Genomic DNA, 130,287 nt, shown 5'->3' with positions numbered 1-130,287 from the left:
TCCGCAGTCACTTGAAGAGATGATCCGCCGCCTGAGGAGAAAAAGCCCCTGCCACCTGAGGAGGAGAGAACCGAGGAAGAAGAATTCGCTAAGGAGAAACCAGGGCCCCGGTGAACTTTACAGGTAAGTCCCACTGGCCACCAATGTAACCCCCCTGCCCTGGCCACCAATGTTGCTGCCCTGGCCACCAATATAACCCCCCTGCCCTGGCCACCAATATAACTCCCCTGCCCTGGCCACCAATGTTGCTGCCCTGGCCACCAATATAACCCCCCTGTCCTGGCCACCAATGTTACTGCCCTGGCCACCAATGTAACCCCCCCTGCCCTGGCCACCAATGTAACCCCTGCCCTGGCCACCAATGATTTTTTTGGTTATTTGTAAAGGGCCCTGCCCCTGGCCAGCAGGCAATTTTTTATTTGTAAAGGGGTCCTGGCCACCAATGTCACCCACCCTGCCCTGGACACCAGGCCCGGACTGGCAATCTGTGAGTTCTGGCAAATGCCAGAGGGGCTGCTGTAAGGTCCCATAAACCGTCACTATTTAGTGGGCTGGTGGAGGACTATTTGGGCCTCTGTGTACTTGGATGTAAGAGCCTATTTTGATTCCCAGTCCAGACCTGCAGCTGGCCACCAATGTTACCCCTTCCTAAAGGGGCCCTGGCCACCAGGCAATTTTGTAATTTGTTTTTAGCTTTTTGCTCACCAGTGGTGCATATTTTCAGAAAGAGACACATTTCCATCTGTCATTGCCCTTATTAGGAAAGGTTATTTTTTGACTAAGGGGTTAAAACAAATTACTCTTATTTATACAGAAATGCAGAAATTCGGAGTGCAATTTAGGTTAGATTTGGTAGCTGCTTAAAGAGTCTACCTTGATGTGGCAGGCTTAATAACCCTTTGGCCAAAATGATTTTATTTACCGTTTTAGTGCTTGTCTGTGTGGCCTTTGTACTGATGGATGGGGGGGGGTGTGGCAAGGGGGCCCCAGAAAATTTTGTTGTGAGGGGCCCCGTGATTTCTGATGGCAGCCCTGGGTGGGAGGGTCTGGAGCATGTACTGTTTGTAGGGTTGCCACCTTTTAATAAGATGCTTACCGACTGGTCGTGGGGTCGGAGAAAATGGGCGGGCCGTGATGTAGAAAGGGGCGGGCCGTGATGTAAAGGGGCAGGCCTGAACGCACGATTGGCCAGAAGACAACAAAAGAAGTACATTTCGAGCGGGTTGGGGGTGGGCCGAGGGCTTTTGTAAGGAGTATTACAAATTTACCGGCAGCTACATTTAAATTTTTAAATTTGTAATACCGGCCTTGGCAGGTGTTTTACCGGCTAGGCCGGTAAAATACCGGCCGGGTTGCAACCCTAAGGGGCAGATTTACCTAGGGTCAAATATCGAGGGTTAATTAACCCACGATATTCGACTGTTGAATGTAAATCCTTTGACATCGAAGTCGAAGGATTTACCGCAAATAGTTTGATCAAACGATCGAACGAAAAATCGTTCATCAACGATCATCAACGATTCGAAGGATTTTAATCCATTGATCCATTAATCCATTGATCGAACGATTTTTCTTCGACCTAAAAATTGTTACAAAGCCTATGGGGATCTTCCCCATAGGCTAACATGGCACCTCGGTAGGTTTTAGGTGGCGAACTAGGGGGTCGAAGTTTTTTTTAAAGAGACAGTACTTCGACTATCGAATAGTTGAATGATTTTTAGTTCGAATCGTTCGATTTCAAAGTGGAAGGTCGAAGTAGCCAATTCGATGGTCGAAGTAGCCAAAAAAATTCAAAGTTTTTTTTTTTTACTCCTTCACTCGAGTTAAGTAAATGGGCCCCTAACTGTATGTAAGTAATGACAGCATGAGACAAAAATTATTTACCTCACTACAATGCAGGTAACATATTTGGAAAAACATTAGTTACTTTTTACATTTCGTGCTCACATGGGAAGTGAATTTCCTGGAAGCCATGTGACTGTCTTGGCAAGGAAACAGCTTGCTTTATGCCAGGGATTCTAGACATTAACTCTAGATAAGGATTATAGACATAAACTCAGAATAGTAATCAGGCTAGCAAACTAGGAAACCCACAATATCATATATATATATATATATATATATATATATATATATATATATATATATATATATATATACACACAGTAGAACCCCCATTTTACATTGTTCAGGGGATCAGAAAAAAATAGTGTAAAATCCAGGAAAATGTAAAATCAGGGAAATGTATTATGCATAATATATAGGTGGGACCACAAAACAACAATGTTAAATGAGGGAAAACTTAAAATCAGGGGATATCACAGAGTGCCAATGTGGTGGTCACACAGATAGTGAAGGTACAAACAAGACATTGTAATTAGCATATAATGCCTATTTATTAGTTATGTAATTATCTCCATCCTAGTTGCACAGGAAGGAGGCACTATACAATAACAAGTGTTATGTCATGAGGAAGAGCTTGGTGTTGATCAGCCGTGGTGTGAATAAGTAGTGTGAGTTTGATGTGACCATAATATACACCACGTTGAATGAATTGTAGTAGCAGTTTATGTGGGAGTGTAAAAGGGCACATCAGATTCATTTCAATATGTGGGAGCAAAATATATCAGTTTATGTGACGTCACTAGTTTTCAACATTTAATGTTGCTGCAGCTTTAAGAAGTTTTACGTTTGTGCTGAATGTCATGTAGGAGATTATCTGGGAGAGCAGATGCCAGTTCCTGTTTATGGGCATTAAGCAGACTGGGAAGGGTTTGTAAGATTGATAATACGGGTTACACACCACAAAATGATGTCACACACATGCCCAACAGTCATGTTGTAGTCTTGGGAACAGAAAATCCTTCATGTATGTATTTATATGGATGTGCTGATGTCACTCGTGTCACATGCTTTATTGAGGATTATGTCTTATAGGAAGTACTGCTCTTTCTTACTCAGCCTGCAGCCTTGTGGATTTATATTGTGACAGAACCCCCTTCATGACCTCTAATATCCTTATAATTTACAGTAGGGGATACATTATCCCTTATAATACACAAGTGATACTCAGAGTTCCCTGTATAACTCAGCCTGTAGTCTTGTGTCTTTATATGGTCACAGAACTCCTCAATAGCTTATAATATCCTTATAATTTACAGTAGTAGGGGTTCATTATCCCTTATAACTCAGCCTGCAGCCTTGTGCCTTTATATGGTAACAGAACCCCTCAGTGATTTCTAATAGCCTTATAATTTACAGTAGGGGGTACATTATCCCTTATAATAAATAAGTGATACTCAGAGTTCCCTGTATAACTCAGCCTGCAGCCTTGTGCCTTTTTATGGGCACAGATCCCCTCAGTGGCTTCTAATATCCTTATAATTTACAGTAGGGGTACATTATCCTTTATAATACATGAGTGATACTCAGAGTTCCCTGCATAACTCAGCCTGTAGTCTTGTGTCTTTATATGGTCACAGAACTCCTTAATAGCTTCTAATATCCTTATAATTTACAGTAGGGGGTACATTATCCCTTATAATACATGAGTGATACTCAGAGTTCCCTGTATAACTCAGCCTGCAGCCTTGTGCCTTTATATGGTCACAGAACCCCTCAGTGACTTCTAATATCCTTTTAATTTACAGTAGAGGATACATTATACCTTATAATACATGAGTGATACTCTGAGTTCCCTGTATAACTCAGCCTGCAGCCTTATGCCTTTGTATGGTCACAGAACAACCCCTCAGTGACTTCTAATATCCTTTTAATTTACAGTAGGGGTACATTATCCCTTATAATACATGAGTGATACTCTGAGTTCCCTGTATAACTCAGCCTGCAGCCTTATGCCTTTATATATGGTCACAGAACCCCTCAGTGACTTCTAATATCCTTATAATTTAAAGTAGGGGGTACAGAACTCAGTAAATAAGAGGATACATTATTTCCTAACCTAATATATAATGGTAACAATGTTAGAATGGCACAGTAGGTGGGCAGTATGCTATTCATGTCTGGGGGGGCAGTTCATAGTAATTACACTACTGATTATCAGAAACACATTATAACTAGGAATGCACCGACAGTGTCGAACTGGCCCACAGGGATACCAGGAAAACTCCCGGTGGGCCAAAGTGTCAGTGGGCCCTCCTGCTTCTAAACATTTGGCTTATTTCATGGCCATTCCCTATTTCTATGAGAATAAAGAGGCTAAATAGATGGAATAATATGTTATAGTATGGAAAGAAAAGAGAATAGGAGAATAGAGGTTGACTAAGAAAAGGAAGAAAATAATACTTAGAAGTGGCCCCTGGTCTAAAGGTGTTTGGGTGGGCCCTGGTCTGAGGGTTTTTGGTGGGCCCCTGGTGTCCCAGTCCGACACTGTGCACCGAATCCAGGATTCGGTTCGGGATTTGGGCAGTATTCGGCCTTTTTCAGCAGGATTCAGATTCGGCCGAATCCTTCTGCCCTGCCGAACCAAATCCGAATCCTAATTTGAATATGCAAAGTGGATTCAGTGCATCCCTAATTATAACATTCTATGTTATATGTATTATGTATTTATGACATCACAGAATGTATATGCAGTATCTCGATTCTTGTGTGACGTATACCATGCAGCAGGAAAACATGGCACAGCACAGTCAAAGAATCCTGGGGCAAGAGGATTGAAGTCACTTTTTTTTTTTGCCAACCATAATGAATTTTTTCCTACGAAGTAGCACCAACGCACTTGGACTTATATATAACTGCAGCTAGTATATCAGCGCCTGTGTAGCACAGAACTGGAGAAGGCTGATGTGGGGGATTGTGATACAAATGCCACTGTGTCCAAGAGCTTACAATACTGGTGCTCATTCTGTGCCAGGAACGATCTGCATGTTATGGAGATGTAAATAGTGTTTCCTCTGTTCTGTGAGTGCACACTGAGTACGTGTGTTTATAATACTCCAACAAACCAGCCATGGAGTCTCAGGATTGTGCCCGAGAAACAGAGCAACATTCATTTAATCTATTATTAAGGTTAATATTATTATTATCTTGCAGCATCTGTTACAGTTCCTGCTATTGGTATCTACACATATTGGGGCCGATTTATCAAGGGTCGAAGTGAAAATTTGAATTCTAATTTTCGAGTTATTTTTTATCACCAAACCGGTCAAATTCGACTAGGGAATTGTAAAAATTCGATTTGATTTTTGTAAAAATTCTAATTTTCGAAATTTATCATACCTTTAAGAATTCGAATTCAGCTATTCGCCACCTTAAACCTGCCAAATTGCTTTTTTAGCCTATGGAGGACGTCCCTGGGATCAATTTGGAGTTGTTTACAGCCTTCCTGAAAATCGATTTGGGTTTGCGGGTCAATTCCATTCACCCAAGTTTTAAAAATTTTAATTTTTTCAATAAATTGCAGTTAGTCGAATTTTGAGTTTTAAATAACTCCCATGAACTCGAAATTCAACCCTTGATAAATCTGCCCCATTATGTTCCTGCTGATTAAAGCACTACGTAACTTGTCGGTGCTATATAATTAAATGATGATGATTTGAGCTTAGTATAGCAGAATACCTATGCTGCCAAATATTTATGGTACGGGTATGGGATCCATTATCCGGAAACTCATTATCCAGAAAGTTCCGAATTACGGGATGCCATCTCCCATAGACTCCATTACAATAAAATAACTTAAGTCTTTAAAAATGATTTCCCTTTTATTCTGTAATAATAAAATAGTAGATTGGACATGGGCCAAACTAAGATACAATTAATCCTTATTGGAAGCAAAAAAAAAACATATTGGGTTTATTTAAAATCTAAATTATTGTGGTGTGGAGATCCAAATTGCAGAAAGATCCCTTATCCAGAATACCCCAGGCCCCACCAGTTTGCATAACAGGTCCCATCCCTGTATACATCTGTACAGGCCTACTGAAAAGGACCAGTAACACCAAACCATGAAAGTGTTTTCAAGTAATGAAAAGATCATGTAGTGTTGCCCTGCATTGGTAAAATGGATGTTTTTGCTTCAGAAACACTACTACAGAGGAATACCTACGCTGCTATTGGTTTATGGTATCTCTCTGTACAACCTATAAGCAGACATAAGCTGGTTATACTGTATATGTTGAGATCTGCTTGTTTGGTAAGAAGTTTTATCAATGTTTGACCAAAAGATCAGAACACAATGCAGTAAAAAAAGGCCGTCAGGGAGAGGACCACATCAACAAGCCAATGCTCTCTTTGTTCCTACAATATATTGAGGGTTAGTCCACATGAGGAGATTCGGGGAGATTTTGTCGCCTGGCTTGGGAATAAAAAAAAATTCCAGAATGAATCAGTTAAAAGTGCCGATCCAGCAAAATTCTGCACTGAAATCCATTTCTCAAAAGAGCAAACAGATTTTTTTATATTCAATTTTGAAATCTGACATGGGGCTAGACATATTGTCAATTTCCCAGCTGCCCCAAGTCATGTGACTTGTGCTCTGATAAACTTCAATAACTCTTTACTGCAAGTTGGAGTGATATCACCCCTCCTTTTTCCCCCCCAGCAGCCAAACAAAAGAACAATGAGAAGGTAACCAGATAACAGGCTGGGGGCAGCTGGGAAATTGACAAAATGTCTAGCCCCATGTCAGATTTCAAAATTGAATATAAAAAAATCTGTTTGCTCTTTTGAGAAATGGATTTCAGTGCAGAATTCTGCTGGAGCAGCACTATTAACTGATGCGTTTTGAAAAAAAAAAAAAACACGTTTTCCGATGACAGGATCCCTTTAAGTACATGATAAAAGCACTTGAAGGCATCATATAGTATATGTAGGGAAGAAACAATTTTTGTACCTGTATGGCAGTCTGTCAATCCCGAAATGTACACAAAATGTATTTAGTTTCACACAGTAAAAATAGGCCTTGTTTACGGTTTCCTAGATTTCCGATTTGCAATATCTGCCAGTGCAGCATTTCTGTTATTATATGGCGCATCAGCAGCAGTGATGAGAGGCAGTGGCTCCTGCTGTTCATCAAAATACAATGAGATTCAGTTCTAAACCAAAAAACTGTAATGAATTCTGCATTATACGCAACACAAATGATAAACGTTTGCAAACCTCTCCACTCTGTAGCCACAGCGATAGGCCAGTATCCAAGGAGTTGGTCTGTTCTCCTTTAATATAAATACTAACTAAATACGCAACAGGGCATTACATGAACACAAGCGATGGGGAATCAAGTCTTTGTTAATTAGTGCCCTGACACTTAGATTCACCCTATAATGAAACATGGTGCATGGAGTATGAGGTTTGATGCTCATTCCATCCATCTAGGTAATGGGAAAGCAAGTGAGAAATTAGTTACTGACTACCTCCCAGCTCATCCCTTTCCATATAATCAACACTTCTTTATTAAAGGGATTGTTCACCTTCCAAAAACTTTTTTCATTTGTTTTCCATCTTTTATTTTTTACTGTTTTCTCAAAAAAAAAGTTTAATGTTCGTGTCAGCTCGATAATCCAGGAACATACTGAACTGTTACAATTTGCTACATTTAGTTGATCCATTTCTCAGCACTTTCAGTGGAGTATTAGTAACTATTTTATCAATTCTAACAGCTGCCTGTAATGAAACCCAGAGATTCTGCTCAGCAGGGACAAACAGAACAAATGTATCAACTAAATGTATCAATTTAGGGCAAGTCCAGACGTGGCGTTTTTCAAAAAGCTCAGTCGGGCACAAATACGCATAAACTGCACTACCACTTAAACTAATGGAAAATGCACTATGGCGCTTGCAAGCTGAAACCCGCCACGGGACGCCAGTATTGGCGTTTTTTTTTAACAGAAACACCAATACGTCAAGAAACTTCCAAATCAATAAGCTCTATTGGATCTGCAAGCTTGAAACCACACTTTACGTAAATACACAGCGTATTTTAAATATGGCGTCCAAATTCTCGCGAGATAAATGACGCATATACGTTTTTACGGCCGGTGACGTAATTATGTTTCGTATTGACAATCATTCCTGCTCCATTTTGCATGTAAATCGTTTTTCTGTTTCTACATAGCTTTTCTATTTCCAGCCAGCGGAATTATGGGTAACGAGAACAACGAGAAGTGCATGTTGGGAAACCTACGTGCTGAAAAACGCATTTTGACAGTCGCGTGTGGTTTCAGTGGCGTATTTACGCCCGACAGAGCTTTTGAAAAACGCAATGTAAAAACGCCATGTCTGGCCTTGCCCTAAAAGGGTCGACGACCCCCCACACCCAGAGCTGCCAGCTCGTTCTATATAGAACATATTTATCTATAAAGAGGATGAGTGGTCCTTTAACTGTAGAAGTGAGAGGAAATCTATGGTCTTACTGTAATGAGAAATGATTGGAAATAATAGGCTTATTGGTTTGGAGCCCAGTGCAGGAATAGGGAGATGTTTGGCAGGATGAATGAGGGTTCTGTCCATGTGTATTCTCATTATTTGCTAAAGAATATAAATAATTCAGTCACACAGAAAACTGCTACTTATTTGGAAATGTAATTGCTACGGACAGCAATGTGACTGTCTTTACTACTCGTCTGACTAAAGAGTAAATGGAGTAGAAATAAGCTTCCCGTTATCCAAGACTACAATTCCCATAATGCCTTGCATGCTTTTCTGATTTTCTTTATGGCTAGAAGCAAGCTATTCTGAACAAGTATTTTAGATCGTGGTATTTAATGACATATTGCAGCTGGTCTTTTCTAATTTATTCTATTTAATTGTTGAACTATTTCACCTTTTTTTTTTTATTCAGTGCTTCGGTTTACAATTTAAATACTCTGTTGCTAGGGTACAAACTACAGGTATTGGACCTTTTATCCAGCATGCTCGGGACCTGGAGCGCTCCGGATAACGGATCTTTTCGTAATCATATAAACATTAATTAAACCAATTAGGCTGGTTTCGCTTGCTTCCAATTAGGATTAATTATATATCTTAGTTTGGTATCTTAGTCAAGTACAATGTACTGGTTTATTATAACATAGAAAAAGGAAATTTTATTTGCATTAAATGGAGCCAACGGGAGATGGCGTTTCCGTAATTCTGAGATTTCTGGATAATGCGTGAACATCCAGTTCCAGCTTTGCCTTCTCTTGACTTTGCTGAAGACACCTTATCTGCGCCTACTTCCGGTACCAAAATTAGATCTGTAAGTAAGCTCTGTGGGGCAGCTATGCAAATGGCTGGGTTAATATTAGCAGCACCATATAAAGATTATGATATTTCATAATACTTATGCCAGCAGGCTGGAAGACATTCAGGATTGTTAGCCTTCTGATGGCCCATAATTAAGTACCCTTGGGGTACAAAACACATAGGGTCTATGGAGATGCATGTACACTTTTAACTTTGATTAATAATTATTTTTTATTTTTTTTTCAGGTTTGCTTCACTAATAATAAATCTGAAGTTTAGGGTCTCCAAGTAGAAATTGAATTACTCACCACATAGGGGAAGAGGCCCAGATGCCCCACCCTGAGCCCTCAGCACAGGGAAAGGACAAAACCGAAAAAACCTTTGGAGCAGGCACTCTATGAAAGCAAACTTCCACCAGCCAACAAGTTCTAAGTGAAGAGAGTTTGTGTCCACAGCCTTTTGCATCATCAACACTTAATCATAGGCTTCAGGTTTGCTTTACTAGTCCCAACAATGATTTCATCTTATTGTCAGGAAGACAAGCATAGAGAATGGGTCTCACATATATTAGTCTATGACCTCTTTCAGTACACTATTACCCTTGTTTTTAGGTGATGGATGTTTTGCCTGGGGCAATCAATCCTGATTGAAAGTTATTTTTGGGAGCTTTGTCACTTGAAGGAAAAAAGGAGATTCTCACAGGCAACAAACATCCAGTGTGCACCATCAATCTTAACGTTTAAAGAAAAGTTTAGGTTAAAGACACACAGGGCAAGTCAAAATTATCTCTAAAATGTTTTGCTTTCGGCAGGTGAAGAAAACCATAATGGCCTTTCATTCCTATGCAAATCATTTGCACCTGCAGTTCAAGCAACTCGAGAATGCAAACTCCTTATACCACTGCTCTTAAAGGTGGCCATAGATGTAACAGTTCCAAGAAAGATCGTTCGTTTCAATGCACACGTGTAGAGCTGAATCGTCCGATATACAGGAAGAAACAATACAATTCTACCTGTATCTGACGATTCAGTACGAACAATGGCTGGTGTTTGGGTCCCTTCAAAGGCACCCGATCAAAATTTTCAGTCCAGCCCGATCCAACGAGCCGACCGATATCCAAGTCTTCTGCCGATATCAGTCGGCTCTTTTTCCACCATACATGCAACGAATATCGGACGAAAATTCGTTTCGTACGATATCTGTGCGTCTATGGCCACCTTAAGTTTCACTTACAGTCCTGTTCTCCATGTACTCACTGAGCAAATCTAGTAAAGCTATTTTTTTTTTCTTCCCCCCCCCCCAAAGCTTTGAGTTTATATTCAGGTGTGTGTAAGAATAAATAGAATAGAAGTGTGCAGGCCCCTGACACTTACATGGTACAACCCTCGTTTGTTTTCCTTTATACAAACACCCATGATCACATGAATGCTATCACGCAATGCAAAAACATTTTTTGGAAAGAAACCTGATCCTTAAATAAACTTTTCTCTAAAAATCAGCACTTTTGAGTTCACATGCTCCGCTATTAATCCCCAATACTGGGAGAGAGTGCTGATGTGTTTTGTCTCTGACCTCTCAGCAATTCCATTCAAGCCACAAAAGCAGCAATCCTCATTGTGTTCACTGGGTCGTTCCTGTACAACCCGAAAATATCAAATATCCAGCACATCCCCAGATTTTAACCTAAATAAGCAGGTGTTCTGTTGGGATGCTGGGAATGTCTGAGTACATGCGATGACACATGAAACGTTTAAGGAGATTGTTGGGGAAAAAAGCCATTTTAAAACCACCGCTATCTGCTGATCCGTGAGAGTGTGCGCAACATTGGAATTTAATAGACTATCGATGCCGGGAAATTGCCCTAACACAATTTATCCAGAAAAATAAAATGCGCCATAGAAATTCATTTAAAATAATTTTAATACAAACTAAATATAAACTATTTCAGTTCTTAACATGTAAGACACTGACTTTAATATACTTTAACATTGTCAAGTATTGCACAATTTCGATACAAAAATTACAACATCTCTATCTTATATAGCAAAAATCTTTTTTTAAATTTTGTAACAGAAAATACAACTCTGAAAATACATATCTCCTCCGTATGTTAAGGTTTACAGCGAGGAATACTCTAATAAACTTTTTCTGAATAACTGAAAAAGAATTTACAATCAGAAAAAAAAAAAAAAATATATAATAAGTGAAGTACTTTTTGCTGGAATCAGAGCCATAAAAAAATTCTGAAATGCTTTATGTAAATATTTACATACAGGGCTGGAAAACAAAGCCACTCATGGAAACAAAAAAAAAAAAAAAAAAAAAAAAAATTGTTGATCTGTGTGTTACGCTATTTACAATTTGACGTAATTTTCTTTAAGACTTGACTTAATTCCGACTTGTTCCAGAGTTGGGGGGGGGAATAAAGGTAAGGAACCTCCAGTCCTGTATGCATTTGTACTATAAATAATCAACATATCCCAATTTAGAAAAACAAAATTGCAAGGCCTATTATATAAAAAAATATATAATATGTATTTTTAGCTTCTAAATACTGTAAGGAGCAATGTTCCTTAAAATGTAGTGAACACAAACGTTTTGCACTTAACTGGCAAAAAACAAAAGAAATGGTCTATGTGCTTATGCAACCAACCTTAAAATGTATAAGGGCAACAAGCTGAAGATCTTAAGGAATATATATAAAAAAAGAAAAAAGAAAAGTAGTAATAACCTTGGGCTCATGCAGCTTGTTCAATACTTTAATTTGGATGCACATCTACCTCTGCTAGTTAGCCATGACTGGCTGGAATTGCTGGTTGGTGTACTGCATGTTGCTTAGACTGTAATTCAACCCATCCACAAGCGATTTATCGTTCAGACTACCATAAGCTGCAAACATATCAAAGGCATTACTGTATTGAAGAGTTCCAATGCTTAGAGTGCTTTCATTGGGGCCGCTTATGGTGGTTCTGCCTTGATCGGGTATACTCGGGAATCCAAATTCCTGTGCGTTGGGCGAGAGGGCGGATGGCTTCTGTTGAAGACTGGGAAGGCCAATGCCGTACAGGGGATGCCCGGAGGAAGACAAAGCACTCTGCTGTAACATATTGACGTTCAAGCCAAACTGCGTGGGAGAGGAGCACGCCATCTTGTTGCGGTTACTCTTCATTTTGGTGGAACCAAACTTGGTGGCAGCAAAAGCAGCAGTAGTAAAGGTGAGAGGCTGATTAACTCTTGGCATGAATGTTGGACTTACAGCAGCGGAGTCATTAAAAAGGGGTGACGGGGAGCTAGATACAGACGACGATTGGTCATTGATTGGCATAAACACCTGTGCCTCAGGGTTAAAGCTGTTCTTGATCTCTTTATCCAGTTCCGTTCCATTCTCGGAATGATCATCAACATACAAAACCTTGATCTGCCCCTTTTCGCCAATCTGATAGGACACTTCAGACGGATCGATCCAGATGCTGAGGTCTTGAGGGAGGTTTCGGCGGATGTCCTCAATCTCAAAGCCACTTTCATTGGCTGCCTGCTGGATGATGGGCTCCACCTTTTCACCTACATGTATACAGCGAAAACCTGACCCTTTGTAAGGCCTGTCAGGATACCAGTGGCCTTCATACTTTTTCTTCAGGAGCTTTTCAAGTTCTTCACCGAATATGTTGACGCGTCGTCGTGGCAGTTTATTGTACAAGTATGAAATGATAAAATTCAGTGCTACTTTAATCTCAAGCTGCATATCTGCAACACCAGTGCCGTTTACTCGTCTCCAAAAATACAAAGACAGTGCCCAAGTGGCAAATGGAATGTAATCTCATTCAAATAGGTCACTCAGCAATTCTTCCTCCTGCAAAGGAAGCAGAAAAAAAACCTTTAGTTTACAGACAATGGTTATCACTGTGGGTTGTGAAAAGTTCCAGGGTGTACAAGTAGGGATACACCAAATCCCTTCTTGCAGCGTTGTCCCCAACCTGTTTTAGCCGGGCACATTATCCGGCTGGTCCCCCCCCCCCACCTCCTGGGCTCTGCCCCTATTTTGTAGGCCATGGTCTTCTTGGATTTACTAAATCAAAACCCAACATTAAACCCATCAAGAGTCTACACTTATGACTGCAGGCAAAAATCAGCTTGAAAAAGGAACTAAAGTGTTCTGAAAGTTTGCTAGAATTTTCTTGGTAAAGCACTTTATTTTTATTTATTTATTTTTTATTTCCAAAGGGTTGCCCTTGTTACATTTATGACAGAACTCCTCTTCGTTACGTCCCCCATAAATTAATACTACAAAAACCACAGCATGAAAAGAAAAAACTCAAACAGAAAATCATTTCTTTCTTTTAATCTCACCAAAAGGCTCTCCACACTACTCTCACTCCTACTGAAACACAATCTGTGAGCCTGTGTAAGGCGACCTTTAAACATTTGCTAGTTCAGCAAGGGTGGGGTACGGACTTAAGATCGAGAGACAACCAGAGGCAATAATTAAAAAAAAAAAAAAAAAAATTTACCAGACACGGCAATTTAGAAACGCTGCCGTGTGTAACCTCCCTTGTGTTGCTTTGGCTCTAGCACTTTCACTGTAGCACAGGTGAAAAGAAAACACTGGATGTAACTGAAGCTGTTCCAAGAAAACACCTGAAACTTCTCTTAACCCCCTTTGTCATCCAATCAAACAGCTTTATAGTCTAAAGAATGCTGCCAACCATTTTTAGTATCTGTCCATCGTTATGAACGCCATGCAAGGGGCCATTACATAGTATGGATGTCTTTCAATGTAGGATTGTTTGGGTTCTTCGCCCAAACAAACATAGGAAGTAATGAGAAACTGCGTTAGTGGCCGATATGGTGCATCAGAGTATGAAATGTTTAAAACATGACCCAACTGAATGGATATCATTGGTACAGAGACAACCTTTGGATTGTCAGCCAAACGACACATACTGAACATTATATGAAGGATTTTAGAGGTACAGGTATGGCCGGCTTTATATATTCTGAAGTTAGAGGACATTACAAGGGAACAGAAGGACAAACGAGCCGAATAATTAAACCTACAAAAGGAGCCTCAATCTATAATTTGGATATTCAACTTGAGGGAATTTTTAAAAATGCCATAAATCTTAGTTATTCAGTTGTCCAGAGCTTTAGTCACATGACTGAATTATAACTCTGCAAGAAAGTGCTTGGAATCTGCCAAATCCTAAATTCCCTGCATCCCTTGTATTTATGATCCACAGTCCAGAAAAATTAGCAGTTTTATTCTGGAATTACTGCCGAAGGCATAATAAAAGTACATTTTATGGTCAACTGCACCAACCTAAACTTTAATTTTAACTTTGTGCTTAGTGTTATCTTAAAGGGATACTGTCATGGGAAAAAATTTATTTTTCAAAATGAATCAGTTAATAGTGCTGCTCCAGCAGAATTCTGCACTGAAATCCATTTCTCAAAAGAGCAAACAGTTTTTTTTATATTCAATTTTGAAATCTGACATGGGGCTAGACATTTTGTCAATTTCCCAGCTGCCCCATGTCATGTGACTTGTGCCTGCCCTTCAGGAGAGAAATGCTTTCTGGCAGCCTGCTGTTTTTCCTTCTCAATGTAACTGAATGCGTCTCAGTGGGACATGGGATTTTACTATTGAGTGTTGTTCTTAGATCTACCAGGCAGCTGTTATCTTGTGTTAGGGAGCTGCTATCTGGTTACCTTCCCATTGTTCTGTTGTTCGGCTGCTGGGGGGGGCGGGGGGAGGGGTGATATCACTCCAACTTGCAGTACAGCAGTAAAGAGTGATTGAAGTTTTTCAGAACACAAGTCACATGACATGGGGCAGCTGGGAAATTGACAAAATGTCTAGCCCCATGTCAGATTTCAAAATTGAATATAAAAAAAATCTGTTTGCTCTTTTGAGAAATGGATTTCAGTGCAGAATTCTGCTGCAGCAGCACTATTAACTGATTCATTTTGAAAAAAAAATGTTTTTCCCATGATAGTATCCCTTTAAGCAGCAAGCATGAGCTAGATTAAACAGTGGAACCAACACCTCTACTGAAAAAAAAAAAAAAAAAAACTACATCTCCCAGCATCCCCCCCCACTACAGAAATGACACAAGCAGCAGCATAACAACAGATGGCAAGAGTAGAACTGAAAATATTACTGCCTTAAAAGGTTTATTATACCCAAGAATGTGCTATATACTGAACATCTCTATAAATTGACCTAGGCATAGGTTACAGATGTGAAGTAACAATATAACATATGGGAAATAAACAATCTTAAAATCTTAAACAATAAAAATATATTATATAGGCATAGATATGCATCACAAATAGCATCTCTGCAATCCACCAATACCTAGACTGCAGGTATATGACCCACTGAAACTCCACATTGTGTATAGAAACGGCAAATGACATTTAAGGGCAGAGACACACGTTGCCATTAGGGAGGGCGACTAATCACTTCTTCTTCGGGCGACTAATCTCCCCGAACTACCTTCCCGCCGGCTAGAATGAAAAATCGCCGGCAGGGTGGCACTCTGATCGATTGGGGCGTTCTGAAGTCACCCGAAGTTTCCTCGTGAGGCAACTTCGGAAAACAAAGCGTTCCAAGTGTCACCCCACCGGCGATTTTCATTCTAGCTGACAGGAGAGATTAGTCGCCCGAAGAAGTAGTGATTTGTCGCAGGGCGACTAATCTCCCGAAATAACAGCGTACGTCTCTGCCTTTAGGGTTACTTATCTGTATAGCTGTTCACATGTACACACGCTACAATATAAAGAAATCATTCAATACACAGACAATGTAAACACCCCCAGGACTGATCCATTCACTGTGCCTTTCCCCAATAAAATCCTTGCCGTCACAAACATTGGCAGGACACACCGTACCTACCTCAGGGTCATTATATAATAGAGACTGGATTGGCTAGATGACAAAAAAAAAAAAAATAAGGGCTCAGTGTAAAGGGCACCCTATATAAATATTGAGAATCCTTGCTGGCGAGACATCCCAAATATGTTTCAGTCAATGTAGCCATTAAAGTAACATATACATAATAACTCCAGGGGTCCCCTGTGATTTGATGGGCCCAGGCTAGATGTCTGCTCTAGTCTAAAGCCAGTTAGAAGAATACTACAAAAGGAGGAAGAGGCACTGAGGGATTAGCTTCAAAGGGTTAAATTAGAGAGTAACAAGGTGTAAAATAGTATAAGGACTGTCAGGCTAGAAAGGGACTAAGGGGGCTAGCTAGAGAGGCTGCCATTGGCAAGCAATAAGCCAGATAGAAAGGCTGACAGACAATAAAGGGTTAAGGCATAAAGGAGGACAGGGGCAAGGCATTATGATTGACAGGTTACTAAGGGTTACAGGGACTGGTGCAGTGGGGGTGCATATAAGATGAAGTCAGGAGGCCCAGCCTATAGAGAGTTACTGGGGTACAGAGGAGTAGTGGGAGAGGGGCAGACTATAGACAGTTACAGGGGTACAGAGGAGTGGTGGGAGCAGCCTAGAGAGAGTTAAAGGGGAACAGCCACGCAACAAAGCTTCACGAACAGTTAAAAGTGGGTCCAGCAAAAAAGAAAGGCGGTGCCCAAAAGGTCCCCCTCAGAGTCATCTCCACACAGATCCCCCTTCCTCGTATAGTGCCCGGATCTCCACAATGTGCGGCCCGATGATCCCTACGCCACGTCGACCCAGGCCCTGCGTTCCATCCGCTCCATCAGTACAGCTCAACTCACCGTGTACGAGAGGCCCGGATCTTTCCTTGCCAGTAACACCGTACCCCCTCTCACAGGCTTCTCTACGTCCCTCCGCCTGTCAGCTACATTTATTTATACGTAGCCTCCGCCATTCTAAAGGCAATGGGGCGGGTGCAGGGCGGCTATAGAACCAATGGCGGATCACCTCTCAGTTGTAGTCGATCCGCGAATGGCTGAAGCTTCTGTCAGAATGCATGGACTGCGCGTTGACGTCGACGGGCAGGTTGGGTACCTCACAACTATTGACCAATCAGTGCGTAGGTTATTCCGATGTGCTTGTGTTTGTGACGCTCTATTGGATATAAAAGCTTTCAGTCAGCGCTATTTATTGGGGGGAGCGGCCAGCTGCAGTGGGTGGGATAAAGGGTGGATGGTTGTACTTTGGCACAAACGTAACGCAAGTTAGTGCCTGGTCTGTGAAGTGGCTGCCAGCTACAAGCACATTCTATTGAGTAGTGAGGCAGGCTAGGGATAGTTTTTGGGGGTGGAGTACGTAAAGAAGTTCTCTCACAGCAGCTCCACGTAGTTGTGGAGTAATGTCAGTAATAATGTAATGACTGTGTGGAGACTGATATAGTTCCAGTATATGTGTATATATTATATAGTCCCCCCACTGTGGCCCTCACCAGCAACACTCCCTAGTCTGGACTGAGATTTAATATAGGTCCTGACATTTCTATTGTCCAGAGGCCTAATAAATAGTGGCTGTCTATGGCACATTTCAGCAACCACGCTGCCATTTGCCAGAACATACTGATCAAGGCCTACAATACTGTTTTGCCTGCCTGTATGAGGTAGTAAAAGGCTGAGCAGCAGGGTTGACAGCAGCCATGTCGAGACCGTTTACTTATGGAATTAAAGCTTGTCTGGTCCTTCCTAGCCATCAGAGAGCTAGGGACAGGAAGCAGGGTTGCCAGGTCTAATTTTCAAAAACAGCCAAAGTCAGGTACAAAACCAGCCCAAAACTAGCCAAGAGGCCCTTAAGAAGTAACCCAAAAATAGCACAATATGTGCCGTGAAAAAAAAAGTAAAAAAATAAATGAACTAATACGGCTTTTTAAAATTTTCACTTTCGCTAATTTTTCCATGAAGCAAAATGAGACAGATTCACCCATCACCAGGGACATCATTACAGAGGGGGTACAGAGGCCCCATGAGGCCCTAATACATATACAATTTCAATCAATATTGGTAAAACAGGTCAACCATTTTGCTGGACAGCAGATTTTTGCATAAAAATTTGCTGAGATTGAGGAAAGTCACCGGAAAATGTGAGAATGCTTAAGAGTGACGGGAGACTGAGCTCAAACTCTGGTAACTCCCGACATCTACAGAAGTCAGTCCCATTGCATGCTGGGTATTGTAGTCTTACAATAAACGTGTCAGTTAGCAAATTGTTAAACAAAAACTACATTACCCAACATGCATTGACACATGCTTAGCACATTAGAGCAAGAAAAAACGTTGGCTGGTTTCCAAAGTACAAACCAAAAAAGCCCAAAAAGTAGCCCACATCCATACCTTGGCTAGTTTGTACTTTCAAACCCCACCTAGGCTTTAAATTAGTAGCCTAATTAGGCTGGAAAACCACCAACCTGGCAACCCTGACAGGAAGTTAAGTGGACAAATGTATTTGCTTTGACCTTCCTGGTAGCCCTGCTAATAGAAGTTTCACCCTTGTGCTTTTTCAGCAGAGAATAGAGGTATTTGGCTAGGAAAAGTGGCTCTAACCATGACATCCCAGAAACACACAGATTGTCAGCTCTAAGGGACAGGGACTCTGTGTTTTTTATTTTATGTTCCATCAGGTATTGTTACGACTGCTGTCATAGGGATAAACACTTACAGAACAGACTAAAGCATGCGCACGTTCCACTCATGTTCCTTCAAGTTACATTTCCTGCTTTACATGTATGACCAGTAAGTCCAACACTCCAAAAAAATCTGTTTAAGGGGAAGTCAACTCTTAGCAGGGTCGGACTGGCCCACCGGGACACCGGGAAAAATCCCGGTGGGCCCCAGTCCTTGTGGGCCCCTACGACCACATTCCCATCTATTTTTTGCCAGAGCTCCCCTTTTGCAATGGGCCCCGCAGCGCTGCCACTATCACCTGGGCTCCTGGGCTGGCTACTGAACTGCCTGTCAAAGCTGCTACCTGCAGCCTGACTGTGCTTTGCTCTGTGCAGGGTGGTTGTGCGCTGCTGCGCATGTTTCAGTGTGCGATGCGCCTGATGACGTCACTGACCTGGCTGGCGTCCTTCTCGTAGGGGAAGAGACAGATGCGCGCGTGACGCGTCAGAGACTGGTGCGGTGGGGTGGATCCTCCTGGCTGGCTGCAGTCACTTTCGCTACCTGCTTGTGCCTGGGCTTGGCAAGTATAAGTTGTGCTGACGACCTTAATCACCCTGGGGGGGTTGGGGGGGGGGCAGCTGCTGCTGCTGCTGCTGCTGCTCTGACAGTCTTTGCTCGGCTGTTCTGTTCCCCTGCTCCCTGAATTGATTTCAGGATAGGCGCCGTGCTAGGTGAGTTTCCCCTCTGTGGGTTAACTATATATATATATATATATATATATATATATATATATATATAAAAAATTAGGTAAAGAGAGACCCACACATGCCAGCAATTTCTCATAAACTGCCTATAAAAGGAAAGAATTGGTTAGGCTGTTTTTAAAGGGGCTGTTCACCTTTTAGTATGACGTAGAGAGAGATATTCTGAGACAATTTGTAATTGGTTTTAATTTTTTATTATTTGTGGATTTTGACTTATTTAGCGTTTTGTTTCAGCAGCTCTTTAATTTGCATCTTAACCAATCTGGTAACTAGGGCCCAAATTCCCCTAGCAACCATGCACTGATTTGAATAAGAGGCTGGAATATGAATAGGAGAGGCCTGAATAGAAGGAGCAGTAATAAAAAGTAACAATAACAATACATGTGTAGCCTTACAGAGCATTTGTTTTCAGTAGGGAGTCGGTGGCCCCCATTTGAAAGCTGCAAAGAGTCAGAAGAAAAAGGCAAATGACTATAAAACTATAAAAAAAAAATAATGAAAACCAATTGAAAAGATGCTTAGAATTAGCCATTCTATAACAAAATAAAAGTTACATTACAGGTGAACCATCCCTTTAATTGAACATATTGAAATACAAGGCCAGAATTCTAGTAGTAACATCATACGTTTGGTTACAAATTAAGACTAAGTAAAATATCTGGCTGTAGAATCCATGACAGTTAAGAGTATCGCATATTGAGTAGGCTGTAAGTTTTAAGCCAAATGAATAAAGTGTGCCATGTCTTCAAAAGCATGGCTTGGTGGTGCCAAAACTCCCTCTCCTGTCTCCCAGGTGGCACATCATCATATAACTAACTTGAGGACATTACTGGCTATCCTGAAGCCTCAAATTGTGACCCCCTGCTGCAGTACAGGTACTTACCTTGGTCAAAATATAAAGAAAATAAAAATAATTTATTAAAAAATGTGATTATTATTTTTTGTCACACTGTTACTAGGGTGGGGATCAGCAGACAAAAAGTTGCAGTTTTTTTTAACCTCTTAGGGGATAGTGCACCATTTTCTATGTTATAGAATGGACAATTCTTAGCAAGGTTTCAATTGGTCTATTTTGCATAGTTTTCAAATTGCATGCCTTCTTCTTCTGACTCAAACCAATGGCTGAAATGCCAAAAATGCTAAGTAATTACAAAAACCACAAATAAAAAATGAAGACCAATTGCAAATTGTCTTAGAATATCACTCTCTGGGTCATACTATTCTTCTGTCATGCTTTTTATGGTGTCATTTTTATTTCTAAATTACATTATTTACACTGCAGGTAATTTACTTTCATTCCTGAACCAGCAAGTGTATTTAGTTGTAATATTGGTGTGTAGGTGCATCTCAGGTCATTTTGCCTGGTCATGTGATTTCAGAAAGAGCCAGCACTTTAGGATGGAACTGCTTTCTGACAGGCTGTTGTTTCTACTACTTAATGTGTTGCAGTGGGACCTGGATTTTACTACTGAGTGCTTTTCTCAGATCTACCAGGCAGCTGTTATCTTGTGTTAGGGAGCTGTTATCTGGTTACCTTCCCATTGCTCTGTTGTTAGGCTGCTGGGGCGAAAGGGAGGGGGGTTAAATCACTCCAACTTGCAGTACAGCAATAAAGTGTGATAAAAGGGTTACCTTATTTGTATTGTATGTGCACTTAATTAAAAGGATTCTGATATGCTTTTGTATTTATGACTAATATTTTAATTTAATATTGTCACAGCCATTCCAGTTTTTTTTAAATAAAAATGTTAATTTTTATATTTGCGGGCGATTTTGTACAGGAGGGTGGGCCCTTGAGATGAGGTTTCCTGGTGGGCCCCAGGCACCCCAGTCCGACACTGACTCTTAGTTTAATGTAGATAATCGGATTGCAAGATTATTTTTGATTGTCTTTTTCCCCAAGGTTCAAGGAAGCTGTTAGGGCTCCAATTTAAATACTAAGTCCAATTCAGCAGTAATGGCTCTCTAACTAATGCACTACATGTACTAAGCACATTTCGTGCAAGATTATTTAAAGGTATAGAAGCCTATTAATAACACACTAGAGAAGTGATAGGAAGGGCCTTAATATCAATATACATAGTAAAATTTAATAATGATATAAATCTAACTTGACAAAAAAATCTGCTTTTATAATTGTGGGAGTGAATGATTATATATTATTAATTTATTAGATTATCATTAAATATAGTGCAGGCAGGGCTCAAACAGCTTTAATAGACAAAGAAAGGTAATATCAATAAGGTATTCTAAATCAGATACTTCCAGTCATTCTAGTAAATTATTTCATTTGCTTTGTCTTCTAAAAATGCACATACCCAAGATACTTTACTTCTCTACCTTTCCTTGTCTTCCCACAAAAACAATGTTTAGTCATAAAAATAAAGGGCATTATATATAATCATCACACCACTTTAAAAAAGATGCCTAAATCACATTCAGATTAACCACTAATAATAAAACGTTGATTATGCCGGGTTATGTGTTGCCACAGTTACCACTGTGCCATCATGTTCTTTAGTTCTAGGTTGCTTTCTGATCTATGTTACTGGTAACAGATGTTGTGGCTTAAATCAAAAGGTAACTTGGATCTGCAAAAGCTGCTACGATGGCCCGTTGATGTCATACAGGGTTAGTCTGTGCAAACACCTCAATAGCTTGCTTACATAGGAAAGTTTACTGACTGCCATGCTAGGTCAAGTTACCAGCAACTAGAAAAAAAAGACTGTTAGCCTAGTAGTTCATAGTATTTGCAGTGGAGATTCAGGTCTCTTTTTGGCACCCAAACTTTAATTAAGTTATAATTGAGATGTTACACAAAAAACAATGCTCACCTTGCTATGGTTCCTAATATATTAAATATGTTAAATAAGGTTTTATTCCTCACCCCCTGAAATTCATTCTAAAGTCAGACAGACAAAATTGGAGTGTTTTGTTGCTCCTCATTCATTTCATTGGGGTAAGGGGTGCACTCACGGGACTCAGGTTATTGTTACTTTAAAACAAGGTAGTCAGCACCAGACCTGCAAGTGCACCTGAGAGCAATTGTTTTGACACCCTAATCACATGGGTGACAAGTAACAAGATGCCCAGAATCATACCATATGCCATTGTCTAAAATGACTTCACGCTGAGCAACTCCCACCTGCATTTCAACTGCTTTGGGCCTCCTGTAGCAACCAGCCCCACAATCAGTGAACCACTGTCCTTTCTTTCATACATTTTCCAGTCATCCAATCCACTATTTAATATCCACTAGATCCACTATCAACTAGATCAAAATATTAAATTGCAAGCTGAAAAAATGCATAAAAAATGAATAAATGAGTTAACATCAAAAAATGATAAGTAACATCAAAAAATGAAAGTGTTTTTAAAGGAAAACTATACCCCTAAAATTAATATTTTAGCAACAGAGAGTTTATATCATATTAAGTGACATATTAAAGAATCTTACCAAAATGGTACATATATTTAAGTAAATATTGCCCTTTTACATCTCTTGCCATGACCCATCATTTTGTGATGGTCTGTGTGCTGCCTCAGAGATCACCTGACCAGAAATACTACAACTCTAACTGTAACAGGAAGAAGTGTTGAAGTAAAAGACAGAACTCTGTCTGTTAATTGGCTCATGTGACCTACCAAGTATGGTTTGTTTGTGTGCACCATGAATCCTATGATCCCAGGGGGCCGCCCTTATTTTTTAAAATGGCAATTTTCTATTTAAGATTACACAATGTTACTTACTATTAAAATTTATATTATTATGAAAATGGTTTATTTACATGAAGCAGGGTTTTACATATGAGCTGTTTTATGCAATATCTTTTTATAGAGAATTAAAAAAGAGGGGGGTAAAGGTCCGCGCTTGCTGGGTAACTGGGGATTCAAGCTGCACCAATCAAAAGAGTGGATCCACGTATCCACATACAGACAAATCGTAGGAGCAAGGGTAGGTGCGCTATATTGGAATGTCAAGATAGGTAATCTATCTTCTTATAGCGACCTACATTGTTCAGTGGGTATAGTTTTCCTTTAAGGAATGACAATACTGGTACTGCCCTGTACTGGTAGAACTAGTGTGTTAGCTTCAGAAACAGAACTATATGTTTGTGATGATTCTCATTCATCCAGGTCATGGTATATCTGTAGAAATAAGTCAAATCAACTGGATTTGATGTGTTTTTTTTCCCTTGAAGATGTTTCACCAGTCATCCAACTGGCTTTCTCAATTCAGAATAACCTCAGTATTTTACTGTCTTCAAGAAAAAACAGCAAGTCCAGTTGATTTGACTTGTTTCTAAAGATAAACACAACTATAGTTTATATAAACAAGCTTCTGTGTAGCCATGGGGGTAGCCATTCAAGCACAGGATACACAGTAGATAACAGATACGTTCTGAAGAATCCCATTGAATACTACAGAGCTTATATGTTATCTGCTGTGTATCTTGTGCCTTTTTTCAGCTGTGAGTGGCTGCCCCCATGTCTACACAGCAGCTTGTTTATACAAACTATTGTCGAGTTTCTCTAAGTAAACCAGTTTTACCAGTACAGCAGAACAGCACATTATAGTTTCATTACTTTAAAAGACTTTCATTTTTTTGGTGTTGCTGTTCCTTTAAAGTGAATGAATGTCACTAGCAGATTGTTTCAGAAACCCATTCTCTACCTCATGCAGAATGATGGTACTATGGTGCTGCACTTTGTTAGGGGGCAGCCATATAAATAGAGGACATGGACAGCAGATAGCAGACCCACCTTGCAAAGACACCCTGCCCAGAGAGCTTTCTGATGACTAGCTGAACTCTCCATTCTTCAGGGGCAGCTCTATAGCTCTCCGGCATATGTTGGACTTCTTCTGCTATTTATATCACTGCTCCTGGGTGCCGATTCCATGGAGTAGAATTGCACTTGTGCAACAGAGCTCATCCTTAGATAGCCTGTCACTTTCTAGTTTCAGCGTGTGATTGATGTCTCTCACTCTCTCTCTGAATGCACGCTTGGGTAATAATGCTTAGACGCAAGTTGTTATCTAATTAAAGATAAAATCTAGCCTATTTATATGCACAACTTGTGTGTGCCCAGTCATTCCTTTTCTCTATATATGCATTTAACCATATGGGTGCAATCTGCCATTTACTGTAGGTTCCCCCTAGATAATATAGAAAACATAGGGGGCCTTTCCTGCTAAACTGTGTTTAAAACAGTGCAATATGTATGCTAGCATAGATTTATGGCATCATGTGGTACTGGCTATGAACACAGTAATAGTTGCTGTTCTGCTGAATTATACTTAATACTGCGGAATTGTGCTGGTATAGTTTTATGGTATCTCTCAGTGAAGGCTATAAACAAATCTGGGGGGGGGGGGCTGTTCCTGCTGAATTTGTTTAGTAGAAGGGAATACCTATGTTTGTATTGAGTTATGGTCTCTTTCTGTATAGCCTATGGTCAAACTTAGGGGACTGTTCCTACTGAATATGTTTAGCAAAGGGGAATACCTTTGTTGGTATAGTTTTATAGTCTCTTTCTGCATAGCCTATGGTCAAATATAGGGGGCTGTTCCTCCTGCATTGGACTTAGTATAGGGGAATATCTATATATTCCCTTTACTAATATATATATCTATATATCTATGGCATAGGTGTATAGTATCTCTCTGTGCAAGCTATGAGCAAACGTAGGGGGCTGCTCCTGCTGAATTGTGCTTGGTATAAGGCAATACCTATTCTAACATAGTTTTATGGTATCTCTCTATACAGGCTATGTAGTAGTTTAAAAGTCTGCTCCTGCTGAATTGTGCTTGGTACAGGAAACAGGATAATACTTATACTAACATCGTTTTATGGTATCTTTCTGCACAGGTTATGAAGACACTTAGAAGGTTGCTCCTGCTGAATTGTGCTTGGAACAGGATAATACTTATGCTAACATAGCTTTATGGTATCTCTCCGCACAGGTTATGAAGAAGCTTAGAAGGTTGCTCCTGCTGAATTGTGCTTGGTACAGTATAATACCTATGCTAACATAGTTTTATGGTATCTCTCTGTGCAGGCAAGAAGTAGCTTAGAAGGCTGCTCCTGCTGAATTGTGCTTAGTGCAAGGGAATACCTATGCTGGCATCGTTGTATGGTATCTTTCTGTACAGGCTATGAATACATTTAGGGGACCGCTCCTGCTGAATTGTGCTTAGTACAGGGAAATACCAAGAGTTTAGCTCTGTTTCTGCTAATCCTCTTGAGTATTCCATTGTTTTTATACTAGCCTCCCCCCAGTGCTATCAGTATACACCTACTGTCTGCTAGTTCATGCCCCATCTTGGTTCTTTTAATGGGATTATGACACACCCATAATTTCATATAAAGACATCAGAAAGGTTGTGGCCAATCAGTACACAACAATAGAGTCTTAGGTCAGTCTGATACTGCTGTATATCAGTAATAACATTAAAGTAACTATAGGCTAAAAGGGAATAAATATTAACCCTAATATTATTCCATTCTGCATGTGACCCATTGTAATGGATTCTCAATACAACAGACAATAACAAACAACACAATTTAAATGCACCCTCTCTCTCTCTCTCTATATATATATTATACACTGTATATAGATATATTTTACAACTTAAATGATTAGATCTGCCATGAGTCAGAGGTTGAACATGTTGACTCCACTCCCAGAAAGCAAACCTAGTACCTATTTCAAGATTCACTCCTATTTTCAGTCCTATACTGAATTCACAGTGGCTAAAAATATTGTACCTAGTCCTGAGGCATTAGGCATATATCTGTAATGTTCAGAATGGACAACAGTGTTCTGTGGTTTCAATGGTATTTGTTTTTAGCAGGCTGTTCTTATTACAATACCTTTTCATTTATTTTTCACCAGGCTCATTCCAATCTCAGAGGATTCGATATACAAAAAGTGTAGCAACCTGATGATAGCTAAACCAGGGAGATGTAGAGCAACATTTTTTAAAGTGTATATTCAAATCCAGTACATGACTGAATAAAAAAGATACAGAGTAAAACCACAGTGCTTTCAATATAACAGAGAAGGAAACGTACCGTACTGTAAGAATTTCTTCATATTGTCCCTGAAAAAACACAATATTAGAGGTAGGAAGAAGATAGAAAAGAAAGCAGAAAGAAATGGATAAAAAGAAGTTGAAGAGAGATATAGTAGGGGGAGACAGTGATAGTAATGAGGAACCAATAAGGTCCAAGTATTTTGGGTAGCATTTAAAGGAACACCAAAAAGTAAAAGTGTTTTAAAGGAAAACTATACCCCCAAAATGAATAATTAAGCAACAGGTAGTTTATATCATATTAAGTGGCATATTAAAGAATCTTACCAAACTGGAATATATATTTAAGTAAATATTGTCCTTTAACATCTCTTGCCTTGAACCACCATTTCGTGATGGTCTCTGAGCTGCCTCTGAGATCAGCTGACCAGAAATACTACAACTCTAACTGTAACAGGAAGAAGTGTTGAAGCAAAAGACACAACTCTGTCTGTTAATTGGCTCATGTGACCTAACATGTATAGTTTGTTTGATTTGTTTGTGTGCACAGTGAATCGTACGATCCCAGGGACGGCCCTTATTTTTTAAAATGGCAATTTTCTATTTATGATTACACAATGGCATATACTACTAGAAAAGTATATCATTATGACAATGGTTTGTTTACATGAAGCAGGGTTTTACATATGAGCTGTTTTATGCAATATCTTTTTATAGAGACCTACATTGTTTGGGGGGTATAGTTTTCCTTTAAAGTAATTAAAATGTAATATACTGTTGCCCTGCACTGGTAAAACTTGCATGTTTACTTTAGAAACACTACTATAGTTTATATAAACAAGCTGTTGTGTAGCCATGGGGGCAGCCATTCAGTCTGAAAAAATGTACAGGATTCATAGGTTTGAATTGCTGTCCCATGGCTACACAGCAGCTTTTTACCAGTGCATTATATTTTCATTACTTTAAAACACTTTCCATTTTTGGTGTTACTGTTTGTTTAACACATTGGTTAGAGTGTATAAATCGTTTGTACAGCATTACATATGTATCCCTTGAGAGGAGCACTGTACAGTTGATATATTTTTAGCCAGATCCCATTTGATCCGTAAGATCAAGCCAATCCAATGGGTTGTTGGGGTAATTTTGTATTATGTTCAGGGGCGCTTCGCCAATGAGGCGAGTTGAGCAACTCGCCTCAGACGGCAGCGTCAGGTAGTTTTCCAGGGGCGGCAAAAAGCCACTCCTGGTTCCTTTAAGAGACGAATTTCCTAGATTCTTCGCACTCAGTGTCGGACTGGCCCGGCGGGACACCGGGAAAAAACCCGGTGGGCCCCGACCCTCGTGGGCCCCCGCCGGGCCAGACCCCCTCTAATAGTATAAAAAATTTTTAAAAAGTTTTCGGCGATGCGCATCGCATCACCGCTTGCGCATGTGCATCGGCGCTTGCGCATGCGTATCGGCGCTTGCGCGCCGAGAAGTGCGCTCGCGCATGCGCGCAGTAGGGGGGCGGGGGCCCTGGACCAGCAGTCCCGGTGGGCCCCGGTCCCCCCAGTCCGACCCTGTTCGCACTAGTGTTCCTGCCAGCGAGGGGGGCGGCATTTGAGGAGCCACCTCAGGCGGCTTCCTCCTAAGAATCTGCGCTGATTATGTTAGTGTAGGATTCGTTTTGTGGAATTCAGATGTTAGTGGATTGGGAGGGGCAGCCCCTTGAGGAGTAGATTTGTTCCAAAACAGGGAGTGTTTGCTCCACTAGACCTATCCAAAAGTTTAGTGTTGGCAGATGCTCATCTTTTCATTTGATGGCTATGGCTTTTTTTTTTTTGCGTGAAATAGTAAGAAGGTAAGCAGTGTTATCTCTATCCTTGATGGTGCTGTATCTAGGGTTACCACCTGGCCGGTATTTTACTGGCCTGGCCGGTAAATATGATGGTTGATCCCAATGTTATTAATAGGGAAAAATCATAAATATCAAGGAAGGCCGTTATTTTTTTCTGGAAAAAGTGGCAACCCTAGCTGTATCCGTTAAAAAAAATCAGAATGACTGTGGGGTGAAATTCTACCATCAGGGCATGGACACACATGCGTTTTTATGGCGCGGTAACGACATGGATTTTAAAAAAAAGACTGACCACCTCGAAAATATGCTAAACCTAGTGCGAAATTCCGGCAATGCGTTTTTAAGCTTAGGTAATGGCACACTAGCTTTAGCATATTAATGCAGCGATCAGTATTTTTAAAAACCGTGCCATAAAAACGCATGTGTGTCCATGCCCTCACGGCCATTATCTGAGAGAATTGAACAACATTTTTAAAAGCTGAAAAACCAGAGGAACAATTGACTACATAAAGGTTAATTTCCATGCGTACACGATACACCATGTCTATGAATAATCAGTCACAAGAGCAATGTAATTGTGTCAGGTACAATATAAACACTTGTCCCCGCCCTTGGAGAGACCAGGGCATGAGCAGCATAACAGGGACAAGTAGAGACATGTCCAAGGAAACCCCTGGGTATAAATTCTACCTATTGAGATTTCCATTAGTGGGTGGAGGAGGGGGGGGGATCCGTAATTCGTGTTCCTGCCCAGCCCCCAGAATGCAGCATCTGTTCCATTTCCATACAGTGCCAAATTAAAGGGAAACTCCACCCAAAAACTAAACTGTCTTTGCCTAATAAAAGAAAAGTGTCTGTTCTTTTCTCTGGTTCTGACTCGTGGAACAGAAGTCGGTTCTTGTTCATGTTTGTTAATCAACTACTTCCAGCTACATTTTTTTCACAACCTCCTCCCTCCTCCCACAAACCAATATGTTGGGCAACCCCAGTCAGTCAAATGAGTAACTATGTTGTCCTTGCTGGTGTGTGCATTGTTCATAAAAATCACTTGGCTCACATTCCACTGTACCCAATGGGCTTTACAGCACTTTTGTTAAGTTTACTATACTGTACATATGCCTGGCCAGCTGGGCACAAAGGACAGTCCTTGCAGATAATGCCAAGGTCAAACTCATTTTGGGCCCCTGTGCTGCATAGCAGCAACGTTAACCCCGGCACTCTCACACTACCTGTCTTACTGTTGCTATGGAAACAGCAGGTGTCAGTTTCAGGCTGGGGAAAAATAGTTCTTTCAATGCTAGTCACCGTGGCGACGGCAGCAGGCAAAGGTTTTTGAGAGCATTATCATGTATTAGCAGCCTCTAGGTACTTTAGAAAGAGAGTTTAGTACTGAATTAAGATGAGTAATTTGTGTGTGTGTGTGTGGGGGGGCATACAGCACAATTGGCGGATTCCCCTTTTAAGGGGACACCATTCTCCAAATCCATAGAGTTGACCATTATTGGCAAATGTACTTGGAAAGTCCTTTACTCAGTAGCCTCACTGGGCCCGATAAACTCCCAAGTACCCTATTAGCCTGTAAGTCAGCTAATAATCTCTGTACAACAAGTAATCACATGGGGAGGAGCAAAAAGTGTGACATGTGACTGTGGCTGGGAGTTGCACTAATGATACACATCAACCATATCAATAAATACCATTGAAAGAGCAAACTTCAATCTGCCCCTCCCCTTATTGGTACTGCATACTACAGCTGGGTACTACGGACTTTGCCATACAAAGTAACCTGCCCTACCTTCATTCCAAGCTGCTACAATAACAGTTATTGACAGTACAGTATGGGGGTATGATATACTAAAGCCATTAATATCACCTCTTGTAGCTAGGGTTGCCACCCTTTCTGGAAAAAAATACCGGCCTTCCTATATCTTTATTCCCTATTAATAACATTGGGATCAACCATCATTTTTACCGGCGAGGCCGGTAAAATACTGGCCAGGTGGCAACCCTACTTGTAGCCCTGCTCCTCATAATTCAGCGGCACAACAATGGGGTCAGCTATGTTTAGGGTTGTGAACATGCAAAGGTGCTTTGCAATGGGAATCTCAAATCATAGAAGCAGTAGGAACAGCCCCTAAGATACCATAAAACTATCCAGCATAGGTATTATCTTGTACTAAGCACAATTCAGCAGGAGCAGCACCCAGTTTGCTCATAGCCTGTACAGAGAGATACCACAAAATTATGGTAACATAGGTGTTCTCCTGTACTATGCATGGGAACAGCCCCCTAAGTTTGCTCATTGCCTGTACAGAGAGATACCATAACCATATGGCAGTATAAGTATCCCCCCCTGTACTTAGCACAGTTCAGCAGGACTAGCCCTATGTGTGCTCATTAACTGCACTGAAAGATACCATAAAAATAAGGCAGTGTAGGTATTCTTACTTGGCCTATAACTTTGTTTTCACAACATAGGAAGTTGGAGAGAGCAATACGGGTCAGAAGAGGGACCTGCATGCTGTTCTGCCCCCAGGCTGTCATGGTGCTGCCTATTTGAGGAGCTGAAGCAGCAGCTGAGAGTTCAAGGAACCTGGGTCCAGATCAGGTTTCACTGTGACCATAAATCCCAGGAATGCATATATCCACACATGCTCTGTTAGCGCCTCTAGCTCAGGGACAGGCACCCTTCAGTGTTCCAGCTGCTGTACGACTGCATCTCCCAGAAACCACCTGTGCATGGCTTTGCAGATACTGTAAGGGCCCTGGTAATGCAGGAACTAATGCAATACACCCTTTGTATTTATATTTACCCTCTCTTGGGCCCCCGAGAGCCAATAACAAATGCCCTTAGTGCACAACCTAAAAATCAGCCATGCTACACATAAATCGGATTTATGTGAAACAGGGCAAAATGGTGATTGTAGAAGATGGAGGCAGAAGGGCAAGGGGGAGACTGCCAGACATCATGGAATCATTAGTTGAGGACATACACAACCTGTTTATTAAACCTTCCATAACTGCCAACTGTCCATAAACAGCCAAAGGGCAATGGGTTGGAGCTGGATATCAGTAAATACTGCTGGTTCTGGTTGAAGCTAGAACAGACTGTTCCATTAAGCTCAGTGGTGGTGGGGAGGGGATTATACGTGCCATACCAGTATCTCTCTGTCCACAGATAATATACAGTAAAGAAGAGGGTTTGTGTGAATACATAACAAATCGGGAGCGGCCATTTTACATTTGAACCAGCAGCAGCCCATACCTGCGTCTGAAGCTAGTTTTCCTCACCAGAACCTGAAGACACTCTACCACTGATCATGTTAATATTGCAGTTGTTTATTTGTAAACAGTAACTAAATGACAGGAAATTGTACAGATTCATAGAGAGCAGCTTGTCACCCATCCACAAACCCACTTTAATGTATTGGCACAGGGCGAGCAAAATGAAAAACCTTCAGCCACTGCAGACTTAATCTCCCAGAATTCTCAACCAGGCAAGAATTGTGGGGATGTACAGTCTGCAGTCACCTGAGGGGTGCAATATTGTCATCTACGTTATCCTCCAATACAAAGAATTCCTCTAACTCCCAGCTTTTATTTTATTTCTTCTGAAATCTGCTTTTAATGGGGGTTGACTTTTAGGGGCACATTTATCAAGGGTCGAATTTTGAATTCATGTGAGTTTTTTCAAACACTATCATTTGATCACTGGACCTCTCCCATTGACTTATACATGGTTTATAGTTGGCGAATAATCGAATTCGGGCCACAGTATGATACAACTCTAAATTCGAATTAAAACTCGAATAGAGTTTGGATAACTCACAATTTGAATTTGAGAGTTTTGACCAGGATTTTTTTTTTTTTTAAAAAAAATTTAAATTAGAAATTTCAATTCTCCCATAGTGTATTATAGACTGTCCTACTGTTAGCAGCTTTTCAATTGGTCTTCTTTTTAATTTATAATCTATTGCCTTTATGTTCTGCTTCTTTGCTGCCTTTAAAAGGGGGTCACATGCCCAAGCAGGCAATAATCACTTGCTCTGTGAGGCTACAATATTATGGTTATTACTTATTTTTCTACTTAGTCTTCTCCTAGTCATCTTTCTGTGTCTCACGGACAGCCCTGCTGTTTTCTAGGGTACATAAGACACTAGCAGCCACAATTTCCATACTGGAGAGCCACTGAACAAAAAGCGAAATCATTAAAAAAAAATGAAGGCCAACTGCAAACTGTCTCCAAATATCACGGTCTACAGCATACCAACACTTAATTTTATCCCTTTAACTGCATCTGAGAAGTAGGGAAGGAAAGAGAACACCCGTAAGTTTTATATTATGGACTAATTCAAACAATCACAGATATAGTTATTTAAAAACTCATATTAATATAGAAAGGGAGGAAATATTTGCTCACTTTTCTATCAGTTATCAGCAACTCTGAGCAGGAAAAAAATGCTAAAAAGCAGGGGTCTTTTTGAACCTGCTAGAAATAATAAAACTTGTTACATTATATATCTTAAAGGGGAAGTAGTGCCAGGGTGCTCACCATTAGGATCAGTGACAGACAGACAGGGGGTGTTTTGTCCACCAATGACTGCTATTACATTATTACTGTATATCTGCAGCATGGCAACAGTAGATAGATAGATGCCCCGTTCAGAAAAAGTGACTTTTAAATTAAAGTGCCACTAGGGTACAATACCATCTCCAACCTGCATTGCTAGGGGGCACATCTTTCCAACAGAAGAGCAGCACAGTCTATGAGTTGCCCCACCGCAAGGAAACACCTCCCAAGAATGGCAAACCCCATCAGTTGGAATAACCCGCCTCACACAAAACATCACTTTTATAGCAGCTTTACCACTTTTAGGGGGTTATTTTTCAAAGGTCGAATTTTAGAGTAATGTGAATTCTTTTAAACTCAGTTTATACACTAATCCAAATAGTCCCGACCCGAAAACTCAAATTTTTTGACACACGACATTGGTTTTTTCCCTCCCATTGGAGCCTATGGGTGTTACCTTTGAAGCAAAATTTGGCAAAAATTTGGCTCATCACTACCATTAACATCTTCAAATTGTTCAAGGGACCTCTTCCTTTGACTTCTACATGAACTCGGCAGGTTTTAGGTGGAGAATAGTCAAACTGGAACTTTTTCCAGGGTCGAGAAATGATAAATGTCAGATTCAACTTTGAGTTGGTGGTTTTAAATTCGAATTTTTGTTAAAAAAATTGAATTTACCATTTCAACCATAGTAAATCTGCCCCTCAAAGTCATATCTAACACAGCAACTGTGCTGCAGTGTGGGGTAACCTCGGATAGGCTGTAGATTCTGTTAAGAGGAACCATAGGGCACCTCCATAGTGATCAGCCAATAGCAAGATGAGGAGAGAGGTATAGAAGTGATTTAGTGCATACCAGCACAATACCTATATTAGCTTGTGTTAGCAAACTTCAGGTTTGGCAAGGCAAATTCAAACAATGTATTAATACTGCATATATTGGCATTCATTCATTTGGGCAATCACATGAGACAATCGAAGGTCCTTTACTAAAAAAAAAAAAAAAAGAAATGGTGACAAAAGGATCTAAGATCAAATCCTTGTGACATTTCCCATAGCCACAACATATGTGTCTTAAAGGGACACATACCCACCCATATACCCTAAAGGGGAACTATTGCAAAAGTTAAAATTTAATATACGCTTCCTCGCAATGAAATGAGAAACTTTCTTAATACAATAAATTAAATATTCTGCATTGTTTCTGAAATAATCAAGTTTATATTCAGTGTCCCGCTCTCAGCATCGGTTTCTCTTCATTCTGTCTTCATGCAGCATTTGGGTGTCAGATATTCATTGACAGTTAGATACAATATATCTTATAGGGGGCTTCCTTTCCTAGCAGATGAATTAGAGCTCATTTAAATAACCGATTCCAGTACAAACAAAATAACTACAGTTTGCACAAATTCTGCATGTAGAGAGACAGGATTTCTGGTGATTGTAATAGTGAAATAGGCAAAATGAGCCCCCCCCCCAGAATATATATTGGATCGAACGGTCAATGACTATCTGACACCCAACTCCTACATAAAGACAAAATGAAGAGAAACAGATGCTGAGATATTCTCATGTAAATTGCAAAAATGCACAGAAGAACACTTTGAGCAATTTAACATTAAGTCAAATGTTGAGCATAGATCTCTTAAGGTGGCCATAGACACACAGATCCTATCGTACGAATCGAGGACTCGTACGATTTTCGGATCGTGTGTGGCGTGTGCCGACATCTTTCGTCCGGCGGAGATCGATCGTTTGGTCGATCGGTCAGGTTTGATTTTGACCCAACCGATCCCGGCCGAACAATCAGATTACCCCCGATATAGCCATGTTTGTTAATGGCATATCGGGGAAAGATCCGCTCGTTTGGCGATGTGGCCAAACGAGCGGATCTTTGCATCTATGGCCACCTTTAGAACCCCGGCATTAGCCAACAGCTGGAAGGTGGTAGACCAAACATACTTGCTCTATCATACACACAACAAGCCTACAATTCAGAGACTGGACAGAAATACAGATGTGGTTTAGTAAAACAAAAAGAAAAAAGTTTCTTCTTTGTTCTGTGCTTCTTAGAAGTATCTAGAGAGCGTCTGTTAGTGTCACAGCAATGTGATAGTTCATTTATTTGTTATATACTTGATCTGGGTTAGAATACACGCAGCTGAGCCACAGCACTGGCGCTTGGTTAGTAGGTTAGCTGCGAAGCATTCTTGTTGAAGCAAGGCCTATCTGTCAGGGACGTTGATGTCCGAAATCGGTCGCTGCTGTTCCTCAGGACCAGCTCCAGCTCCTGGAAGTCTTGTAATCGGGCAACGTCTTTATCCTGTCGAATGCAAAAATATATTTTTAAGGTTTAATTTATTGTACAAGAAAATAGTTGCCATAAGTACCCTGTAGTCATGTTATGAAAAAACATATATATATATATATATATATATATATATATATATATATATATATATATATATATATATATATATATATATATATATATACACACACACACAAGTCTCATGGGTGTCCGCACTCTTTTCTCCTGTTTTGCTGAGGTGCACGATCAAGTGTTGTAATATATATGATAAAGGATCAGCACACTCATTTGTAGATCAATCAAACGTGCTTTTATTTAACACAGCATTGTGTCCAACGTTTCGGTCCCACTTGGGGACCTTTATCAAGGATGCAGTGCTATACATTAAAGGTGTTTATATACCCTCCCCCATGCGATACAAAATGTTCTCCTCAATGTCTGTAAGTAATTTGTTTTCCATTTACTATTTTTTACTAACTTTTGCCATTTGACTGCAACATTGTTTCACAGAGAAAACAAAATAACCTTTTTGTAATGGTTATGACAACTAAGCACAGGAGCACAACACTGCCATCTAATGGCGGAATAACAAAAGGACACATCACACTGTAAAAAGCAGAGACTTTATTTTTGGAAACCAAGTGCTTGTATATGGACTGATGACGTCATCAAGGCGCCAAATTTCACATGTGGGGGAGGGTATATAAACACCTTTAATGTATAGCACTGCATCCTTGATAAAGGTCCCCAAGTGGGACCGAAACGTTGGACACAATACTGTGTTAAATAAAAGCACGTTTGATTGATCTACAAATGAGTGTGCTGATCCTTTATCTCATATATATATATATATATATATATATATATATATATATATATATATATATATATATATATATATATATATATATATATATATTACAGTAGCCATTGAGCAAGTGCCAAATGAAATGCTTGCCTCGGGCAGGCAGCAGTCATTAGCTGCTGATAACTACTGCTGTACAAATATACTGCCAAGTGAAAAATTTTGGAACCCCTCTCAGCCTGCACAATAATTTACTCCACTTTTAACAAAAAAAAAGATAACTGTGGCATGTCTTTCATTTCCCAGGAACATCCGAGTACTGGGGTGTTTTCTGAACAAAGATTTTTAGTGAAGCAGTATTCAGTTGTATGAAATTAAATCAAATGTGAAAAACTGGCTGTGCAAAAATGTGTAATTTTTCTAATTTGAATGCATGTAACTGCTCAATACTGATTACTGGCAACACTAAATTTTTTGGATTGGCTTGTTAAACCTTGAACTTCATAGGCAGGTGTGTCCAATCATGTGAAGAGGTATTTAAGGTGGCCAATTGCAAGTTGTGCTTCTATTTGACCCCCCGGCTGAAAAGTGACAGCATGGGATCCTCAAAGCAACTCTCAAAAGATATGAAAACAAAGATTGTTCAGTATTATGCGTAGCACCTATTTGGCGGTATTTCGTCAAATACCCACTAGCAGGGTAGAGCATTGCTACATGCGACTTACACAACAGGGTCAGGGCCTTCGCCATGTGCAATTGTTCCCTCTATGGTGTAATGCAACTACCACCCTCTGGCTACTGTGCACACAAAACATAGGTGCCAGGAGGTTCTTGCAGTAAAACAGGAATGGTTTATTAAACTATGCACTAGGCAAGTGACATCAGGTTTCTACTCACGCAGGAGCTGAGGCAATAGCACATTACTCACACAGAGCTGCAGGCATTAGGCATTTCTCACAGAGGAAAGGTCTCCATTAGGCATTTGCAGTATTCACACACATTCCCTCCTGGAAGTTGTCAGGAAAGCAGCTTCTACCCTACAGTCCCTCTTCACTGAGGTCCTTGACTGGAGGCAACACACAGAGCCTCTGGGAAGCTACTCCCTTACTGCAAATCCTCGTTGGAGCTTCAACTGCTCTTTCTCTCTCAACCTCTCTGCCTTTCTCTCCTAGAGAGACTATGACAAGTCTGCCCTAGTGTATCTATTCCTCATTCACAGAGTTTCCTGGTCCCTGACTTGGACACATGACTTCTTCTGGGCCTGGTGTACTCAGCCCCTCTGAGCACATCCAGCTGGATCAGCATCCAGAGGCGAAAGAGGAAGAGGCCACTCCTTACACACACTATAGTGCAATGTAGCAGGAAGTTGTCACACTTCTCCAGGCAGATCACTAAGAAAAAAGTGGGGGCCTTAAAGCTGCAGGGCAGATTAACCCGTAGGGGCCCCTACATATGGTTTAGGGGAAGGCTACAAAAAGCTATCTGTAAGAAATGGAATCGGGAAATGGAAGGCCACAGGCACAGTTGCTCTAAAACCCAGGTCTGGCAGGCCAATAAAAATACAGGAGCGACATATGCAGAGGATTGTGAGGGTTACAGACAACCCAAAGATCACCTACAAAGACCTGCAAGAACATCCTGCTGCAGATGGTGTATCTATACATCATTCTACAATTCAGTGCAATCTGCACAAAGAACATCGGTACTCCACAAACAGGGTCGCTTGTTGTATGCAAAAGCTTGTTTAGACAAGCCACAGTCATTTTGGAACAAACTGCTTTGGACTGATGAGACAAAAATTGAGTTATTTGGTCATAACAAAAAAGTGCTTTGCATGGCGGAAGAAAATCACCTGCTACCTACAGTCAAATTTGGTGCTGGTTCCATCATGCTGTGGGGCCGTGTGTCTAATTCAGGGACTGGGGCCCTTGTTAAAGTCCAGAGTCCCAATATCAACAAATTCTTCAGGATAACGTTCAAGCATCAGTCACAAAGTTGAAGTTACACAGGGGTTGGATATTCCAACAAGACAATGACCCTAAACACACTTGGAAATCTACAAAGGCATTTATGCAGAGAGAGAAGTACAATATTCTGGAATGGCCTTCACAGTCCCCCGACTTGAATATCATGGAAAATCTATGGGATGATTTGAAGCAGGTTGTCCATGCTCGGCAGCCAACAAATTTAACTGAACTGGAGAGATCTTGTATGGACGAATGGTCAAAAATATCGCCATCCAGAATCCAGACACTCATCAAAGGCTATAGGAGGCGCCTAGAGCAGGCTGTTACATTTGCAAAAGGAGGCTCAACTAACTATTGATGTAATATCTCTGTTGGGGTGCCCAAATTTATGCACCTGTCTTAATTTGTTATGATGCATATTGCATATTTTCTGTTAATCTGTAAATCACTGCTGAAATACTACTGTTTCCATAAGGCATGTTATATATTAAAAGGAAGTTGCTACTTTGAAAACTCAGCCAATGATAAACAAAACTCCAAAGAATTAAGAGGGGTTCCAAAACGTTTTCATATGACTGTAGGTATAAAAAGAGGTTATATTGCCGTGTGTAACCAATGACAATAATCTTGCCTGTGTTATGAACTTTGATGTCACTGGGACTGACCTTCCTGCAATTCCTCATCTCTGCCTACTTTAACTACTTCCAACATCTGGTGAGGCAAAGATGAATCAATTAGTCCCCTGAGGATGAACTAGTTGCCAGTGTGGGTTATAGGGGTAACAGTGTTTGAGCAATTTGGATCTTTTACTAAGTACTGTTTTAGCAAATAGGGTATTTATAGTCTGAGAACTACAGTAGAGCAGTAGCTCCCTCTTCTGGCTAGAGAAAAATAGCTGCAGCTGCATTATATTTGTATTTTTTGCAGCAGAGGAGCCGGCCTTTGTTTAGCAAGGCAAGTAAAGTAAATTCACAGTTAGCATGTTAAGTAACCTTTAAAGGGGGACTATCATGAAAATAAAAATTTAATATAATCTTCCTCATACTGAAGTAAGAAACGTTATAACTACAATCAATTAAAAATTCTGCATTGTTTCTCAATAATCGAGTTTATATTCACTTTCCCTCTCGCAGCATCTGTTTCTCTTTTTAATAGAGTGAGCTCAAATACATCTTCTAGGCAAAAGGAGCCCCCTGATAAGATATATTGGATCATTCATCTGACACCCAACTCCTGAATGCTGAGAGGGGAATAGTGAAGATAAACTTGATAATTTCCGAAACAGTACAGAATTTTTAATTGATCGTACTTATAAAGTTTCTTATTTCAATATACTGAAGCTAAAATTACATTTTCACGATAGTTCCCCTTTAAGATCTTTGTTGTCAACTGATTTAAACTGATGTCAAACTGGGCTACATGAGGAGCTACATAAAGCCTGAAGCAGCCATGTGTTATTGCCTTTAAACTTATATCAGGCTACCAGGGCGATGTACCCTCCAGCTGCTGGGCATAGTTCATAGCTAGAAATACTGGGCCCATTTACAAAATCTTTGAAAGGTCCCATGTGCTCCAGAAGAGGGTGGAACAAGACTAGCACACACCAAAGAGGACTTGGATTTAAAAATCTGAATGTAGGATTCATTTGCTTCATTTAGGATGTCTGGCCTTGATTCACAGGCAGGGTAAAACAGCTGCTGTCACAGGCAAAGATTACCATAGCTTGACCGTTACAGCGGCTGTTTTCTTTGACTGTCATTAACAGCTTCACTGCTGTGACTTTCATATAAACAATGTATTGTCCCTAAAGCTGGCTATACATTTAAGATCCGTTCATTTGGCAAGGTCACCAAGCAAGCTGATCTTTCAACAATGTACCCACCTTGAGGTGGACAATATAGGGCTAGTCTGATCGCTTGTCTTACCCTAACTGGCCCACTTAGCTCATAACAGTACTACAGTTTGGGAAGATGTGGTTCATGTCCTAACAGCTCCAAGACTATATTCTAGAAAATGTATTATTCATTTCTGTAGAGGCTGGTGAAACAAACAGCAACTCATGTGCAAGTTATTTTGCATCAGAAATTAACACAAAGGATTCTGGGAAGACATACCTTCCTAAGCATAGTGTTGGGTAATTTCCTAATTTTCTCCACATTCTCTGGACTGACTTTCAGCTCAATACAACACACTCTCAGTAGCTCTCTGTAAGTAAGCTCTTGACGGTCCATTTCAACTTCAATGAAATCAGTGTCTCCTGGTGCAGCACTCTGAATTCTCACTTTAAGGACCAGTTCTGGGAACAGTAAGAAATAAACTAATGGAATCAAAAAACTTACAATACAGAATGTCTCTCTCTATAATAATATACAGTCTCCATATACTCCCATATACTCTTCCCCAGTCTATCCTGTCTCCACATCCCCTCATCTCTACTTATTACTCATGCCTTCTTTGAATCCTAAGTATCCCCCCAATTCCTTTGATTGGTGTAATCTCAACCAATCATCTTACTGGATCTCTTGCCCTCATCTCTACTTCTTTTCCACTCTCCTTGTATTGTCCTCCTGCTCTTCTTCCTTCCCTTATCTCCATATAGTCTCAATCTCTCTCCACGGCCCACCCATTTCATTCATAAAATGCATATACATTGAAACTATCACCATCTCGCCCCTTTATTTGCCAGTTGCCTACTATACCTGACTCCCCTACTGCTGCAGGTCCAATACTGTGCGGGCTCTTGCCTATTCTCCCTTATTGGGACCCCCTTAAGAAAGCATGAGAAAATGCTTTGCTTGGCTTTAGAAAGCAAATGTCCACTTTGCTAAGGCTAGTACTGGAATATTAACAATATTAATCAATGACTTAGGCGATCTACCTTTCATGTTGGATGGAAACGCACCGGTGAAAAAGAACGGCTGAAATACTTGCATAGGTCCAGCATTAACACTTCCATGATGGTGGCTGTTAGAGACGGGGGAGAAAAGACTGAGGTTTGGAGGTACAACAGGTGAGCAGACAGGGCCACTCTGTACTGAGGAGAGCGCACAATCTGGGGCAACATGCACATCTCTGTTAAAGAATAATGCTGGGAGGGGATCTTCATTCGTTGAAGAGGTAGATATACAGACATTTTCCATTCCATTGGATAAGGAAGGATAAGTCATGGCGAGATGAGGTGGATTACACGAGGGCCCATTTTCAGAGTGAGGGTCTCCAGTAGGTTCCTCTTTATCTGTATTTTCCCTTGAGAAGCTGTATGGAAAAGGGGGATTTGCTAAATAATTTGGGACAAAGGGTAACTCAGAGTCCAGTTTTCTTTCTTCTGTTTCTGGCTCTTCCACTGTTATTAAAAGAGAGCAAGAGTAAGAAAAATGTAATTGTGCAGGTCATCTAAAAGGTCAGTTACAAGCTTCAAGCATTGCAAGACTCTGCGACAAAACCTCATGTAATTAAAGGAGAATTCAACTTGTGGACAAAAAAACCTGTACACCCCATGTAGACCCACCTCCCTGCTCCCCCCAGGCTAACTACCCCCCTGGGGACATGCCCCATATTCCCTACTTACCCCTAGTCGCAGATTCTTCCAACGAAGTTCCACGCATCCATCTTCCACGTCCTCGGTAAGCTGACCGGGAGATCGGCAATTTCCGTGCTCGAACTGCGCATGAGCAGAAATACCAATCTCCCAGTCATCTTACAGAGGACGTGGAAGATGGATGCGTGGAACTTCGCTGGAAGAATCTGAGACGAGGTGTAATTATGGAGCATTTCCCGGGGGGGGGAGGGGGTACTGTTTTTTTTGCCCACATGTTGAATTCATCTTTAAGGTGCATTTTGAAACAATCTCAGCAACTAGGATCTTTGCCAATGTGACAGAATGCTCTGTTATAAAGATATCTAGAATCTCCGCCATAAAACAGCGCAGGACTGCTGCTTACAATGGGTATCAGATAGGATCTGTGCCAGTGTGACAGAATGCACTGTTATAAAGATAGCTAGAATTGCTGTCATAAAGCAGGACAGGACTGCTGCTTACAGTGAGTATCAGATAGAATCTGTGCAACTGTGATCAGAATGCTTAATTATAAAGATAGCTAGTGTCTCAACCATAAATTAGGGCAGGACTGCTGCTTACAATGGGTATCAGATGCAGGACAGGACTGTTGCTTTGTGGAAAAACTGGAAGGAGACTTATCTTATTACACTTTATGTAGATAAAACAAATTTTACCCCAAAATCTTGTATGTTTAAAACCTTTGCACAAGGTAAGGTTTTCGTGCAATATCCAGTTATGAGAGCAAGAGTCTAGTTATTAGACCCTGCCATTGATACTGAAGGTGATAGCAGGTGCATGGTGGCTCTAGGCAGTACAAAGCTTATATTACAAAGTGATGGCAAGATAAATGAGCCTGCCCGGGATTGTGTCACATAGGTGTAAAAGAGAGACTGGCTCATCTGAGTGCTCAGCTATTTATGACTGTATTGCTATAAAAATTGTTAGCATGTGACGCGATACAGAAACTGCTCTTTTAGGAGATAAAGAATGACTTGTACGGACTTTGTAACAGATGATTTCATTTTATTAACTGAGCAACTGAGCAACTGAGCTGTATTTTCTTTGAAAAACAAAAAACAAATAAACACTTGTTATTTATTCATCTATTATAAATTATGTTTTATTTTCCCATAAATGTTCAGTCAAACAAACTGGCATGAAGTTCTATTTAATCATAATCAATGGGAGTCTAGAAGGTCAAGTAACCCATAGCTACGAATCAAGTATTTACTTTCACAAAATAGAGCAGTAAATGCACTTGCTGACTGGTTTCTAAGTGTTAGGAGAATTGGGGCAAACCTTGATACAATGCCATAGCCAAGCCAGACATATTCTTCCACAGATCAGAGTCATGGATGGGTATAACTGGGGAATGGCACATCAGGGCCCCAATCAGGAGAGAGTCAGCACTGGGTTTCCATGTTAAGTCTCACCTCCCAAAAGCCTCTTGATATCCTTCTTGGATGTCAGTTGCACTGGCCTCTCTCCTTTGCTGGTAAGAATATCTGTATCGGCTCCAGCTTCTAATAGGAACGATACAATATGTAGATGGTTCCGCTTGCATGCCCAATGCAGGCAAGTCCTTGTAGGGATATATTAAAACATTGCATATAAAATATTGCCATAGCAGTGGACACAATTTATATATATATATATATATATATATATATATATATATATATATATATATATATATATATATATATATATATATAAATAAAGCAGCAAATATGGGCCGCACACCCTGATCAGAGATAATACCTTGGTGCTCATGCAAATAAATACATAACAGGTAGGAGGTGATGACACTCACAGGATTTGAAGAGAAAACAACTTGAGGATAAAAATAAAAAAGTAAAATTAAAATAACTTTTTTATTTTTATCCTCAAGTTGTTTTCTCTTCAAATCCTGTGAGTGCCATCACCTCCTATACCTGTATGTATATATATATATATATATATATATATATATATATATATATATATATATATATATATATATATATATTTTATCTCTCTCTCTCTCTATATTTATTTATAAGGAATGCACCTAATGGACGAACCAAATCCGAATTTGCATATGTAAATTAGGTGTGGGAAGGGAAATCAAGTGACTTTGTCACAAGAAACATTTTTTCCCACCTTTTCCTTTCCCACCCCTAATTTGCATATGCAAATTAGGATTCAGTTCAGTATGCAGCTGAACCCTTCACAAAAGATACGGGGATTCGGTGGAAATTGAAAAAAAAAAAAAAAAAAAATAATATATATATATATATATACGCATACATACACAGCCCTTTATTTATGGTTATATAATAACAGCCATCATCCAACCCCCCAGGCTCTTTGGGGACAGTTGGAGGGCCCAAGTGCTAAAAAGGTCCTATTGTTGTACCCTCTGTAGTTACCTGCATATCAGTTTACTTAAAGGGGACCTGTCACCCAAAAAAAATATTCAAAATCCTATTTTATAGGATTTCATAATTATAGCAAGCAAGAAGGAGCCATTTTGTGGACACTGTAATTAAGGCAAGCTTACATCTTCTCAAAATCTTGTTAGTGCACCAGAATGGGGGACCTGATATCCATCCCCATGCACTGAAAGTAATTGTCTGCCCTGCCTCTATGTCTAAGGCATAGAGGAGGGTCAGACAATATTTGATTGACAGCTGAGATATTTAAATGTGTTTACAACAGCTATGAATGCTTTAATAAAAAATAGAAATTGGATTTCATGTTTCATTTGAAAAGTTCTTTTATTATACAGATTTTTATGTGTGGGTGACAGGTCCACTTTAAGACATGCTGCACTCAGCATTAATGGGCAAGCATTGAGAACCTACCCTATATTTGTATCTGTTCCTTTAAGTATTAATGAAATCTGTTGACCACCAAAATGTCAAGAGGTTGACCTGAAATTGTATATGTATTAGGGCCTGATGGGACCCCTATACCTCCTTCTGTAGTAAAGTCCCTGGTGATGAGCAAATCTGTCCCATTTTGCTTCATGGAAAATTTTGTAAAACTGAAAATGTTAAAAAAAAAGCCATATTTTCACATATATTTATTTTTTTAGACATTTTTTCACTGCACATATTGTGCTATTTTTGGGCTACTTTTGAAGTGCCTCTTTTTGTAGCCGATTTTGGCTGGTTTTGAAAATTAAGACGTGGTAACCCTGGCCGGTGTCAGACTGGCCCACCAGGATACTAGGAAAACTCCCGTTGGCCCCAGGAGTCAGTGGGCCCTCTTGCTTATAAACATTTGACTTATTTCATGTTCATTACCTATTTCTTTATGGGAATGTAATAATGGAAGAATATAGTATTGTATGTAGAGAAAAGAGACCAGGAGAATAAAGAGGTTGAGTGAAGAGAGGAGGTATAATAGTTTGGAAAGTGGGCCTTCAGCCTAAGGTTTTCTGGTGGGCCCCTGGCATCCCAGTCCGACGCTACCCATGGGCAAATTTGCATTGGGAACAGCGGTCTCTCTGCCCAAAACCCGACAATTTTGCAGGTATTCCGCTGGTAACCGACCCGATGCAGGACTCTATTACTGGTAGAATCCATGGCAGCAGGAATTGAATGAAGCGTTTTTCCCCTCCTTCCCTAGAGCAATCAGGAACTATGACATACCTCCCAACATTTTGGAAGTAAAAAGAGGGACAAAAAAAAATTTCCCGCACGTAGCACAGCAATTTTTTGACCACACCCCTTTATGTGGCCACACCCCCTAATTACCATGTTTGTTTTACAAAATTTGGCAGGTTATAAAGGTTTGAAAATATTTCTCCTTATCTAAACTGTGTTTTTTTGTCTCAAAATTAAAGTATCTTATTTGCACCTGTTAGCTGTTCTGGGCTCTCAGCTAAAAGCCAATTAAGTGAGAAACTTTGTTTCTTTTTCTGGCTGTTCAGTGCAGAGAAAAGAGGGACTTTCCAGTACAAATGAGGGACTGCGGGTTGAGCTGTCAAAAGAGGGACTGTCCCTCCGAAAAAGGGACAGTTGGGAGGTATGCTATGAGCAGAAAATATAAATCACTTCTGGGGAACTGCTGGGAGCAAGGACTTCAGTGGCAAATATAGAGCTGTGTTGCCCTCCCTAACCCTCATATAAACAGCAAGATAAAGGGATGGGGGAGGTGTAACTTACCAGCCATTGATTTCATTCTGCGAATTAACATTGGCCCCACATCTCAGCAGCTTCTGCACCTCTTCCAAATCCCCCAAAGCAGCAGCCTCCCTCAATCCTTCTTCCATGTAGGTGGGTTCCAGAAATAAAAAAACGAGACCTTGTGTTTAATCTAGTGAAAACACTTCATCTGGCTGCAGTCGAAAAGGGAGATTTTAGGCACAATAATAAAAAAAAAAGGCTACTTTCTGCTTATATATACAGATATTAAATATTCAGGGGGATCATGAAAGTGCAGCAATGATATAACATGGGCATTCGGATAATGAAAGTGTCCCGAGCGTTGAATAAAACAGTAACAACGTCTCCTTACTCCCGAGGCAAAAAAACCATAATAGATCTGTATTATCCCATAAGGTGCATAAAGGTCACTGCCATTCATAAACTAATGACAGGCCTGTAAGATCCCCCATATAACAACTTCCGAGTCCCCCCGGAACGCTTCCACTAATGCGATTCCACGTAAAAATAGAGGTAATCCGCTCTCCCGGTTGGATGCATGTCTCCAAAACACTTCAGCTGGGGGACGGCAATTCGGGGAACACCGCAAGCGCTGCAATTTGGTTCCGGGTTATAGACAGGCCTCTCTGCGTGCATGTTGCAGATCAAAAATCGCGCAAGATGGAGGCGCCCCTCCCGCTTTTGTCTTTTGCTGGGGACCATGTACCGCTGTCTGTCATTTCAGAAAGAGCGGTATTTATATTTCATGGGAGTCAATGCTTTCATTTTCTCGTATATGATAATGAGCTACGCGGCCTGTTGAGTTAATAATGAAACTGACTCAGTATACAAATGTTAAAATACAATTTTGGGGGATAGATCAATAATCCCTTGACTAAATGGGAATATGAACACACAGAAATGATGCTTAAATAATTGTACAAATCCAACAATCATCCTGTTGCTTTCTGCCTATTTGACACAGCATCTCTTTTTCTATTGTTGCCCCTAGGGTTGCCCTCCCGCCATTGAAAACAAAACCAAAGCGCCAGTCCCTCAAGAAAACAATGAGAGGGCGTGTCCTATCTCTAGCTTTTGCTCGGCGCCGCCCACATTGAAGGCGTATACGCCCTCTAACTAGAAGGTGCCCAGGTGCATTGTGGGGCAAGAGGTTGTTGCGGCGGCCATTTTGGTTTTTTTACCCCCCTCGCAAGCTTTGGGGTAACGCGCTTTAGTGTGGCGAGGCGAACGGGAAGCAGTAGTCACGATGCTTTCGGCAGCACAGCTCTTGGATGAGCTGATGGGAAGGGACAGAAATCTGGCCCCGGACGAGAAGCGAACAAACGTGCACTGGGACCATGAGAGTGTAAGTGTGCTTTGTATGTGTGGATATGCCTTGTGTCCCTGCCCAGGCCTCTTGCTTCTTACAGTCTCTACCCCTGGCTTTAGAAGGACACGTGACTTGTGCTGCAGTGTTTCTAGAGCCAAGGAATAGAAAGGTCCAGCTAGACACAGTGGTGGAACTACATATTACTGGGGGCCCCCACAGGAAAATAATTTTCAGGACCCCAAAATGTTTAGGAGTTAACATGTTTCACCAATATTTATTGAAGCTGTATATGAATCAGGGCCCCTAGACCTCCTGGGCCCCCTTTGCAGCCGCAGGGTCTGCTTCCTCTGTAGTTACGCCCCTGGCCTAGACATAGTTTTTTTTGTTTTTTTTATATAGTACTCCCAACTATAAACCCAGTGACAGGAAGGAATAGGATTCCTATTGGGAAGTTGCTTAGAATATGTTCTTTATTCAAAAACCGTTCCCTGTCACCGCTTACAGGTACCTGTTGCACTCTTCCTCTGGTCTCCCAGCACCTGTACCCAGTGTGTTTGAATCCGCCACAAGGGCGAAGTCTGTTAGGGTGTCTGGGAGTTGTAGTGACGTTATGTAACAGGTGGAGGGAAGCTGGATGAACATTATTATTATTATTATTATGTATTTATATAGCGCCAACATATTGCGTAGCACTGTAAAGTAAATGGGATTATACAACTACATCACATGAATTACATATATAGAATATATGGAGTAACATACATCACAATCAATACAGGTACAAAAGGTGAGGAAGGCCCTATGCATAGGCATACAGTCTAAAGGGAAGGGAGTAATACACAAGGTGTGGGAGTGGGCAAGATCGAATTAAGTGGGTGAGAAATGTGGTATTGTATGTGGTGTTGCGTTTGGTAGTTAAGCAGAGTGAGGGTAGGCTTCTCGGAAGAAGTGCGTTTTCAGAGATTTTTTGAAAGCAGAAAGGTTGGGAGAAAGTCAGACAGACCGTGGGAGAGCGTTCCAGAGGAGGGGTGCAGCCCTTGCAAAGTCTTGAATGCGAGCATGTGAGGAGGTAATGAGAGAAGAGTTAAGTAGCAGGTCAGTAGAGGAGCGTAGTAAGCGGTTGGGTGAGTATATAGAGATGAGTTCAGAGATGTAGGGTGGGGCAGAGTTATGAAGTACTTTGAAAGTCAGTGTCATTAATTTGAATTTGATTCTGAAAGGTAACGGAAGCCAGTGCAGGGATTGACAGAATGGCGTGGCAGAGGATGAGCGGTTGCTGAGGTGTATGAGCCTCGCAGCAGTGTTCATTATGGACTGGAGAGGTGACAGTCTCTGGAGGGGGAGGCCAATTAAAAGAGAGTTACAGTAGTCTAGACGCGATATGATGAGAGAGTGAATAAGAATTTGGCAGCGTCTTGGGTGATAAATGATCTTATTTTGGATATGTTCCTTAGGTGGAAGTGACAAGATTTAATAAGTGACTGGATATGAGGAGTGAATGACAGGGCAGAAGTGTGAGTGGGATTTATAAGTCCTTAGTTTGTATGAAAAAGAGGGCTGAATTATTTACACATGATGTGTTTGTGAATGAATATCTCGTGAATTACCCCTTATAAACGTTGCTTAGTGATGTCATGGTCGCATTTCCCACTGAAACTTGTTTATTATAAAACAATAAATATACTACCTGTTCTGAAATATATTATACATCACCTGTATAACTTAGCCTGCAGCCTTGTACCTTTATATGGTCACAGAACCCCTCAGTGGCTTCTAATATCCTTATCATTTACAGTGGGGGGTACATTATCCCTTATAATACATGCGTGATACTCAGAGTTCCCTGTATAACTCAGCCTGCAGCCTTGTGTCTTTATATGGTCACAGAACCCCTCAAGGACTTCTATTATCCTTATTATTTACAGTAGGGGTACATTATACCTTGTATTAGGGCTGCACCGAATCCGATTTGGGATTTGCATATGTAAATTAGGGGCGGGTAGGGAAATCACGTGACTTTTCATCACAAGATTTTTTTCCCACTTTTTCCTTTCCTGCCCCTAATTTGCATATCCAAATTAGTATTTGGGTTTGGTATTCAGCACTTTCACCAAGGAGTCGGCTGAATCCTAAATAGTAGATTCGGTGCATCCCTACCTTATATATGCGTGATACTCGGAGTTCCCTGTATAACTCCTGCAGCATTGTGCCTTTTATATGGTCACCAAACTCCTTGATTAGGGATGCACTGAATCCACTATTTTGGATTCGGCCGAACCCCCCATTTCCTTTGCGAGAGATTCTGCCGAATACCCAACCGAATCTGAACCCTAATTTGCATATGCGGTGGGAAGGGGAAAAAAATTGTTTTGTGACAAAAAGTCATGCAATTTCCATCCTGCCCCTAATTTGCATATGCAAATTAGGATTCAGCGGGGCAGAAGAATTCGGCCGAATCCTGCTGAAAAAGGCCGAATCCCGAACAGAATCCTGGATTCGGTGCATCCCTACTCTTGATCATCTCAACACATTTACTAGGAAACCCCACTTTTAAAATACATAAACTGTCATTATTTCAGGGTATTACAAAAGACTGCTGCTGTGTCTGAGAGGGAGGTTTTCCTGAAGTTATTGCTTAGTAATGGCAGGCAAGTGCTCTGCTCTTTTCATGATGTGGCAAACAATGGTTATGGCTTGATTTGCTTTTCTATGTCTGTTTGCTCTGACATGGATCCCTCTCATGAATTCCTGCAAATACACAGATTTCTGCTGTTCACTGAGAATAATAACCCATGTCAGCAAGATCTGCAAACACATTTGTACCCACTATATGTCAGACTTAGATGTGCCATGACCCTGGTGCAACTGATACGGGATAAAAAAAAAACACTGGGCAGACGTCCGTGAATCAGTGGTGGGCGTCGGAGCAGACATTTTAGAGCTGCACTGCTTTCCATGACATTCATAGTTTGTAAATGTAACTGCTGCAGTGGCACAGCTTTGAACCACAGATATAAATTCACACTCCGTTCCAGAGAATGCTACTAGTGCTTGAGCTACCCCAAACTATCTGTAACAGGGCTTTCAGTTTAAAGGGGTTGTTCAACTTCAAACAACTAGTTGTTTTCCAATAGATCACCAGAAATAACACTTTCCACTTTCTATTTTCTATGTGTCTTTGTTTTTCTAAAATTGGAGTGTAAAGTGTCTCTTTCACCTTCTAAAGCAGCTCTGGGAAAGGGGGGTCGACGACTCTGTAAACTGTTCTAAATTGATACATTTAGTTGATACATTTCTTATCTTTGTCCCTGCTGAGCAGAATCTCTGGGTTTCATTACAGGCAGCTGTTAGAATTGATACAATAGTTACTAATACTCCAGAGATGCTGCTGTGAAATGTATCAACTAAATGTTGCAAAATTATAACTGTTAGAGTCTGAGCCTGAATTACTGAGCTGCCAGACTCGAACGCCAGAGACAGTGACATTAAACTTAGATTTTGGAAAAACAGTAAAAAATAAACAATGTAAAGTAATTGGTAAAAGTCGTTGTATCTGGAGAACAATCTGAAAACAACTGAACAAAGATTTTGGAAGTTGAACAAACCCTTTAATAAAGAAGTGTTGATTATATGGAAAGGGATGAGCTGGGAGGTAGTCAGTGAAGGGTTAACATGCCTACGTGCCGACCCTTGTAGGCCTCTGTACTTGTTTTTTGGTACGACCCTGTACTGTCTCTTCTTAGACAACCTTGTATAAGTATCATCATGTACTAAAAACAATATTATCAGCTTGCCTCAGACAAAATCTCTTAGCTAACGCGCATGCACATATTTGTCTCTTTTCTATCTTGTTCATCCTGAAGGATATACCTATTACAGACATATACTATGCTAATAACTATGCTGATACGTCACTATATTGGGACGTCTTTACTTATAACCTATATAAGCCTATGTTTGACCTTCAATAAACGGAACTTGTTATTCTGATCCACTCGTTGGTGTTTCTTTGTGCAAGTTCCCCGGATCCGGAATGCTAGGCATTGTTGGTCAGACGAAATCCAAAGGTTCCAGTAGCAGTCGGTTCGTTGTCCCCTTCAGTCAGTAACTAATTTCTCACTTGCTTTCCCATTACCTAGATGGAGGGAATGAGCATCAAACCTCATACTCCATGCACCATATTTCCTTATAGGGTGAATCTAAGTGTCAGGGCACTAATTAACAAAGACTTGATTCCCCATCGCTTGTGTTCATGTAATGCCCTGTTGCGTATTTAGTTAGTATTTATATTAAAGGAGAACAGACCAACTCCTTGGATACTGGCCTATTGCTGTGGCTACAGAGTGGAGAGGTGTGCAAACGTTTATCATTTGTGTTGCGTATAATGCAGAGTTCATTACAGTTTTTTGGTTTAGAACTGAATCTCATTGTATTTTGATGAACAGCAGGAGCCACTGCCTCTCATCACTGCTGCTGATGCGCCATATAATAACAGAAATGCTGCACTGGCAGATATTGCAAATTGGAAATCTAGGAAACTGTAAACAAGGCCTATTTTTACTGTGTGAAACTAAATACATTTTGTTTGAACATGGCAGGATTGACCACACAGGTACAAAGATCGTTTCTTCCCTACATATACTATATGATGCCTTCAAGTGCTTTTACCATGTATTGATGGTGTTATGCCTTTAAGTGCACATTGAAATTACATTCAGTGGCAGAACTGTTTATTGTAATTCCCTCTGCACATTGCTGTTTCTGTCTTGCTTAGTAAAAAAAAAAAGTGCACCCATGTCTGGGAGACAATGGCCATAGAAGGTTTTGCTGGGTAAAGCAACAAGTGTAGTTTTTACTACTAATATTGCGGAACACATGTTAAACTGTCCTTCTTGGTATTGTAGGGAGCTTTGGTTGCTGCGGTTTGCAGGACAACGGCTCTGCATTTTTATGTTCAACCTTTTTTTTTTTTTTTTTTTTAAACCTTTTTCATACTAATTGTCTTAGTCTAATTGTTCCTGGAGCTGGAACATGCAAGACATTTGTTCAACATACAGCTAGGCCCATCAATCTCCGGACAGCGACAACTTCAATTTCAAAAGCAATTGGAGAAATTAAAAACTGAAAATAAAATGTTCATTTCTAATACTTGGTTGAAAACCCTTTGCTGGCAATGACCGCCTCAAGTCTTGAACTCGTAGACATCACCAAATTCTGGGTTTCCTCCTTTTTAATGCTCTGCCAGGCCTTTACTGCAGCGGCTTTCAGTAGCTGTTTGTGGGCCTTTCTGCCCAAAGTTTAGTCTTCGACAAGTGAAATGCACTTGTGTAGTAATGATTTTTTCTTTTCTGCAGGTGTGCAAATACTATCTTTGTGAATTTTGCCCAGCAGAATTGTTCACCAATACACGTTCAGATTTGGGTAAGTGAAGAGTGATGGTAAGGGCAGAGAAATACACTCAGATTCAGGGAGATTAGTCGCCCGGCTTGTTTGGGGTGACTAGAATGTAAATGGCCTGGCGGGATAGCACTTGGAGCGCTTTGTTTTCCGAAGCTGCCTCATGGATAAACTTTGGGCAACTTCAGAAATCCAAGCGATCCGGGTGCCATCCTGCCTGCGATTTACATTCTAGCCGGGGGGAAGACAGTTCAGGGAGAGTAGTCGCCCCGAAGAAGAGGAGATTTGTTGCCAGTTGACCAATCTCCCACGCATCTGAGCATGTGTCTCTGCCCCTAAAAAGACTGAAACGCAATATGAAAAGTGCCTTGGTAGAGCACAAAACATATGTGTATATAGGGAAGTAGGGAAAAGGCTCCAGTTGTCCAGGGCCACTTTTTGCATTTTACATGGTGTCTTAAGACAAATGTGATGGTGTCCAGAAAACAATGAGACTGTTGCAACATTTTGCAATTTGTCTTTTTAATGTTAAATATTATGGTGGGGATGATCCACGCCCTAGAGTTAAATATAAATGGGAAGCCAGTGGGATTCAGTTAGCCCAAGATGACTGGGACGAAATTATTGGTTCTTTGTACAAACCCCATGTCAGCACTAGGGACAAACTGGTTCAGTTTAAAATTGTGCATCAGACCTATCTCACCCCTCAAAAATTGCATGCTATGGGTAAACGTGATCTACCTAAGTGTCCGAGGTGTAGTGAAGAGCTAGCCGATTTTCTTCATATGATGTGGCATTGTCCTGCTGTGAACAGGTTTTGGCACCAGGTCACTCAATTTATGGGAACAGAACTAGCCCTGCCCCAGGTACTTAACCCTGCCACTTGTCTGTTGGGATTAGTAGACTCCATGGTACCCAGAGCCCGAACTAGAACCTTAATGAGACTGCTTATGTTCTACGGTAAAAAGACTGTTGCACTTCACTGGATGGCACCATCACCCCCGACTTTGCAGCACTGGATCGCCCTTGTCAACTCTCAATTGGAACTTTACAAACTTACCTATGTGGCGAGAGGGTGTCCAGGGAAATTTGAAGATGTCTGGTCTCCATGGACTGAATCACTAGCGACCTCACTGTAACTGTCATTTGTGCCTCCAGCCAAATTATTGCTATTTATTATTTTTTCTTTCTTCTCTCTTTCCTACCCTCTTTCCCCCCCTAATTTCTATGTGTTGTTAAAATTCAATAAAAAGCATTCTTTAAAAAAAAAAAAAATATTATGGTGGGGGCAATTCCAAATTATCCAATTTATATTAGAGTAATTCTTTGTGTAGTAGTGTTGTAAATGCACATCTAAAGACCATAGTAAATTAAATACACATATACATGAGTGGTTTCCTGATATTATGATCATCCTTGACTCGGTTATTGTATCAAAAACATTTCTGCTTCAATTGATATCTTTATTTGCATCATGATTGGCCATTGTGGAAAATCGTATGCACTCCTGGCAGCATTCTCTGGCTGTCCAGGGTTCTCTAGCCAGTGACCAAAGAGAATAAGAGCAGCCTGTGTCCATATTTTTGTAAAGATTTGTTCGCTTGATTAATTTGCCCTTTTGTACCATTAGGTTTGATAAATGTTTGCGTGCAGTGTGTGAAAAGATTTTAATTTATTTTTTTAGGTCCATGTGAAAAGATTCATGATGAAAATCTACGAAAACAGTAAGTTTGTCTGAAAGTGAATACCCTTCTAATTACCAACTTCACTTTGCTCCTTTAGACTGAAAACTTGAGTAGAAATGTAATTAGATTCCCAATTCTTTTAGGTATGAGAAGAGCTCTCGTCACTTGAAGTGTGGCTATGAGAAGGACTTTTTGCGCTATTTGCAAAGCTTGCTGGCTGAAGTGGAACGCCGTATACGTAGAGGCCATGCAAGACTGGCTCTTTCTCAGTCTCAACAAGCTTCTGGCGTAAGTCTCTAAATCTAACTCCATTGGTGCCTTAGTGATTGTAATGCCTATTCTATACTTTTTTTTTGTTCTTTTCAACACCTTCTGTACACAAGCCTACTTTATGTTTTGCAGCACTAGCACTAAATTCTCAACTTTTTTTTAACATTCAAGCTTGGGATGCTCCACATTAATTTTTTTATGACACCATTTACTCTTCCCCTGGCCTTTTTTACTGTTGTACAGCTTCTAGAAAAAGCCAGTTTGTGCAGTAACATTATGTGTCCTTTTATCAAGAACAACCTTCCATGTTTGTTCAATGGCAGAAAACTATGCCATTCTAGGTATTTCGCCTGTTTTTGAACAATTCAACAGAAACCACCCCCTAAGTAGGATCATAGCTTGCACAGTGATACTATACAACCGTCTGAATGAGTGTTCTTTTCTTTACTAAGAACAATCCTACAGGGCAGTTTTGTCAAATTTTATGGTATTTTTTTTTATGTTTTCCACAGTCTGTTGGCCCAGCTGGAAAAAATGAAGAGAAGATTCAAGTATTAACAGATAAAATCGAAGAGTTATTGCTGCAGGTAAAAACATGCTGACAATCTGCCTAAATTTATTACAGGGCATTTGCACGCTTAAAAGTCCACATTTCTAATATTTTTTTTCAAGTTCAGTTGTTATCAAATTGTTAAACATAAACAGACTTTTCAATTGCTTTTTATATATTTGTCCATTTTTCCAAAATTGAAGTTTAAAGATTAATGTACCTGTCTGTGGTTTTATTCCGACAGCTATTGAGACAGTAATTGAGGAGCAGATTCTAAAATGTTAAAAATTTGCTACATTAGTTGATACATGTCTTAGCAGCATCTCTAAGAAAAGTTTTTAAGAGAGTTGCACAAACACCATATTTACTGCAGGTGGGGCGCTTACCCCATTTATCGTGACCACCTGTGCATCACCGATATATTCACATATTGTATTCGGCAGTATCTGTGTAATATCAATTATTGTATCAAATATAACGCCTACATCAGGATCCTGATCAGCTGAAAGATTAGAAATGTATCAACTTGTGTATCAATTTGGGACAGTTTACAGTTGTGAGCTCCTCATTTAGAGGTGCATTGGAAAGATATAAGAAAGTGAAAAATTAAACTTTAAACTTCGATATTAAAAAAATTACCAATAAAAAAAATTAAAGACTTTTTAAAACAGGGGTGTCCAAACTTTTGGCTCACAGGGCCACATTGGAAAAAGAAAAATTGTCTGGGGCCACACATGAAATACACAAACACGTTTGATTTGTAAAAGAAAAGGAAATACACAGAAAAGAACTACAATGCCAGTTGGATAACCAGCTATACACTGGAATATGGGACACCTGGATATTAAATAGACGTATTATTATATTATTATTGCTAACTGGGCAATGGGCAGAGTCCCCCCTCCTCCTATATCCTTTGCAACATGACGTTTCCTCTGGAACAAAGCTGGGCCGCATTCATATGCATCCTGGGCCGCATTTGGCCCTCGGGCCGCAGTTTGGACACCCCTGTTTTAAAATTTCTTTTGTTTCTAGTAATCTCTCTTGAAGAAAACTGAACTGATAAAAAAGGTGAACAACCTCTTTAAGAGATGCTGAGAAACATGCAAAAAAGCACCTTAATCTTTTTGTTTTTTGAATAAAAAGGCCCATTATTTATATTACATAGTGTTAATTATCCCTCCAGATTTTCCGACCAGGTTTAGGGCAGGGGCACACGAAGCTACTGGGGGAGATTAGTCGCCCAGCGACAAATTACTTCTTCTGGCGACTAATTTCCCCAAACTGCCCCCCCCCCCCGCCGGCTACAATATAAATTGATTTAGATTCTAGTTGACAAGGGAGGCAGTTCGGGGAGATTAGTCGCCTGAAGAAGTGGTTTGTTGCTGGGCGACTAATCTCCCCAGTATCTTTTTGTGCCCCTGCCCTTAAATTGCATGGCATGTGGTTCTTTTATTCACCCTGGGCTGGTGGTGGTACAATCCTTCAATGTGTCAAAGTACTGTTTACATCTGTACTCTTGTGTGTTTAAGGATCACAAACCCACCACCCCACAGTGATCTGCAAAAGTTATTTATTTTGCAGGCAAGTGTTTCACTACTTGTAGTTAATTCCCTAAAATAATAGGAATGGGCAATATCCCTTTTTTAGCTAATGAAAGGGTTAACATTATTTGCATATTTTTGAGCCATCAAAGAATTTTATGCAGAATAACACCTGAGAACTAGCTTGTGGACACCATTCAGAATTCTCATCCTCTTTTTCTTTTTTCTTTTTTTTTTTTTTCTCAATTTTTTTAAATAGATTGAGGAGCTTGGTTCTGAAGGAAAAGTAGAGGAAGCTCAAGGGATGATGAAGCTTGTTGAACAGCTGAAAGAAGAGCGGGAACTGCTTACGTCGACAACATCGGCAAGTCATAAGATTTTCTTTCTTACAGATGCATCTGATTTGTACTCTGTGTGCTCGTGCAGCACAAATAATAGTTTTGCCTGTGCTTTTTACAGTTACTGAATTCTAAAAATCCATTGTTTCTTTGACACCTTCATTGCTAGTTTCTTACAATCTGCTTTTTTCTTCAAATTCTAGTATGAAGTTATATCTTTCTGTACCTAACTCTTTGTTTGTTAAAATATGACACTATAAAAATATATAGCATCCTCTGCGGTTTAAAGTAATATGCCATTGCTCATTTTACAGAGACTTGTTTGTACCAGGCAGTATGACCATAGAAGGCATGCAAAATTAGCTTGTCCCCATAAAGTGTATATTTAAGAAATGAATGAAATATAATGTTTACTTAAAATATACTGCAGTCCTCCCAACATTTTTGTGTTTTAGAAAAACCATCCTTCTGGCACAGTATATTAGTGTTTAATTTGAGTCTTATTAAATACGATTTTTTTTTTTTTTTACTTCAGACAATTGAAAGTTTTGCAGCCCAAGAGAAACAGATGGAAGTCTGTGAAGTTTGTGGTGCCTTTTTAATTGTTGGAGATGCTCAGTCTAGAGTAGATGATCACCTTATGGGAAAACAGCACATGGGCTATGCCAAAATAAAAAGTACAGTAGAAGAATTAAAGGTATGTTTTTAAGTTTCTCAGTATTTGTTTTACCCTTGTACTCTGGGATTTATGCTAATATGGCAGCAGGTAGTTGTCACCTCATAGCTGTAAAGTTCATATTTTGCACATAGTTTATTTCCCTGCACTTCTTGCACACCTCTCCACCCTGGCTGGTTTTGTGGGCTCTGCATGCAGAAATAAGGCTTTGCTTGGACTTAGATTTATTTGAAAAGCTGGAGTGGAGACAATGTGGTTATTAAGCTTGGCCGCTTTTTAAGTGTCATGCTTACTAGGAGGACTGACAAACTTCACCCGTGAAGGAATCAAGAAGATGATAGATGGGCTGTCACTGCCTGCAGGGCTACCTGTATTCTTGTGTGGACCCCCCTCCAGAGACAACTCACCGGGGTCACCCTCTAGCTAGGGAGGGCAGATGATCTGACCAATGAGGAGCTCATGTGAGTATGATACTCTTCATACTAGCACATTACCTGGTTGTTCTTACAGGGCCGCGCCCCAGCTGCATTAGATGTTGCAGTATTGGCGAAAACAGTTCCTCTCCTTCCCCGCACCTCCCTGCTAGATCCGACTGCGCACCCAGCAATCTTGCGGGGTTCCTCACACAGTCGCCATCTTGCCTCTAGCGACTCAGGTGGAACGCACTGTGCACGTTGCATTCCAGGTGCTCTTTTACACTCTGCGTGAGCACTGGAGGACAGTAGGAGTTACCTTGGGTTCCAGGCGCCATTTTGTTCTCTTTGCGCAGTTTCTGGTGCAGACACGACTCCCACACCAGAGGCAACATACAAATCTAAAATCCCAGGGGGTCAGGGCAAGCCCCTCTGCAGATCTTGTTCCGAGGGGCAGGGGCCACCCCAGGACTCTACCTCCTTCCCAAGACACTTCTGTCTGGGAATACTTCTCAAGAGGGCATGGCACAGGATCAATTGGCTGGCACTTCAACAGACCCTCCAGCCCCCCTATGGGCTATCCAGCTCTCCCAGTCCCTAGCCTCCCTGCAGAGCCTACCAAGCATTGCAGACAATTTGGGCTGAGCCCTGGTTAAGCTAGGGCAAACACCCGGTGGAAAGGGTAAGAGTCCAGCCAGTCCCAAGGGCGACATTGGCATCCATACCCCTTTGAATCAACTGGGACAGATCCAATCTAACTCCCAGCCACCAGATGATTTTTCTGGGCCTCAAGTTCAACACCCTAACTCAGCGAGTAACCTTACCCCAGGACAAGCGGAGAAGGTTGAATTGGTCTCTTATATTTCTCTTTCACAACCAACAACCCACAGTTCACCTGTCGATGAAGGTGCTGGGACTGATGGTTTCAGCCATCAAAGTGGTGCCCTTTGCTCAGATACATCTGCGCCCACTACAGGCCAACATCCTGTCAAAATGGAAAGGAGGACCTCTCTCCCAAAGATTTCACCTGCTACACGCGACAAGGGAGTCACTCTCCTGTTGCCACCGACAAGAAAATCTATCTGCGGGCCAATCCTGGGCAATGCAGGACTGGACTGTAATAACGACAGACGCAAGTCTAATAGGTTGGGGCGCGACGTGGGACAATCTGTCAAACTATCAATAAATATTCTGGAACTTAGGGCGGTAAAATTAGCTCCAAACCACTAGTCGCGGCATCTCCAAACCAAGTCAATCGGAGTACAAAGCGACTACTCCACCACGGTAATGTACATAAACAGACCTGCAGCAATGCAGCTCTAGCTGAGGTACAGCAAATTATGAGCTGGACTCAGTTCAGTGAGACTATCCAGTATCCAATACGTAAGCGGATTTCCTCAGTCGAAATCAACTAGATCCCGGTAGATTCACCTGGAGCTGCTTGCAGAACTGGAGTCAATGGGGCCAACCCCAGATCGATCTCATGGCATCCAGAGACACCCGCAAGGTCACAAACTTTTTCACTCGTTGTTGGGATCCGATGGCGATGGGAGTGGATACCATGACTGTGTTCAACCTAGCTTATGTCTCTCCCCCCCAACCCATGCTGCATCGGGTACTGAAGATCAAACAAATCGTTTATCACAGTAATTGTGGTAGCTCCTTATTGGCTCAGGAGAACTTGGTTCTCGGACCTTCAAGAGATGGCCATAGCACACCCAATTCGGCCTCATGCCCAGGAGCAACCTTCTGCAGCAGGGTCCCATAGTCCATCACAACCTGGGACAGTTCGCTTTGATGAGGTGGCTGTTGAGACAGCAAGGAATGACAGAAGAGGTAATTTCCACAATGCTAAAGTCACGCAAGTCCACATCATCCAGAAGGTTTGGCGCAGTTATTGGAGCTGGTGTTGGTACATAAAGAAAAGTTACCTGGTTTACCAGTTCTGCAACTCGTTAATATTAATAATTTTCAGCAGTCTCTTTGGTACAAACCTCTCGCTAAGGGCAGGATAATGGGCTCCCTGCAGAAGGAGCCGAACACTTCAACTTCAGAATATGGGAGAGAGACAGGGAGGAGAGAGACAGGGAGGAGAAATCCAGCGCCGCACTATGGATCAGTTGCCCTGTCGCCTTTTCTGAAGAGGAGCAGAAGTGGAGTTTCGGTAATTTATTTCTTAATAAAGGCTTTGCGATTTTACAGTTTAGTTTTGGTGTCTTGGTGTGTTTTTTTTTTTTCTTAGTATACAAACAAATTTTTTAAAAAAATTTTTTTTGATTGTTACTGGTCCTTTAACATTTTGCTGTATAGGTTCTTTGTTTGCATAGAACATTGACATAATTTTATTGCACTATTGTCCATTAGATATAATAAGCTTGTATTCTTCTGGGGAAAAAGAAATGGAAGGTAACCTGTGTGTATAAAACCTTTTTTCTAATCTAAAATTAATGCTGGAGTGCCCATAATTTACTAATGTGAGGTCTACTTTTATTGATGTTGTCCCATTATGATCTACATCCCTAAAACCATTGTTGGCATTCTGTTCCATGGAAAATATTACTTTAATATTGTTTTATGAGAAAATGTATATTACTATATTTAACAAACAACTATTTTTTATATAAGCTTACCGTAATAAATATCTGAATGAAAAGCATGAAACAGAAGGGTGATTTAACTAAGCTGTTGACTTGAGTCTTGAAATCTACTGATCACCAGCTAAAGGTCTACTGGTAGATCCCAATCTATCTTTTGGACACCCCTGCATTAAAGGTACATTGACATTTCAAAAGGTCAGGCTTCCTTGATAAACCTTACACTTTCTCCTTCAGGAAAAGTTGAGAAAAAAGTCTCCAGAGCCCGACCGGGAGGATCGTTCAAAGAGAGAGCGAGATGATAAAGATCGTGAGAAAGAAAAGGAATTGGAGAGAGAAGAGAGAGAGAAAAAAAGACAGAGAGAAGAGGAGGCTAAAGAAAAGGAGAGAAATCGTGAGAGGGAGAAGCGAAAAAGAAGCCGCTCCCGTAGCAGAAATTCAAGCAGAACATCAGACAGACGTGGGAGCAGACCCCGTGACCATAAGAGGTCAAGGAGCAGAGACCGGAAGAGAAGCAGGTAGATAACATAGTTTTGAAGTTGCAAAAACCCATGAATATTTGCAAGATCAACTTTCGAAAATAAACATACTTATAATAACGTGAGATGAGCTAGCATTCTCAATTTGTTAGTTTTGATCATTTGTATTAATATTTAACTGAGACATTAGGGAAGACAATCATTTGAGCTTTTATTTCTAAAGTCTCCTGAATGAATGTTCAGACTGGCTTTAGACCAGTGGACAGGCTAACATCAATAAGAAGTAATATAGGTGGTTTCTCTGCCAGCTAAAATATGCTATAAAAAAACTGCCCGGTATGACAAAAGATTCAGACTCTTGTTCAGCTTGTATATGAAATGGCATACATACACTTGTAAATAATAGTACAGCGACTTCCAAGAACAATATCCCAGTATCATAAACACATTATGCAGTGAGAGACAGAATCTACTTCTGCCTCAAAAGCATAAAATACATTGAGAGGCAGTGTGTATTTAATGTAATAATGGTCTCTAACACCCCCTTATCCTTCCAAAAAGAATGTTACTTGAAACCTTAAGCAGGTTTCAGTATCCTACAGGTCAAAATTAGTTCAAAAATCATCTGCACTGCTGAAAATGCATCCATGCACCACCTAGTGTTAGATGAAAGTATAACACCCATCTTGGTGAGCAAAATGTTTGCAAGGCACACTAATAGTATTAAAGCACCAGTAACCCTAAAACATTTTAGGTTAAAAAAACATTATAGCCCCCTCTAGTACCTCCTCCATCCAGCACAATGTTCACTATTTTTAAAGGAATAGTATCATCAAATTCTTTTTTAAAAATTTGTTAGTATACAACGAAAAAAAACCACCAAGACAAATTTAACTTTAAAAGAGCAAAGCCTTTATTAAGAAATAACTTACAGAAACTCCACTTCCTGTCCTCTTCAGAAAAGGCGACCATCCATTCTGCGGCGCTTGATTTCTCCTCTGTGGCTTCCATCTCCCTCGCTTCTCCAGCTCAGACGTGGCCACACTGACACTGCGGATCCGGGACTGAGCCAACGGTCTCTCCTCCCGGGCTGGGCTGAACCTGTCCCTGCCCAGCTCCTCGACCACCAACTGCTTTAGAAAGAGTCTCCAAACTGATCTCACCCGGGCAGGCTCTAACTGCTGCCCCTCGCCCTGGGTCTTGAGCCGGTAGATAACGAGCGATTTTGCTGCCCCTGCCCACCGGCGCCGTGCCCTCCTGGCCCAGTCTCCCCTCGTGTCCCCTCCTGCTGGCTGCCTGGAAACTGCTGCTGTCTGCCCCTCGCCCTGGGTCTTGAGCCGGTAGATAAGTCCGTAGATCTTACTGCTGCCACTAGGGAGAAGAAGCACCCACAGCCCAGTACTGTGCGCACAGGCCTCCTCACACAGTCCTTCTCTTTCCCCTGTCATGGGAGGGGGTGGGCTGGAGTGGTTTATGCTGTGGGCGCCTCTCAGACTGCTCACCCGGCGACCCGACTCCCTGCGGCGGCAGATGGAAGCCTTGGGCAGCCCACAGGCCAATCTGAGCGCAGAGGAGGACTGTGCGCACAGTACCGCGCTGTGGGCGCTTCTTCTCCCTAGAGGAAGCAGTAAGCAATGTACGGACTTATCTACTGGCTCAAGACCCAGGGCGAGGGGCAGCCCCCTGGAGGGGTCATCTCCAGTGAAGAGACTGGCGGCCGATAAGGCCAAGTACATGAAGACCTCCCAGCAGCAGCAAGGTGTTTATGGGGGCTGGCGGTAGCAGGGCAGTTTCCGGGCAGCCAGCACGAGGGGAGCCAGCAGGAGGACACGGCGCCAGTGCGCAGGGGCAGCAAACTCGCTCGTTATCTACCGGCTCAAGACCCAGGGCGAGGGGCAGCAGTTAGAGCCTGCCCGGGTGGGATCAGTTTGGAGACTCTTTCTAAAGGAGTTGGTGGTCGAGGAGCTGGGCAGGGACAGGTTCAGCCCAGCCCGGGAGGAGAGACCATTGGCTCAGTCCCGGATCCGCAGTGTCAGTGTGGCCAGGTCTGAGCTGGAGAAGCGAGGGAAATGGAAGCCACAGAGGAGAAATCAAGCGCCGCAGAATGGATGGTCGCCGTGTTGCCTTTTCTGAAACTGACAGGAAGTGGAGTTTCTGTAAGTTATTTCTTAATAAAGGCTTTGCTATTTTGAAGTTTAATTTGTCTTGGTGGTTTTTTTTCTTTGTATACTAACAATTTTTTTTAAAATTTTTTTTGGATGTTACTGTTCCTTTAATGCTTTATTAAAAAATACCACAATGAATATCTTCTTCCGTTTGTGCTTTGTCTCAGAAATATGGTGAAATGCCCTCAACTTTATCTTACGTGTGCTCTCCATGTAGGATAAGGCGTGCTGCGCTGCTGTGGAGGATTTTTCAGCCTGCATGTTTTAATTTTAAGCCTGGTTTATTTCTGTGAATCCTGCAAGCAGCGAAGGCAGCACCTGGGTCAGCCATGAATCCTCTACAGCAGCAACTGACTGTCCGGCTTAAGAAGAAGTCACGTAGGATAAACCTGCTGCTTTGGGTTTGTTTTCAGTTATACAAAGGCGGGTTAGGGTTGAGCCTATGCATCTATACATAAAGGGAGGACTTTGAGACTTCGTCCCTTGAGCATCTCAAAACTGTTATCATGTCAGGGTTCTATGTTTAAAACATTTTTGTTTGGTTGTAGGAGTAGAGATCACCAAAGAAGCCAAAGCCACAACAGAACAGAAAGAAAGCACAGATCACGAAGCAGGGAAAAGAGAAGGTCTAAAAGCAGAGAACGTAAATCATACAAACACAAAAGCAGAAGCAGGGAGAGGGAGAGGGACCGGGACAGAAAGTCTAAGGAAAAAGGTTTGTGTCTAGCTCACATTTTCTGATATTTTCTTTATATTTAATACTAATGCAACAGAAGTATTTTCACATATGTTGCTTCTATAACTTAAAATTATTTAACTTTAAAGCATAATCATACTTGCTCTTTTTTTTTATTTTATACCATTTTATTTATTTTTTTAACATAGCACAATACCTAAACCTATACAGTTATAATATTTTGTGCATCTCATTAGGTTGCTTAATCTTGCAGTTTATGTACCAGTTGAATTGAATGTATGCTTTTCGCTAAGTCTTTGGTCTTGTATAAGCCTCCGTATCTCTTTGAATCTTGGGGTGCAGTGGCAGAAGCGGTGCGGGAAAGTTGCCCTGATCCCAAGGTTATTTATAGGATCTATGCCATAAGACGAGTTCCTGGACATTTTAAAGGAAAATGAAATTAATCATGAAGAAAACTGAGAATTAAAAAAAAAACAAACGTTTTTATGAATTAAACAATCCTGTGAGACCGTGTTCTAAAGTAAATTTTTGGTTAAATGTTTTTCCCACTTTTTATGAATTCTTTGCCACCAGGGACTGATGGTTAGCTTGAGTCTATGGGAACAATCTAATTGGCTGCTCTCATAGGTGGAACAAAGATGTTATTTATTTACATATGGAAAAAACAAGTTATCGTGGACCTTTAAAAGGAAAGACTTGCCTAGCAATCTGTCTATTCTTTCATTGTCCAGGCCTTCGTATTTTGTCATAATATATAATATATTTATTATATTGAAATATATAATACATTTAAACTGTGGTGGCAGAAAAAATCCAGACAAGTAGGGATTAATTACCAGGACAGAATTATTTACTCCTGTGACTAGCAATCAGCTCTTTAATACTGTTTTTACAGAAAAACGTAGCTCGGATGACAAAAAAAGTAGAGAATCCAGCAGTCGCGAAAAACACAGTGAATCTAGAAAAACTGAATCAAGGGAATCGGTTACACAGGTTGAGGTCAATGGGGCGAATGAAGGCAATAAATCTGAAGGTGACACTCAGTCCAATTAAAACTGATCTGATTTGACCTCTGATCAGGCAGAGGTAAGTGCAACATTTTACTCTTGGCTTGGTCTTTTGTTTTGCTAGAATGTAACCGTGCAGAGTAAGTATGCACAGATGAAGATGAGGCAGATGATTTAGAAGACAGAACAGTCTCCAGTGAGAGAATGCAATGTAGCCCTGCAAAAATGTGGAGGTATACTGTTTTCTTCTGCCTTTTAAGTTTTTCTTTTTGTAGTCACATACTATCATTTAGTCTCTACTCCCCATTTCTCTCCCCCCAACCCCTTGCCCTTCCCAAAACGTGCCTTCACGGAAGCATTCGCCATGCCTCTTCAAACTTTTATGTGACTGGAGAATTTCCTTTTTTTGAGTTGCTTGGTGTTGTATCATAATCTACACATGTAAAAGAAAAAAAATACTGAATGCAAGTCCATTTTAGTTCACATGGCAGTCCATCCATTTGATACGCACGTTACCTTAAAGCCCTAGATAAAAAAAAAACGTAGCTTTTGCTTTTGTGACAGATGTGTGTAGAGTTTTGCTTTGTTGCCATGCACTCTAATGCAGTTTGTTCTGTAACTCGAGAACCTGTAGAATTGGATTGATGCAGTTTAGGGTTTAATTGCACCTGTCTGCCATACCTCACTCAACGTTGGTGTTGTAAGCCGCCCATGAAAATGCCAAATTAAAAATCAAGGATTCAGGCAAACTTATCAGGTACTCACGCCAGGTACTCCTTTCTATACCAAAATCCATGTTTGAATGATGTTACCTGTGATATGAGCTTACGTTTGTGTAAAGAATTTTTTTTGTGCCATTAAATGTCTTTTTTGCACAGAGCTGCCAGAGTTGATTTTTTTTTTCTTTTTGTTTTTTTTTTTTAGCTTTATTACTATCATTACCATTTAACAGTTTGAAGTTCTTTTTCAACTGTGTGTAGGGATGCAGTTCTGCCCAGTCTTAGGTTTCTTTTCATAATAAATCCAAATAGATTTACTCTCTAAAGTCCGCCATGTAACGCTCATTGCAAGCTTATAAGAGGTATGTCCTTTTTTAATCTTTCCTACCCAGTAGGAGAATAACAGTCATGTAGTTAAAGTGACAGTTATGGGATAAAACAAGATAGTTTATTCACAGCACAATCAGTTGGGTAAATCTTATATCACTTATATTATGAGGTTTAACTAGATATTTATTGCATGAGTCTTATACAAGGGGGCACAGTGGCAGGAGCAGTGTGTGGTTTTCAGTATGTTCAACATGTGATATGGCATCTGAGTAATTTGGTTGCTTTCTGTAAATTTGGCTTTGCAGGTCTGCACTACAGATACCACCAGAGAGCCGCCTGCCCAAGTCATCGTAACCGAAGACCTTCTTTAAATGAGGTGACAGAAAGCTGTAATGAAAATTAAAGCTGTTAGCATTGCATTTAAACAGTTCAAAACCATTGTAATGTTTATAGTGCATTAGTGCATATGTCCTTCCAATGTCAGTCCTGTTGCAAGCACACAGGATAGTCTCGAATTTCATAGACACCTGGTTTGCATACTGTTCAAAAATTTTATTTTTTTGGACTTGGAAACAAAAAGTGATTGTTTTGTGAACCACGTTAAGTTTATTTTTCACGAGTAGACCTAGATCCTAAACTAAATAAAAAATCTTATTTCTGTTGTAAATGTGCTTCCTTGTCATTTAAAAGCCTTGATATAATTTTTTTTTTTTCAAATAAACTTGCATTGACAAGTTTTGTCCTGTGTCATCAATAAACCATTTTATTAATATTTTGGTTACAGAACATATGGTCTTCCTTGTATTTATGGATGTAGAGGACATTGTTGAATTAGAACCCAGTAAAGAGTAAAGCTGGCCATAGCCATTCAGATTTTATTTCTTGTATGACAATAGCAATTATTTGTTTAATGCAACGATCTAAAACACACCATTCAGATTTAAATTGTAGGCTTAAAGTAGGTTAAAGTGGACCTGTCATCCAGACACACACATCTGTATAATAAAAGTCCTTTTCAAATTAAACATGAAATCCAATTTCTATTTTTTAGTAAAGCATTCGTAGCTGTTGTAAGCTCATTAAAAAATCTCAGCTATCAATCAAATATCGCCTGCCCCTCCTCTATTCCTTTGACATACAGGTGGGGCAGACAATTACTTTCACTTTCCATCAACACTTTCTAGATGTCCCTGCTCTCCACACATTCCCCCGTTCTCTTTGCCATTTAATTGTGTAGCCAGGGCATGGGAATGGACTTCAGGTCCCCATTTTGGTGCACAAACAAGATTCTGACATGATGCAAGTCTTGCCTTAAAGCCCCTGCCGTCTTGCTATAATTATTATTTCCCAAACCGAAGGAAACAAGATTCAAATAATTTATATAGTGTAATTAAAGTTCATTTGGTTTGACTAATGTGATAAAATAGGATATTGAATAATTTTTTCGGGTGACGGGTCCCCTTTAAATAAGAAATCAATCTAGTCATTAATTGACAGCAGTCGTATGAAAGTTATCTCCTGAAAATTGTAGTGACCGTCATCCATGGATATTGTTAGATAGTTAATACATGCAAAGATATTATTTCCCGAAAACATTTTCTAACCCCTTTAACCTGTTAAAGGGGTATATAATATAAATGTCACAATATAGGGCTGATTAGTAATCCAATACAGATAATTACTACACAGCCTTGTAGCATCAGCTTATGTTAAAGACAAACCTAATTTTTTCTGTTTAATTCAAGTTAGTTTAGACAAGGAAATCTAAAGCCAGTGTGTGTATGGGAGGGGGGGGTACTAGAAAAAGCCTTTGATTTAAGTGCATTGGTCTAGACCAGGGGTCAGCAACCTTTACTATCAAAAGAGCCATTTTGCCCCTCTCCCACTAAAGAAAAATAGTCTGGAGCCACAAAACATAACACATCTTATAAACTTTTTTAACCTTTTTTTTAATTTTAACTGTTACAACAACAGAATACAACAAACAGGAAGTGCATTGTGTATATGCAGGGCTACTTATGAAATAAATTAAACACTGAATAGCCCTATTAAATGCTAGTGTTCTCATCTGTTTAATGTGACTTCTGTTTCTGAAGCTCCATGCTGATCTTCCCTCTCTTGTCTTGTGTGTGACCACGGTAAGGACCATGATGAATCATCTTGCTGCGGCTCAGTCTTGCCTGTCACTCCTGGGACGTCTATACAGCCCTCGCACCTGCTGGCGGCTTCTTGAGTGTGCTTACCGCGGTCGCACACTCAAGAAGCCACCAGCAGGTGCGAGGGCTGTAAATACGACCTGACAGGCAAAGCCGCAAGACTGAGCCGCAGCAAGCAGGATGAAGAGCCGCATGCAAAGCCGCAGGTTCCCTACCCCTGGTCTAGACAAACATTGAAGCCTGGGGGTTGCAAATTGGGCACCTTGGTTTTTGCAAAAATAAGTGTCGCAAGCAGAAATTCTGAATCATTTTGTACAAAAAAGTCACCCCCCAACTTGCTATCCCTATAAAGTGAAGACCAAATAATCTCTCTATTCTCTGCTTTCATATTTCTGTATGATGTTAGCCAGTTTACCATTTATACACATGACAACCCACACCTACTGAAAGACCCCCTATAGGAAATTAAATCAAGCATATTCCCAACAACTTCACAAAGAACTGGAGGTAGAAATAAGGCACATTATAGATATCACACACACACACAGACTAAGATGGCTATTAGCAGTGCCGGGCCAAGCCTACTGGGCGCCCTAGGCGACCCAGCCGGCCACCGAGCTCCCCTCCGTGCTCGTGTGCGAGCGCTCCTCTCCATGCACGTGCCCCTCCCATCCAGCATGCACATACATGGGGAGGGGAAAAACCAAAGAAGCGCAGGGGAGATATCACCAGATGAGAGGGGAAAAAGCCGGAGGGGAGGGGGAAAGAGCTGTAAGGGAATGGAGAGGGCGCGCAAACATGGACTAGGGGTAGGCAGAAGAAAGGTACCTGCCCAGTGCCCCCCTTTCGTTGCGCCCTAGGCAGGTGTCTCTTCTGCCTACCCCTAGTTCCGGCCCTGACTATTAGATTAGCAAGGCAAGAGTGAATAAGAAAATCCTATGGTATACTAGAAGATGGAATTCAGCAGCAACAAAAGCCACAAGCTGGAGATCCCTGAATAATAGCTTGCTTTATAAAAGCAAAATGAATAAGCAAACATGCCTGCAGCAATACATCCTATTTACTTTACAGTTATTCTTGGCTGTTCCACATGGGTCATATAGGTCTGAATAAAAAGTTAAAGCAGGATTTTCACCTGAAACCAATAACCACAACTAAAAGTACAGCATACAGGCCACTTGTATTGGTCCATATGGCAGTAAATGGACATTTGCATCTGTCACTTCAACGTGAAATGATTATAACAGGCAACTTGCTTGTAAAAAAAGAATATTCTTAAAAACTGGAGAAATGGAAAATACACACATTGGCTTTTGGACCACTACAGCAAAATTCCAGTTTAGAGGCATGATGATCTTAAAGTGATGATGTAAGCAATGTCACCCCACTGTAAATGTTACAATTCAAATTGGTTTGGTGGGTCAGAAATTGATTTCCATGCTAATTGATATGAATGGCAGATCAGTTGCTCTGGTGTCAGAATGGATCATACAACTGTCATATATAGAAAATCCTTCCTTAACAAATGCAATGTCACAATCAAAGGAATTGGTAAAATGTGCAAACATGAGGCGACCGGAGTTCTGAAGCAATTGGTATGCCATCCCACCAGCATTCACGTTCTTGCTGGGGGGAATGCATTTGGGGAGATTAGTTGCCTGCTGTAGAGATTTTGTTGCTGGGAAACTAATCTCCCCGTCTGCCACCACCCTGGGAGGCGCAGTTATCAAAGGTCGAATTTCGAATTCATATGTTTTTTAAAAACGTCCATAAATGCAAAATTCGTCCAGTCGCAATGTATTAATGAAATAGAATTGTCTCAGCTTGGAAAAATTGAATCGACCCGAAAACTTGAATCAAATTAGTTCAAACTAGAAAAACTATTCGAATTTAAAAAAAAAACTCGAGTTTTTTTTCTCCGAACAAAACCACGAATGTTGGGAAGGCTACAAATTGATCCCTGGACCTCTCCCATTGACATATACAGAAATTCGGCAAGTTTTAGGTGGTGAATAGTCGAATTTGAATTCTTAAAGGGCCAGAGTATGATGAATCTCAAAATTCGAATTTAAACTCAAATCGATTTTGGATAATTCACAATTCGAATTTGAGAGTTTTGACCAAAAATTTTTTTAAAAATTTGAATTTTCACTTGGCCAGCTTTAGGGCACACAAACATCCTAGCTATCATACTAAACTGTGCTATGTTTTTCTGCTTACAACCATGCATTTCTAGAATTAGTACAGTTCATAGGGCTTGTGTTGAACATACTTTTTGTCTATTGTTTTAATCAGAAATATTTATGGTTTTTGATAATTTACGGCACTAAACCGACCAAAGTCGCATTCCACTTCCTGTCCTCATAACAAATTTGCACCAAGAAGCCTCTACAACGAGCTGCTCATTATTTCAAACACTTTCAAAAGGTTACAGCAAGTGGAAGAGAGGGGTGAACTGGTGATCTGTTTTAACAGAACGGGGTAGGAAGTCGAAGGCAAACTTGGTTTCAGTTTTAATATTTGCTTATTTAGTGCATAACCATGACTTTTTATTAAAGGGATACTGTCATGGGAAAACATGTTTTTTTCAAAACGCATCAGATAATCGTGCTGCTCCAGCAGACTTCTGCACTGAAATCCATTTTTTAAAAGAGCAAACAGATTTATTTATATTCAATTTTGAAATCTAACATGGGGCTAGACATATTGTCAGTTTCCCAGCTGCCCCCAGTCATGTGACTTGTGCTCTGATAAACTTCAGTCACTCTTTACTGCTGTACTGCAAGTTGTCACCCCCCCCAGCAGCCTAACAACAAAACAATGGGAGTAACCAGATAGCAGCTCCCTAACACAAGATAACAGCTCCCTGGTAGATATAAGAACAGCACTCAATAGTAAAATCCAAGTCCCACAGAGACTGATTCAGTTACATTACGTAGGAGAAATAACAGCCTGCCAGAAATAGTTCCATCCTAAAGTGCAGGCACAAGTCACATGACTGAGGCAACTGGGAAACTGACAATATGTCTAGCCCCATGTCAGATTTCAAAATTGTATATTAAAAAATGTGTTTGCGCTTATGAAAATTGGATTCAGTGCAGAATTCTGCTGGAGCAGCACCATTAACTGATGGGTTTTGAAAAAACCTTTCCTGTGTGGCACCCGCACTGGCCGTCACCCACACTGACCCCCCGCTCGCGCTGCATGCTTCCTACAACAGTGTCCATTCTGTTCAGGGTCGGTGGGCCCCTGCCAGCCCAGACCTGCTCCCCTGATCTGTCGGCCCCCAAACCAAACTAATGTGCATTTGTGCATGTGCACAGGGGCCCCTAAGTTTGGAACCCGGTGGGCCCCCAATTGTCCAGTCCGACCCTGATACTGTTATCCTGATAATTGCCATATTGATCACTAATGAGAAAAAGAAAAAGCAGTTACAGTAAAATACAAACTTTACCAACAATAAATATTAATATGCAATTATACTACGCACAATTCAAATAGATATCATCACCTTTTTTTTTGGTTTTAATATGACATCTGTTATTATATGTTAGAAATCACTGGCACTCAAAGGGCAGGTGCAAGCAGGGACAATCCCTTGCGTTTATTAGCAGAAAATGCAACGTTTCAGGGTCAGGCCCCTTTGTCAGGCTTCTATCTGAATCTGTTATATGACATATGTTGTATTATGATTAATGATATGGAATTTCTGCACATTAGTATGCATTAATGTCATTAATATCTGTAACTGGATGATAATAAAACATTCTAATGTGCTTTGGGTACAGGGACGGTGATGTGGGAGGCGATTAGTGTGTGTGAAATAAGAAAAACTGGTTGAACAAGAGCAGTTGTGCTGTGACCACTTTCTGTGGGAGAATGAGGAGACTCTCCCACAGGCCACAGTATATGCAGAAGATGCAGGCCTTAACACAGGCTCACCCTATATATCTATGGCTTTAAATCCCTATACTTTCTTATTTCCTGGTTGCTGGGCAGAAGTGAGTGTATCCATTTGGGTTATTGACATAATGTGCAATGTGTATCATTGGCCTAGAAGCTGATGAGCACTTCCTGTAAATGCTTCAGTATAGTGTTGGGCAGAGGGTGGAGCTCTCCCTTTTGCCTTTCACTTTAGGAGGTAGTAGGTATTGCTTGGGGCTCAGGAAAGGGCTGTGAGACCCTTGTAAACAGGGACCCTGTGGATGAGGTGTAGTCAGGTCAGGGGAGATTCTGTAAAAACACTTTCTAGGAAAGTGAGAGATAGCATTTTATAGCAAGGATGGATAACAAGGGGGTAGCTCTCCCCTCAGGCAACACTGGCCTGTAGTGTAGGGATCACTAAGCTGAATAGGGATTTAGGTTTAGTGAATTCCATGATCCATGATGTAGGTGATTATTCAGAGATCCTCAGGGTGCAGCTGTCAGTCTGGTACGCTATCTTCACAGGGATATCACAAGGTACTGCCTCTGAATTGCTGTTGATGTTACCTGACATGTTTGTGTATTCCTCAAAGGATGGTGAGTATGAAAACCCTGGTTGCACAATTGATTTTTTTTTTGTTCTACAACCTTCTGGCATTCAATTCTTTTATTTAGTCATGCAGCACAAGTGAGTTGTAGTCGCACAACTACACCTCCTCTTCCACCCAGGATCGGACTGGGGTACCTGGGGCCCACGGGCTACAGCCCCAGGGCCCCCCCCTGCCGCGCCGGCGACGTGCCTGCGCACAGCGTCGCGTTAGACACATGCGTTGCAGTTCTGCGTATGAGCACGCACAGTGCGCACAATTTTTTTTTTTTTTGCCATGACCTCCGACAAAGGGGGGGTCGCGGCTTTAAGAAGAAGAAGTGGGTGCGGACCTGGGCCAGCGGGGCCCACAAGAGTCGGGGGCTCACTGGGATTTTCCCAAGAGTCGGGGGCTCACTGGGTTTTTCCCAAGAGTCGGGGGCTCACTGGGTTTTTCCCAAGAGTCGGGGGCTCACTGGGTTTTTCCCAGTTCTCTGGCTCTTTCCTAGCCGGACAAGGTCTAGCCTAGATGGGGTTAAAAGGCACCGGTTGGGTAAAAATGGATAATAGAACCCGGTTGGGGATAACAGTAGTTTTTTTTTTTAAAAACAATGCCCCCCACCCCAGCGCTACACTACCTGCACCTGGATGGAGCTCCCGGTGTGAGCAGCCATGTCCGGTCACTTGCATGCGCATAATGAAAATGTGCCACTAAATCGCTCATTATGCGTTATGCGCATGCGAGTGACATAACATGGCTGCTCGCACCAGGAGCTGCCGGGGGGGGGCATTTAAAAAAAAATAACTAATGTTATTCCAAATCGGAATGCGGGTTCTATTAGCCCTTACTTTTTGTTGGGGATAACATTTTTACCCAACATGTGCCCTTTAAACAATATTATTACTAAACCATGTTCAGATCTTATTACATTTAGTATAAATATATATTCATATTGGCATCTGTATGTGACAGGTCTGTGCATGTTATGTATAGGGAACTCGGGAGAGATGTTACAATATGGGCCAGGTCCTGCACCGGGGGCACAGCATTGTTTAAAGGGATTGTTTACCTTTCAATTAACTTTCAGCATGATGTAGAGACTGTTATTCTGAGACAATTTGCAATTGACTTTCATTTTTTGTTATTCGTGGTTTTTGAGTTATTTAGCTTTTTATTCAGCAGCTCTCCAGTTTGCATTTTCAGCAATCTGGTTGCTATGGTCCAAATTACCATAGCAACCATGAATCTATTCGAATAAGAGGATGGAATATGAATAGTTGAGGGCCTACATAAAAAGATGAGGAATAAAAAGTAGCGATAACAATACACGTGTAGCCTTACAGAGCATTTGTTTTTAGGGGGGGTCAGTGACCCCCATTTGAAAGCTTGAAAGAGTCAGAAGAAGAGGAAGGCAAATAATTTGTTGAACCGGCACTCACCATCAATCAGTCGAATCCCAGGTGCTTCTTCCAGAGAGAGCATAAAGATATAGTCAAGAGCACTCACGGGTGTTGTGAAAAAAGGCTTTTTATTGGAGTGTTACAATCTACCCCACATCAACGCGTTTCGGTTCTCTCTGAACCGTCGTCAGGCATCCTGACGACGGTTCAGAGAGAACCGAAACGCGTTGATGTGGGGTAGATTGTAACACTCCCAATAAAAAGCCTTTTTTCACAACACCCGTGAGTGCTCTTAAATATATCTTTATATATATATATATATATATATATATATATATATATATATATATATATATATATATATATATATATATATATATATATATATATTGAAAATTTTCATTAATTAGGGCCTCATGGGCCCCCCTGCAGCTGCAGGGTTTACTTCCTCTGTAGTTACACCACTGTGCACAAGTTTGCACTTTAAGCATTGGCAACTTGCTTCATAATCTTATGCCAGTGGTCTTTCTCTTTTTGTTAATGTCCTGTACTCTTGGTCTAATAGTTTTAATTTTTGTTAACTTCTATTCCTTCAAACTCATGTATCACACTGCTAGATACCCACCTCATGACACTTTGCCTCACACCGTCACAATAAACCGCCGCTCTATACTAACCAGTATTGTTGTTCTACACTTGCCACCAAGTGTAATGGTTCTTGCTGTCAGTCTGTCCCACATTGTCACTTATGTATCAAATTGTCACACTGTGGAACCACAAGCACTGCAGGTGCAAATATGGAGAGCAAAAATGAAGTGCACATATATGCACACATGAGTGCATATTCACACTATTCATTGAAGATACTTGCACCAAAAAACACTCCTTGCACTTATTCATATTTGTGCTTGCACAAAGTGAATTGCACCCGATTTGTGTGAATTGACATACTCAATGGCGTTGGTTTTGAGACATTACCTTCAGTTTCAGCAGATGCCATTTGGCACACAGTCAGAATTGTGCGGGAGTTCTGGGAAAAACCGATCCACTTTTAGAAGAAAACATGGAGATTTGTACTCTGCCACCTGCACTGCTGTAGGAAACGAGGTCTCGTGCCTTTACACCTTACGCTACGCTGTCTTTATTTTTAAGCAATGTGTCCCACTGTGACACTTGTCCCTCAATGTAACATAATGCCTTTTCTGCTGTATCACGTCACACTCTTCCCCATCAATACAAGCTCATCATGGCCAGCTGTATGGGTTTTTTTTTTTTTTTTTTTTATTCAAGAAAAGAAAATCAAATCTTAAAATAAATAGATACTCAGACTCTACAGCCACACAAGGAGTGTTATTCAATTAAAAAAAAAGAGAGAAAAGAACCTTGTTTGTGACTGTATCAGATTTACCAGATCTCTTACTCTCTTTCTATTCCAAGGACTGTGGGGTTTGCGGTTTTGTAGGTTATGATAGCTTCTTCCAAGTATAGATAGGAAGGTAAATTTGAGACCACAGCCCTGCAGTTCCCGCCATTCTAAATCTTTGTAGTGCTCCTAGGGACCAGAAAAAAACGATTAGCTATATCTTGGGAGTAACTCCACCCTCTATACAATTTTCACCTTTCCTTATCTTTTTAGAAGGCTGACAATTAAGGGTTCATGATTGTGATCACATTTCATCAACTTAGTTAAATTTCAGTTTAATTTATGCACCAGCCACTTTAAACTGTGCACTTCAGATCTAATAAATTGTTGAATTAATTCAGTCGCACAAGTCACTTTATAAATAGAAACGTACTAAATTAATTAAAAATTTATTAAAAAATAATCGCATAATCGTTTGCACAGGTCACTTTATACAGTGCACATTAATCAATTTGTAGAATTAATTTTCTCGTTAAATCAATTTTTATTTTATGTATTAGTTAAGTTGGTTCATTAAAACGTTAAGAGCAAACATAATTAACACTTTAATTGGAGTTTCATACAGTATCGGCCAGCTGTATGTTGTCCTTTAATACTCTAATCTTTTCAGAGTAATTCTATGTCATACTTTCCCTCATGCTGCTATTCCTCCATCACTCTCTGCCCCACTGAACAAAGCTGCTTTGTGTTATACTATAGCTGTATCCCAGTGTGCAGGATACAGGATTCCACACTCCCCATTTATTCTCTGCTGTATTTAACCACACTGAGACCAGTACATCTGCCTTGTGGTAACTACATTGGTTTTTTGCACACCCCACTCTACCCAATCCTATTATACCCTCTTCTGTTCATACTCCGTACTTTGTTGCTACTCCACACTGGCATTCTCTGTCCGAGATTGGCTTCTCCAATTACTATTTTATGCACATAACACCCTACTGCACCTCTTTCAGTCACTGCTTTACTCTAGCCACTATGTACTCCCTAGTCAGCCACTCAATGTTACTTTAATCTATGCCTTTTACACTCCTTTTTGCCTTCCCCAGTGCTGCCAAAATCACATTTTCTGACCCAAATTCTGATCCTTGCTGCCACACTTTGGACCATTTTCACACTTTGGTGTGAATATTTTTATTTTTTGCTCCTCGTTTAACACATATGTTGCTTATGGTACCATCCACTTTCTTCAGCATGTTACTAAACCACTGTAAGTGCACATCACACTTTAGTCTGTTTGTCTTCATCCCCAGTTTTTCTGTTTCTTCAGTAATCTGTTCTTCTGTACTTACGATGTCCTTTGCTCTCTGCCCTTTCATTTTGCCCCAAACACTACTACACAAACACTAAAAATGATGTGTCCGAGTAAATCTTTCCTTCCTTCTAACTGATTAAAGTGCTATTTGTATGTGAAAAAATACTATTTTAAGCCATCTCCAGTTTGTAAAGGAAAGATTTCCTTCTTGATTCTAAGGGCAATGGCACATGGAGCTGCTAGTAGCAGCTACTTGTTGTGGCCACAAAATGCCCAAAACAATACCCTGCCATAGACACTACTCTAAAGGGGCAGTAAGACTTTTTTTAATTTCAGTAATTTTCACTTGTTAAAGAATATCCTACCCTTTATTAACACTATTTAATGTATCTTCCAGCACAACTGGTTCAAGTGATTCTACAACTTCACAAGATGGAGTTGACTCATCCCACAGAAGTAACCTTGGTTGTGGTTATTACCTTACACAAAGGTTACGCACTGAGCACAATAACAGCTCAAAATATCCCCTATAGGCTGGATAACAACTTGGCCAATAGGAACTCTCACACATCTACTACACTCATGTCAGATCTAGGGGTAGGCAGAGTAAGCACCTGACTAAGGCACAGTCCTCATGGGTATGTTAACATCAATTTGCTTTCTTGGCCTTTTTTTCTATCAGGTGTATGGTAAGGGAAACCCAGAGCTACCCACTCCATGACTCTTCTGGCTTAATGATTGGCTTGTTCTCCCTCCCTGTACCTTATCTTTCTTAGACACTCCTTTGTGGCCAGTGCATGTGCTGTTTATATCTTCTAACGTCAGTCAACAGACATTTTATTTAAATTTTTAGTAGATTTAGGGGCAGATTTACTAAGGTTTGAGTGAATTTTCGAAGTACAACAAGTTCGAATTTCGAAGTAATTTTATGGATACTTCGACCATCGAATAGGATACTACGACTTAGAATTTACTTCGATTCTAAGTAAAAATAGTTTGAATATTCGACCATTTGATAATCGAAGTACAGTCTCTTTAAAAAAACTTTGACTTCAATACTTTGCCAAATTAAAAGTGCTATGTTAGCCTATGGGGACCATCTACAACCATTTTCAGTCTTTAGAGGTCGAAGGTCAATCGCTAAAATAGTTCGAAACGTTCAAACAATTTTTATTCGACCGCAGGATTGGCAAATTTGTTGAAAAAACTTTGAATTCGAATTCAAAGTTTTTTAATTAGAATTTCGAAGTTTTTTGTACTTCGAAATTCGACCCTTGATAAATCTGCCCCTTAAAATATGGAGATCCAAATTCCGGAAAGACACCTTATTCAGAAAACCCCAGGTCCTAAACATTCTGGTCTCATACCTATATATTGCCAGTAAGTTCTACAGTGTTTTACATTAATTTATAATGAACGTGAGTCATGCAATAATGTAATAAATAAGGTAAGGGAGTAAAAAACAGGATCAGAGGATCCTACTTATAAGAGCAATAGTTTCCTATAAACCCATGACACATGGAGATCCCTGCTTGGTGTCATAAGGAAGCATTTGTATTCTTTATAAGAGATATAAAGATAAAGCAGCAAATGGAGCATAGTACATTTTTCTAGTGCAAAAGGTCACATTTTCAGTGAGTGCAAATGGCTTGATGCAAGTCAGCAGTAGCTACTGGTGCTACTCCCTAGTGGAACCCTGACACTGCCATGTTCATGCTGCCAGTAATTATACAGTAGGCTTCCCTAGAGTCACTAGCACACTATTCATCACAGCAGGCTGGCAGGGAACATCGGCGCCCCATACAAATATGGAGGCTAGTACCTTTAAGAATTGCATTAATGTGCACTGAATTTTGTGCAATAGAGCAGAGGCTAACATACTGCCATTTCAATAAGGAATTATATCCCGTCCAATCAAGTCTCATATATTCTGTATTTCTTTTATATGAGTGTGTGAATTCCAAGTCAAAGCACATTTAGATCTATTTTTCTGGTTAATGGAATTAACTGTTATCAATTAAGGGTTTGTCCCTTAGGAGTAAAATTAAATCAATAACTATATCAACAGACAGGGCTGCAGTACTTTAATGTAGTGCATAGTGGTAATTCACATCCCCAATCAACATAAAGTTCATCTATATGTTAGCTCTCTAGAAATACAGGTTAATAAAAAAAACTCAATGCACAGCACATGTCTTTGTAATAAACCGTTTATTGCATTAAAAAGGTCAGCTAGGCAACAGTCAGCGTTAACCAACTGCTTCATCAAACTGTTGCTGACTTGAGGCATCACCTAGGACTGCTACTCCTTTACCAACAGTGATGATATTCCAGTTAAACTCCTTTATATCCTATGTAGCAAGTCACTCACACATATACCCATAACAGTCTATAGTAAACAGAAGTCTATTGGACACACAAATTAAAAACATTACAACCTGAAGGAATAAAGGGATTGCGGGTGCTCTATTTTTATTATAAACTATTACAGTAAAAAAGCACTATGTATTGGCATTTTCTGATATATTATAAAGACTATAATTTACAGTTGACTTCAAAGCTTTCCTTTTTCATGGAATTCCCTGTTTTTTATTGTTTAGATTCATTTTAATTTCAACTGGATCTAAAAGATCAGATATGGATTTTATCTAAACATATCATAGACAAAAATAGAACTCATATACTTCTCAGTTTTTTTTCTCTTATTCTTTTTCATCATTAAATCTTTTAAAAACTGCACTTTTTGATAAAGAATTGTAATATATGAGCTGTGTTGTAGTGTATAATAATATAGAGAAGTGCAAAAGCAGAAGCAAGATGATCATGTGACAGTGATGAATTCACAGTTAATGACATCGTAATGACTCTTGGGTGGTCATGTGACAGTGTTTACTTTACAGTGAATGACTACACAATGAAACTGGATCATGAGCCATTATGACATCACAATGCATAATATGACAATGAGATAAGGTTATCAGAGCATCTCAGAGTTTTGATCATTCAACCAAAAACTCACGATGGAGAAAATCATGAACTATTTTTTACTATTTCTAATTTTATTAACAAGTACATTAAAACTATCAGGTACAGACTTTATTTTACCATATATTAGACAATATATGTTTAGATTAGAAAATGCATTTACTGGTTAATTTTCTCTTTTAAAGCTTGACTAGTTTTCATGATTTTCCTTAGTTTTAATGACATTTTCTTGTTTTTCCCAATACAGGAGCAAGTCGATTTTACACTGAAGAAGATGATGTGAAACCAGCAGAAAAGGTTACAGGTAATATTTATTTGGTACCAGTTCAGTGTGGGTTGATTTACTTTAGTGTGTTACCAGGAGTACATGTGTGTTAAATACATTTTAAAATTAATGCTATTAATGTGACTATAGGTAGCTCCCTCTCTTCCCGTATTGATGCTGAATGTTTATAGAGTTTTTTTTCTCTCCCAATTGTAGCATCAGCAAACTTTTATATTGAGGAGGACACAGATGTTAAGACTGAAGTTGTGACAGGTAAAACATATATCGTGAATAAAGTACCCCCTATTGTAAAATATAAGGATATAATAAGTCTCAGTATGACAGCAGTTTTAGGCTTTTTTTGAACAGCTTTGATTATGAAAAAGAAAAGATTAATAAGAAAAGAGCTGCATGCACTTTTACTATATACAGTTCTGTACAAGCCCAGTATCTAAGACTTGGGGGCAGATTTATCAAGGGTCGAATTTCAAATTTGAAAAACTTGGAAGTTCGGATTTAAAAAGACCAACCGAAATTAAATCGAAAGGTTTTTTTTGGCCAAATAGTTCCGTTTTCGATTCAATAGGTCCGTTTTGAAGCAAATTTGAGTTTTCCCCCCCAAAAAAATCTTAGATTTTTTAAAGTCCACCAACTGACTCCAAATAGGTTCTAGGAGATCCCCCGTAGGCTAAAACAGCAATTCAACAGGTTTTAGATGGCAGATGGTTGAAGTCAAATTTATATAGAGACGGTACATGATACATTTCGAAATTCAAATTTTTTTCAAATTGAATTTGGACTATTCCCTAGTTGAAGTAAACAACAATTAGCTCGAAATTCGAATTTTCACTTCGACCTTTGATAAATCTTCCTCTTGATGTACATTTCCTACATTTGCTTGTGTTTTTTTTTTATTAAAACATGCAAAGAATCATGCTTATAATTTATACTGTTGATTGGCTTGTACATGGTCCAAATGTTTTATTTTTATAAATAACAATATCTGGTTAGCTATTAGCTAGTTTATTTTACATCATTGCTATTTTTTTGAACATTTTCACAATAAATCCTTTATTTTCCATTTTTTTTTATAGAAACGAGTATTACCCATGGAACACAAACAGAATCGGAAACAGAACCGACTGTCATCAGTACATCAGTGCCTGGTAAGTACAATTAGACGTTACATATACAGGTATAGGATCCATTATCCGGAAACCCATTATCCAGAAAGCTCTGAATTACAGAAAGGCTATCTCCCATAGACTCCGTTATAATCAAATAATCCAAAGTTTTAAAAACGATTTCCTTTTTCTCTGTAATCAAACAGCAGATTGTACTTGATCCAAACAAAGCTATAATTAATCCTTAATGGAAGCAAAACCAGCCTATTGGGTTTATTTAATGTTTACATGATAATTTTTTTTATCAAAACATGCAAAGAATCATGCTTATAATTTATACTGTTGATTGGCTTGTACATGGTCCAAATTTTTTATTTTTACAAATAACAATATCTGGTTAGCTATTAGCTAGTTTATTTTACACCATTGCTATTCTTTAGAACATTTTCACAATAAATCCTTTATTTTCCATTTTTTTATAGAAATGAGTATTAGCTATGGAACACAAACAGAATCGGAAACAGAACCGACTGTCATCAGTACATCAGTGGCTGGTAAGTACAATTAGATATTACATATACAGGTATAGGATCCATTATCCGGAAACCCATTATCCAGAAAGCTCTGAATTACAGAAAGGCTATCTCCCATAGACTCCGTTATAATCAAATAATCCAAAGTTTTAAAAATTATTTCCTTTTTCTCTGTAATAATAAAACAGATTGTACTTGATCCAAACAAAGATATATTTAATCCTTAATGGAAGCGAAACCAGCCTATTGGGTTTGTTTAATGTTTACATGATTTTCTAGTAGACTTAAGGTATGAAAATCCAAATTATGGAAAGATCCATTATCCGGAAAGCCCCAGATCCCGAGCATTCTGGATAACAGGTCCCATACCTACTAGTATAGTGAATCTCAGAAGTTTCAGGCTTTTTAACACTTTGAATAACAGTTTTTATTAATCCAAATTACCTGTAATATTATCATCCTATTAAATACTGGGAATCACTTACTCTATCCTTCATTCTGCTCCAATTGTAAGTAATAATCTGAACTAAACATAAATACATATTGGCGAGAGAACAAATCTATTTAAATAACCCTCGATATTCGACTGCCGAATGTAAATCCTTCGACTTCGAACATCGAAGTCGAAGGATTTAGTGATATTCCTTCGAATCGAACGAATCGAAGGATTTTAATCCATCGATTGAAGGATTTTCCTTTGATCAGAAAATTGTTAGGAAGCCTATGGGGACCTTGCCCATAGGCTAACATTGGCCTCGGTAGGTTTTAGGTGGCGAACTAGGGGGTCGAAGTATTTTTTAAAGAGACAGTACTTCGACTATCGAATGGTCGAATAGTCGAACGATTTTTAGTTCGAATTGTTCAATTCGAAGTCGAAGGTCAAGGTCGAAGTAGCCCATTCGATGGTCGAAGTAGCCAAAAAAAACCATTCGAAATTCAAAGTTTTTTCCTCTATTCCTTCACTCGAGCTAAATCTTTGAAAAAGTATTTTGGATAATATATAGTATATCTGTAATACAAATGTACTGGTTACTTAGAAATTAGCTTCTGACATCACAAGAGATGTCTGCATAGAATATATTTACATTAAATACATTTCATTTTTTTTTAACAGAAACCAGTATTAGCTACGAGACATCCACTGTGTTGTCGACATCAGAAACGACTGTTACATCAGAAGCAATGATGGAAACAACGACGACAACATCGGTTCCTTGTATGTAAATTTACATTTTTTAATGTTATGCCATATTTTGGTGAACATTATAAAGCTGACTATAATGTTGCTTTTCTTTAGCTGAACAAACCACTGAGGAGGATTATCCCTCTACAATGATGGCACCATCAGAAACTGAAGACACCACCATGGAGACCATAAAATCAGAAGATGAATTTAAAGATTCAAAAGGTACTATTTATTACACGTACTACTGCCTCCCATGCCTCATAAAGCAACAGAACTTAGGTCTCATTCACATTAAAGACTTCCATCCAGTTTATATGGTTCTACTAAAAGTCTGCAGCTCTTGTTTATTGAGAGTAGAGCATATTTAAACCTAAAATTATAATAGTGGCTTTAATAGAGATATTTCTCTATGTAAAATGACATTATGTTCAATAAAATAACATTCAGAACATGAACCAGACTATGTTTTATAACATCCTTACAATGGATACAGTATTAGACATAGATGTTGCAAAAATCTTTCCTTCTTCGCATTGTCATTACATTTTCTCACCATCTCTTTTTTTTTTTTTTTACAGAGATCATATTGAAAGAATATGAGCGAGTGAAATATTTGGAAATCAGAAGTACACTGCTCATTTGCGCCATCATCCTTGTGGCGTTTTTTATACTTCTTATTATAATCATATGTGCAACCAGGAGAGGCGATTTGGATGAGGCACGTGCAATTGAGGAAGGTAAATGTTGAAATATTTTATGTAGAGTAGACGTCAAACCTGCAGGCATATTCTGTGTTGTCTGTGTATTAGCCCACAGTATGTTAATCTATCTGATTATGTTTTTGAGGGAAACCTATTCTACTAAAATAGTAAGCAGGGCTTATGTCACTTTCAATGGGGGTAATTTATTGTATAATTAATCAAGTGTTCTTCTGCAGGGAGAATACTCAAGAAAAACAAGAATAAACCAGCAGCACCAAAGTGAAACAGACCCTCGAAGCAAGGACAAAGTAAGTGTTGTTTAAAGATCTTTATAGTTGTACTGGTTCGCTAGTAAGAGAGAGACTTGTAAATGTCTCACCTCCTTTATCTAAAGGAATAAATAAAACCCCCAGCACTAATATCGAGGGCAGTCATGAATCATGCTCACCTGTACAACTGATCTGCCTCTCTTCATATTCCTCTTTGCTTAGTGTGTATAATCAAGGCCGCCGTCGGGGGGGACAGGGGGGAGAGTTGTAGGGGGCCTGAGGGTAAGGGGGGCTCGGCCACGCCACATTATTAGCCGCCCCCCGTTATCTCAGAGCAGCCGTCTTCGGGAAAGCAGGGCAAGAGAACAGGTGGAGGTATCTTCTGTCCATTACTTCCCCTTATTGGTCACAGAGTTTAAGTCCCGGTTGAACTGCTCCGGGATAGGATAGCTGAGATTTGAACTTCCCCTCCAGCTCATCCAATCACCATGCAGCTTTACTGGGACTTGAAATTCTGTGACCAATAAGGGAAGAAAATGCTGTCACTGGAAGAAGGGTGCAGCCACCTGTGGGGGGGCCCTGACCACAAATGTTTTTTTTAATGGGCGGCCCTGAACACAATTTTTTTTTATTAACATGTGGGAACCCTAGCCACCAATGTTTTTTTTTTACTGTGTGGTGGGGGGGTGGACCAGTGGGGTGGGGATGGCAATGGCAGACCTGTAGGTGGAGCCTGTGGTGGGCCCAGCCCAGGGGGCCCAGGAGATTTTTGTTGTATGGGGCCCTGCAATTTCTGATGGCGGCCCTGTGTATAATGATTCACAAATTGCTGTAGTTTTTCACACTGTTCCAAAACGTGTAGAATGACTATTAATCTTTTTTTTTTTTTGTCCGATTTATAGATCGCCTGTTGCATACTCTACAATGATTCTGGCTGCTTTCAGCTATCATCTGTTTCAGTCTTCTATTAATGCTCTTAGTGTTGATCCATGGCCTAGTCCGATTGCCATTTTGGAGTCAGGAAGGAATTTAGAGGGTTAGCATTAGAGGGTTTTTTTTGCCTTCCTCTGGATCAACTAGACATTACGTAGCATTTACTGGAGCACAGATTTGAATATGATGGAGAAGGAGTCTTTTTTTTTTAAAACTCACCTTTAATTGAATTCTTTAATAAGATTTCTTATATATAAGAAAGAACCTACAGCCATGGAAACTATCAACCTAAATAAAATAACTGAAATATTTATTTGTGTGTTTTTGTGAGGTTTCTTCCTTTTTTTGGTTTTTGCAATTGAGGTATTTATATAGAAACACAATTGAATTACTCATGACCAGGGCCGGGCCAAGGTAGTTTGGCACACTAGGCAAGGGTTCCAATCAGCGCCCCCTGTCCTATATTAGCATTTCTCAAGCGCTGCCATTGCCCATATTAATTAGCCATCAATAATTGCCCCCTGGCCCCCACTGGGCCGAAGGCTAAGCCCCCATGTGTACCTGTGCCAGTCCCAAGTGCCGCCATGAAAAAGCTGAGCCAGCAGCAGCAGGTCTTCTGTGCCTCTTCAGTGTGAGCCACGAATACTCCAGCGCACAGGTTTTCTCTGCTGACCGGTCTTTGTAATGGCGTCTAATGCATGGACGTGCGCAGTCTACAGAGCATGTGTGCCAGCGCTACTGCGCCAGCGTGTGATCAATCAATGACTGTGACTCTGCTTTACATCAGAAAGGAAGACTCCAAGTCCAAAGTACATGCCAGGGGGTGGGGAGCGCCTAAACAGCCACAAAACGGTAATGAGAAGGGGTTGGGGCAAGCAGTTTTTTGGGATAATCATATTATTAAAGGCCAAGCATTACACATGGGTAAAAATGGGGGAAAAAATTCCCCTGAAAAGTGCGCCCACCAATGTCTGCGCCCTAGCCGAGTACCTACTCTGCCTACCCCTTGGCCCGGCCCTTCTCATGCCATTGCCACCTTACAGTGATCTGCACATACTTAGCGCAATATTAATTATTAATATATGTGCCGAATGTTATTTATACACTTACCTGCAGCAGCTTTTAGTTGTTTGATCGAGCATCTATGTTAGTGCTATATACAACGGTGTTTTTTATAATATATGTAATGCAATATTTGGTTTTATATGAATTTGTGAACATACAGAGTATACCAGTGGTCCCCAGTGGCTCATACGCAACATGTTAGTCACCAGTGGCCTCAAAACAGATGCTTATTTTCAAATTAAATGGAAGTTATTTAAAGATCCAGTTATAAAAACTTTAAATGTGAAAAAAACCAACAATTCTTTAATAAATACAAATATTTCTAAAATGTCAGGTTTTTTTTGTTAAAAAAACCTAGAAATTCAAATCTTAGTCTCTTGGCCTTTTAGTGTGTTATATTGTTAGTATATGCGCGGACTACTTTTTTTTTTTTCTTTTTTATAAAATATGGGAGAATCTGCGCAGTTTTGAAGTGAATGCCTCAATCCTCTTGCATAGATCATCCAGAAGTATCAATTTTATAAAGAGTAAGAGGAGTGCACTCAAAATGCAGAATTAACTGCTTATAATTATTTATTCCAGACTTTTTTTTTTAAAGTCTTTATTTTATTTTAATACAGGGAAGGGGGAAGGGGAAATATACAACCAACACAAACTTGGTTCACAATTAAAATTAGCAGAGAAATGTGATGTCTCCAGTGGCCCTCACAGGAGGAGCCGCCAAAGGGGTCCATATGTACAATACATTATACAGCACCATATATTCCTAAAATATTATATTCAACCTCCTGTCTAACTGCCTCATCGAACTGAGCCATTGTTATTTGCATCAAGTATCAGAAATTTCTAACAGGTTAAAATCCAGCCACGGGCTCCATATTCTCTCAAATTTATCCGGGCACCCTCTAGCCAAATAAGTGAGTTTAATGGAGAGAAGAGTTTTGTTAATTAGATTTACCCATTGGGTAACAGTGGGGCTGTTTGTCTCTGTGCCCTTGTAAATAATGGAGGTATAGTACCTATAAGTCACGGAGTATTAGCTCTACTGGGGAAGTATTATATGCCACCTCCAAGGAGGAAAACTGAGCTTTAAAGGTGTGGCAAAATTGAAAGTATCTATAGAGCTGTCTTTTCGGTTCTTGAAGTTGTACCTTCAATTGTTGAAAATTAGGGTTTGTCAGCGTGAAATTTAAGACTCTTCAGTAAAGGAGTAAAATTAAATCAATAACTATATCAATAGACAGGGCTGCAGTACTTCAATGTAGTGCATAGTGGTAATTCACATTCCCCAATCAACATAAAGTTCATCTATATGTTAGCTCTCTAGAAATACATGTTAATAAAAAAAACTCAATGCACAGCACGTCTTTGTAATAAACCGTTTATTGCATTAAAAAGGTCAGCTAGGCAACAGTCAGAGTTAACCAACCGCTTCATCAAACTGTTGCTGACTTGAGGCATCACCTAGGACTGCTACTCCTTTACCAACAGTGATGATATTCCAGTTAAACTCCTTTATATCCTATGTAGCAAGTCACTCACACATATACCCATAACAGTCTACAGTAAACAGAAGTCTATTGGACACACATATTAAAAACATTACAACCTGAAGGAATAAAGGGATTGTGGTTGCTCTATTTTTATTATAAACTCTTCTATTACAGTAAAAAAAGCACTATGTATTGGCATTTTCTGTTATATTATAAAGACTATAATTTACATTTGACTTCATAGTTTTCCCTGTTTTTTATTGTTTAGCTTCATTTTAATTTCAACTGGATCTAAAAGATCAGATATGGATTTTATCTAAACATATCATAGACAAAAATAGAACTCATATAATTCTTATACTTTTTTTTCTCTTATTCTTTTTCATCATTAAATCTTTTAAAAACTGCACTTTTTGATAAAGAATTGTAATATATGAGCTGTGCTATATAATAATAATATAGAGAAAAGCAGAAGCATGTGAAAGTGATGAATTCACAGTTAATGACATCATAATGACTCTTGGGTGGTCATGTGACAGTGTTTACTTTACAGTGAATGACTACACAATGAACCTGGATCATGAGCCATTATGACATCACAATGCATAATATGACAATGAGATAAGGTTATCAGAGCATCTCAGAGTTTTGATCATTCAACCAAAAACTCACAATGGAGAATATCATGACCTATTTTTTACTATTTCTAATTTTATTAACAAGTACATTAAAACTATCAGGTACAGACTTTATTTTACCATATATTAGACAATATATGTTTAGATTAGAAAATGCATTTACTGGTTAATTTTCTCTTTTAAAGCTTGACTAGTTTTCATGATTTTCCTTAGTTTTAATGACATTTTCTTGTTTTTCCCAATACAGGAGCAAGTCGATTTTACACTGAAGAAGATGATTTGAAACCAGCAGAAAAGGTTACAGGTAATATTTATTTGGTACCAGTTCAGTGTGCGTTGATTTACTTTAGTGTGTTACCAGGAGTAAATGTGTATTAAATACATTTTAAAATTAATGTTATTAATGTGACTATAGGTTGCTCCCTCTCTTCCCGTATTGATGCTGAGTGTTTATAGACTTTTTTTTCTCTCCCAATTGTAGCATCAGCAAACTTTTATATTGAGGAGGACACAGATGTTAAGACTGAAGTTGTGACAGGTAAAACATATATCGTGAATAAAGTACCCCCTATTGTAAAATATATAAAGATATAATAAGTCTCAGCATGACAGCAGTTTTAGGCTTTTTTTGAACAGCTATGATTATTAAAAAGAAAAGATTAATAAGAAAAGAGCTGCATGCACTTTTACTATATACAGTTCTGTACAAGCTCAATATCTAAGACTTGAGGGCAGATTTATCAAGGGTCGAATTTCAAATTTGAAAAACTTGGAAGTTCGGATTTAAAAAGACCAACCGAAATTAAATCGAAAAGGTTTTTTTTTGGCCAAATAGTTCAGTTTTCGATTCAATAGGTCCGTTTTGAAGCAAATTTGAATCGTAACATTTGCTTGTGTTGAATCGTAACATTTGCTTGTGTTTTTTTTTTATCAAAACATGCAAAGAATCATGCTTATAATTTATACTGTTGATTGGCTTGTACATGGTCCAAATGTTTTATTTTTATAAATAACAATATCTGGTTAGCTATTAGCTAGTTTATTTTACATCATTGCTATTTTTTTGAACATTTTCACAATAAATCCTTTATTTTCCATTTTTTTTTATAGAAACGAGTATTACCCATGGAACACAAACAGAATCGGAAACAGAACCGACTGTCATCAGTACATCAGTGCCTGGTAAGTACAATTAGACGTTACATATACAGGTATAGGATCCATTATCCGGAAACCCATTATCCAGAAAGCTCTGAATTACAGAAAGGCTATCTCCCATAGACTCCGTTATAATCAAATAATCCAAAGTTTTAAAAACGATTTCCTTTTTCTCTGTAATCAAACAGCAGATTGTACTTGATCCAAACAAAGCTATAATTAATCCTTAATGGAAGCAAAACCAGCCTATTGGGTTTATTTAATGTTTACATGATAATTTTTTTTATCAAAACATGCAAAGAATCATGCTTATAATTTATACTGTTGATTGGCTTGTACATGGTCCAAATGTTTTATTTTTATAAATAACAATATCTGGTTAGCTATTAGCTAGTTTATTTTACATCATTGCTATTCTTTAGAACATTTTCACAATAAATCCTTTATTTTCCATTTTTTTATAGAAATGAGTATTAGCTATGGAACACAAACAGAATCGGAAACAGAACCGACTGTCATCAGTACATCAGTGGCTGGTAAGTACAATTAGACGTTACATATACAGAAAGCTCTGAATTACAGAAAGGCTATCTCCCATAGACTCCGTTATAATCAAATCATCCAAAGTTTTAAAAATTATTTCCTTTTTCTCTGTAATAATAAAACAGATTGTACTTGATCCAAACAAAGATATAATTAATCCTTAATGGAAGGGAAACCAGCCTATTGGGTTTGTTTAATGTTTACATGATTTTCTAGTAGACTTAAGGTATGAAAATCCAAATTATGGAAAGATCCATTTACCGGAAAGCCCCAGATCCCGAGCATTCTGGATAACAGGTCCCATACCTACTAGTATAGTGAATCTCAGAAGTTTCAGGCTTTTTAACACTTTGAATAACAGTTTTTATTAATCCAAATTACCCGTAATATTATCATCCTATTAAATACTGGGAATCACTTACTCTATCCTTCATTCTGCTCCAATTGTAAGTAATAATCTGAACTAAACATAAATACATATTGGCGAGAGAACAAATCTATTAAGTTTATGTAGGGGCAGATTTACATAGGGTCGAATATCGAGGGTTAAATAACCCTCGATATTCGACTGCCGAATGTAAATCCTTCGACTTCGAACATCGAAGTCGAAGGATTTAGTGATATTCCTTCGAATCGAACGAATCGAAGGATTTTAATCCATCGATTGAAGGATTTTCCTTTGATCAGAAAATTGTTAGGAAGCCTATGGGGACCTTGCCCATAGGCTAACATTGGCCTCGGTAGGTTTTAGGTGGCGAACTAGGGGGTCGAAGTATTTTTTAAAGAGACAGTACTTCGACTATCGAATGGTCGAATAGTCGAACGATTTTTAGTTCGAATTGTTCAATTCGAAGTCGAAGGTCAAGGTCGAAGTAGCCCATTCGATGGTCGAAGTAGCCAAAAAAAAACATTCGAAATTCGAAGTTTTTTTCCTCTATTCCTTCACTCGAGCGAAATCTTTGAAAAAGTATTTTGGATAATATATAGTATATCTGTAATACAAATGTACTGGTTACTTAGAAATTAGCTTCTGACATCACAAGAGATGTCTGCATAGAATATATTTACATTAAATACATTTCATTTTTTTTTAACAGAAACCAGTATTAGCTACGAGACATCCACTGTGTTGTCGACATCAGAAACGACATCAGAAGCAATGATGGAAACAACGACGACAACATCGGTTCCTGGTATGTAAATTTACATTTTTTAATGTTATGCCATATTTTGGTGAACATTATAAAGCTGACTATAATGTTGCTTTTCTTTAGCTGAACAAACCACTGAGGAGGATTATCCCTCTACAATGATGGCACCATCAGAAACTGAAGACACCACCATGGAGACCATAAAATCAGAAGATGAATTTAAAGATTCAAAAGGTACTATTTATTACACGTACTACTGCCTCCCATGCCTCATAAAGCAACAGAACTTAGGTCTCATTCACATTAAAGACTTCCATCCAGTTTATATGGTTCTACTAAAAGTCTGCAGCTCTTGTTTATTGAGAGTAGAGCATATTTAAACCTAAAATTATAATAGTGGCTTTAATAGAGATATTTCTCTATGTAAAATGACATTATGTTCAATAAAATAACATTCAGAACATGAACCAGACTATGTTTTATAACTTCCTTACAATGGATACAGTATTAGACATAGATGTTGCAGAAATCTTTCCTTCTTCTCATTGTCATTACATTTTCTCACCATCTCTTTTTTTTTTTTTGCAGAGATCATATTGAAAGAATATGAGCGAGTGAAATATTTGGAAATCAGAAGTACACTGCTCATTTGCGCCATCATCCTTGTGGCGTTTTTTATACTTCTTATTATAATCATATGTGCAACCAGGAGAGGCGATTTGGATGAGGCACGTGCAATTGAGGAAGGTAAATGTTGAAATATTTTATGTAGAGTAGACGTCAAACCTGCAGGCATATTCTGTGTTGTCTGTGTATTAGCCCACAGTATGTTAATCTATCTGATTATGTTTTTGAGGGAAACCCATTCTACTAAAATAGTAAGCAGGGCTTATGTCACTTTCAATGGGGGTAATTTATTGTATAATTAATCAAGTGTTCTTCTGCAGGGAGAATACTCAAGAAAAACAAGAATAAACCAGCAGCACCAAATTGAAACAGACCCTGGAAGCAAGGACAAAGTAAGTGTTGTTTAAAGATCTTTATAGAAGTTGTACTAGTTCACTAGTAAGAGAGAGACTTGTAAATGTCTCACCTCCTTTATCTAAAGGAATAAATACAACCCCGAGCACTAATTTCGAGGGCACTCATGAATCATGCTCACCTGTACAACTGATCTGCCTCTCTTCATATTCCTCTTTGCTTAGTGTGTATAATCAGGGCCGCCATCGGGGGGACAGGGGGGAGAGTTGTAGGGGGCTCGAGGGTAAGGGGGGCCCAGCCACGCAACACTTACTTGATTAGCCGAGCCCCCTGGTTTCTGAGAGCAGCCGACTTCGGGAAGGCAGGGCAAGAGAACGGGGGAGGTATCTTCTGTCCATTACTTTCCCTTATTGGTCACAGAGTTTAAGTCCTGGTTGAGCTGCTCAGGGATTGGATAGCTGAGATTTGAACTTCCCCTCCAGCTCATCCAATCACCATACAGCTTTACTGGGACTTGAAATTCTGTGACCAATAAGGGAAGAAAATGCTGTCAGTGGAAGAAGATGCAGCCACCTGTTCTCCCCTCCTGCCTTATGTAGTTGGCAGCTCGCTGACAGCCGGGGGGCTTTGCTAATGAAGTAAGTGTAACATGGCAGGGGCCCCCGAAAGGTAACCCTTTGTTGTCTCTGTTGTGTGGTGGGGCCCTGGGCATCAATTTTTTTTTAAACTTCTGGGGGGGGGCAAGTTTTTTTACATGGACATTTAAGGGAAGCCTTGACCACAATTTTTTTTTCATTTTTTATTAACATGTGGGAACCCTAGCCACCAATGGTTTTTTTTTTACTGTGTGGTGGGGGGTGGACCTGTGGGGTGGGCAGTGTCGGACTGGCCCACCGGGAAACCAGGAAAAGTCCCGGTGGGACCAGGTGTCAGTGGGTCCTTGTGCTGCTAAAGATTTGGCCTATTTCATGGTCATTCCCTATTTCTATGAGAACAAAGAGGCTAAATAGATGAAAAAATAGAGTATAGTATGTAAAGAAAAGAGACTAGGAGAAAAGAGGTTGAGTGAGGAGAGGAAGAAAAATAGTTCTGAGAGTGGGCCCCTGGTCTAAGATTAATTGGTGGGCCCTGGTCAAAGGCTTTTGGGTGGGTCCCTGGTGTCCCAGTCCGACACTGGGGGTGGGGATGGCGGACCTGTAGGTGGAGCCTGTGGTGGGCACAGCCCAAGGGGGCCCAGGAAATCTTTGTCGTATGGGGCCCAGCGATTTCTGATGGCGGCCCTGTGTTTAATGATTCACAAATTGCTGTAGTTTTTCACACTGTTACAAAACGTGTAGAATAACTATTGATCTTATTTTTTTGTCCGATTTATAGATCGCCTGTTGGATACTCTACAATGATTCTGGCTGCTTTCAGCTATCATCTGTTTCAGTCTTCTATTAATGCTCTTAGTGTTGATCCAGGGCCTAGTCCAATTGCCATTTTGGAGTCAGGAAGGAATGTTTCACACTTAGCATTAGAGGTTTTTTTTTGTCTTCCTCTGGATCAACTAGACATTACGTAGCTTTTACTGGAGCACAGATTTGAATATGATGGAGAGGAGTCTTTTTTTCTAAAACTTGCCTTTAATTGAATTCTTTAATAAGATTTCTTATATATAAGAAAGAACCTACAGCCATGGAAACTATCATCCTAAATAAAATAACTGAAATAATTATTTGTGTGTTTTTGTGAGGTTTCTTCCTTTTTTTGGTTTTTGCGATTGAGGTATTTATATAGAAACACAATTGAATTACTCATGACCAGGACTGGTCCAAGGTAGTTCCAATCAGTGCCCCCCGTCCTATATTAGCATTTCCCAAGCGCCGCCATTGACCAAATTAAATAGCCATCAATAATTGCCCCCAGCCCCCAATGAGCCTAAGGCTAAGCCCCCATTTGTACCTGTGCCAGGCCCAAGTTCTGCCATACTCCATTGCCCATATTAATTAGCCATCAATAAATTGCCCCCCGGCTCCCATCTGTACCTGTGCCAGCAGCAAGGAAGCGGAGTAATGAAAAAGCTCTTATGTGCCTCTTCAGTGTGAGCCACAAATACTCCAGCGCACAGGTTCTCTCTGCTGACCAGTCTTTGTAATGGCGTCTAATGCATGGACGTGCGCAGTCTACAGAGCATGTGTGCCAGCGCTACTGCGCCAGCGTGTTATCAATCAATGACTGTGACTCTGCTTCACATCAGAAAGGAAGACTCCAAGTCCAAAGTACATGCCAGGGGGTGGGGAGCGCCTAAACAGCCACAAAACGGTAATGAGAAGGGGTTGGGGCAAGCAGTTTTTTGGGATAATCATATTATTAAAGGCCAAGCATTACACATGGATAAAAATGGAATTAAAAAAAAAATTCCCCTGAAAAGTGCGCCCACCAATCACTGTGCACTAGGCGAGTACCTACTCTGCCTACCCCTTGCCCCGGCCCTTCTCATGACATTGCCACATTACAGTGATCTGCACATACTTAGCGCAATAATTTTGCAAATGAATAGGCATAGAAGGGGTGGTTTATTAATATATGTGCTAAATGTTATTTATACACTTAACTGCAGCAGATTTTAGTTGTTTCATTGGGCATCTATGTTAGTGCTATATACAACGTTATTATTTTCATGCATTTTATAATATATGTAATGCAATATTTGAGTTTAATGGAGAGAAGAGTTTTGTTAATTAGATTGACCCATTGGGTAACAGTGGGGCTGTTTGTACCCATCCAGTTCACTATCACCAGTTTTTTTGCATAATAGAGTGTGACCCGCATAAGTGTTCTGGTTTTATTCAGTGGCACAAGGTCTTCCACTAGCCCCAGTAGGTAAGTCTCTGGGGAATACACTTGGGAAAGAGCTAGATTGTCAGCCAAATATCGCATCACCTCCTTCCAGAACCTTTGTACCTTTGATGCCTCTGACTCCTAACATCTCGGGCACTTGGATTAAAATTCTCTGCCCATTTTTTGAAGTTTTATTGCGGTTATGTATAATTGGTGAATACATTTATATTGGACCAGCCTATCACGCAGAGAGATTAAATCACAATAGAGCGAGTCAGAGGCCTCGTCCCACTGTTCCTCACTAAGGGCAGGAATTGCCTGCTGCCAGCGTCTCTGTGCCCTTGTAAATGGTGGAGGAATAGTGCCTATAAGTTTATGATAGAGCCTGGAGGTCAACTTTTCTCTCTTTGGGTCACGGAGTATTAGCTCTACTGGGGGAGTATTATATGCCACCTCCAAGGAGGAAAACAGCTTTAAAGGTGTGGCAAAATTGAAAGTATCTATAGAGCTGTCTTTTTCGGTTCTTGAAGTTGTACCTTCAGTTGTTGAAAAGTAGGGAATACCTGGTTTGTCAGCGTGAAATTTAAGACTCTTCACTGGCTAATAGGTAATGTCTTGGAGAGAGATGGGGTAAGTTGGAGTTTCTCCACAGTGGCAAAAAGGGGGAAATTAAAGGCGGCTTGTGGCCAGTGTATGAGCAGGTTATCTTCCAAGCTTTAAATGGAGTGGATATTGTGGATGGATAATTATTGTTGTCTCTCAGTCATCTATATGGCATATTTTTAAGTGCCTCCAAGAAGCCCAGCCTGGAGACCAGGAGTAAGAGGGCAGGAACCTCTACATCACTGCGAAACCAGCTGTGGATATGGTGAATTTGGCTAGCCAAGAAGAAGAAACATAGATGGGGTAGGGCCAAGCCTCATTTATCAGGCACGGCTGTTATAGAGGTCCAGGTTATAGACAGGGAAGAGCAATTGCTTCAAGGTAAACAGCTAATTAACCTTGGGGATAACCAGCTTTTGTCTGATATAATTTCTCATAGACATTGGTGAAGGCTATAAGTATATCTTCTGGGGTGCTAACCACGTTCCCTGCTGTCTGTTATTTGTGCTAGGTTTGTGAGTCCCTAGCTGAAGCCCACCTTGCCAATAACTTTCCAGCTTTGTGGCCTTGCTCAAATATTTTCTGATCTGTGTATAATAGGCATTTTGTAGTCAACTTTATTTGGGCTAGCTCTAGGTCTCTTTGTGCCTGGGCTAGAGTCTGGTGAGAAGTCATTGTAGGGGCTTGACTATGGGTCACCTCTGCCTCCATAAATGCTGATTCTGCCTCTCCTACCTCCGCTTTGGCCAATTTCCTAGCATTGGCTATTTCACTGATTAGTTCCCCCTCTGGGCCACCACCTTAGATGCTTCCCACAGAGTATCAGGGGAGTTCGTGCCTAGATTAGTCTCCCAGTATGCTGCATATTCCTCTTTGGAGTGGTCCCTAACCTGGGTGTTGGAAAGCCAAAGAGGACAGAGTCTCCAGTTAGCTCTGCCACCATGATCCCCCACTCGGATGGAAACAGCTAGGGGGGAATGGTCTGAAAATGCTCTTGGGAAGTACTCACCCATGATGACCTGTTGAGCAAAGTCTGGGGAGGCTAGGGCCAGATCTATTCGGGATAAGCAGGAAAAGCTAGCTGAGTGGCAGGAGTACTTCTTCTCTCCCAGATGCTTCCAAGGCCAAAGTTCTATGAGGCCTTAGTGTCTACCCATCGTTTCAAACTCTGGTTGTGACTGATTGTTTGGCACAGCCTGTCCAGGTATGGGTCAAGAGTGGCATTGTAATCTCCCCATAAGCAAGTTGGGGCATTTGGGAAGGGAGAAAATGCTGAGTATATACGTTCTAGTAGGGGTAGCGAGAATGGTGGGGGACAGTAAATATTGGCCAATGTAAGAAGCTGATTGGCCAGCTTACAATGGAGGACTATGTAGCGACCGTAGAAATCAGTTCTAACTCCAATGCAGTCAAAGAGGATACCCTTTTTAACTAATGTAGAAACTCCTCTAGCACAAGGAGAAAAGCTTCTGTCCCATTAAGTGGGTCCAGTTTATGTCTTTTAATGTAATCTAAGAGGCGGGCTCTCTTGTATTTACAGTTAAGTTCCCTTGGTATTTCAGGAGACAATGGTCAGGGACTACATATTGGTAATAGTTGGAGTGTGTTTTCAGGATGGGGGATAGTTGGAGACACCTTGTTTGGGGAAAGCATATGTGAACCACAACATAACAAATACATAAGAGATAACAACCCGTAAATGCCCAATTCTCAACCTGCCCACCAGGTCCAGACTGGCAATCTGTGGGATCTGGCAAATGCCAGAGGGGCTGCTAAAAGGTGCCATAGAAAGTCAGTATTTAGTGGGATGGTGGGGGCTGTTTGGGCCTCTGTGTACCTGAAATGCCAGGGCCTATTTTAATTCTCAGTACAGACCTGCTGCCCACCCTCCAATCTTGGGTGGGCCTATACCCATAACTGAAAGAAATCTTACTGGAAGGAGCTCTAGTTGTTCCTGGCTAGTGACCTGCCAAACTAGCAGAGCCTTGAGCCTTGAGGCATTTTTTGATGTCCGTAAATTTAAGCTGCTGCTTGGAGAAATCCAGGTAAATTGAGACTTTGGAATTCTTGTGGATAATCTCCTGCTTTTTGTGGACTTCCAGGAGGATTCTGTCACCAGCATTCTGGTGATAAATGGCCGAGATGGATCACCAGGAGGAAGAGGGCAAGCCAGGACTCTGTCTTCGCGCACCACTGTGAATGTGGCGAGAGGGTACTACTGCCAAGTTTATCCCTGCACCAGGCTTCCAAGAAAAGTTCAGGGTTGCTACCCTCCACCCCTTCTGGCAGACCCACCAGCCTAATGTTATTCCTACGGAGCCTGTTTTCGAGGTCATCCGCTTTCGCCTCAAGAGTCTGGATTTTCTGTGCCATCTCGGAGAGGTTACTTGGTATAAGAGTGGTAATGTCTTCTAATGCACTGATGCTCCTCTCTGCCTCCGTTGTATGTTCTCTTATTTTTTTGCAGATTTAAGGTCACCCATGTTTGCGATAGTATCAGCATGGTTTCTATTGATAAGTGTCATAAGCTCAGCCAGAGTTGGTTGGGTTTGCTCTAATAGATGCATATCTGAGCTGTTGGCAGGAGAGGGCACTGGAGAGCTATAGGGAGAAACCACCTGGGATATAGGGCAATGGCTTTCTTGCATAGCCTGATTGCAAGAGGAGTCCCTGGCATACCTGCTCAATTCCAGTACTGTAGATGTGCTGAGGCTTCTCCCTTTCTCTGCTTGCTCAGTGTTATGCAGGCGCCATGATGCACACTGTTACAGGGAGCCGTCGCCATCTAGATTTCAGAGGCCGTGGCTGCAGCACTGGCGCGTGCTGCAGTCATGATGTTCCCCAAACAGTCACTTGGGCTGAAGGGTAATTGTTTGCAGTCATTGTCAGTAAAAACCCACACATTAATAAAAAAGGAAAGTTTAGGGAATGGCTCTGTGGTTATTAAGTAGCTATTCAAACTAATGAATACAATTGTTTTTGCAGAACATCATTAGTGTAGGCTGAAGATTTACCCTCACGTGGTTTCATAGCAAAGATATTCTGACCCTACGTGGTTATAAGTGGTGCAGGCAAGAAAGATGAACTTGGACTAGAGAAACCTGCACCCATCTTGGAACCAAGCATATGATGTAGCAATTCTTTGCACAGTTTCCTACACACAATTTTAGACTCCTTCCATCATTTTAAATTTTCACCTTAACTTTATAACAGTTACATTTTAATAACATGATGAAATCTATAATCTGCCTGCCTATTATGTTATACTATAGGGTTGTTTATTGCAGAATAATATTTATTGGACAAAGCATTGTTGATACGGTAAGAATTTATATACCTTGGAATAGAGAACATAATTATATTTTTGCTATTTGAGCTGAGTGTTTTAAACTGATTTCTGCTTCTCTTTCCCTCTATAGTGGCTCCTATTGCAAAATGCAGAAACTGGGAGGCTCCACGTCAGGCTGGAAAGTATTCGTGCTGTGCCAGATGCTGCCAGGCTTCAACAGGTATTAGCCATGATTCTCTTATCTGGCTGCTTGGGCAATTCGTGTTCCCTTCGTTAGAATTTCTAAAATTTTGTTTTTTTTCCAGATCCTGATGACCAATGAAATCTCGTGGCCTATTCAGATTAAGGAGTTTTTATCATTTATCATTTTCGTAGATGTTCAAAAGGGCAAGGATCTCCAAGTAAGGCACCTTCCCACCATTGTACTATCATTATTATTATATGTTTTGTCCATATGGAACACTGCCAGCAGTAATACCTCATGTATTTCAATCTGTTCTTTTCTAACATCTGAATAATAGTGAGGGGATTCCAACTGCTAGAGTTGAGATTAACATCCGGGATGTCAAGCGGAAGACTAAGGAAAGGTATATTTGTGCATGGATCTTCTGCTTGATTTTCCGTGGATTAGCCATAGTATATCAGAAACTGTATGTAAAATATAATGTATATAGTAAAGAATGAACTGAGCTAAAATGGAGAATAAAAAGGGCATTGTAGGATTAAAATATATTATTTTTTAATGTTTTGTTGTAGCAAGAAGGGATAGTATCAGAGAAAGAAGTAGAAAAACAGTTAAGAAAAAGCTGGGATTTTGAAACAGTGCCTTTGTTTTTTAATAGACTAATAATGTAAATAGTGATGGCTGGGTGACTCAGGAGGAAGTTCAAATGTTCTTTACAGGAGGCATATAGGATAAGTGACCCACCAGTCTTGTAGACAATAATGAATTAAATATGTTGCTGGTTTCATCATTATTGTTAAAAATGGCCACTTTATTGGAGCTCCCTATAGATCTGCTTGCTTTAGTAACTGTCCATGTTTCATATGAGGATGGGTGAGTCCTTGTGGTCCCTGCACAGTAGGAGGGGAGTAGCCAATAGCAGCCCTGCAGTCAGGCAAGCAAAGACAGGCTTCAGTTCCCTATCGGGTCAGCCTAGCTGCTGATTGCAGGGCTGCTATTGGCTACTCCCTTTCTACTGTGCTTCTGGCAGTGCTCTTGAGGACTTGCAGTGTGATGAGTGCCACTGGCTCCCCTGCACAGCCTGGGAAAGGAGCCAAAAGGAAGTAGAACAGATGGGCAGGATTATTAGAGTTTTTGCTGAAGTCTTCAATAAATCAGCTTTTCTCGTCATATTCCTTTAATATTTAAAGGCTATCCTCAGACTGGAAGTTGAGTTGAGTGGCCATGTGAGTCAGAGTACATGCGCATAAAGTGCTTCTGATGTCATTGAATGCACATAACGGGCAAGTTGTGGCTTATTATTCCATTGCGTGTGCCCTAACATGGCTGCTTGAACTGGGAGCACCCTACTGTTACCCCAACTGGAGTCCAGGATCTATTATTGGTGATAATATATTTGCCAGCAGGTGCCCTTCAAGCAAGTATAATGCACTAGTACATTCTTGAGCTTCACACAAAATATCTCCTTTAAACATGTGAAAGTAAACAAGGGTGCAGGACCACGGTATTCATCACAAGGTACTAAAAGACCTTTGCCCTGTGAAACTATAGGCCTGCTTATTTGATATCAGTGGTACAAAACCTTTTGGAAAGGGTTATAAGACATGTGTTACTTGAATACATTACAAATACTTCAAGTTTGTGCATAATGGACTTTGTCTGAAAATTCAGTCATCTTCTATAAGTAAGTGAGCAGAAACCTAGATATTGGGATGGCAGTGGATGTGATCTACTTAGCTTTTGCCTAAGCAATTAATACAGTACCACACAGAAGGTTGTTGATTAAATGAAGAAATATTGATCTGGAACCTAATATTTGTACTTGGACATAGAAATGGCTGGAGGATAAATTACACACAGCAAACATTCCATTTCTGCATTTAATACTAGGTGCATGTCTAATGTTTTACTTTTGCAGAGTTTACTATACTTTGCACAAGCCTGTCCTGTTGGACCAAGGAGATGGCAGCACAGCTTAAATATCGTGCACTGGTCTGGTGGAGTTTTATGATGTTGCACCCCATCCAGGGTTAGGTTGTGTTCCATCACGCCATACAAAAAGGCATATAAGTTCAAGAGATAATGTCTGTTAAATAAAATGATTATTTAAGTCCATATAAACAAGTAAAATAGAGACTTATAAAGACCTTAAAATCAAGAGTTAAATGATTTTTAGACCATAGTGTTGGTTTTTTCATGATTCCATTTCTTTGTAGCTGATGAATGTATTGAATAAAGCTTGTAAATTCATTACATAGAGCCTTTCCAAGCTATAGAATTACCTAGACTTTGGCATGTTGGGTGAATTAAATATGGGTACCAATTAACTCTGAAAAGGGAGCTGACAAATGTCAACCAACCCAGAATATCTAGAGACGTTAAAAGCAGGGTTCTGGTATAGCACCCCAAATTCACATTTTAAGCATAAAAATGGCTAGGGTGGCACAAATGGGAAAATGTGGGCCTAGGCAAAGGAATAGAAGTGCATGAGTGAAGGGGAGTGAGATAATGCAAAATGGATGGAAAGAGAATAAAAGTTCACATACACTCACTTTTCAAGGCTACACTGACCCTGGTTATGGGTGCTGAACATTACTCACTCAGGTTTACTGTAGTGCTTAGTTTTCAAGCAGCAATTTGCTTCCCATTATACAGTATGTACCCTCATTACTATAGTTAACAACACATTCTTTTGCTTGGCTGCCAAACCTCACTTTTTCCACAATCTTACAAGTTGTTTGGCGAGTGCCCATGTGTTACCTTGTAAAGGGTTGCCAGCAAATACCATTTTGTATAAACTCAAAATGTTAATTTTTAGAAATTGCTCTTTCTTCTTATATTTTTCATAATCTTGCCTTATTTATTAATTTCACCAGTTTGTATAAAATCATCAAAACTGCAATATTGTAAATGGAAAAAATAATGTATTTAGAAAATGTATATGGTATACAAAAGTTTATGAGCTATATCTTGTTATAAAAATGTACAATTTTTTAAAATATTCATTTTCCCTATATTTGTCTACTTATGTGTGATTTATTGATTTCAGCAGCTTGTATAAAAACATCAAACATGCGCTTTTGACAAATGTATTCACAGAATATGATATAAAAACAAAAAATATCACATACAAAAATCTTAATTTGTTAAAATGCAAATATAAGAATTTTGCAATCAAAAAATCACAAGATATACCGCTAAAATAATAATGTATAAACAGAAATGGAAAAAAGTATAATATACAATATATATATCTTCAAACTTCAACAAATTTATTTCCTGTCGAGATTCAGGTTTTGTGTAATTGATGCCAGAAATCGATTTTTTAACCCTTTCTCTTTTTCTGGCATTGCTTGGTTTTGGTTTTTTTCATATTTTCTAGTTCATATGGGTTATGTTGGCAATACTTTTGTTTTAAATCAAAATCTCGTCAGGTTTTGGGTGTCTTATCGAGGAAAAATGTGTATGAAGAAAAATAATCAACTGATTATTCTGAACCCTGCGGGTAACAGGTGATAAGTATGATGAACCCTGCTTTCTCTTGTGGGAGCAGGAAACTGCAAAGTAAATGCATTTACAGTATATCTATACAATTGTGTAGTTTGCTACAATTTTTAAAAAATGTATTTGACTGAAAGCCTATTTAAAGGAGAAGGAAAGGCTGCATTAACTTGGGGTGGCAAAAGTTAGTCATCCCCAAGTGATTGTATATACTTACCTGGAAGAAGCCCCGGACCGCTGCAGTTTTCTGCTGATAGGCGCACTGGTCCAGGGGTTCTTCCAGTGACCACCACAAAGCGATCTGTGTTCTGGCTTCTTCTTTCTTTGTGCGGGTGTGCATGCGCAGCTTTAATGAAGATGTCGGCTATTTCAGTCTACTGGACATGTGTCTGCCCCGAGAAATTTGAAGAAAGAAGAAGAAGAAGGAAGTTGATCGTTCCGTGGTGCTCACTGGAAGAACCCCCAGATGGGTGCAGTTTTCTGCTGATAGGAACACCAACCCGATGTGAGGTAAGTATATATAATCACTTGGGGGTGCCTAACTTTTGGCACCCCAAGTAAATAGGCCTTTCCTTCTCCTTCAATGCAGTAGAAGAAGCTGGAGATCATTCAGTTATCCACAGTCCAGTTGTGAATGGTTACACAACTCTGCTGGTTCATATTCCCATATAAGATTATTTTTTAGTAAAAAAAGAATGTTTGATTATGTTTTTGATTGTGTCCACCAGATCCAAAAACACACACACACACACACACACACATTTTCCATTTCTAGTGCACAACTATAAAATTGCTTGTAGAGGGATCTGATTTCATTGTGAGGACATCTGCTCTTGGGTGTTCCATGCCATTTGTGTGTTATGGGCAAGAGGTGAAGCCCCTTCTGTTTGTGCTTTGCTCTGTGGGCCCACTTTTACAAATGGCATGAATGGGTAAGTCATTATTGGAAGATTTATAAAGCTTCCTTGTAGGGCAGAACACAAGTCAGAGTAGAGCCCTTTGATTGAGAATACCAGTTGATAGGAATATGATGACCTCCTATTGTTGGCTCCGGTACAGTCACGATTCGATCTACTCATCTCCAGACATTTTCTGACTTTGTTGTCATACTATCTGCATTTGTCTTGTCCTCCTCCTCTGCAAACGCAAGACTTAACAGTTTAGAAACTTGATGAGCAATAGGTTGTACATCAGCCAACATTAAACAGAGAGTCCCTACCTTACCCACACAACTCCCCTGCTTCAGGTAAACCATGTTTAAAAAAAAGCTGGACACTGTATACAATGTAAAACGAAGAAAAAGAGAATGGAATGATTTGGAAATCATTTCATCCCTATATAGCTCATGATCCAAAGCATACCACATCTCTATAAAACATGGTGGAGGCAGTGTGATGGCTTGGGTGTGCATGGCTGCCAGTGGCACTGGAACACTAGTGTTTATCCATGATGTGACACAGGACAGAAGCAGCCAAATTAATTCTGAAGTGTTCAGAGACATGGTCTGTTCAAATCCAGCTAAATGCAGTCAAACTTATTGGGAGGCATTTCATAATACAGATGAACAATGACCCAAAACATAAAGCCAAAGCAACCCAGGAGTTGGTGATGTCCATGAGTTCAAGACTTCAGGCTGTCATTGCCAGCAAAGGGTCTTCAACCAAGTATTACAAATAAACATTTTTTTTTAATTGTTGTAATGTACAGAACCAAAATTAGAAAAAAGTTGCCTCTGGGCCTAACTGTAATTACAGTATAACCCTGAATTTACGTCCCCTGATTTAACTCTTTCCCTAGGGTTGCCTGGTTTTCAGAAGGGCTGCCTGGCTCAAGACAGTCTGCCCAGTTTTCCACATAATTCCAAATACTCTTTTACTCTTTTATCTTCTTTTTAACCCAAATGATCCTCTTTTCTTTCAGTACACTATAATCTAAGATACATTATAGTACACTATAATCTAATATCTAATTAAGACTTTAAAACAAGCTCACCATATAAATGTAGAAGGTAATGGCACCGGCAAGAGCCACTATGATTAAAAGCATATACCATATCTTGGGCGAATCTGCAGAGAAAAAAAGAAAGTAACTGAGTGAAACACTGCCATTTCATCCATTCTTTTTATTACAAAAACCCACTGTCTAATATGGACAACTATAGGATGTCACTATAACAATAGACTGCTACCCAAATCAATCATATTTTATACCATATGCTTTCCCAATGCCATAATAGATTACTGAATCCAAGCAAGGAAGTCAAAGGTGCAAAGGGAATTCACCTCCCTTGCTCCAAAAATCAAGACACAAAGCTTAATTTTACTGTCCAAGTCAAACCTCCTTACCCTCTGCCCCTTTAACCAGTTGGCACATGTGCATACAGTCTATGCACATGTAGGAAGGGGCACCCTGTTACCCCTGTAGCTGGATTTTGCAGTAAGTATGTGGTAATACACTGAGGGCTTTAAAAATGAATGTGCATTTGTTTCCTATATATGCTGCCATGGGCCACCCCTTGAACCGCTGTTCTTGCCAAGCCATCATGGGCATATATATATATATATATATATATAGAAAATATTGGCCTCAAGAAATGCATGTAGGTTTGTCTCCCTTTTCTAGGATATTTCTCGTAAATGGAAATTTTATTAGAAATCCTGGGATTCATCCCCAGAATTCCTTCTGCATTGCAAATAAATGAGGAGTATTTCTCCTCACCCAAACTGCTTTTCTAGTGGCACCGGTATTTACAGTGAAGTTGAAGTGGTAACAAGGGGAACTGAACAGGTGACATGAGGTGGGGGTAGATTAATGATGTTTGGAGGCAAGTTATTGATGCCAGTGGACAGGGCAATTGTACAACAAGCAAGGATTCAAGTATCAAGTTTTGAACCAAACTCTCCATGTAATTAACCCTAAGCCTTATTAGCAGCCCTAAATTCACCCTGCCTTCTTTCCACTAAGACCCAGCTCTCTTCCACTTGGTGGGTGATTCTATCTAAATAGGGGCAGCGGATTAAATTAGTTTTAGATACAATAAATGATAAAATGGTTAATTAAATGCAATTGTTAATAACTGTAAATCCCCGGTGGGAATGAGAATTGGGGCATGGTGTTGAGCTGTGGATTAGTTCCGATAAGGCTGATTATCTGTAGGTCATCAACCTCCTCTGCCTTGTGAGACACGTCACACAAGTGTCACTCACCCTGGTACATTTCTTGTGATTTGGCCATGTGACTGGAATCCATTGCTGTCAATAAAAAAACAAGTAATTATCAAAGTGATAAGGATTCCTTTCCAGTGCTGGTCCAATCTGAACTTTGTATGTCAAACCCTTGACCAAGCACCCACCACTGGACCACGAAAGAGTGCGGGTACTTTCTGAAACAGTATATACTGTATATATTTATATTTATATATGTATATATATATATATATATATATATATATATATATATATATATATATATATATATATATATATATATATATATATATATATTAAACCTTGTGATTTATAACCAGATATATTTCCATGACTGATTTCTCTAGAAAGATGCTGCTAAAACGGTGCCATGGAAATGACAGAATGACTCACTTTGGTTTCCAAAGTCCTGCGTCTGTTCTGTAGACTTCTGCTCTGGACCTGCAACAAAATTAAATGTAAGTAGTGGTTTAATGCTCTGTATGTTACATTTTAATTAGCAGTTTATAGGCCCTACGGCAGGCATTGTGGACAGGTCTGTGCCTGCTGATGCCAAGCTATGCACACTATGTCCGTATAGAAGAGCTCATTCAATCAGTAATAAGGGCTGTGCTTTTGTGCCTCTTAGAGCGCTTGCACTTTGTCTGGCGTCTGTGTAAATGGCCCTGCTGTTTATAGGTTTATATAGATGTTATTGTTCCTCACTCTCCCCAATATTGCTACAGAATAATCTCCCCACTCACCTTCTCCATTCAGTTTGACGTAACAGTCGCTAGGTGTAATCCTCCCATTGGCAGCAACCACAGTCATGCAGTAGCACCCACCATTCTGCCGCCTGTCCGGTCTAAACTCTGACGTCCCATTGGTGTGGTGAAACTTTAGCAAGCCCAATGCGCTCTCAACACTTGTGTTACTTATGTTCACTTCAATATGTGCAAGTGACTCATTACATTCTTTGAAACTTTCCTTACATTCCATCACTTTTATACATTTCAGATCTTGGATATTATTACAGGTCATGGTGACGTCATCACCTCTTTGTGCTGAACCTGACTTACAGTTACAGTGTACCAGCCCTAACGGGGAGAAAAGAAAAAAAAAAAAAAAAAAAAAAATCAAACTCAATTTTTAAAAATGCACCTTTCTTTTCCACAGTGCTGTGGACTAGTGATGTACAGGTTGGCACAGGACCCAGGGGTTTAGAGGAAGCAGGGGGACCCAGGGAAAAGGGGGGCCCAGACTACGGGGTCTGCTTCATCTATAGCCAATAAGGACCCCCCTTCCCCAGCCACTCTCTTACCTGCTGCTAGGTAGCAAAGTGCAAGCCGGCAAGAGGTGGGGAGTGGGTGGAGTTGGGCAGAGAGTAGGAGGAGTCAGGGAAGTGGGTGGAGGTGTGAAGTGGGCGGGAGGATGAGGATTGGAGTGTGCTGGGCCACTCTGAAGATATTTTTTTTTGCAGGGGGGGCCTGGCACACTCTATTTATGACTGTGCTGGCAATTTATTAAGGCATATCAAGTACTTACAATGTAGATTAAATATAAATTACATTGGAAACATACCTTCATGAGCTTGGGTTATACGCAGGGCAATGACAAGCCACAGGATAGAAAAGGAAGCCATCTTGACCAAGGGTGAGCTGTTCCTTTAACTAGATGACAGCCTGCAAAATTTGAGATCAGTCATCAAAAAGGTTTCTTTGCCACTGTAAATATGGTCCATTTTAAAACAAAAAAACATAAATGTAGTTATGTGTTCATTCAATTCTAAATGAGCTGCTAATTAGGCACTCAGCATGTAGATTTTATAGGTAGATTTCTGAAAGGGACAAAATTGCAACAGTAACCAAATATATTATTTAATCACATAAAAGGACAGCATAATCGTCCATGTATACCTGTATACCAGTGTTCTACATGCGACCCATTTCATTAGGTAAACCAAGAAAAGAAAAATAAAGTTTGCATTTTTTGGCAGATAGCACAATGCAACTAAATGCTGCTGATAGGAGCACTGGCCCAGGGTGTCAGGTGAGTATATACAATAACTAGGGGTGCCTAACTTTTGGCACCCCCAAGTATACTCAGCCTTCTCCTTTAAGCAATGTTTATTATTGTGATACACTAGGGGGCAGTAGAAGACCAATTCATGTAAATCAGGCAATTCTTCATTAGACAATGCAGATTTGCAATTGGTTTCACTCCATTTAAACATGAAGACTGTCAGGTATATTATCTATTGCACCGTGCATTATAGCAATGATATCCATTACATACAACTCAAAGTGTCATATATATATATATATATATATATATATATATATATATATATATATATATATATATATATATATATATATATATATATATATATATATATATATATATATATATATATATATATATAAAATATATATCACATGTACCGGGCACTAGGTGAAATACAGAATTGTAATCCCACCCTCTGCTCAGGGAAAAAAATAAGTAACCCACACTGTTTGAAGATTGGCTAATCAGCTTCAAAAGCCTTTGGAACTCATGTATGCTTTGGATTATTGTGTCACTTTATAGGGCAGGTAAAGTGTAACTATCTGTATTATTTCCTCTGTTGTGTTGTGATGCTTTAATCATTTATTTCATATATTTAAACCTGAGTTTATAAATATTTATAATTATGAACATATTCTGCATGTTGTCAGTAGGTTGAGCATGCTGTGAAAATTTACAGCAGAGAAAAATGATTGATCAATGGCATTGCTGCAAAGACAAGCAATACATTGACACATAAAACCAGTTTCCACTCTGATTACTCCCTGCTAGATAAACTACAGTACCTTGCATCATATTGTCTCCATAGACTTAAGGGGTCTGCAAACCCTCTTGTTCAACATAAGTTGAATAAATAGGACTTGTGCTGAATATACTTTTTGCTTATTATTTTATTAATCTGTGGTTTTTGTTATTATTTTGCAGCAGAGAAAGTGTCAGTTTTTCAGCTGTCCGGTCTCTCTGAGCAATTGTGGGAGGAGTACAAGGTACTTTATCACATAAACAGTGTACAGTTATTAAGGTGGCCATACACTATTAGATCCGCTCATTTGGCACGGTCGCCAAATGAGCGATTCTTAACCCGATATGCCCACTAACGGCTGTGCGATATCGGGTGAATCCAAATGTTCGCCCCTGGCCCTGGGGCGAATGGGCGCTGACAGGACGCAGGACGCATCAACTAGCTGATGCAGTCCTGGAGTGCAGAAAAAAATCAAACCTGATCGATATCTGCCCGATTTTTGGCCTGATATCATTGCAAGGAGCCGTCAGGAGCCCCCACACACGGCAGATAAGCTGCCGAATCAGTCTAAAGGACCGATATCTGCAGTTTTAATCTGCCCATGTATGGCCACCTTTAAACCAATGCCTTCAGCTTATCTGTCACCCGGAGAAGGACACAAGTAAAGGAGAGAGGAAGGAGTCTTATATACAGGGATTATTATCTCTATTTAAACTGATTTAGGTAACTACAGGGATAGGAAGGGGATGATAGTAAGTGCATAAATAATGATTTTGTGGTGTGTAAATGTGTCTACTGCACCTTTAAAGGGGACCCATCACCCAAAAAAATTATTCTAAATCCTATTTTATCATGTTAGTCAAGCACAATGAACTTTAATTACACTGTATAAATTATTTGAATCTTGTTTGGGAATTCATAATTATAGCAAGCAGACACTGTTATTAAGACAAGTCTTGTATCATCTCAGAATCTTGTTTGTGCACCAGAATGGGGGACCTGATGTCCATCCCCATGCACTGGCTGCACAATTAAATGGTGAAGAGAACTGGGGGAATGTGGAGAGCAGTGACATCTAGGAAGTGCTGAATGGAAAGTAAAAGTAATTGTTTGCCCTGCCTCTATGCCTAAGGCATAGAGGAGGGGCAGGCAATATTTGATTGACAGCTGAGATTTTAAAATGAGTTTACAACAGCTATAAACGCTTTAATAAGAAAAAAGAATGTGGATTTCATGCTTAATTTGAAAAGGACTTTTATTATACAGATTTTTGTGTCTGGGTGACAGGTCCACTTTAAAGGGGTTATTCACTGTTGAGTTAAGTTTTATTATGATGTACAGAGTGATATTCGGAGACAATTTGCAATTGGTTTTCATTTTTTTATATTTGTGATTTTTGAGTTATCTAGCTTTTTAGTCAGCAGCTTTCCAGTCAGCAATCTGGTTGCTAGGATCCAAATTACCCTAGTAACCATGCACTGATTTAAATAAGAGACTGGAATATGAATAGGCGAGAGCCTTAATAGAAAGATGAGCAATAACAAGTAGCAATAATGATAAATGTGTACCTTTACAGGGAGTCAGTGACTGCCATTTTAAAGCTGGAAGGAGTCAGAAGAAAAAGGTAAATAATTAAAAAACTATAAAAAAAAATAATGAAGACCAATTAAAAAGTTGCTTAGAACTGGCCATTCTATAACATACTATATATGTTATTAAAGGTGAACCAGCCCTTTAAGGTCTAAATCTGGCCTAAGGGATTCTATAGCTGCATAATGCAGATGAGCAAGACCTAGATGCTGTGCTTATAGACTAGTGTGGGGACCAGCCAGATTTCAAACTGAGATTTTAATCTTAAGGCAAATACCCCTTTAGTTTTTCACATATAACCCAGGCTGCCATTTTTGAGGTGCTGGAGAGAGAGAAATAGTTATTTTATGGAAATTGCCTTTCCCACTGAAACCTGCCTGGTCTTGTTGTATATACGTCATTGTGTTGTTACATCTGCCAAATTCTGTTCTTCTGCCGCACAAACATTCCAACATAAAAAGTTTCAGTGGAAACTGGTGCTTTAAGGAATTTCAGCCCGTTCTCAAAATTGTAGCATACCTCCCAACATTGAAATAGAAAGAGGGACAAAAAGCTTTGCGTGAATATTTTTTTACCATGCCTCCTAATTCCCATGTTCATTTTACAAAATGTCAGGTTATGAAAAGTTGAAACACATTTCTATGGTTTTTATGTGTACAGCTTTGCTAGTGAAGGTGAATTCCCCTAAGCTGCAAATCTCCGTTTCCCCAAGAGACCTGCTTATCTTAAATTAGGGATGCACAGAATCCACTATTTTGGATTCGGCCGAACCCCCGAATCCTTTGGGAAAGATTCGGCCGAATACCGAACCAAATCCGACCCCTAATTTGCATATGCAAATTAGGGGTAGAAAGGGGAAAAATGTTTTACTTCCTTGTCTTCTGACAAAAAGTCACGTGATTTCCCTCCCACCCCTAATTTGCATATGCAAATTAGGGTTCGGATTCGGTTCGGCCTGGCAGAAGGATTCGGCCGAATCCTACTGAAAAAAGCCGAATCCTGGCCGAATCCAGAACCGAATCCTGGATTCGGTGCATCTGTATCTTAAATTGTTACAATTATTTCTTTGCTTATCTTAAATCGTTACAAATGTATCTAAGTGCACCTGCTACGTATTCTGTGCTGTCTGCCAAAAGCCAATTAAGTTTTAGAAACACTGTATCTTTCGCTGGCTGTTCAGTGCAGGAAATCAAAGAGCAAGTCAGGACATTCCAGTAACAATCCGGGTCTGCGGGTAGAGCTGTCAAAATCGGGACTGTCCCGCAAAAAACGGGACAGTTGGTAGGTATGTTACAGTAATACTATCATATCTGTCTTCATCTAAGGCACATTTTTTTCAGTCTGTGAGTGAATTACATTTAATCAAAACATGATAAAAAGATTATCATTAGATTATCATTAGAGAACAGCATCCTTGTTATTGTCCCCCCAGACATTGTTCCTGGTGTTTCCTTTGCACAAAGTACACAAGCACTGCCCCCCCCCCCTTCTTGAATTAGTTTCACAATTTCCAGTAAAAGCAATATACTTATAATCACAAGCCTGTAGATGCATCAGCAGAGATCAACGTTTGCCAAACCCTCTAGTAAATAATTAATCGGTTTTTATACTTTTCCTGCCAGTCTGCCCTTTCCTTTTCCGATGATCAACAAACAAATGAGACTCAGTATTTTATGCAAATCTATAGCTCAGTGCAACTTACTTTATTTTCATAAAGTGAAAAGACATTTATATTAAACCCCCAAGACTCGGCTTATTTGTGGCTAATTTTGGGCAGAAATGATTATTATTTATGAAATATTGTATTCCTAGGATAACTTTTAATCATGATATTTTTAATCAGGCAGTTGCAACAGTGGCATAACTAGATGTTACTGGGCCCACAGCAAATTAATTTTAGGGCTCCAATACATACAGAGGTTATACTTTTTTATCAATATATATTGAAATTGTTCATTAGTTAGGTACTTACAGGGCCCCCTCTCCTGGTCCCCCTTGCAGCTGCAGGGTGTGAGTTGCAATAAATGTATTTATTTCTTTTTTTATAAACACATTGGTTGAGATCTTCTGCCGTCCTCATACTGACAGAAACAGTGCAAATAGTTTGCTGTTGCTACATGGTATGTATAGTGCAACAGTTTTTGTGATGCCCAGGTATATCCAGTTTATCCTATATATCCATTTTGTAGACTGGATGCAGTCTCCTGTATTCCCTTGCTTATTCCTTGTGATGGGACAGACACTTGCACACCTTGCAGACATACAGTAGTTTCCAAATATAAACTGCAGAACAGAAGCACAATCCAAAGCCTTTATAGAAGAGCAATACCTGATACAGGCCAAACAGTGTCTATATTGTATTGTATTGATGCTAGTAACCCATCCTGCCCCAAACCCACCATGATGCTAAGTATTTGGTACATTACCTGTGTGTGTGACTCATTAATCCTCAGCGTCTCAGAGCACAATGGGTGTCCATGCAGAAGAACACAACTTTATAGCCAGGCCTACTTTCATTTTCACTTCTACAGTTCACAGGTGAGATGTGGCACTCCATAAAGGTAAAACATTTTTTATATCCCACACCCCCTAATTACCATGTTCATTTTACAATATTTGGCAGGTTAGGAAAGTTTGAACATATTTCTGTGTTTTTTTAAGAAGGTGAATTAAGAAGGTGAATTGCCCTTTAAGCTGTGAGTCTAACTTTTCCCAAGAGACCCGTTATCTTATATTGTTACAATTACTTATTTGCTTATCTAGAAATTGTTACGAAAGTATCTCATCTTCTGCTGTGGCTGTTCTGGGCTCTCTGCCAAAAGCCAATTAAGTTAGAAACATTGTTTCTTTATCTGGCTGTTCAGTGCAGAGAAAAACAGGACTTTTCAGTACAAATGAGGGACTGCAGGTTGAGCTGTCAAACGAGGGTCTGTCCCTCTAAAAACGGGACAGTTGGGAGGTATAATAAAGATGAGCTGGGATTGAGTGCAGTTTGTCTTGGGCACACTATGAACTTGGTGCAACCTTAAAATCTAAAGAACTTTATTTACAAATTGCAATTTAATTAACAACCTGAATCAACGGGCTTGTATTATTATGGGTTCACACAAAATATCCTTTGTCACAGTTGATTAAAAATCATATTCTCCCAGGCTTTATACCTTATAATTTACAGACAGAGAGCTTGCAATCTAATTGGTGCAAGTAAGAGGGAAGGAGGTAAGACTTCTATTTGGACACACAAAATGTGTTTCCCATCAATTTTACTTTATAAATGTTTATATTTGGAACAGGGACGTAACTACAGAGGAAGCAGACCCTGCAGGGGGCCCCAGGAGGTATAGGGGGACCCATGAAGCCATAATTAAAGGGATGGTTCACCTTCAAGTTAACTTTTAATATGTAACTTTTAATATGTTATAGAATGGCCAATTCTGGGCAATTTTTCAATTGGTCTTCATTATTTATTTTTTTATGTTTTTTTAATTATTTACCGCCTTCTTCTGACTCTTTCTAGCTTTCAAATAGGGGTCTCTGACCCCATCTAAAAGCCAAATGCTCATATGTATTGCTATTGCTACTTTATGTTATTAAACTTTCTATTCAGGCCCTCTCCTATTCACATTCCAGTCTCTTATTCAAATCAATGCATGGTTGCTGGGATAATTAGGATCCTAGCAACCAGATTGCTGAAACTGCAAACTGGAGAGCTGCTGAATAAAAAGCTAAATAACTTGACAATCACAAATAATAAAACATGAAAACCAATTGCAAATTGACTCACTGTTTATATCATACTAAAAGTTAATTCAAAAGTGAACAACCCTTTTAATAAGCCATTTCAATATATATTGGCAAAACAGGACAACCTCTGGATATATGGGGGACCCTAAAATTAATTTGCTGTGGGGCCCATGTGGATTCATTGTCTGCTTGCTCAAATATATATATATATATATATATATATAATATATTGATATTATTATTATTATTAATAATGATATAATATACTATAGAAACTTGCAACACCACTAATTTGGAAGAATAATAAGTCTGTGTGACTTATTTCTGCGCCTTATACCTCTGTGCCTTTTAGTATTATTTCAATAACCACAAGGTGGTGTCTCAGCTCTTATAGAATATTGTTCATCAATAGCTGGAATCCATATCAGAAGTGGTACTGTACAGGGCTCAGCCCACAGTGTCAGTAATAATAATAATAATTGCTTTCCTGCCGGGATCTTCTCACATAGTCATCTAAATGTCTCCTTTATAAATGAGTAAATGTAGTAGCATTATCAACAAAGCATTTCTTAATTAATTAATAATAGTTCGTCTTATTATTTTACAGCTGCATAACCAGCTATGTAATATGGTAAGTTTGGCTGGCCAGGAAGTTGGGGCCTGAATGTTGTTAAATAAAGTGAGAAGCCAGCATTCCATATCTTGATACAGAACCACAGGCCTTTGGCCTCAATCACTTATAATATCCTTATATTTTACAATAGGGGTACTTTATTTAGTAATTTCATCAGTTTTAATCCTTGATAAGTTAGTTACCTTGTGTCACATGCATCAGCAAAACTTAGATAATAAAATACCCCTGTTGTAAACTATGAGAATATCAGAAGTCACCTTGGATTACTATGATCTGTATATATCAGCACTCAGCCTGTAGTCTTAAGTTTTTATATGGTCACATTATTCCTCAGTGACTTCTAATATCCTTATAATTTACAGTAGGGGGTACAGTATCCCTTATAATACATGAGTGATACTGAGATTTCCCTGTATAACTCAGCCTGCAGCCTTGAGTCCTTATATGTTTACAGAACCCCTAAGTGACTTTTAATATCCTTATAATTTACAGTAGGGGGTACATTATCCCTTATAATACATGAGTGATACAGTACCCTGTATAACTCAGCCTGCAGCCTTGTGCCTTTATATGGTCACAGAACCCCTCAGTGACTTCTAATATCCTTATTATTTACAGTAGGGGGTACATTATCCCTTATAATACACGAGTGATACTCAGAGTCCCATGTATAACTCTAATTAAAAATGCGGTGCCTATGACCTGTTATATCAATCATCAGTAAACATGAAGGTTGTAACATTATTTACCTCCTTTCAGAGCAATACACATATTTATTACTTGGCAGCAATTTAACTTATTTAGACTTCAGATGACAGAAAAAATATAATAAAGACACAGAGCAGATTTATACAAAACAGCTTTATTCCAAACTGAGTGTATTGTCACAGTGTAACATAAATATAGAGTCCCCCAAGCCACGGAGGTGCTCCTGATATCTATCTCTATGTATGTACTGTCCATTGCTATGGTCACACATTCACTTACAATTGCAGCACATTAGTCAAAAATGTGTCATTCAATTAGGCCTTCCCCCTGAGTACATATAGACCGCCAGTGGAAACAAAATCTTGCAATTGAAGGTAAACTATATCCACCGAACAATGAAGGTCTTAATAAAAATATGAAACACAGAAACATTTTTCTTGCCAGTGCTCAGTCTAAACCACTCTGCAGTGTAGAAGCACCATTGTGCCAGCGCTCGTTCTAAACCACAATCCGCCCAGCTGCTATAAACAATAAATAGCCATTATTTGTACACAAAAAGAAGAAAGATTGCCAGTGCATGGTTAGCTTTTAAAAATAATTAATACAGAAAATTAGGGGGCACATTTACTATTGGTCGAATATCGAGGGTTAATTAACCCTCGATATTCGACCGTCGAAGTAAAATCCTTTGACTTTGATTATCGAAGTCGAAGGATTTACCGCAATTCGTTCGTTCGAACGATTGTAGGAAAAATCGTTCGATCAAATGATTAAATCCTTCGAATCAAACGATTCGAAGGATTTTAATCCATCAATCGAACGATTTTCCTTCGATCAAAAAAAGCTAGGAAAGCCTATGGGGACCTTCCCCAAAGGCTAACATTGTACCTCAGTAGGTTTTAGGTGGCGAAGTAGGTGGTTGAAGTTTTTTTTAAAGAGACAGTACTTCGACTATCGAATGGTCGAATAGTCGAACGATTTTTAGTTCGATTCGTTCGATTCGAAGTCGTAGTCAAAGGTCGAAGTAGAAAGGATTAGAAGTCAGCACTCTTAGGGTATAATGGACGGTGTGCAAGTCTTTGGTGGCCACTTCCACCTGTTCCGTAGATATAATCAGCAAGCAGACAGCACCACACATTAGTAGTATCTTAAAGGTCGAAGTAGCCAAAAAAATCCTTCGAAATTCAAAAGTTTTTTTCCTTCTAATCCTTCACTCGAGCTAAGTAAATGTGCCCCCAGGTGTTGGTACCATTCTTTAGCCAAAATATGTAAGTTCACGTGAGCTGTGGTTTCTTGCTCACTTGCTTTCTGCAGTGGCTGCCAAGGGTTGGGGGGCTGGTCGATTTATCTAGGCCCCTCGTCAAGGAAACAAGAAAATGGCAGTTTAAATGAATTCCTAACAATATTCTCCATTTTGCTTGGTTAATACAGACCCATCACGAATAAATCAGATAAGAGCTGCCCAACCAGCCAATCCCAATACGCCACCCCTAACTGTCAACATTAATGTCCTGTATGGGTTCCGGAATAGACAAAACCATAGCAGTGCCTACACGATTAGTTACAGTTACCCATATGATACTAGCCTTAAAGGAATAGTTCAGTGTGAAAATAAAAACTGGGTAAATAGATAGGCTGTGCAAAATAAGAAATGTTTGTAATATAGTTAGTTAGCCAAAAATGTAATGTATAAAGGCTGGAGTGAACAGATGTCTAATAAAACAGCCAGAATGCAACTTCCTGCTTTTCAGCTCTATAACTCTGAGTTAGTCAGCGACTTGAAGGGGGGCCACATGGTACATTTCTGTTCAGTGAGTTTGTAATTGATCCTCAGCATTCAGCTCAGATTCAAAAGCAACAGATATGACCCATGTGGCCCCCTCTCAAGTCTCTGATTGGTTACTGCCTGGTAGCCAGGGTAACCAGTCAGTGTAAACCAAGAGAGCTGAAAAGCAGGAAGTAGTGCTCTGACTGACATGTTATACGTCAAATCACTCCAGCCTTTATACATTACATATTTGGCTAACTAACTATATTAGAAACATTTTTTATATTGCACAGTCTATCTATTTACCCAGTTTTTATTTTTACACTGAACAATTCCTTTAATAACAAAAGATTTATTTCACAGGTTTATCATCTTTTGATAAGGAACAAGGGAAAGTTGTGCTCACCACTCATTTTTAAAACCATTAGGCGGGGGTGCAATGAGGCTGTGACCACAAAATACATATAGACAAATACAAGAGTCCTCTGCACTCAACCCATTATCAATATATTTAAGACAGAGACATTTTGTGCATACTGCTACTGAAAAATGCCTTACCCTTTAAACAAAACAGGCATTGTTTGTCCATAGATTGCAAAACTTAGTCCCTGTATAAAATGTATAATGAAGCAGTAGAATTCTTAATGAATCAGATGAAAATTAAGTGTAGGACTGGCCAGATATGGGATGACTTTGATGTAGTTGGCCAGCTTAAATATATTGCAATATATGGACAAACAATCCCTGTTTTGTTTAAAGGGTAAGGCATTTTTCAGTAGCAGTATGCATAAAATGTCTCTGTCTTAAATATATTGATAATGGGTTGAGTGCAGAGGACTCTTGTATTTGTCTAGATATATTTTAGTAACAAATATAAAGTACTTAATCTGTACCAGTCAGGTGCCCATATAATATGGATATGTACAGTGTCAAATATCTTCAAATAAAGGTTGTGTGGTGGGATGTTGGTTTCGAGATTTCCTCATCCTCCGTTAGAAAAAAGTCAACTTGGTAGAAGTGATTTTCGGTGCCTTAGTTTGTAAACCTACATTAGTTTGTAAACCCACATTAGTGCAGTGGACTCCGAGAGCCCAAGAACGCTCAAGGATAAACTTCAGATTGTTGATTTGCTCTTGATGTTGGTAGATATCTAAATATATAGATATCTAAACTGCTGCCCATCTTTTGCCTCCTTCATGCTTCCTCTGCAAAGACAAGGCCAATACAACAGTCAAACATCTGGTAATAAAATAGGATCACCTGGTAAAGTCTTAAAGGAGAGCTAGAGCTCAGCAAAGAATTTGGCTATTATCAATTTTAGCATATAAGGCCCCACTTAGCATACAAGGCCTTGGTGTTAACGATTTCTGATAACCATTAAAGGAAAAGTTTAATGTACAAATAAAAATGGCATGAATAGATTATATGTGCAGTTATGACCATGTGGCCCCCACAAGTCACTGATTGGTTACTGCCTGGTAACCAATCAGTGGAAACCAAGAGAGCTGCAAAGCAGGAAGTAGTGTTCTGGCTATTATGTTACACATGCAGCCTATACGCTAACTAACTATATTAGAATTTTGCACAGCCTACAGTATATATTTATCTCATTTTTATTTTTACCCTGAATAATTCCTTTAAGCTCAGGCTCTCCACGGCAGCCTGAGCATGTACAGTGTCATTGACAACATACAGATAAATATATTTAGACTGTGCTTTGCCTTTGCAGTCTCCTGTTGGATCTTAGTCGGTGATGGCAGCCATATTGTTTCATTTCCAAAACACCATTGGCATGTCTATGAGATTTCAGTATGCACTGGTTTTTCAAAATCTAGAAAAAACTTTATGTACTATATATGCTCCCTCATATTCAAAATACTGAACTGTTCTCTGATATTGTGAGTGAGGAGAACAAAGGCTCACCTTTATTATTATTTGTTATATTTAGTTGTTTAAAGGAACAGTAACCCCAAAAATTGAAAATGTTTCAAAGGAATGACAATACATTGTAGAGTTGCCCTGAGCCATTCAAAGCTAAAAAAGGAAAAAGGGACGGGATACACAACAGATAAGCTCTGTGCTATACAATGGAATTCTCCAGAACATATCCGTTATCTACAGTGTATCCTGTGTTTGAATTGTTGCCCCCATGGCTACACAGCCGCTTGTCTATATAAACTATACTTTTCCATTGCAGGGCAACAGTAAATTATATTGTCATTCCTTTAAAACTGAATTTTTTTTTAAATGTAAGGGCAGTCTGGACCTCGGGGTCCAGTAGATTTTAATCTTACAGGGTGCTCAGATAGGCAGCAATATCTGGGCCCTTAGCCCCTATCACTCTTGTGTTGGAATGACAATATCTGCATCCCCTCTTTAAAATACCTGTCTGCTCTGGTCTCTCGGGGATTAACCATTAAGTTGTATAGGGCGCTGAGATTCCTAACGGTGGTACTGGTTGAAGGTCCATATGTAATCGAGTGCTTTTGGTTGACTATGCCTAGTTTTAAAGGGGCATTATATGAGAAAATAGTCCATATGACTTCCCTTAAAGGGAAAAGCCACCATGAGAGCATTCATGACTGCCCACGTTGATATGAACGGACATGAGTAAAGCCACTTAAAAGGAGGGAATGTTGCAACGTGATGCTGAGATGAAGAGACCCAAGTAGATATTTTAATATACACCTGCTACTGGCATTTCCATTTTGGATTTTTAGTTGTTAATTATATTTATTAAAAGCCAACAGCACAGGCTGGACAGGCATAGAGAACACACACATTTTCATCAACACACACATTCATCAACACACACACAACTCTAAACCACAGTAGCTACACAGATATAAATGAAAGATGTACTTGCACTTGGGATGGGCTGGAGGCAGATGCCCATGAGATACAACAATTTCATTTGGAACATAAGTATAACACTGGAAAATAAGGAGAACAGTAACAACAAAAAATGAAAGGTCATTAAAGTAGTGAAAATATAATGTCTTGCTGTCCTGCACTGGTACAATTGGGGTGTTTGCTTTAGAAACACTACTATAGATTCTATAAAACAAGCTGCTATGGGGGCAGCCATTCAAAGCTGAAAAAGGAGAAAAGGCACAGGATACACAGCAGATAACAGATAAGCTCTGTAGTTTACAATGGGATTCGTCAGCACTTACCTGTTATTTACTGTGTATCCTGTGATTGAATGGCTGCCCCCATGGCTAGACAGCAACTTGTTTATATAAACTATAGTTGTGTTTCTGAAGCAAACACACCAGCTGTGCAGGGCAACGAGACATGATATTGTCATTCCTTTCATTTTTTTGGTGTTACTGTTCCTTTAAGTCTGAAATGTATTCAGGATGCAACACATTAAAAGCAGCAACACTGAATGGATAGTGAAACAAATCCTTTTGAACACACATAAATGTATATAGATTTAGAAAGGAAGCAAATGAAATATATTCTTAACAAACCCTTGAATGAGTTGTTTTAGTCTTTATTATTATCCATTTTTATACAGTTTACAGACACTCTGCAGTGCTTACAATTTAAAGAAAAATTTAACCATAAACTTAAAAAAACCCTACTCCCCTAGCCTACATAGACCCCCCTCCCTCCTCCCCCCAGCCTAAGTGTTACCCCGGGCAAATGCCCCTTATGATTTACTTAACCCTCAGTGCAGATTCAGGCATTGGAGTTTACGGGCGCCATCTTCAGCCGCTTTAGTAATCTTCGGAATAAGACCGGCGCTTCTGCAATTTTCACAAATTTGGCGCATACACAGTTGCCGCAAAACAGAAAATTGCTCCAATTGCACATGCACCGCCACACTGGTCTCATTCTGAAGGGAAGAAGATGGCGCCGTGAACTCCGATGCCTGAATCTGCACCTAAAAAGTTAGGGGCATTTGCCCAGGGTACAACTTAGGCTGGGGGAGGAGGGAGAGGGGTCTGTGTAGTTTAGGGGGGGGCTATTAACCTGTCTGACATTTGGATAATGGATTAGGGGTTTCAATTAGAAACATGTCAATTCAGAAGGAAAGCTATTTATCCAGATTCTCCCTCCCAGTTCAAACCCTGTATAAGTTTTATGACGATGAGCAATATCGGACAAATACCATGGCTGCCTGAGGGCATTTACTGCTTGATTAGTAGCATGGCTTCTGCATATACCATTGCAGCAAGTGGAGAGAGAAATTGTATTAAAGGCCAGTGCAAGGTGTTTATTGAATTATAAACAAATAAAATAGCAAATGAGAGCCATCACAGGAACAAAATGGGTTTTCTAACTTAAGGTGGCCATACACGGGCCGATAAAAGCTGCCGACAGACTGTGTCGGCAGCTTATTGGCCCGTGTATGGGGGCCCCCGACGGGCTTCCCCGATCGAGATCTGGCCGAAAGTCGGACAGATCTCGATCGGATGGGTTTAAAAATCCCGTCGGATCGCGGCCGCATCTGTTCGTTGACGCAGTCCCGCGATCCGACCGCCCGTTTGCCGAATGCTAGGATCCGATCGTTGGGCCCTAGGGCCCACGATCAGATCTGCCCGATATTGCCCACCTCAAGGTGGGCATATCGGAGGGAGATCCGCTCGTTTGGCGACATCGCCAAACGAGCGGATCTATCCATGTATGGCCACCTTAACATATGACCTTCATATGCATGATTAGGGATGAAAGGCCAAAATCTGTATATTTGTATTTATGTAGGTGGTGCCATATTTTTCCCTTAGACAGTACAGTATGAGGATGCCATAGTATTTCCCTGACTTAAATTCTCCACTTGAAAAAGGATTTCGCATGTACTGACAGGCTGTGATGCTAGTATGAACTTTATTAGCAACACAGAAAAAATGAAAAAGGCAGGGATGACATATTAATGGGTTTATATAGGAAATCATTCATGGATCTGTCTTTCTATCATTAAGCCCACTGCTTGGCAGACTCTTCTTTTAGGAGGGCATACAAAGTATATGTCTTTGCCTGCATTTTTAGGGAGGCAGATAAATAGATAGAGAGCTGATATGTACCGCTTCATTATTGTGTGTGGTTCAACCACCTTTTTTAACCTTGTAGGTTGGGTGCAAAGTGGTCCAGAAACACTTGGCTTTGTATAGACAGGAAATAAATACCGCTGCAGCACCTCTTTGTTGCAAAAAGTGAAAACTTGGATTTATTAGGTCAAACAACCAGGCAATGTTTTAGGACACTTTAGGATAAATCTTCAGGCGATTCATGTGCTTTGTTTGTATTGAAAACCTGCTGTATAGTACCATAACAGATAATAAGTGATCATCCCCCATAATTCTCAGTAAAGGAAAGCCCTGGAGCTATAAATGCATACCTCTTTAACATGTCAAAGCAAAAAAAAAAAAAAATGCAATCAGTCTGCATGCACCCACAGGTTTTATTCCTTTTATGGTTTAACTTTCTCTTTAAGTAGTTTCACAGACTGGCAAGTAATTCTGTGGGAAGTCGCATTTGGGGAGGGTCAATGTTATTGTATAAACATACTACTCTGCAGTAGCTGTCTAGTGTAACAACGTACAGCAGTAATAGCCTCTGGGAAGGGACTGTGGTCAGATAGCAGGTATAGTAGAGAGATGGTGCCTATAGTAGCAGTGGGGATAATAGTCTCTGGGAAGGGAGTGTAACTGTGGGATAGCAGGTATAGTAGAGAGATGGTGCCTATAGTAGCAGTGGGGATAATAGTCTCTGGGAAGGGAGTGTGACTGTGGGATAGCAGGTATAGTAGGGAGAGATGGTACCTTTAGTAACAGTGGGATAATAGTCTCTGGGAAGGGGCTGTGGGATAGTAGGTATAGTACAGAGAGATGGTGCCTATAGTAGCAGTGTTATAGTAGCCTTTGGGATGGGTCTGTGGCTGTGGGATAGCAGGTATAGTAGGGAGAGATGGTGCCTATAGTCGCAGTGGGATAATAGTCTCTGGGAAGGGACTGTGACTGTGGGATAGCATGTATAGTAGGGATAGATGGTGCTTATAGTAGCAGTGTTATAGTAGCCTTTGGGATGGGCCTGTGGCTGTGGGATAGCAGGTATAGTAGGTAGAGATGGTGCCTATAGTAACAGTGGGATAATAGTCTCTGGGAAGGGACTGTGGCTGTGGGATATCAGGTATAGTAGGGAGAGATGGTTTCCTATAATAGCAGAATTGAATTTATATGATGTTGCTAAGAGTTAATTATATTTACAAATATATTACTGTAAGGGGTCTGTACTACCACCTGTAACTGAGTATTCAAAACTGAAAATATTAATGCAAATAGAAAAGCACTGCAGATGAGGAAAGGTATAACTATAGCTGAGTATTCAATAAGGGAATATCATTAGTCAAGTACAAACAGAGATGAGCACATGCTATTTTGCGTACAGTTATGTGCTAGTTGAGGTTATGCATAGACCATCATCCAGCAAACTGCAAAAATTTTTAGTTTACCTAACACTCTTACTCCAAAAGGGCAGTTAATGAGTTAATGAGTGTTGTCTTTAAAGTCTGCAGCCTTGTGCATGTAAATGTTGAACTGGCCCACAAGGATACCAGAGAAACTCCCAATTGGGAGTTACCCACAGTTTTGGCCTTGGATACCCCCTGCTTGCTTGATAATTTGCTCCAGGACCTCATTAGGCGGGTCAAAAATAAGGGGAGACAAGGGGCATCCCTGCCTAGTGCCATTTGTGAGAGAAAAAACATATGCCCTTATCGACACTTATTGAATGATAGTACAGTGCAAGGACTGGTTTAGTGAATTGTGCTCCTAGGTTAATTGATACTTCTCAATCATACCCCAATGAACAGTTCAAATGCCCTCTGTTCATTTAATGAAATAACTAACAGCGGGGTTCACATGGCTTGCACTTTTTAAATGAGATTAATTATTCTTCTGTTAACATCAAGAGCTTGACACTGCCATATAAAGCCTTTAGGGCTTTAGGGATAGTAGAAATTGTATCCTCTAATATGTCAGAGTGAAGTGACTCTGGGTCTTGTGCCTCTTGGAAGACAAAGAAGAGGTGCTGTGCTAGTTGAACCAATTTTTTTTGTAATATAAATTGGGGAACCCATCAGGATCCAGTGCCTTATGTGAAGGGAGCGACTTGATCGACTTCCGCACCTCCATAAAGGTTATGGATGTATTTATAAGGGCTTTTGGGTCTTTTTGGTTATGTTTATTGGGAAAGTTGCATTGAGTCTAAAAACATGTTTGTGGAGTCAGAGAAAGGCCGTGGTATGGGGTTGTTGCTATTTAATTTATAATGAAATGCATAGTAGTCTGTAAACTCATCGGCAATAACCAAGGGGTTACAGTACAGAAGAATTTTAAGTGATCTTGGCTATAATGGTTTTGGCTGTCTGTTTCTTAACTTTTCTCTTTGAATAATGTGAGGCCTGATTGTCCTCATAATAATGTTTCAACTTTAAAGGCTGCAGCACATCTGGTAAGATCTATCAACTTCACTTGGTCCCAGCTTGAATTTGAGTGGCTTTCTGTTGTGTGGAATGTTGTTTATTAGTTGTTGTCAGAGACATTAGCTGACCCCAAAGATCCTCCAAAGTCAGTGGGCTGCATCTGGACTCTGGCAGAGTCTCCCTTACGCTCTCTCATACCTACATTCCTAGTATCAGGTAAGGATTGTGGTCCCAGCAGGTAAACCTGTGGGTTGCAGGTTCTGGTTAGACCCATGCAGGTCTTTAGAGGATTGGCACAGACAAATTAGATTTTTATTTTCAACCCTAGTGCCACCAGACATGTTTTTTCAGCTTCCCCCCCATACTTTTCTATGCCCTACACCTCCCTTCCCTACTTACTTCTCTGTTCACCATCCAAATATAAAAGTGGCTAATTATTCTTCCCATTTGGCAATGCTTTAGCTAGTAGTCAACCTGGCCAAATCCCACTCACCCTGCCCAAGTGCTTAGCATTAAGGCTTATCCCACACAAGGATGTGTCTCCACTAGCTATTCTGCTCCTGGTATTAAGTGTACCGAGAGGCACTGTGTCAGTCTGTGTGCAAACATGGAGTGGTTTTTGGTCATACATAGAGTTATGGAGAAAGAGAAACTGCCTCGGGTAATAAGTGACCTGTGACATGAAACATGCAACAGCCTAAATCTAATTCCCTCCCAGCCAACCGTAAGCGCATACTTTATCTCACATTCATTATAACTGGTTGGGGGGTACTTTCTATAAGGTGAAGGGTCATCAGAAGAAAGACTAGTTTAAGCACAGTTGGGTAGTGGTTTGCAAAATGTTTTGTTAGGTGTGAATTTGTGGTGGAATTCAGCTTCTGCCATCTGCAATTTTTTTTCCTGAAACCATGGCAAAATTATGTTGCATCCATTTTTGCTGCTGAGAAAATAAACCCATTGACAATTTGTGTATTTTGTGTGAAAAAAGGCATTTTCCTTGGAAAACCCAAATACTTCAAAGTATTTTGCCCAAAAAAAAAACCAAAGCTACAAATGCCAGTAATTTAAAGGGATCCTGTCATCAGAAAACATGTTTTTTTTCAAAACACATCAGTTAATAGTTCTACTCCAGCAGAATCCTGCAATGAAATCCATTTTTTCAATGTAACTGAATGTGTCTCAGTGAGACATGGGTTTTTACTATTGAGTGTTGTTCTTAGATCTACCAGGCAGCTGTTATCTTGTGTTAAGGAGATGTTATCTGGTTACCTTCCCATTGTTCTTTTGTTTGGCTGCTGGGGGGGGGGTGAAGGGAGGGGGAAGATATCACTCCAACTTGCAGTACAGCAGTAAAGAGTGATTGAAGTTTATCAGAACACAAGCCACATGACTTGGGGCAGCTGGGAAATTGACAAAATGTCTAGCCCCATGTCAGATTTCAAAATTGAATATAAAAAAATCTGTTTGCTCTTTTGAGAAATGGATTTCAGTGCAGAATTATGCTGGAGCAGCACTATTAACTGATTCATTTTGGAATTTTTTTTTCCCATGACAGTATCCCTTTAAACACTTTTTTACTGTCTTTTCATGAATGTTTTTCTCAATTTTGTGAAAAAGTTATAGAATGCCATTAGTATTTTTTGGTTTGCTGGAAGGTTCTGCTTGTCTTGTTTCCTTGAATGTGGGGAGGGTTTAATGTAAAAAGAAAGTCCTTGTTCCAACTGACTGTAAATGTAATATTAGATTACCCAACCCAAACACCTGTCATCACAACATATGAAGCAGCTCCCAATAATTGAATCCCTAATGCTCTACATTTCCTGCCTTGAAACAATAGCACTGTCGTTAAACATTGAATCAGCCCTGGATAAACAGGAAAGGTCTTTCTGCTTAGTCAGGAAGAAAGAGTCCTTTGGGAAGTAAGCATAGGCCACTAGACATCAACTTCATTAGGATGGTTGTGGGTTGCCCAAAATAGGGATTCATAAATTTTAAATGTTTCTAGCAACAGACTGCTCAAAGATTAGAGCCACGCTGCAGGTGCAAATTAATCCAGTAAAATTTGGTTCTGGGTTTGATTTTTGAAGAATCTAGATTCAGGCAAAAGTCAAATTTTCAACTAAATCCGAAACTGTTAAAAGGGTGGCTCCCCTTCACATAAATACAGTTATTCTAGCAGAGGAAAGTCATTTTAAGCATGTACGCAATAAGGGAGGCCACCTGTCCGGATTTCACCTGGACAGCCCGGTATTTGGAAGGCCTGTCCGGGTGAAACCTTCCTGTCAGGATTTCCAATTAAAAATCTCACCCCTGACGTCACCAGGGGGAATTGTTATTAGTTGTTTTATGGGTAGTGATCAGGCCCGGACTGGCAATCTGTGGGTTCTGGCAAATGCCAGAGGGGCTGCTATAAGCTCCCATAGATAGTCAGTATTTAGTGGGCTGGTGGGGGCTGTTTGGGCCTCTATGTGGGGATTGGGCCTCTGTGTACCTGAAATGCCAGGGCCTATTTTAATTCTCAGTGCTGACCTGGTAGTGATCCACAAAGGTGAACCTAGGGCCGTATTTATATATATAGGCCCCTGAAGGCCTGTGCCAAGGGAGGCACAGTTTTGGGGTCGGCCTATTTTTTTCATTTTGTTGGTTTTTCTTAACCCCTTCCCACCCTCCGCCACGGATTTCCATAGGAAATCTGGTGACAGAGCTGAGGGGTAGGGTGCCTGTGGAAGTGATGTCATGCACACTGCGCGCTGATGTCACTTCCGCTGAATAAGTCATGTGATGTCAATGCGCACAATGGGTGACTAGGGTGTTGCCGGACCTAAATACAGCCCAGGGTGAACCACCCCTTTAAAGGAATGTGGCATTATTACTCTGTATAATTATATGTACATATACATAATATATATGTTCGGTATTCAGTCAAATCCAAAAGAGATTGATTCAGTTCATCCCTTAGTGGCGTAACTATAGAGGAGGGATCCCCAACCTTTACAACCCGTGAGCAATATTTAGAAGTAAAAGGAGTTGGGGAGCAACACAAGCATGACAAATGTTCTCTGGATGCCAAATAAGGGCTGTGATTGGCCATTTAGTAGCCCCTATGTGGATTGTCAACATACATTGAGGCTCTGTTTGGAACTACACCTGGTTTGTATGGAAGTAAAACCTGCCTCCAAGCCTGGAATTCAAAAATAAGCACCTGCTTTGAGGCCACTGGGAGCAACATCCAAGGGGTTGGAGAGCAACATGTTGCTCACGAGCTACTGGTTGGGGATCACTGCTCTATAGTTACCATTAAAACCCCCCCTCCTCAGCTGCTGTTCTACTTTAAATCTTGCACAAACAGACGGCGGGGCTGGGGGTGTGTGGGTTGAAGCTGACATGTGTTCTCTTGTTGGACCACTGGCATCCTTATGTTCATCATAGAGATCATTGAGGTGTTCCCTTTTATTACAGTATACTGCCACTTGTTGTGTGAAGTCAGAACAAACTGAGCACTAATCTTCTTGTATAGTAGGAAACAGATCTTCCAGCGTCCTTGCTATTAGTTCTATATTTGGTATTTCTCTTACTGGAAGCTAAGACCATATTCAGGAGGAGGGTGACATTTTTGATTGGAAAGGGGACAAATAGGTTGTGGGCTAAGCATTCCTAAATTCTTCACTAGTTATGGGTGAATTTAACCCGTTTCACCAAAATGCATTGGGCGATTTTTTTGTTGTTGCGCGAAGTGGCGCATCAAAAAAAAACTTTCACCCATTTGAGTCTATGGGTGTTATTTTTACAGCGAAACTCTGCAAAATATTTCCCATATCACCCTGATATTCAAGTCAAATGTGAATGAAGTTCCACCTCAGTCTTATTGCTTACAAGTGCAGAAAGTGGCTGCTTGTGGCTAAGTTTGCTAACAGCCAATCAAAAAGCCAGTAGAGGAGCATTTAGTATCATGTGCTTCACTTTGCCGTTGTTGCAATGACAACATTTTAAAGCCCCAGTTTCCCTGGACCTGCTAATATAATTCCATTTCTGGTGGGGGTTAAAATATTTCATTTGTTTTTATATTTTGTATGTGTTTTTGAATTTGACTTTTAATTATTTATGTTTAATTCTATTTAATGTAATGATTATAAAATATGAATTGAAGCCTTTAACCTCTTTATAGAGGTATTTTCAGTGAGGCAGTGTCTCCATATACTCCTGTATGCACTAACCATTTCCAGGAAAGGAAAGCAAAGTGATGCTACTGTATCAGGATATTCTGCATATATATCCCTTTATTGTTTCTCTTGCACTTATATGCAACTTGTTTCTAATAACACCAATTAAAAGGGAAATTCACTCTGCCATACTTTTTATGTTTGACTTTTATTTTTTGACTGCTATTATCAGCTGTATTTTATTCATTTTATTTTATATAGTTTCTTATTTTATTATCTCTAATCTTACAATGCTGCCTCTTTCCATCTTGCAATTGAAAATGCCAACTGCTTGTTGGAAATCACTGACTACTGCAACCCAAAAAAAAAGACTACAGGGATCATTTACTACTCAGGGGTGTCCACATTTTTTGCTTCGAGGGCTACGAGGGCCAGATTTGGTGAGGTGAAAATGTGTGAGGGCTGAACATTCTGCCTGACACCGATATCCCTTCCGAGCTACCTAGTTTGCGATCAGGATCATTCCAGGATCATTCACTCCCGGAGATGGACGTGTACACGGCATTTAGGAAGTGGAGTCCGTTTGGAATTATTCTCCGCGCCCTAATTGATACATGGAATCGTGTAGCTCTAGCAGTAATATTTGGGCACATTAGTGAAATGATCTGCCACTTGGTCTATAATGCTGCCTGTGTGCTGAAGGTGTAAGCAATAGACACGTACCATTCAGACAAAAAAAAACATTTTATAATAGTCCTTTTCCAATTAAACTGAAAACCCAAATCTTTTTTTAATCATAACTTCATAATCTCAGCTGTCAATTATATACTGCCTGCCCCACCTCTATGTCTGATGGATAGAGGCAGGCAATTCCTTTTACTTTCCATTATGCACTTTCCAGATGTCAATGCAATTATCACATTCCCCTCCTTGCTCACGTGTCTAATTGTGTAGCTTATGCATGGGCATGTGCATCAGCTCCTCCATTCTGGAGCATACATTGTGGTATGATGCAAAACTTGCCTTAATAGCTGTGTCGACTAAATGACTGCTGCCTGCTTGCTGTGATTGTGTAATGCCAAGGCTAAAGGAAACACAATATAAATAATTTATATAGTGTAATTAAAGTGACTAACTAATTGACTAACCCAATAGAAAATAATTTGAAATGATTTCTTAGGATGACAAATCCCCTTTAACCAAAGTGCACTGGATACACAGTAAATGTATTAGTTAGGATTAAACAGTGAATGTGCCACAACAGTATTTGAAGGGCCCTGTTATTTATATAAAAAAAGACTGTTGAAACCTATGGCCTCTAAATTATGGCTCCCTGTATTCAGAAGGGAGTACAAAGATGGAAAAACATGATTAACAGGTCATAAAAGGGGCAAGGCTTATGAAAGAGTGGGTGGGGTGTTAAAGATTGTTGGTGGAGTTCTGGCATAATTGGGGAGTGGCAAGGCCAGAGGCGGGCCATGCCGGCCAGGCGTCCTATGCAACCCAGCCGGCCAGCTCGCCCCCTTCTTCTCCTGTGGATTGGTGGCGCGGTGACACTCGCCGACTCCTTCTCCTGTGGCTCTGTGACATTGCACGCGTATGGGCTGTAACAGTTTATGCGCATGCGCAGTGACGTCACACGCGCGTGCAAACAAAGTGGGCAAGCTGTCTATAAGGTGCGTCCGGTCTAGAGGTAGGCAGAAGAGGCAGAGCCCCTCAATCGTTGAGCCCTAGGCAGCTGCCTCTTCTGCCTATCCCTAGTTCCGGCCCTGGGCAAGGCAGATCAGACATGGACATGCATGTGAGGGTCTTTATTTATTAAATGTGGCAGGACTGACCACCCATGGGGCCAGGTAACCAGTGGGTTTATAATCCATATAGGTATATAGGTGATTCCTGGCAGGAGGGCCTTGCTAATTCAGTAGTATGGGACCAAGGATTACTAATGGAGGCCCTGACCTCCATGGTGTTGTATTTCTCAGTACAGCTCTTATGCATAATGTGTATTCTGTCCCTTTAAGAATTTTAATTTTTTTTGCTTGCCCCTTTAAGAATATGTATTTTTGAAACTAGTGCTCCATTAGCCGTCTCCTTTCTTTACAACTTTTGGTTAGGTTACACATGGTTAGCAAAAGAGTGGAGACAGTTCATCCTAAGTGCCGACTCTTTCTCATAAT

The 130,287-nt window shown here is 40.0% G+C and overlaps 5 protein-coding genes across 8 annotated transcripts; 3 read left to right on the top strand and 2 right to left on the bottom strand.

Moving 5' to 3' along the window:
- Positions 1–11,085: 11,085 nt before the first annotated feature.
- On the bottom strand, positions 11,086–17,546 carry tob1.S (transducer of ERBB2, 1 S homeolog). 2 transcript variants are annotated; one of them, XM_041577712.1, is made up of 2 exons: positions 17,090–17,546; positions 11,086–13,033 (listed from the first exon to the last, which is right to left on the bottom strand). In XM_041577712.1, exon 2 carries the CDS (start codon positions 12,923–12,925, stop codon positions 11,969–11,971), a length of 957 nt encoding a protein of 318 aa, XP_041433646.1. In that variant the 5' UTR covers positions 12,926–13,033; positions 17,090–17,546; the 3' UTR covers positions 11,086–11,968.
- A 17,403-nt stretch (positions 17,547–34,949) lies between these two features.
- Positions 34,950–46,767, bottom strand: ankrd40.S (ankyrin repeat domain 40 S homeolog). 3 transcript variants are annotated; one of them, XM_018238551.2, is made up of 5 exons: positions 45,738–46,767; positions 43,017–43,165; positions 40,927–41,367; positions 40,139–40,320; positions 34,950–35,264 (listed from the first exon to the last, which is right to left on the bottom strand). In XM_018238551.2, the coding sequence occupies exons 1-5, from the start codon at positions 45,842–45,844 to the stop codon at positions 35,127–35,129; spliced, it is 1,017 nt and encodes a 338-aa protein (XP_018094040.1). In that variant the 5' UTR covers positions 45,845–46,767; the 3' UTR covers positions 34,950–35,126. The 3 variants fall into 3 exon arrangements, with proteins under 3 accessions (XP_018094040.1, XP_018094039.1, XP_041434661.1); XM_018238550.2 differs by having other exon boundaries at positions 40,903–41,367; positions 45,738–46,762; XM_041578727.1 differs by lacking the exon at positions 43,017–43,165 and having other exon boundaries at positions 40,903–41,367; positions 45,738–45,877.
- Positions 46,768–46,883: 116 nt separating this feature from the next.
- luc7l3.S (LUC7-like 3 pre-mRNA splicing factor S homeolog) lies at positions 46,884–66,577 on the top strand. The gene is given in 11 exon segments (NM_001089885.1): positions 46,884–47,082; positions 52,401–52,467; positions 54,128–54,167; positions 54,272–54,416; positions 54,911–54,985; positions 56,752–56,856; positions 57,366–57,527; positions 60,751–61,031; positions 63,706–63,872; positions 64,750–64,940; positions 66,216–66,577. Coding segments are annotated over 10 exon segments (1,299 nt in total). The 5' UTR covers positions 46,884–46,983; the 3' UTR covers positions 64,908–64,940; positions 66,216–66,577.
- On the top strand, positions 66,244–93,395 carry LOC108702834 (cell wall integrity and stress response component 2-like). Its single transcript, XM_041578729.1, has 10 exons — positions 66,244–66,286; positions 88,095–88,151; positions 88,329–88,385; positions 88,958–89,029; positions 89,470–89,541; positions 90,646–90,741; positions 90,823–90,933; positions 91,288–91,446; positions 91,647–91,718; positions 93,055–93,395. Exons 5-9 carry the CDS (start codon positions 89,472–89,474, stop codon positions 91,691–91,693), a joined length of 483 nt encoding a protein of 160 aa, XP_041434663.1. The 5' UTR covers positions 66,244–66,286; positions 88,095–88,151; positions 88,329–88,385; positions 88,958–89,029; positions 89,470–89,471; the 3' UTR covers positions 91,694–91,718; positions 93,055–93,395.
- Positions 71,875–84,962, top strand: LOC121398996 (cell wall integrity and stress response component 2-like). The gene is made up of 10 exons (XM_041578728.1): positions 71,875–72,587; positions 79,888–79,944; positions 80,122–80,178; positions 81,000–81,071; positions 81,512–81,583; positions 82,677–82,778; positions 82,860–82,970; positions 83,327–83,485; positions 83,686–83,757; positions 84,621–84,962. Exons 1-9 carry the CDS (start codon positions 72,443–72,445, stop codon positions 83,730–83,732), a joined length of 822 nt encoding a protein of 273 aa, XP_041434662.1. The 5' UTR covers positions 71,875–72,442; the 3' UTR covers positions 83,733–83,757; positions 84,621–84,962.
- Positions 93,396–130,287: the final 36,892 nt, after the last annotated feature.

Source organism: Xenopus laevis, chromosome 9_10S (genome assembly GCF_017654675.1).
Source record: "Xenopus laevis strain J_2021 chromosome 9_10S, Xenopus_laevis_v10.1, whole genome shotgun sequence".
Taxonomy (NCBI): domain Eukaryota; kingdom Metazoa; phylum Chordata; class Amphibia; order Anura; family Pipidae; genus Xenopus; species Xenopus laevis.
The sequence above is the reverse complement of the archived record's forward strand: the minus strand, read 5'-3'. Positions and strand labels throughout refer to the sequence as shown.

Coding starts and splice junctions, on each gene's coding strand:
- LOC121398996 (XM_041578728.1), top strand. CDS start 72,443: ATGATCCATGATGTAGGTGATTATTCAGAGATCCTCAGGGTGCAGCTG. Junction 81,584..82,676: donor CATCAGTACATCAGTGGCTG/GTAAGTACAATT, acceptor TTTTTTTAACAG/AAACCAGTATTAGCTACGAG. Junction 83,486..83,685: donor GGCACGTGCAATTGAGGAAG/GTAAATGTTGAA, acceptor GTTCTTCTGCAG/GGAGAATACTCAAGAAAAAC.
- ankrd40.S (XM_018238550.2), bottom strand. CDS start 45,844: ATGGAAGAAGGATTGAGGGAGGCTGCTGCTTTGGGGGATTTGGAAGAG. Junction 43,166..45,737: donor CAGAATGAAATCAATGGCTG/GTAAGTTACACC, acceptor TATCCCTACAAG/GACTTGCCTGCATTGGGCAT. Junction 40,321..40,902: donor GTTTCCATCCAACATGAAAG/GTAGATCGCCTA, acceptor TACTGTTCCCAG/AACTGGTCCTTAAAGTGAGA.
- LOC108702834 (XM_041578729.1), top strand. CDS start 89,472: ATGAGTATTAGCTATGGAACACAAACAGAATCGGAAACAGAACCGACT. Junction 89,542..90,645: donor CATCAGTACATCAGTGGCTG/GTAAGTACAATT, acceptor TTTTTTTAACAG/AAACCAGTATTAGCTACGAG. Junction 90,934..91,287: donor TGAATTTAAAGATTCAAAAG/GTACTATTTATT, acceptor TTTTTTTTGCAG/AGATCATATTGAAAGAATAT.
- tob1.S (XM_041577712.1), bottom strand. CDS start 12,925: ATGCAGCTTGAGATTAAAGTAGCACTGAATTTTATCATTTCATACTTG.